The sequence below is a fragment of the Phascolarctos cinereus genome, unplaced genomic scaffold, assembly GCF_003287225.1.
Source record: "Phascolarctos cinereus isolate Bilbo 61053 unplaced genomic scaffold, phaCin_HiC Scaffold_5;HRSCAF=322, whole genome shotgun sequence".
Taxonomy (NCBI): Eukaryota; Metazoa; Chordata; class Mammalia; order Diprotodontia; family Phascolarctidae; genus Phascolarctos; species Phascolarctos cinereus.
In genome coordinates this window covers 366,297,225-366,421,440 of record NW_027555958.1, presented here as the reverse complement: position 1 = coordinate 366,421,440, position 124,216 = coordinate 366,297,225, and the positions used below count along the sequence as shown (strand labels likewise).

Sequence of the window (124,216 nt, the reverse complement as noted above, 5' to 3'; positions counted from 1 at the left end):
GCTCCAGTTCCCAGGTCTGTATCACTTTCTCTCCTTTTTTCAACAGCAATTCAGAGTGCCATTTGGCCCAATGTCTCAACTCTGGATGAAACTGATTTCTGGATTGTTTTTTGTTTATATTCAAATTTGCTAATCTTTCATTTGGGACAGGCTTTCACTAACAAATATTTCCATTTGGAGCTACCAGTATCATCATTTTTTTTAAAATTTGAATTAAAAGCCACCTAAATAATTGCACAAATTGATTGCACACAACCAGGAAAAGTTATTCTTAGCCTTAGACACCTCTAGCATTTCCAACTACCACTCTTCATCACCAAAAGAAGATAAAAATTCATAAATGCTAAAAATCTATAATGCCTTTTTATGCTAAACCTTGACCTAACACATAAGGGAGCACTTCAAGGGGAGATTAGAGATATTAAAGGCATATCATTAAAATTTTGAGATTAATACCACAGAGAATTTTCCCTCAAATCATCCTTTGGGCTCACCATCAGAGATAGTGGGCAGATAATGAATGAACCATGAGCCTGACATCAATATGGAATTTCTGATATGCTTATATTTTTATATTTATTTACAAGATGCAGAAATAGATCCAATGACAAATAAAAGAGAAATATTTATCAGTCCATCCTGCTCAACAACTCTAGATTTGGTTTTCCTTATTTCTGCTGTCTCTTCATGTCTATATCACTCCAGGTGAATTTGGTATAAAAAAACCTTTCTGATCATGCAATGCAAACTTTAGTTTCATTGCAAAGTAATCACTCAAGACTGAGGCATTTGTACTAACTCATCTCCTCATTTTAAGCATGTGTTGAATCTTTGGACCTAAGTGTGGAGATGGTTGATGAGTCTCACATCCTTCCTGGGGACATTTCATCCAGTTAATCACTCCTTTCCAAGCCAAAGCCTAATCTTTGGTTTGCTCCTTTCAGACATCATGTCCTACGGATCAGTGGCCATCTTTCAAGCCATTTTCCTGTTTATTGCCTTAAAAGTGGGAAATGGCTAACTGGACAAAGCAAGTCTCCCAAGGACAAGTAGAGTGTGCAGGCCTCTAATAAATATTCAGGTCAATGTCTTTCAAAGGTTATTGTGAATCACTTTCCCCTTCTTCCTTCCCATGCTTCAGTCATCTTGCTGGCTCCAAATTTTCACCCTTTGTCTCAGGCCTCAGCTGCTTTTGGTTTATTGCATACGACTGCTATTGTCTTTGTCTTTTCTATCCGCTTCAGTGTGTCTCATTTTCCTAAAGTACCTGGCACCCACTTTTCCATAACATTGTTCCTTTGTTCCAGGAAAACATAATTTTAGGAGGCAGCAGAAACACAGTTCCAAAGGCCACAGGGTGACATCCTCTCTCACCTGATCTTTATTCATGTCTGGTTTTTTTAATTGCTTTTTTTTTTTCCATTTCTCAAGCACCATGCACCTCCCTTCCTCCCTGACAGGAAGGAGCATTTTATTTCTCATTCAAAATGCCTTCCTACTGATCTCTATTCTTCACAAGTTCCAGAGGCCCCTTGTTACCTGTTGGTTTTTCTCATGTTGGTTGATCTGTTGGCCTTGCTGTAGTTTATTACTGTTTCAATTTTTTTTCCCCTCTTTCCAAACTTAGGCCAGAACTTACAACCTGCTGTCTTTTCTCATCTTCACTATCATTATCTTCAGCCCCAGTCTTCCCCATATGTTTTTTTTTATTCCAACACTGAGCTCTTTAAAGAAACAAAGAGAAGAATTATGTGATGGCTTCCACCGTCTGAGCATCTGTGGCTTTGTTTGAGTGAGCGCTTTCACATCCAAAGCTAAACCTTGACTTAACACATAAACTCAATTGACAAGAGGAGTATCCGCATTCAAGCCCACCAATCAGCAGAGGACACAATCAGAGGGTTATTGGCAGGTACCTTCTAATCTCCCTGGTGCACTGAAAAAACTCAATTCATTAAAATAATAAAAAAAGATCTTGGTCCCTCATGTGAGCGGCATGTGATTTTTCCATGAACATTCAGCTCAGAAGGCACGGTGCCTATTATACATTCCATTTATAAATCAAACACCCCACGTCCTGCGGCTGCACGCTGACATGTCAGCGAGGTTTGGGTCAGCCGCACACACTTTCACATGAACAGCAGATTAAGGCAGAGAGAAAGAGAAGTGGCTCTTCTGTCCCCCCCCCCAACCCTTTACCACCAGTAACAGGCAGATTGTACATTCAAATTGGGCTAAGACTCCAAAACCAAAGTTCCGTGAACCACAGGAGCAAAAAAACTTGAGATAAAAGACAAGATCCTTCTGTTCTTTTAGCTTCCTCACCTTTCTTTCTCGCTTCCCTTCATCGTGTTCATTGGGAAGTAATGTGTGTGTTCATATGTGTGATTTAAAGAGTATATTTAAGGAAAAGACCGAATAAAATCTAGCCAGGAAAGATTCTAGTTTCCAAAGCCCCATGGGGTTGGAGACCTGAGAGTCTTGGAGCATAATTAGCTATACACAATGAGTAATGGATCATAGAGGACCCTCACTTGGCCAAGTTTTCTATAGGTTGTCTTAAGGCCATGAGAGCTGATCTTCTAGGCCACTGCCAAGTAACTCTTCCATGAAGACAAGATATGCCAAATCAGACCAACTATATTTGACAGTCTTTTTGCAGTTTGTTCGCTGAACAGTGATTGTCTTGTCACTCTATTTATGTCAAAATCTTCTAGTTCACCAAGAGATGCCAAGGAAGAGTTTTCCTTAAATGTCTTCAGCCCCAGGTATGTAATTTCCATCTACATCTTAGGATCATTGCCTTTTGTCATATCTAAGGAACAAAGAAGACCAAATGCATGTGTATATTGAAGTTCTTTGTGTGGAACTAGATAAGAATCAGAAAGAAAATAAGCTGGAGTGATCTGGGAATTTTATAAGGGCTTTCTTCCATAAGAAATATAAGGACCAGGACCTAAAGAAAAATGATTGCTAGCAAATGACGGATTCAGATACTTTATAAGTATGATAAGGACCACAGGCAGAGATCTTCAGTGCTTTTGGGGAAAGACCTAAAGAGGAAGTAAGAAAATGTGTGAAGTATTGGGACTGAGTTTTTAATAATACAACTCCCATTTAAAATATATATACGTATATTTTGTATTTCCACATAGCACTTAAATTTTATATATACATATATATATATATATATATATATATATATATATAACTGGAATAGCATTAAATGAAGGTATTGAAAGATAGAGAGATATGTATATCCATACATATCTTTATCTTTATCTAATTCTATTTAGATATTTATCTCTTTCAACACCTTCATTTAAGTTCTACTCCAATTCCTCATTGTGGTATAAAGGTGACCCATGCCACGTTATGCAAGATTGAGCAGGTCTAAGCAAGCTATAAAGGCTTTCAGTATTGGCCTGGGGATAGACTATTTGTCCCCCTAGAAGAATGGCTATCAAGTGATTATTTTTTTTTCTGACACCATAATTCATAAAGATCTTGTTCTGTGATAAAGAAATATTGTGACCTGAATCAATGGAAGGAGTACTAACAACAATGAAATATAATAGATCCTTTTAGTAAGCATCCCCAAGTTAGATATGCCATGTTGTGAGAACCCCATTTTATTACATCTACAGAATATACAAATCATTAAAACCTACCAAAAAGAAAGGGCATAAGGTGATTAAAGATCGGTATAATGTATATATACCAATACATAAATGTCACAGAATAGTGGCTTGATAAATTTGGCTCACCAGTTTAATCCTCAATGTACACAGAAGAGCTATCATCAAGACGATGAACCAGGATTCCTGATGAGTTACTGAACTGAATGGCTTGGCTGTATGGTGGCTCATTGCATGTGTAATCCATTTTGTTGCATAAAGAAATACTTTATGTCTACTTTGAAAGGATTGAAAAATAGATTGAAAATAACTTATCCTTTGCATACTGAGAAGGTACTACTGAACTATGTCCTTTTCTAGAAACAGGGATGGACTTGTGCTGCTCACCTTGTCTCCTTTGTGGCCAGTGGCATTTCCTGGAGGTAGGCTGGGTGAAACACAGTGAGCTCAAGTTAACTGGCCTGCATCAGTAGATCCCTGGGAGCTTTGTCTCAGTGGCACCATGATCAAATTGACCAGCAAAAGATGGGACACTTTAAAATATATAATACATCTTTAAGGCTTCCTTGCCTTTATATACTTGTTCTGAAATCCTTGTTTTCACTAAATATAATAGTTAAATTAAGAACATTTCTCTTAACATTGTTGATACTAATATATACCTACGAGGCAGGTTTGATGCTATGCTTTGCTGTTGGAGTATGTTTTCTTATTTTTAATTAACTGAGTACAAATGAGTTCTGTTATCAAGGTAGGCATATGTAATTCAGCTAATCCAGCTCTTGTCTTGGCAGGTGAGCTTTACTGGATGGCATAAGAACATAAGTGGCAATTACTGGCAGCATAAAATGAGATAAATTAATATGTAAAATACATGATGTTCTCAGAAGCAATATTTAGGAAATGTAAAACCACATTTGCTTGTAAATGTGTTTCTATACATTGATATGGATTCTCCTCCCAGATATCATACTATGCCTGTTAGCAGTACAGAGTGAACCATTAATGTGATTTTGTAATTGTTAGCAGTCTAATATGTGTTCTTCCTCTAGTTTTGTTAGTATATTCATCTCTTATATTCAGTGGGTCTACTTATTCTTGTTCCATTGCGATAAAGTTGACTAAATGAGACATAGAGTCCACAGAACACAGATAAACTGGTATCTAAGGTATCAGATAAACAGAGATTCCAATAATCTAGAACATCTATCAAGAATTCACATTTATATTGTAATTGTTACTTAAAAATACAACTCTTAGTCCTTACCTTGAACAAATGCCTTCTTTTAAAATATGGTGTTTCATTGTGGCAGGGACTGCACTGTCATTCATTTTACTTAATCTCAAAAATATGGTTGCAAATTCACCAATGCTCATTGCTACTGTTGGAAGGAGCACATGTGATTGAGATGATTTCTGTTACATCACACCAGTCATTTTGGATGAATAATTTCAATGACAAATTAAATTACATGTATAGACAGAAAGAAAGAGAGATATAAATGCTCCATTTTTGAAGCAAAATTATTCTATTAATTTAGATTTTTGTAGAAAGTTAAATGAGATCATTCAGGGGGGGAATCAACTTTGGGAATTGAATTTTCTAAATCAACTATAGTTACCTAAAAAATTGACATAATGTCCATTTACTTAGTATAATGTAGGCAGTCTAGACAAAAGAAGAAATTTGGAATTTGTAAAAATGATAGAGTCATAGAGCTGGAATAGCCTTTAGAGATCACTGAGTCTAACTCCATTTTATAGATGAGAAACTGAGGCTCAGAGAACGTAAGTGATTTTCTCAGGCTCATTAAGCAACATTAATGCAGAACTCAGAAAAATGAAGATTAAAACTAAATTCTTATTCAATGCCTTCATGGCAATAATAACTTATTTATACAGAAATGGTTTACAAACTCTTTTCCCACAACAACTTTAGTATTACAGCCTACTGTGTATACCTGACACAAAGTAAGAACATCATAAATACTTGGTGACCTATGAATTAGATAGTGGAAACATTGTTATCCTCATTTCACAAATGAGGAAACTGAGACTCAAGGAAGGTGGATGGCTTGTATATGGTTACAAATAGCAGGGTAATCTTCCGAACAAAGATTAATTTTCAAGTATCCTGATGTCAGGTTTAGTGACCCAGTAAAATTGGCTACCTTCTGAATGATGATGACAATGATATGGTGATGATGATAACTAACATTTATATAGTGCTTTGAGGTTTACAAAATGTTTTTCATAAATATATCTTTTCATATATGTATTTTCATATCTATACATATGAGTATATATAATTTGAAGGAGTGAATTCCTTATCAAGAGAGGTTTCCAAGTAGAATCTAAATGACCTCTTGTCTGGTATGTTGTAGAGAAGACTCTAATTCAGATATGAAATGGACTAGATGATCTCTGAGGTACCTCCCAACTCTGAGATTCTGTGATTCTATCACATCTCACTGACAATTATATTGTTATTGGTCACCACCTATGACATCTTCCATGACCTTGACACATGAGCACTTTTCAATAATTGGAACTCAAGTATTTTTAACAATAAGCAAACAGGAGAGGACCTTCAGTTGTTCTTCAGAAATCTGTAGTACAGTCAATGACCATGCTTGAAAAGTTAATTAAATGTAATTTTGGGGTTCATTTTTGAAATTCTTCTCTTGTGGTATTAATGGAATTTGTGCTGCTCACCTGGTCCTCCTTGTAACCAAAATTATATGCTGGAGGTTCAAAAAGTGAAATAAATTAGGGATCTCCAAGGTTTCTTTCTGATCTAATATACTATTTGTCTATGAACCATACCTAATCTAACAATATTCCGTCTAAGAGGAGGTCAAATTGGTGAAATGCCTGCCATGTGCACTGCACTAAGGTGTAGCAAGAAGGGACCAATGGCTCTCTGGCCACCACTGCAAAGGACCCCCATTTGATTTTACCTATGGAAACTCAACATGACCCTGTAGGTCTTCCTTATTGCCCCTCCCCCCCCAAAGAAAATGCTATTTTGCCATAGGAAGATGATTCTAATGACTACCAGTAGTCCATAAACATTACCATATTGGAAACAGAGTTTGTCTTAAATGGAGCTGTTGCTGATGACTAAATATATCTCACCGACATGCATATCTCATATAAACCATGGTAACAAAAGAGTTGTCAAATCTAGTACTAGCAAGTAAATTATTAGCAGGCATCTGAGCTCTGAAATTTCACTTCTAATAGAACTACTAATGCTAGGACCCATCTCAATATAAACCAGAAAGCTTGCTTGCTGTCTCAAAAAATAATGTTCTCCACTTCAGATTATCTTCAAGAATATGTGAAAACATTTTAATACTAAAATAAGACTTTATTTTACAGATCAACTTGGTCCATTGGGCAATCTTTAGAAATATTTTTAATTTTTAAACGAAAAATGTCACCACTTTTCTCTATCTATTCCAAGAGTTCTAACCTTTTGCAAGAATTCAGCAGAATTTTCACTCTTTCCACCTACCTCCTACATTAATGGAATGGTAAAGAATAGGGATGCCCTCCACGGGTTTATAATAAAGAATATTTAGAGATTTGTTAATAGGTTGCTGTTAATCATATTAATGTACAGATATATTTCAATAACCAGTTTGTTATATGTTCAGGACAGTCTCATGGTACATAAAGACCAATGTGCCATGAGTCACATTTTCAATCATCTGATATAGAACACAGCAGGTTGGATACAGCTGGAATTTTTACAAAGGACAAAGGGGGAGGTAAAAGATTTATACAACCAAGAACTGACACCAGAGGAGGAAGATCTATATCAGATAAAATGATCACCAATTAATGGAGCTAAGCTGATAATTTTGCAAACAGACAGCAGGAACTGACCAGGTAGAGTCACACCTAAAGTTAAATGTCTCAGGTAAATTCAAAAGGTTTCAGCTAATTATATAACCTGCTGTCTCAGGCAAAATGGCCAGTACACTAAAATGCTCTTTTGACAGAAACAAAGAATGACCCTATATCAATTAAAAAAAAAAACAGACACAGAATTACTCTGAAGGCCCTTGATTTCCCCTTCTCTCAATTCCCAAATGAACTAACTTGGTTTTGCTCTGAGACCAAATTAGTCACAAATCTCAGTTCATAGGATTTAGAACTAGAAGGTACCTAGAAAGATCATCTAATCCAAATTACTCATTTTACAGATGAGGAAATTAAGGCCCAGAGAAGGAAGTAATTTTCCCAAAGGTCACAAAGGTAATAAGTAACAGGGCCAGAATTCAAAAACAAGTCTTTTGATTCCAGATTTAATGTAGTTTTCATGAGATTCTATCTCTTTCCATGCTTTAACTCCTATAAGCCCAAAGTTTTTCACTTTTTCTGTTTCTTCTCACTGGATTTAAATTGAGAGTTTGCCTAGAGACCTCTGCTCTATTATTGCCAGAGAAGACTAATCAACCCATCTCACCCACTATCCTCCACCTAAAACCTGTGTTCCACCCTTCCCACCAAGATTTCTACAGTAGGTTGTAGAGGTGTTAATTCTATTCCTTTCCATAATCCTGCATCTCCACTGCTCTTAGGACACTCTTAATTAATCAGCATTGAAATTGCAAAAGAAGAGGATAGGATGAACCACTCAAAAGGAAGAGTTGTAAAGTTATGGGATGTCCATAAGCTTAATGGAGTCTAAGACTGAAAAGGTCTTCTAAAATGATACAGGGAAAACAAATAAGAAGAGGCAAAGGAGGATATGTTTCACAAGAAAACTTCTTTATTTTGGAAAAGATAACAGCTGAATTGAGGCTTTATTGCTCTACGTGCAAAAGCTATGTGCGCAGTGATAGAGTGTTGGTCTTAGATTCAGGAGATCTGGATTTGAATCTTAATTCTGACACAAACTAGAATGTGATCATGGGCAAGTCATTTAGCCTGAGCCTATTTCCTCAGTTGTAAAATAAGGATAACATATTAATTATCTTACCATCACAGAGTTGTGACAATGGGATTTTGTAAATCTGAAAACACAAGAAAATGAAAGTTACTGTTATATGTTAGGAAATTGAGAGACATAGAGAAAACTGGAAGACCTGGGAACAAGTCCCACTTCTGACACATAGTGTGGCCATGTGGCCATGTGGCCCTAGGCAATTCACTTGACCTCTAGGTCACTAATGCTACAAGTTGCAGAGCAGATGCTAACCTGCATTGGTAGAGGATGTTTCCTCACCCAGGAGTTCCCTATAACAATGATCATAGATCCAGTCTCTATCCCTCTGGCAGGGAACTGATGAAAAGAACCTGTATGGGGCAGCAAAATGCAGAATTATACAGAATCTCAAAAAGTCGGGCTACCTTCCTTAGAAAAATCAAACTTGTTTTTAAAAAAATAGGAATTAGTGCCTTCCATCTACTCTGTATTAATCATGTATGTTCTGACTTGCATATGTTGTCTTCCTCATTAGAATGTAAGCTCCTTGAGGGCAAGGAAGTGTTTTTTGCTTCTCTCTCCTCTGTCTCCATGCTTAATATAGTACCTAACAAAAATATGCCGTTATAAATGCTTATTGATCAATTCGCTGATGGTTGGAGAGAAAAGTAGAAAAGCAGCACTACTAGGGAATAGCCACGTATACTTTAATATTAGATGACATTTTGTGTAAATATATAATTGCCATGAATTGCCTTTTTCTGATTAAGGCTTGTGGAATCTTCTTCCACATAATCCTATTAAAATGGGACACTCCTCCACCGGCTAATTCAGTTTTACACACATTCTTTTGTGTAGAGCAGTAGGTTAACTTAAGAGGATGTGGTTTTGCCCCACCTCCCCTCCCCCTTTTTTGGTAACTCCAGCACTTGCCAGAGTGATTGACACTTAGTAGTAATTAACAAATGCTTGTTGAGTGATTGATTCTTTTAATGACCATAGTGGGTTCAAGGTCTATGATCAGCTATAACACTCTAACTGAATTGCAACAACAGTCAACCCAGTTCTCTTGGCCTTTTTAGCAACCCCACGAGATCACTGTTTGGTCACTCTAATTACAACATAACAGTGAAGACTGCTGAAAAGTATATTGAGCATGACATGAAATATTAGACAGATATGACCTTAAATCAGGTCTATACTAGCAAAGTGAAATGAAATATTGTTGCAAATACACAGATAATTCAAGCACTAATGTTCGGGATAACAGAAATGATAGTCATTCTTCTTGGAGCTGGAAGTATGAATTTTTTTACCTTGTTTCACATGGCTAGTATAACCCCCACCTTAATTATAAATGCACAAACCTTTTTGACAGAGTACTCTAAAAAGGCTGCTTACTGTGTGTTATCATGAGACCTACCACAGGCATTCAATTTAGTTAATAACTCGGGATACTGACAGACTTGAACATTTTTTTTTCTTCTGGAAAAACTCTTTAGTTCATCCTGTAACTGAGTTTCATAAAGTAGTTTCAAGGTTGCCTGTGAAGGTAAGCAGCTGGAGTCCTAAGAACTTAATTTAAAGAAATTTAAAGAGCAAAAAATGCACTTTGTTCTTTGGCTTTCTTAAACCCACACTTCATATCCTTTCATAATCTTTTGTCTTTCATAGCTAAAACACATACAAATTGTATTTGGGGGTGGGGGATAGAAAGGTCTCTGAAATCTCCCTGGGCACCTCATTGGCCCAAGTGATTTAAAATGGCATACACATATTCTAATATTAAGATTTCTATATGGTAGCATTTGTAGAACAGAAAACAGCATTGTGCAGAGAAAATTACCATTTCCTTGTTTTTCAGCACAAATTCAAGGACAGAGAAACCTACTTATAGCTTTACTATTTATAAGGTTTTCATTTTCTCAGCTCCTTGAAAAAAAAAACCTGACACAGGCAAGTTTTCCAACCTTCTAAAATCAGTGTTAAGCAAAAACAAAAACAAAAACTATGATAAACAACCTCCAGTGAATTTTTATCATCCTAGGTCCTTAAATATGAATCTCCTCCAGATCTTTCATTTGACCCCACTACCAACCAGTTTCTGCCCACTTTACAGCACTTTAGCCATTAATGATCCCCTCCTGGCCCTCTCTAATGGTCTCTTCTCTAACCATCTTCTCTTTGATCTCATCTGTTAGCTTTGATAGAGTCAAACACTCTCTTCCTCCTCCTCCATAAGCCTCTTGTCTCCCAATTCTTTTTACCTAATTCTCTCTGTTCCTTTTCTTTTGAGAATTTCTAACATTTCTTTTGAGAATTTCTTCCTTCCTCTCACTGGTTCTCTCTTCTCAACCTACTTTCTTTCCCTAGGTGGCTTCCTTTGTTCCCCACAAATCTGCTGATGGATGAATCCAAACCTTACTTCTACACCCTTGGGCCCTCTTTTTCTATTAATTTTTTAAATCTCTTTTTTGTTCAACTGATATCACTACCATCTAAAACTCAAGTTTATTTCTCTTTCCTTTCAGGACCGACTTCTAACATAGTCCATTTCTTCATGACAACTCATTAGCTCTGGAAAACTTTCCCTGCCAATGGAGACCAAAGATTTTTCATCTTTTCCTTCTAAAATCTCCTAAGAGCTTATCATTTCTTTAGAAAATTCTCCAAATTGAGAAATTTATTTAATCTATTACTTAGCATTATAACCAGTATGCAGGAGCTTAATAAGTGATTTTTTTTTCAATAATGATGATGTTGGACCATATGTACCTCAGTGAGATGTCTTTATCGGAAATATTTAAACAATAATTGTAAATAGCACCCTTCCACTAAAGTCCTACCCCAATGCATTATTATGGCAGAAAAAGTTAAACCTGGGTTTTGAAGACTATGCCTGGCGAACAAAAGTGCTGATAAGAGACAGATGGGGAAATGAACAAGGTATAAATTTTTCTCTAGTCCTCCCAAAAAAGATTCCTCAGGAGGTGCTGACCGTGCGATAAGAACATTGCTTGCACCCTGAGACAGGGAAGAAATGAATAGAATTCAGTAGCCCTAACTTGGTTATGAAGGAGCGGGACCATTGGCTAAGAAAGGCAAGTTGAGAAGTCTGCACAGCTGCCTGAGAGGCCTCCTTTGTGTGCAGGCACAGGGCTGTGAGCCTGGCTAAAGCAAAAGAGATGGAAATGTGTTTTTAAAAAAGAAACACCCACTGCATGTTAGTCCTGGCGAGTTTATTTTAAGGGCTATGCAACTTTCCTAAAGATAGGGAGGCTGGAGGGCAAGCAGCAATGATAACGGGGAAAAAACAAAACAAAACAATCGTAGCATGACAAACCCACCAAGCCTCAATGAAGTCAACAGACTGGTAATGCTGAGTTTTACAAGAGACAGAGCGAGGTGGGGGGAGGAGAAGCAGGGGGAGAAACATGAGGGAGGAGGTATGTAGGGAGAGCCACAGAGATAGACACAGAGAGACAGAAGAAAGAGAAAAAAAGGGAGAGAAGGGGGGGAGAGATGGACAGAAACAGAGAGAAAAGCGGGGAAAAGAAGAGAGAAAGATATGGAGAAACACAGAAATAGAAGAGGAGAGAGCAGAGGAGAGGGGAGGGAAGGCGAGAAGAAAAGAGGAGAGGAGATACAAGGACGGGGGGGGTGGGAGAGAGGGAAAGAGTGAGGGGAGAGACAGAGAGAGAGACAGAGAGAGAGACAGAGACAGAGAGAGACAGAGAGAGAGAGAGAGAGAGAGAGAGAGAGAGAGAGAGAGAGAGAGAGAGAGAGAGAGAGACACACACACACACACACACTCACAAAAGATGAAGGGGGAAAAGCATGCAACAGAAAACCCTGGACCCAAGCACCAGAGGAGGAACTGGAATTAAGGAGCAATGAGGCACAGGGTTATGTGAAGGAGTAAGCCTGGATCATGCCTTTCATCTGCACTGAGTCATGCAGATTGTGCAGGACTGAGTGAGAGAGAGATTTGACCCTCTAGAAATCTGTTGTTTTGGTTTGTTTTTTTTCCTGCCTGTGGGACCTTCAACAGTAGGATAACACTGTTAAGTCAGAGAAATTTTATAGACCCCTGAGGAAGATGGAGCCTACCAGAGAGCACATTTTCTTGACTATCTGTGGACCTAGATAAAAGTCCTTTCTAGCGTTTTGGTTGTACGGAATAGGCTTCTTCTTTGCTCTAAGCCTTCTTAACTTGGTACTTGTACAGTAATTGAAGACTCCTAGTAAAGAACTAGAAAAGTCAAGTTCAGATGTATTCACATATTCCCTAGGTAGGTGTAAAACAAAGTAAAGAGAGATTATTAGGTTATTATTGAGAAACCTTCAAGATAAGTATCTCACAGATGAGTTTTGATGCAATTTATAGAAATTTGTCATGGCATGGAGAAATTCAAGTCACAAACTAAACATCTTTAGAATCTCTCTAAGGATTAAGAAAGTTGGAAGGGGTTTGTTTTTTAAAGTCAGTGCCCTGGTAAATTGTTTTGCTACCCTATTTCTCTGTTGCTGTTGTCATTGTTGTTGTTTTCCTTAAAGAAAGATATAATCCAAAATACTGTGATTGGCACAAAAAAAGCCATTAATGAACAAAGAAAAATCAAGAACTAGTCCAACTACTTTAATTTGGTTAGGTGGCAAAAGCAATGACAAACTAAGAATTTTGGTTTCCAAGAACACTTTTAAAACTCTTTGCAAAGACCACTCTCAAACATATTTTAAGGAGCCATGTCTTCATTACTGTACATTCTCCCTTCGGTAATGCAGATAACCCATATTCTGATACTTACCATGGTTGACAGTGCTTATAAAGTTGGAATGCCAGAAAAAAAAATCATCATCTGGTGGCCAATCTTCTAGTGACCAACTTTTCTAGATTTAGAAAAGCTGCTCCTTGAATAAGAAAAATAAAGTCCATTTCTGGGCCTATGTGTAAAACCTTTCCTGTTAGAACTGGGCAGAGTTTGCATTTCACCAGCATCACCTTTGAGACCTCAAGATCACTGCCACACAGTACTAAGGCATAAGAGTAAGACTTGAACGGAAGGTGTATTAAATTCTTTTAAAAACCAATTCTAGCTTTCCATTCAGTTTCATGCTGTCTTTATTTCCTGTGCCAATGTATACTAAATGCTTTGGTCATGCACTGACTCACCTCCTAAGGCTAAAATGAACTAAGAATAGACCTAGAAAAAAAAAAAAACCAGACAGTATGACAAAGGATATCAGGTATTCACATTTCTGAATTTCTTTTTAAATTTTCCCACTCATTTGATTTTCATAGGAATCTGTATTTATGGAGGCAATTCTGAGTATACAGTGGGACTTCATTATAAATCTTACTCTCAAGGACGAGAATGTGCTGTAATTTTTTCCAGTTTTTCTGGTAACTAGCTTCCTCGGGTGGGATCCAAGAAAGACTCTAGGCTAGGAAGTACAATGATACAAGCAGCAGTGCATGGAGGAGATGGGGCACTGTATACATGAGGGACACAATAGAGGTGGAATACAGGCATAAGTTTAAGTAAATTTAAGCAATCTAATGATTTTTTTAAATCCTCAGGTCTGTTATATATCTATGACCATATTTTTCAGCTTTAGTTATTTGAAAATTAAATATAACATATTTGCATACTGTACAGGAAACTCTATTGGGTTCAGTTTTGCTAACGATTCTGGTTTTTATGCAACTGAACATGAGAGAAGTTTCCATTTATCATGAATCAATCTGGTTCTTTTTGTAGTTTTAAAACACAGAAAAATGAAAAGAGATGGAGAAGTATCTCATATTTAGGAGAAACTATTAGGTCAGGAGTCTAAAAAGAATCATTTCAGCTACAATATTTAAAATTATTTAAACATTTTCTACCTCAGCAAAATGTTTTCAGTTATTAAATACTGCCTGGTTGAAACATCACCAAATAAAAATATTTAGTTGTTTGATGATATTTTCTAAATTGATACAAATAATCCTTTAGAACTCAAATTTATCCATATTTTAAGGGAAATTTTAGAAAAGGTAATTCAATTAAAATAGCAAATATTTTGTATCCAGAGCCCTAGGGAAGACATAAAGTTTATATAGGAAACAGTCCATGCTGTCATAGAGCTTACAGGTTTGCAGAGGGAGATGATACAAAGAAAACTATACAAGAAAATAGATATTAGTTCATTAGATGAGTTCATGGTTAGCTTACTTAACTTCTATGGGCACCAGTTTTCTCAGACGTAAAAAGGAGGTAACTATATTTACCCTATGGTCTTGTTGCAAGGAAAGTGCTTTGGAAAGCTTAAAGGACAGTCTATGTAAGTTATTTGGATTAACATCATTAAACAGGTACAAACAAAGCATTCCATGAGGTCTAAGGCAGAAAAACTTATTACGACTGGTGTGAAAGGGGGTCGGGGGGGCATGTAAGTTGCATTATAAAAGATGGTTCCGATTTCAGTTAGAATGAGGGCATTTTGAGCTTAGTGAGCAAAATGAGCAAAGGCACTGAGGGCTAGGAAAACAGGTGGCAGTCCAATTTTGCACAGAAGGGAGTAGTATGAGATAAATCAGGGGAAGGAAAAGTGGCAGCACAAGATGGAAGGCTTTGAATGCCAGGCAAAGAAAACAGAACATTACTGAATAAGCAATGGAGAATGATTGGAAACATGTGCTGAAAATTCATGATCAGATTTATGCATGGAGAATTCTATAACCTGAAGACCTGAGACCTTAGAGATTATCTAGTCTAGCATTATCAAACTTATTCCTGTGCTCTACATATTGACTTAGAAAACCACCAATTAACATTATCAATGTGTGCTGTATTTTTATTTATTTTGTTAAACATTTCCCAATTACATTTTAATCTTAATCTGGTACACTTTTTGTGGGAGCTTGTGGGCCATCACCTTGAGTTTGACACCTTTTTGCTCATTTTATAGAAAGCCAAAGCCAAAATAATATGGAAATATTTTACATGACTACATACAATCTACAGTAAAATTGCTTGCCTACTGGGGGGAGGGAGAGGAGGAGAGAATTTGGAACTCAAATTGTTTTTTTTAAATGTCAAAAAAATTGGGCCACTAGGTGGCGCAGTGGATAGAACACCAGCCCTAGAGTCAGGAGGACCTGAGTTCAAATGTGACCTCAGACACATGATACTTACTAGCTGTGTGACCCTGGGCAAGTCACTTAATCCCAATTGCCCCATCAAAAAGAAAGAAAAAAATAAAATAAAAATTAAATGTAAAAAATAAAAGTTAAAAAATAAATTACATGTCCAACATCACACAGCTCAGCTAGTAAGGAACAGAGCCAGGATCCAAAACTACGTCCTCTGACTCCAACCAATGTCCAAGTTTGTCAGCAGTATGAAGAATGTATTAGATAAGTAAAGGAATAGAATTGGGAAAGCCTATTTTTGGGGTTCCTCAACAGCTGACTGTCACAATCCTGTGACATAAGACTGTCTAAGAGAACAGGCAAGTCAGCCCAGGAATGGTGCCAAGGATATAGCTTTCCCTGGCATTGTGATACACTGGTATTGTTGCCCAATCTTCTGGTATGAACCCTATGTGGACAATATGGGGCAGCTTTCTTCTATAAAGCCCAATTGCATAAGACTTCCTTAACGACACACAAGCACAGACAAGAAGGGAAAGTCATTTAGGTAAAGTAACTCCTGCAGAGTCGCAGAACATGACTGTGCCACAACGAGGTCTCACCAGAAGTTCTCTAGATTTTCCTCCTATCAACACCCATGCCATACATGCCAATTTAGAGAGCATTAGTCCAGAGACTTGGAATCTCTGTTCTGGTATGCTCCTTACAGGCAATCTCAGAGTAGAGGAGATGTTCCTACTCTCATCAGTGTGGTAACTGCTGCCTTCCGGCTCTCATAGGTCGCTTATCCTGCTTCCCTAATTAGCGTAATACCTTTTCAACAAATTCAACCAAATAAATATTTATTAAGTGCCTACTATGTGCAAGACATTGTTCTGCAGGCTAACAATATGAAGGCAAAACAAACAAGCAAAAAAGCAGTCCCTACAGTAAAAGGAGTTTATGTTCTACTAGGGAGTATATAACCTGTAAACAGATAAGTAAATATAAGACAATGAGGGGAAAGGGAAAGCACAAAGAACTAGAAATCAGAAAAGGCTTCCTACAGAATGTGGTAGCTCTTGAATGAAGCTGAAGACTCTAAAAGGCATAGCTCAGGTAGGAGTGAATTTCAGGCATAGAAGGATAGCTTCTGCAAAAGCACAGAGACTTTGGAGGCTTTTGGAACTGCCTAGATGCATAGCAATGAAAGGGATTTTTTAGGGGTGCTAATAGTGGGAAGAAGAGGAGATGGAAGAAAGATGCTGCAGAAGTACTTTTAGCTAGTAGAATGGGAAGGTCTTTTTTCTCATCTTAAGAAAAATAATTCCTATTTTGTTAAAGATTTCAAATGATTCCCAGATGGCTAAAGCTATGCATTTCAGACTTTTGGAGGATTACAGCTCTTGAAGAAAATTGTCCTGTTACCTTTATGCTTAGAAAAGTTGAGAATAATGTTTGACTGTGTATGACTTCTATATGGACTCTATGTCAATTAAGGCTTATGTCATTTTCTTCCTTGCATTGTTTTTCCTTATGTGAAACAAGAAAGTAAACATTAAAGAAACAAGAAACATTATACACAGAACTAGTAAATGTATGAAATGAACAGACTAAGGCACAGGGGGATTGAAAGTCAAGTTCTTGCTTCTCTTTGCTTTTTTTGGAGGAACTCCTCTGTGCTCACAGCTCCTTTTAAAATCAGTGGGAACTCTGCAGGAGGTGCAGAGAACTGAAAATCTGACCCTACAGGAGTGGCCCAAGGTCACCCAGACAGTTGGTAGCAAAGTCAGAAACTCTACCCAGCCCCCCTTGTTTCAGCCACTAGATGACACTGCCTCCCCAAAAATAAGTGTAGAAATGTTGTTCTCAAAAAGAATGTACTGAAATACTCTTTGACTGAGCCATAGATCCTGATGTTGAAGAAGCAGGGGGACTTTTCAGAGACAGAAGAGAGGAAGCCTGAAGGTTTACAAGTCTAGACAAGAATGAACACAATTAGTCCTTTCTCTTTGACCTCCTTGCCACTTTATTGAGTTTCCAGTCACTTGGTTAATATGCTCTAATTCCCTTAATCATGGGGACAAACCTCAATGTCAAGGGGAACATGCAGTAGTTAGAGGTTTAACATCTGCACTTCAAAATGGCTCCTATGTCTTCTTAACAATGGCTGGGGAAAGTTCCCATTTTTCTTTTGTCTCCAAAATGCTCTCTGGTGATTTAAATAGTATCTCCTCCCTATGTAACGCTGCATATGGAGTGAAGATGCTGGGATGCAGATGAGACACAGGGATTTTGCTTTTATAATATACTTTAGAGATCCTCTCTCTGCCCTTAATCCTGGAGGGGAAGGGTTTCCTCTGTTTAAGTCCATGACCTTGGGGCACTTTTGCTTAATAATGTTGCTGAGACTACAAGGGTACCTCTTGCCACCTGGAATCGTAGGGGTTCTCCATAACCATTTATCAGTGATCAAGCAAAAACACACATCATTTTAATAACCTTTATGAGTTCACCTTAGGATAGAGACTGAACTAGTAATACCAGTCTATATAAACTTGCCATAGAGTCACTTTCTGGAATCCTCATGAATTTTCTAAACAAATGGTTTAAACAATCTATTGGCTGGGTTAAAAAAATATCATCAACACCAACCACATTAAAATATCATTAATTTTTTCAACAAATATTTATTAAGCAATTGTTAAATGCAATGAATTGTGCTATGCAATGGGAGAGATACAAAAAAAAAAATGAATGATGCCCTTGAGTTCCTGGCCCTCAGGAATCTTATAATTTGATTGTATGGTGTAGAGTGTGGGGGAAGCTTTATTAATACATTCTAGGTGTATAGTCCTGTAAGTAAAATAAACAGAACACAGTCCTTGCCCTTAAAGAGTTTATAATCTAGTAGGTGAGGCAAGACATTCACAGGAAACATTTAAACAATTACCTTTTGCCTCCACAAAAGTACTACTCTGAGGTCTCATTATGATGTAGAGATGACCCTAGATTCTAAAACACCATGACAATGAAATATAAGTTCCAGCAAATTCTACTATGATGGAGAATGGCTCTCCCTGAAGGCAGGGTATATTTTTGCCTTTGTGTCCCCAGTGCTTAGCACAGTGCCTAGAACATAGGAGATGTTTGATAAATGTTTGTTGACTGACAAAAAGCTTCAAATATGGTATAACAACAGATTGCTATCTGAGGACCAGCTGAAAACAAAGTAGCTCGTCACTACTGATTTGGCCACCTTGGCCATGGTAATCCATGAAATGGATAACAAATAAAAATGATTCTCAATTCTGTAAGGTCCCTTTCTGCTTCTGCCATAACAGCAGAAAAAGGTGAAAAAGACAGAGGGTGTTACCAATAGTGTAGCTTTATACCACCTATAAAGAAGTTTAAACATGTCACCAATTTAAATAACGGTATTCTAAGTATAAGATCTTTGTCCAATGACTACTAGTTGACATACTAAGTGAAGGAAATGTATTATAAGTACTGCCATTCTCACTATAATTGAAAATATAAAGGAGATAGTGGAGTTGGTTTCATCATGTTTCCCAAGACCACAAGAAATGCCATTTCATAGGATATTTAATCATTTCACCCTGAAATGCACATGACGAAGCAAAAGCATGAAGTCCACTACCCATGTAGGATAACTACAATTTATATGCCAACATCTATTACAAAGGATGAGGAGGTAAAGAAATGATACTATGATCTTCAACACAATGTCCATAACAATTCCAAAGGATTCATGATGAAAAATGCTATCTACCCACAGAGAGAAAACTGATGAACTCTGAAGACAGACTGAAACATATTTTTTCCACTTTCTCTATGTTTCTTCCCCCATCTTTTTTTTTTGTGCAACACGGCTAATATGAAATATATTTTACATGATTTCACATGTATAATAGGTATCATATCCTTACTTTCTTAATGGGAAGGGAGGAGCTGAAGAGAGGGAGAGAATTTAGAACTTAAAATCTGAAAAAAAATTTTAAAAAAATACTAAAACTTCCAACTCTAAAAAAGAAATGACAAAACTAGAAGTTAAATCCAAAAAATATTAAATTTCATCTTATTAGAATTGAAAAAAATACAAAAAGACATATATTTTGATCTTAAGAATGAAATTAATAGAGGCAGGATCAAGATGGAGTAGAAGCAAGTATAGTGAGCTAGAAGACAGAGGTTTCTAGACACTAAGGACAGGAGGGAACAAGAAGTGCAGAGCACTCCATCCCAAGGAGAGGCCATGTACCACAGCAGGAAAAGGTCCCAGGTCAGCATAGACGGGCCTAAACTTGTGCAGCTCTGCTTGCTGCCCAGTTTCCCATATCCAAGGCTCACTGAGGAAAGGCCCTGCGGCTAAGATGACATCCCAGAGTAAGGAGTCATTATGAGTCCTAGGCTAGATACTGAACAAAGGGCAAGTTCATAAATAAGCAGCAGTTGTGTGGATTGGGCTCCAGGAATAGAGTGGAGTCTTGACTCTATCTTAAAGCCTCCAGAAGAATAACCAAGACAGAAATCACAGACCAAGGGGACAGCTGTAGTTCTCTCAACCTGAACCAGAAGAGGTTTCTAGCTGGCTGAGGCCAGCAGCAGTATACTGGAACTCCAAACGACACAAGCTCATGAGTATGTTGCTCAGATCCAAATCCAAGTCAGAGTCTTATATAGCTCAGACCAGGGCAGGCAGTGGATCAGACCACTTTGGAAACGCTGAAAGCTTGTAGGTCCCCAGCCTGAGTTATCCTTCATATCCTGGAATAAAAACTGACTACTCCAAGAAAGGAGAAATAGGATTAGCTCTGGTATACCTTCTAGAAGGGCATGGTGCCTTGGCCCTAACAGAACATCTGAATTCAGGAAGTAGGCTAGAAGAATAAGCAAACAAAAGAATAATCCCAACATGAAAAGGTATTTAGATGACCAGGACACTAAAGATACAAATCCAGAAGAGAATGGCTCTAAAACATCTTCGTGAAAAGCCTCAAAGCAAAATACAACTTGAGCACAAATTCAATTAGAATTCCTAAAAAAAAGATGAAACAGGAAGTTAAGTTTAAAATGTGTTTTTTTAAATAAATGAAATGATCACACTAAAGGAAAATATTGAAAAAGGTATATTATGGAAGAAAGAATTGGAAAGGGAATTTACAACTTTATACAAGAGGTACAAAATCTTAACTAAGCAACAGACTCTCTAAAAATTATAATGAACCAAACAGAATTTATTGACCCCATGAGACAACAAAAAATATTAACACAAAATCAAAAAATAGAAGTGTAAAGTACCTCATAGAAAAAATGACTAATAAAACACTAAACTGTGGAGAAATAATTTAAGAATAATTCGACCACTTGACAGCCCTGCTCCCCCTCATATCATATTTCAAGAAATCATAAAGGAGATGGGGCAGAGCAAAGACTGTAGAGTCAGAGAAACACAGTCAAATTCTCCCAACATTTTCTTACAAACAATTTTAAAATAACATGTCAAATCAAATTTTGAAGCAGCATAGCCCACAAAAGGTTGGTGTCAGACATTTTTCCAACCCTAGACAATTTAGGAGGGAGGAAGGAGATGTCTATGACATTGGGGTAGAGAATGATCCAGAGCACACCCAGTGGCAGCATCAGGGGCAGGCCTTGGAGGAGGCTGCTACAGCACAGCAGCAGCTTTGGGAGGTCTCAGCCCAGAGATAATAAAGGGATTAGACAACTAGTCAGAAAGCCAGGGGACTCTGAGCTGACACCGGGCACAGGATGGGTCAGTTTGGAAACTCCATATGCAGTTTTGGGTCCCAGTTCCTAGGCAGAGAGAAGCACTAGCACTTGTGACTGAAGGGGAACAGGAACCCTGGTCACAGGTCAAGAGCAAAAAGGAGCGCTAGGAGGGGAACAGGGGTCCTTCTCGGGTAAAGACCAGAGCACAAAGCACAGGAGAACAGTGACCACACCTCTCCCTGGATCATACCACCCTGGAGGCACCAAAACCTTACAGACCCCCAGAACTAGCTCTGAAAACAGCAGTGTGCAAAAATCTAAAGCTTGGGATAGTGTAAAACCACCCTGAGGTGAGCTGAGCCCAAATTTAACATAAAGTTCAAAGGCAAGAAATAGGCTAAAAAAATGAGCAAACAACAAAAAGGAACGTAACTATAAAAAGCTACTATGGTGGGAGGGAAGATCACGACACGAACTCAGAAGAAAACAACAGTGTGAAAACAACTATAAGCAAAGCCTCAAAGAAAAAAATGCAAATTGGACAACCTTAACAAGTATTCCTGGTAGTATTAAAGAAAGAGATGAGTGGTAGAGGAAAAATTGTGGGGGGAAATGAGAATGATGCAAGACAATTAAGAGCTTGGTAAAAGAGGCACACACACACACACACACACACACACACACACACACACATATTGAAGAAAACAATATCTTAAAAACAGAATTGGCCAAATGGTAAAAGCAGCACAAAAATTCATGTGACAAAAAGAACTCCTTAAAAAGAAATAGAAAAAGGGGGGGGGCAGCTAGGTGGCACAGTGGATCAAGCTCTGGCCTTTGAGTCAGGAGGACCTGAGTTCAAATCCAGCCTCAGACACATGATACTCACTAGCTGTGTGACCCTAGGCAAGTCACTTAACCCTGATTACCGCACCAAAAAGCCAAAAAAAAAACAAACCTGAAAATAGACAAATAGAAAATGTGTTACAAAAGCTCAACATAGTAAATAATCCTTTAAAAATTAAAATTGGGCAAGTAGAAGCTGACAATTCCATGAGACATCAAGAAACAATAAAACAAAGTAAAAAGAATGAAAAGAAATAGAAGAAAATGTGAAATATTTCTTAGGAAAAACAACTGACCTAGAAAATAGATCAAGGAGAGATAATTTAAGAATTGTTGGATTACCTGAAAGCCATGATCAAAAAAGAAGCCTAGACATCACATTTCAAGAAACTGTAAGTGAAAATATCCCCAATACCTTAGATCCTGAGGGTAAAATAAGAATTGAAAGAATCCACTGATCCCCAAATGAAAACTCCCAGGAATATCATAGCCAAATTCCAGAGCTCCCTGGTCAAGGAGAGAGTACTTCAGAAAGAAAGAAGATATTCAAATATCATGGAGACACAGTTAGGATCACACAAGATTTAGCAGCTTCCACATTAAAGGAGCAAAGAGCTTGGAATATGATATTCCGAATACAAAGGAGTTGAGGGAACAACCAAGAGTAACCTACCCAGCAAAAACTGAGTATAATCCTTCAGGGGAAAATACGGATATTTAATAAAGTAAAGGACTTTCAAGTATTTCTGATGAAAAGACCAGAACTAAATAGAAAATTTGACATTCAAACACAAGACCCAAGAGAAACATAAAAAGCTAAACATGAAAGAGAAATCAAAGGGACTTAATAAGGTTAAGCTATTTACATTTCTATATGGGAAGGTGATATATATATATAGATATAGATATATAGATATATATATATACATATATATAGATATAGATATAGATATAGATATATAGATATATATCTATATCTATATCTATATATATAAATTTCTAAGAACATTATTATTAGGGCAGTTAGAAGCAGTCTACATAAACAGAAGGCAAGGGTGTGAGTCAATTTTGTTGGGATGAACTAAAAAAATGAAGGGGTGAGAAAGAGGGATGCACTGGGAGAAGGGAGAGGAACAATGGGGGAAATTATCTCACATAAAAGATGCATGTAAGGAAGAGCTTTTACAGTGGAGGGGAAAATGAGAGGGTGGCACTTGAACCTCACTGTCATCAGAATTGGTTCAAAGGGGGAAGAATATGTACATACATATATACACACAACTGGATATAGAAATCTATCATACCTAATAGGGAAATGGGAAAGAAAGGGGAGAAGAGAAAGGGGGGAGTGATAATAAAAAGAAGAGCAGATAAAGGAAGGCAGTGGTCAGAAGCAAAACAGACTTCTGAGGAGGGACAAGGTTAAGGGGGGGGACAGCTAGGTGGCATGGTGGATAGAGCTCTGACTTAGAGTCAGGAGGACCTGAGTTCAAAATCTAGCCTCAGACACTTGACACTTACAAGCTGTGTGACCCTAGGCAAGTCACTTCACCCCAATTGCCTCATCAAAAAGCAAAAGAGAGAGAGGGAGAGAGGGAGAGAGGGAGAGAGGGGAGAGAGAGAGAGAGAGAGAGAGAGAGAGAGAGAGAGAGAGAGAGAGAGAGAGAGAGAGAGAGAGAACAGAAGAATATAAAATGGAGGAAAATACACAGTTAGTAATTATAACTGTAAATGCAAATGGGATGGATTCACCCATAAAACAGAAGTAGATAGCAGACTGGATTAGAAACCAAAATGCAACAATATGATGCTTATAAGAAACACACTTCAAAAAGAAAGTCATATACAGAGTTAAAATAAGGAGCTGAAGCAGAAAAGGTCAGGGTAGCAATCATAATCTCAGACAAAGCAAAAGCAAAAATAGACCTAATTAAAAGAGATAATCAGAGAAATTATATTTTGCTAAAAGATACCACAGACCATAAAACATGAAAGTACAATACAATATTAAAAATTTTTATAGCAAGGTTTTCTGATAAAGGCCTCATTTCTCAAATACATAAGGAACTGAGTCAAATTTATAAAAATAAGAGTCATTCTCCAATTGAGAAATTGTCAAAGGATATATGAACATGCAGTTTTCAGAAGAAGAAATCAAAACTATCCATAGTCATTTAAAAATATTCTAAATCACTACTGACTAGAGAAATGCAAATTATAACAACTCTAAGGTACTACCTCATACCTAACAGATTAGCTAACAAGGCAGAAAAGGAAAATGACAAATGCTGGAGTGGATGTGGAACAATTGGGACACTAATGCATTGTTGGTGGCATTCTGAACTGATCCAACCATTCTGGAAAACAATTTGGAACTATGCCCAAAGGGCTATAAAACTGTGCATACTCTTTGACCCAGCAATACCATTACTAAGTCTGTATCCCAAAGAGATCAAAGAAAAAAGACCTATCTGTCCAAAAATATTTATAGAAGCTCTTTTTGTGGTGGCAAAAAATTGGAAATTGAGGGGATGTCCTTTAGTTGGGGAATAGCTGAACAAGTTGTGGTATATGATTGTGATGGAATACTATTGTACTACAAGAAATGACAAGCAGGATGGTTTTAGAAAAATCTGGGAAGACTGATATGAATTGATACAAAGGAAAGTAAGCAGAGCCAGGAGAATATGGTACATAATAACAGCAATATTGTAATAATGACCTACTGTGAAACAGTTACTCTGATAAATACAATGATCCAAGACAATTCAGAAAGACTCATGATGAAAAATGTTCTCCACCTCCAGAGACAGAACTGATGAACTCCGAATACAAACTGAAGTATAATTTTTTCACTTTATTTTTCTTGCTTTTTTTTTTAACAACATGGCTAATAAGGAAATATGTTTTGCATGATTTCACAAGTATAACTGATGTCATATTGCTTTCCTTCTCAGGTACAGGAGGACCTGGAGGGAAAAAGAGGTTTTTGAACTAAAATTTTTTTAAAGGTTATTAAAAATAAATATAATTTTTAAAAAAAGAAATCATAAAAGAAGATTGTTTTCATCCCTTAGAATGAGAAGGCAAAGTAGAAGTAGAAAGCATCCACTGGTAACCTCCTGAAAGAAACTTCAAAACAAAAACTCTCAGAAACACTGTAGTCAAAATACAGTTTCCAAGTCAAAGAAAAAATACTATAACCAATCAGAAAGAAAGAATTCAAGTACCAAGGATCCACAGTCAGGATCAAATATAATTTAGTATTTACCACTAGAAAAGATCAGAGAGTTGGGAATATACGATTCCAGAAGGAAAGAATGACTTATTCACCAAAGCAGTACAGTACTACAGGGGGAGAAAAATTAACCTTTAATGAAATAAAGAACTTCCAAGCATTCCTGTCAAAAAGATCAGAGCTGCATAAAAACTTAGAATTGCAAACACAGGAGTCAAGAGTAACTAAAAAGGCAAACAAAAGAGAACAATTATAAGAGACTAAACAAGGGTAAATTGCTTACATTCTAATATAAGGAGATGGTACATGTATTCCCTCACAGCCCTATCATTGCCCAGGGCTGGAGAGGGAGTCTAATTAAACAGAAAGCCTAGGAGTGGTTTTGTCATGTTTTGATGCTCTTAAACGAACATAAAAGGAGGGAAAGAGGAATATGCCAAAGGAGACAGGGAAAAGCATGGGGAAAATTATCTCACATAATCAAGGTGTACAGGTAGAAGCCTACAAAAAAACAAGGTAGGAGTGGGAAGATTGGTGACACTTGACCTCACTTTTATTTGAACTGGTCAAAGGAGGGAAGAATAGGAAACAGGGTACAGAAATACATTTCATTAAACAGGGAAACAGGAGAGAAAGGAGATGGGAGAGGGGAAAATAAGAGGAAGAATAAATTTAGAAAGGAATTCATCCTAAGGAAACAAACTCTACAAAAAAAATTATAGCTTTTTATAAGATAGCAAAGAATTGAAAATTGAGGGAGCATGCATCAATTGGAGAATGTCTGAACAAATGATATATAAATGTGATGTAATACCATTATACTATAAGATATGATAAAGGGGATGATTTCAGAGAAAACTGGGAAGACTTGTACAGACTGATGTAAAGTGAAGTAATAATTTATACCATGACAACCATACTGTAAAGATGAACAACTATGAAAGACTTAGTAACTCTGATCAGCATAATGACTATGATTTCAAAACATCCATGATGAAACATGCTAGCTACCTCTTGACAGAAAGGTGATGGACTTGAAGTGCAAAATGAGACTTTTTTTTTATATGGCCAATTAAGGAACTAGTTTTACTTGACTATAAGGTTTCTATTGTGTTTTTTTCCCTCAATAGGTGTAATGGGAAGATGAAAGTGAGAAGAGGTAGATTTTTTAAAAAACAAAATGTAAGTAAAGAAACAAAAGCAAGCTGGTGAAGCACACATACAAAAGAATTAAATCAACATACACTTATTGGAAAATATGGCTCAAGATCAAGAAACAAAAGAGACTAGAGGCTTGTAGACTATACAGAAGCCATATACCTATAATATGGTGAATATTTTCTTTAATAGAATCATTTATAAAAATAAAATAGAGCTTTGTGGTTTGCAAAGTATTTTATATACATTATCTCATTTGAATTTCTCAATAATATGTACTATAGGTATTATCTCCATTTTACAAATGAGGAAATTGAGGCTGGGAGAGGTTAAATTATTTGCCAGTGGTCAATATAAGTATTTAATATCATATGAGGGTCATGAGTCGACATTTATCTTAACTCACAGTCCTTCATTCTTACCTTAATACCACACTATTTTTCAGCAACTTGACCTGATAAGCATCAATCACATTAAAAAATGAGAGCAACTCATCTTAACAGTCAGGAAACAGTTGGTTATCAACATGGGAATCACTTTGATACCAACTGTGTTATTGACTTATTAGCATTAAAGATAAAAATCAATATAAAAATCAAAAAGAGTTGGAAGAAGATATAGTGGCTTTGTATGAAATTATAACAGTTTCAACAGAACCTATTCAAACAAGTTACTAATTTTTAAATGGGAATTTGCTAAAGGAACAGCCATTAACATGGATTATAACAATTTCCTATAGAAGTTTAACTAGGGTAAAGCAATTGCCCCAAAGAAGAAGCTGAAGGGGCAGCTAGGTGGTGCAGTGGATAGAGCGCAGGCCCTGAAGTCAGGAAGACCTGAGCTCAAATCTGGCCTCAGATCAAACACTTGACACTTACTAGCTGTGTGACTCTGGATAGTCACTTAACCCCAACTGCCTTTTAAAAAAAAAACAAAGAAAAAGCTGAAAGAGCCTAGAAATAACTGTAGCCAGCAAACACTTACTAAGCAAAGTGACACGGCAGCCAAGGGTAACACTATTTTAAAACAAGCTTATATACAAAACCTTACAGAGCAAGGTTATAAGCAGAATCAGCACCTAAAATAGCAAGAACTCATGAAGGGAAAGTTGGCAGAAAATGTAATTTGTGACCAAATAACCCAAATCATTGCAAGAGGACTGAGGCCTTACCGGTGAAACTGGGAGGACAACTGACCAAAATAAAAAAAATGGCAAAGATCTGTCAACATTTTTATAACGATATAATGTTCTTTATCAATGTCAGGGGATGCATCACATTTTAATTCTGGCATCTCAGTCTCTGATTTGTTAAATAAGGAAGTAGAAATGCATCAAAGACAACAGTCCAAGCATGATCAGTTCATTAGTTAGACTAACAGTAAGCAGACAGAAAGAGCTCAGTAGAAAAAGCACTAGGCCTGGAGTCAGGAAGAGCCACATTCAAATCCAGCCTCAGACACTTATTAGCTGTGTGACCCTGAGCAAGTCAGTTAATCTCTGCTTGCCTTAATCAACTGGAGAAGGAAATGGCAAACCCTTCTAGTATCTTTGCCAAGAAAACCCCATGGACAACATTAGCATGCTATGGTCCATGGGGTCACCAAGAATTGGATATGACTGAATACCAACGAAGCAGTAACCAATATATTGGGTCAATGGCCTCTCTCAATGACCAAAGACCTCAAGTTGGGGCTAACAAGATATTTATAACAATTAGCAAGATGACAAAGCAAAATCCCGAGCACCCTAGGTGTTTATTCTTATGAGTGGTTATCAATGACAGAATTGAGATAATATTTTTTGGGCTTCCCCTTCTTAAACCTCCTTCACCATAGCCAAAACATGTGATTCCAGACACAAGACAGAGGTTCCCAGGCAGTGAGATTAACCTTCAGACCAGGGAGAGCTGCTAGAATAGTTTAAATTGAATTAAATTAAATTAAATTAAATTAAAGATTTGACCTTCAGATTAACCTAATTTATCTGGAAAGTGAGTAATGGGTAGGGTCACAAAAGTAGAGGTGGAGATAATTATAAGACAAAAGCTTGACCTTTCTTCTGGATTCAGGTGGTAGGTGAAGTTTACAAGGAAAAGGAATATTAAATCTAGCTTAAGTTTTAGCAAAACAGAATTTAAATCAACTTTCAATGTTTATTCCATATAACAAATAATATTTTTAAAGGAAAGAAAAAGCAGAAGAAAAAGGAGGGGAAAGCAACAAAACTCATCAATACACTGAATAAGTCTGAAAATATATGCAATGAACCACCATAAAGTGGAGTATGGGGGTGGGGTGTCTTCTTATTTCTCTTCTTTGGGGCCATGCTTGTGTTTTGTAATTCTGCAAAATTCACTTTTGGTTGTTTTCTGGTGCTTTCTATTTACATTGTAAATACTGTTTTGCTCTCTTAACTTTGCCTAATTCACTCTGTATCAGATGGCATAAATCTTTCCATCTTGCTTAGGATTATTTTAACAATAGTATGTAGAACAAAAATATTAATAGCTACTGTTTACATAGTGTTTTAAGGTTTGCAAAGCACTCAACAAATATTACCTCATTTGATCCTTACAACAACAACCCTAAGAGGTACATGCTATTACCTCTATTTTACAGATGAGGAAACTGAGACAAGTGAAGTTAAATGACTTCCCCCAGAGTCACACAACTAATAAGTATCTGAGGGCACATCTGAATTTAGGTCTTCCTGACTCTTAAGTCCAGTAGTCTATCCTCAGCACCAACTAGCTGCCTCCCTAAAACAGACTGAAGAATGCAAAAATGAAAGAGAAAGAGACTAGTTGCTATTATGGTAATAAAGTGAAAAGATGGTTAGGGCCTCAGGGCAGTGGGAATAGAAAGGAAGGAATAACTACAGGAGATATAGTGAAGGAATTGGTAATTTACTGGATAAAAGAAATGAAAGAAAAGGAAAAATCAAGGACAACCCCTAACTGAGGAACCTGGGAATGAATGAATGAAAGAATGGATGAATGATATATTCGGTGCTTGCTATATGCAAAGCACTATGTTAACTGCTGGAGATACAAAGAGGAAAAATAAGCCACCTTCCTCCTCCAGACCCGGTCCCTCCCCACCCCACCAGTTCACATTCTAATGGAGTGGACAATATAAATAGAAGGTTCCCCCCACCAAAGATAAAATGATGGTGGCATTGAAGGAATCTAAAAATAACCAATATCAGAATCCGAAAGAGATGTCTTATTTTTATTTTTTTAAATAAAAACACACTTTTCTGCAGCTTTATTTCCTTAAGGTAAGGTCTATTTTTTCCATGGACAATTTGTCAGAAAGACTTTGTATTTCTCTGACATCTGTTTTGGGGGAAGATATCAAGCAGAAGACCTTGCCCTCTTTTCATTGCTGTTTTTGGAATTTCAGGGTGGCTTAATAAAATATTGCCAGGTCCTTTTCCTCTATGGCATTGGTTACAAGGTCCTCAAAGAGTGGCGTATGGCTTGGCAGGCTGGAAGAAGGCTATTTTTAGAGTCTGTGAGAATGTGAAGTGATAGACTGACAAGTATGAGCTCTTTTAAGAGTGTGCTGTCATCAGTGTTCTTTGGATTGGTGTGTTGCCATTCCTTGGTGGTTGTTTTATAACATAGTTTTCTTCATAACCTGTTACTAAATATACTACTAATGAATTTTAATATCTTTAATTTTTTTTAACATTTCATCAATGTCTTTTGTTTTTAAATCAGTCATTTCCAGATATAGACCTGCCACCCATACTCTAACACTACCCACCTGATCTTTTCCTTGTAACAAAATTAAAATAGTTTTAAAAAAATGTGTCCAGCATTATTTCTACTATGCCATTTTATCCCCTAATTAGCATCCCTAAAAGCCAGTGAACAAAATAAGGTATAGAGCAGCTTAAGTGTCCTGCCCCAAGTCTCTGAAGAAAAAGATACAGAGCCTCAGCCACCTAGAGCAATTGTTAAGTGGCTAGCTTTCAGCCATAGCTCCATTTTGGCCTACTCCCAGGCATCAGCATAATTACACCATAAGGCAAAAAGTCCACCTTTGCCACAGTTCCATTGCTATCCTTCAATCAGTCTGCCTCAAGAATGGAAGGTGGACAGAACCCTAACAGATCACAGGGACGTAGGAAAGCTGTCTACTCTAGTTTCTTCATTTTACATATAGTCCATGTGGATTCCAGAGAATTTTTATCCTAACCATAATTCCACTGGCAGGGTAGGAGCTAAAGCAAACTACTATTCCAGGGGTAACCCTACATCAGCATGAGGTGTCAAAGGGGGCCATTTAATGATATTGTATCCATCAACTGGTAACTAATAATATTGGTTTAAACCCTCATTCCAGTGTGTTTTTCCCAAAATCATCACCATGGTATCTCCACTCCCCCCATATCAACTGACTCTTCTATCAATTTAATCAGTTAACATCAATTAGCTTTTACAAAAAAGGATATTTACTGAAGATACAACAACAACAAAAAAAGAAGTATAAACACATCCTCCCAATCCAGGGACACAATTACCTCTCTATACCTCTGTCCTTAGTGAAAGTACGTCCAAACTTAAAATGGTTGCTGACAAAGCATTTGCTTCAAGTTCACTTCCAAATATGGTATGGCCAATGGATGAAATCACTACTCCCTTGCTTACAGAACACAGAGTCCTGGCTAGTGTTGACCCATATTAGCCTGAATTCCACAGCTCACTTCTCACTGGGCTCAAATACTAACAAACTTTGGTATGGACTCCAGTTACTGAACCTTGCAAGATCTCACAAGGCTATATACCAAGTGAAAGACACAAATTGGAGGCAGCCCTTTCCCTAACACAAACCTGTTTATGAGGCCATGGATGGGCTCATTAGCTGGCCCAATGAAGGAGAGAGTACTCCCCACCCCACCCCCACACTGGCCCTCAGAGAGTCCTTATACAATGTGGCCAACCAGAAAGAAAAAAAAAGTTTCTCCACTGGTCATAAGAGGAAAATGGTTCCCCCCCACCCATGATGCATGCCTAGAAGCTGGCAGTGCATGAACTAAGGCCCAGTCTCTCATTGGCCAGTCTCCCCTTAATGCAGATATGAAATGTTAAGTAATCTGCCCAAGGTTACACTGAAACAAAAAAAAAAAAACCACAACCTAAAACCATTTCCCACGGTGCCTAATCTAAACCTTTTCTTTGTTCAAGTCCCTACGACCCAAGCTGACCCCCTACTTTACTGAGAAGACTAACTCAGCCTCTGTCTTTCCCCTCCCCTTCGTTTCTTGTAGCAATGGCATCACAGCACTAGTAGAATTTCCAGCTAGTTGTACCCTGGCCTGGTTGTAGATGATGGTGACATGACGGACAAAGAGGCTAGCAGAGGCCTCCAGACTAAGGCACACTTTTACAAGAAGTTACAATAACTGTCTAAAGATTTACAAAGTTGCACTTACATCTAATACTCCCTTCATCAAGAATAGGATAGGGAACTGGAATAAGAACTAGCCCTGTGATTTCATTGGTATAGGGAATGCCCAGATAAGAAAACTCCCTCTACTCATGCAGGTTGGTATTCTCTACAATTCATGGTCTCAGACAGTGGCCTAGATTGCTGGTTTGTGAAACTGCTTGTCCAAAGGAACAATAGAACACTGGCCTTGGAATCAACAGAATCTGAGTTCAAATCCTGCTGTGTGTGACCCTGGGCAAGTCACTTAACCCCAACTGCCTTCAGAAAGAAAGAGAGAGAGAGAGAGAGAGAGAGAGAGAGAGAGAGAAGAGAGAGAGAGAGAGAGAGAGAGAGAAAGAAAGAAAGAAGAGAGAGAGAAAAAAAGAAAGAAAGATATAGGTAAATAGATTACTTGTCCATATAGAGCCAGTATATGCTAGAGGCAAACCTCTGGTCTCCTGTCTATAGGACAAGCTCTTCTCACTATGAATACAGGGGTTACCTACTTGCATAAGATCAGTTATTCAGACTGGCTAGCTAAATTGTGGATAAGTTCTAATTTAGGTCCTGCCATTGACTAGACAGATGTGTGCCTTTGGTTAAGTTGTATTAGTTTGTTCATCCATAAAAAATAAGGTCACTTACACTGCTAAAAGCTGACAACTGTTCTGGTCTGCACCAGTGCATGACTAAGAAGTGGAAATGGCAGTGGAGATCATAATACATTAAGACAAAAGGTGACAGCAACTTCAAACAGCCTTCCCTTCCTTTCTCCATTAGCAGGAATACCATCCAAATATCTCCTGCATTGGAGGCTAGGCAAGTAGGCAGCATAGTACAGTAGATAAGAGTGGCCAGCTTAAACTCAGAAAGACTCATCTTTCTGAGTTCAAATGTGGTCTCAGACCCTTATTAAATGTGTAAGTCTGAGCAAGTCACTTAACCCTGTTTATCTCATCTGCAAAATGAGCTGGAGAAGGAAGTGGCAAAATTACATGTTTGCCAAGAAAACCCCAAATGAACACAACTGAACAATAAAATGGAGACTGAACATGTCTATTTTGCAATTTTAACTTTTGGTCTGGATAAGGAAGTTAGGTCTACCAATGCTATTTTGCAACCCATACAGTCTTGCCTTAGATGTGGAGAGGCTGACTTACCAATCTATGGTCAGTACATGTCAAAGGTGGGACTTAAATCTAGGTCTTAATAACTCCAAGGCCAGGACTGTTTCCATTAAGACAAGCTGCTGCTCTTTGCCATTAGCAAAAGATAATTTTTTGCCTAGAGGAGCAAAATTCCGGTTACATCATTGACCCGTATCACACATAAATTACAGAAATTTATATAATAGTGTGTGAAAGCACGCTCAGTTAAGAGTCAGGAAAACCTGAATTAGACTCTTGCCTCTGAGGCTTACTAATTGTGTGCCTATGGGCAGGTCATTTAATTTCTCTTAACCTCAGTTTCCTCACTTGTAAAATGGAGATAATACTATCTACCTCACAGGATTGTTATGAAGATCAAATAAGATAATGAATATATATAAGAGGCTATGCAACTTTTAAAGTACTATGTATGTTTTGAGACTAGACCTATGATTCTCAAATATGCTGAATAAATGTCAATTATCATCATACAGGTTATCTCTTGTCTTGATCCCTTTCCTCCTTCTATTTGTGACTCCTGGGCCTATGAAGCCTTATCTGACTCTATCAACTCACATGAATCACTCCCATCTTTGAATTCCAACAAGACACTATACAACCATATGTACAATACAGTCAGTACAACTTTTGTATTTTGTACAGAAAATTATTTTCATTCAATTTTCACAACAATTCTTTGAGAAAAGTATGGCAGCAATTACTACTGTCTCTATTTCACAGTTCGGTAAACCCAAGTAACCTGACCTCACACGGCTGCAAAGCATAAACTAGCCCGGCCCCCAGATTCCTAAATCCTGCTTTATCAGCCTCTTCCAACTAGATTACAAACACGCTGAAGGAAGATTTTTTGAATCTCTCCTCAAAGTGACCCACCCATTGGACAGAGAGGTAGCTAACTTGATTGATTTTACTGATAGTCCAGACCAGGGGTAACCAGCACTCATGAGGCTACATATGGCCTTCTAAGGTCCTCAGGCGGGGCCTTTTGACTGAGTCCAAGTTTTACAAGAACAAATCCTTTTATTAAGAGGATTTGTTCCGTGAAGTTTGGAATCAGTTAAAGGGCCCCACATAACGACCTAGAAGGCCATATGTGGCCTCGAGGCTGCAGATTCCCCACCCCTGATTCAGACTAATCTCTTAGATTTGGTGTTTAGTTAGCACACTGGGGCCAGAAGGGATTTTAAACTATTGTAAACTGGAAACTCGGAGAATTCTGTACAAATTTGAAAGGCCTCTAGCCTCAGGACTAGGGCTTACTGTGGCCTTTACTTCCTATCTATCCCTCTAATTTCTTTCCAGCCTCTTCAAATGTCTTCCTTATAAAATCCCTAGGTCCTATTTATTTTCCCCTACCCCTACTGACAAGGAGAAGGTTTAGGTTTTCTCCAAGCACAGATAATTTACCTTTCTTTTGAGGATTTTAAAGGAAACTTAACTGTTTACATTGAAAACATGTTTACATGAAAACCTAACCACAGACAGAAAAGTCGTACTGGAATGAGCACTGGATTTGAAATCAGAGGACCTTTCTGCACCTGGTTTAACTCATTTGTAAAATAAGCAAGTTGGGTTTAAGGTACCCTGGGTCTAAGGTACCATGAACTGGTTTCAAACCCCAGCTCTGCTCTCTATTACCTATGGGAATTTGGGCAGTCACATGTTGTCTCCTGGCCTCAGTTGCTCTCCCTGCAGGCTTCCTTCGTCTCAGCTCTAATCCCCCTTAATATCAATATCTTCTGTCTTGAGATTACTTCCAATTTATCCTGTATACACCTTGTTTGTCCACTGGGGTTCGCATGTTTTCTGCCCCACCCCTATTTAATTGTGAGCTCCTTGAGGGCAGGCACTGTGGGGGGGGTGTTACTGGCCTTTTTTAAAAATTGTATCCCTTAGCGGCTAACATGTATATCGTAAACGCTTAATAAGTGCTTGTGGACTTGAGAGGGTTGAACTAGACCTTTGCACTTTACAATCTCAGGATATTTAGGTGTAACTGTCTATGGCTCCTGAAGCCCACCCCCGCCCCACCTCCCCCCACCTCCACTTCAGCCTAGGGGCAGACTCACCAGCCCGAAGGCCCTCACCAGCTGGCCACACCCCTTTTTCAGGTGAGTGTAGTGTGTCCCCCAGCTAAAAAGGGGTGGGGGAGGGGGAAGGGCAAGTGCAATCGGGGCAAGGCCGGGCCGGAACCACAGGCCCCGGGGCGCGGGGGCCGGAGCGGCGCCTGGGTCGCGTTCTCGCCGCCGCTCAGTGGGTGGGCTTTAGGACCAGGCGGGTGGCTTGCAGTACTTTCCCGGGGAGCTAGTCGCCGGATTGATTTTCCGCCTCCCCACGCGGGTGTGAACCCCCACCCCCTGCCTGCCTCGGGCTCGGCTCCAGGTGACGCTTCTCCAGTAACCGCAAGGAGGGAGCTGAGCGCGGGCGGCGCCCACCCCCCGGGCTGGCATCCCCATCGCCGCCCTCCGTGCTCGGCGCGCCGCAGGGAGCAGTAGCCTCAGCCGCCGCCGAGCCCGGGACCGAGCCGAGCTCCGCGGGGCAGGGCAGGACGACGAGCGCGCGCGCCGGCCGGGCCCCGGGGCTCGCCCCCAGCATGAGAGCCGAGGGCGCGCGAGGCGACGGGGCGGACGCGGGCATCGAGAGGTTCTTCAGCCCCGGCAAAGGCCGGGGGCTGCGGGCCCGCCAGCGCTACGGCGTCGGGGACCTGCTCTTCTCCTGCCCGGCCTACACCTACGTGCTCACGGTCAACGAGCGGGGCAACCACTGCGAATACTGCTTCGCCAGGTAGGGCGCGCGCCCCGGCTCCGGGGTCACTCCCCACCAAGCGGGGCTCACCTTTCCCTTTTTACCCCCGTGGCAGCAGCCGCAGCTGGCTGCAAGAAGGGAGGAAGTGAGCGGGACGGAGCCCGTGGGCTCCGCGTGGTCCTAGAGCCCTACGAGGCCGCGGGGGGAGGGGCTGGCGGGGGAAGGAAGGGACTGTAAGGGAAGGATCGGGACTGCGGGTCCCGGGGGCTTCCAGAGGACTGGCGGTCGTATCCAGCCCCACCCCTTCGCACATTGGCTCACTTAATAATAATACCGCGTTTGGACCCTGCTCCAGCTCTCGGGGCAAACTCGGGCTTGAGGCCAAGGTCTCCCTCCTGGAACAAGTTTCCCGAGTTTTTTACGCAGATTGGACCCAAAGACCCATGCAAGCCATAACCCCAGATCTTTCTGTTGGGGGCATTGCGGCCAGAAAACTGTATGGGAGGGAGGGAGGCCGATGCAAATGCTACCCCTGGTTTCGTTCAGAACCCGCGTCCCAAGTCTGGGAAGCAGCGAGCAGCCCATCCTTCACTTTCCCCAGCGCCAAGGTCCGTACGGGCTTTTCTCCACGTATTTAGTGAAATCAGAACTTTTCCTTTTAAATGCGTAGGCTCAAAGCAACTGCCACACTTTGCTACACTTTAACTTGAGGAAGAGGCACCACTTTTTCATGTGTTCTCCTCCTTGGCCCACTTCCTTAGCAGCAGCGTTCCTCCCTAATCCTGTGAATGGAGGTGAAGCTTTGGGCCAGGCAGTGTTTGGGGAGACTTCAGTTCAAAAGAGAGGCTGTGTGGATGAGTGGATGGAGTTGGCATGTCTGTCAGGAAGGCTTGAGTTCAAGCCTTGACTGACACTTACCCAGTATGTGATCTGGGCAAAGTCACTTTCTTTACTTTCTCTATTATCTAAGTATGACTGTAAATGTTGCTGAGCTGTATAGAGAGCCTTCCTATAATCGTGACATTGCATCTCTTGTTTAAGGGGGATAAAAAGAACAATCATACTGTGTTTTCATGGGACTTTTAAACAACAATATGCCTGCTCTTTCTTATTTATGATTTCATTCCTAAAAAACTGTGCCTGGCTGGGCACCTGGTGGTGTCTAATTTAATAAGTTGTGCAGTCAGAGCTAGAACCCACTCTGGGGTTCTGTGACTTAATTTGCTGTCCAGAGTATGTGGACTTTGCCCAGAGTAGGTATCTAATAAATATTTCTTACATAGATGATTATCCTGGGTTTTTAAGAAGGATAGAGTGCCAGGCCTGGAGTCTGGAAAACTCATCTTCCTGAGTTCAAATATGGTTTCAGACACTTATTAGCTATGTGACCCTGGGCAAGTCACTTAACCCTATTTGCCTCAGTTTCCTCATCTGTAAAATGAGCTGGAGAAACAAATGGCAAGCCGTGCAGTATCTTTGTCAAGAAAACCCCAAATGGGATCATGAAGAATCTGCCACAACTGAAAGACTGAAGAGCAACAACAAATTTATTCAGTATGGTTTCAGTACAGATGTCCTTAAACATCAATTCTACCAGGCCTGACCAAGTTTGCATGGATCCCATCTCTATTCACCGTGTCTCTGTTAAATCTCATATCCCCCTTCACTTCCTGCCCCATCTTTCTGCAGCCCCCGTGTTCATTCAGAAACCACAGATGCCTGTCTGAAACTGATACATTTCTGTTTGGAGTGTGTCAGGCCCACCCCATAACAGACACACACACACACATACACATACACATACACATACACACACACACTCCATCTCTAGAAAGCCAAACCAAAGTCTTTCAGAGCAGGAGAATGACCAGACCAAAGTTCTTTCAAGCCCACCAGCTTTTTAAAAAAAAGATTTGATTGGATTTCTTTTGAGAACCAATTCCTCTGCTGAGTATATAACCCAGAACAAGTCACTTCCTCTGCCTCTGCATCTCTTTGGTAAGGATAATGTATCTTTGTCTCCATACTACCTTAGTGTAGTGAGAACGCTACGAATGTAGTGAGAACATTACAAATGAGATCATGTGCGAGTCAGATCCTCCTATAACAAACCTCCAAAGCAGAGGCATTCTTAACTTCTTTTATGTCATGGACCCCTTGGACAGTCTGGTGAAACCTATGGACCCCTTTTCAGAATCTTTTTAGAAGCAAAAAGTACATAGGGTCACAAAGGAAACATTTTATTGAAATAACAGTTATAAAAAAATTTTTAAATATGTTCACGGTTAAGAAAGCCAAAGGCTAGTGTAATTCTTCTTGTACAGGAATTTTGTTGTAATGAATATGGCTTAAGATAAGTTTCCCCTTCCCCGTTTTCCTGGTAATACTGTTTTAACAGTTAGCAAACCAGCTTAAACCTGTATTGAAGAAAACATTAAGCTCTTCAGAAATGAGACATTCTGCAAACTCTCTTCAGTGAGTGACGAAATTAAATTCCTGCTTCAGGGATGTTTCAGTGTAAAATGTGTTTCCTAAGGCGCTTTAACATTGCACCAGATTTTTTTAGAATTTGATACTTATTTGTCTGGAAGATATTATTAATGTTTCATCAACATTAGAGCAGCTTCAGAAAATATAAGGGTCTTCTAGCCAGGCCCTAGTCCTATCAATCTTCATAGGTATGTGGGCTAGTATGAAAATCTTTGGTCTTAGAGTAAAACAACCTGGGCATGAACTATGTCTCTTACAGTCAGTCATTCAGTCAGTCAAATAAACATTTCTTAAACACCTACTATGCACCAGGCACTAAGTTCTAGTTCATGCTAAGTTCTGGGCTGGGAATACAAGTACAAATATAGCCCCTGATTTCAAGACACTAAAAAGGAGGGGAGGGAGGCCTGGAGAAAGTACCTGCTTGGGAGCATGGGTGCCCTCCTTAAATGAAGAATTTGAGAGTTTTTCATTCTCTAATCAAGGAGAGGAATGAAGGTATTGATGAGCCTTTGAGTATGGAGGCTAATGAATATTACAGGATGGGCTGTTAACAAGCACTTGTTAAGCATCTAGTTAAGCATCTGTTAAGCACTGTAACAAAAGTGAGAGTGAATCTGTGACCTTAAGCTAATAATTTCTCAGACCCTCAGTTGCCTCATCTTTAAAGCAGTCTTGATAATATTTCCTACCTGACAAGGTGGTTATCATTTTTTAAGCACCTACTATGTGTCCAGGTGTTGTGTTAAGCCTGGAGATACAAAGAAAGGTACATACTCTCTCCCTCCAAAAGAAAATGTCCCTGCTATAAGAGATTTCGAAGTCTAATGGGGGAGACAATATGCAAACAATGGCATACAAACAAGACTTAAGATGGGATAAACTGGAGAGCTTCGTAGTCACTAGCATTAAAGGGGGAAGGGGATCAGGAAAGGCTTCTAGCAGAAAGTAAGATTGTAGCTGGGCCCTGAAGGAAGCTATGAGTTAAAAATGAATAGGGAGAAAATTCCAGACACAGGGAACAAGCAGTGAAAATGCAGAGATGGGAGTTTCTGGTGCAAGGAGGTCAGTATCACTGGACTGAATGGTTGGGAGAGTAAGGTGTAGGAAAATTGTAAAGGTAGGAAGGGCTCCAGTTATGAAGCGCTTTGAAAGCTAAACAAGATTTTTATATTTGATCCTGGAAGTAATAGGAACAATTGAGGTTTATTTATGTGACTTGGGTGGGGTGGGGAGAGCAGTGCTAGGGAGGGTGACAAGGTGAGACCTGCACTTTTAGACTATCAGTTTGACTTGAGGAAGGCAGACCCACCAGCTGGCTGTTGTAATGGTCCAGGCACGTGGTAATGAGGGTCTGAACCAGGGCAGTGCACCAGGGGAGTAGGGGGAAGTGTGAGAGATGTTAAGAAGATAGACTGGAGATAGGATATTGGGGGCAGAGAGATCTGTTGAGAGACAGTGAGGAAAGCACCTTGTAAATCTTAGAGCATTTATATAAATGTGAGTTATGTTTTTGTTCTCAGTAAAGGAGAAAGTAGCCACAGCCGCAGTGCTACAGTGCACTATTTGTTTTGTGTTACAGCACCATAGGGCAAGTCTTTTCAGTCCATATTTTAACTTCTGATCTCATAAGATTTAGGGACAGCAAATAGCTCCCTTCCCCATTCCAGGTATCCCTTTGTGATAAGCCAGTAGAGCCCTGATTGGGAAAAATTGCATCATACTCAGCTCATTGAGATTTACTTGGTCTTAAAAAGTGTACTCTTAATTATATTCTTAAGCTGTCTCAAAGTCACGGGGACTAGTAGTTATACTAATGTTGGACTGACTGGTTTTATAAAGTATTCATTTCCATGACTGTCCCCCAAATTTATTCTGGATTCAGTAATATGGTCCTTTCCTCTTTTATCATTTTCTATCATAATGTATAATAATCTCTCTCTTTAATCAAATAGAATCAATTAAATGCCCATACACTCCTGGTTTGAGGCACTGATAAATGTTTCATGAGCCATTGAACTATACCTGTTTCCTCCCCTTGATGAACTTCCGTCTATTCATCTACAGGAAATGCCATAACAGGAAAAAAAAGGCTTTCTTATGGGGATGAAGTTGATTTCGAGTAGAGTTGGTGGAGAATCTTTAGGGGAAGAAAGTAGGCACAACTTCCTCTAATAATAGGTATGATAATAATAGCTGTGATAATAACAGTGAATGTTCATATAGCACTTTAAAGTTTGCAGCACACTTAACATGTTATTTTATCTTCACAACAGCCCTGGGATGTAGATATCAATATTATCCCTATTTTATGGGTGAAGAAGCTGACGCTGAGGAGAGGTTAAATGATTAGGCCAGAGTCACAGTAGTGAGGCTAGTAAATTTCTGAAACAGGATCTGAACTCAGGTCTTCCTGACTCCAAATCCAGAGCTCTCTTCCCCCAATTTTTTCTATTGTGGCGCCCCCAGAATAGTTATTTGCTTTATGTAGAGCAGATAAATGATATCTGTTGTTTTCTGTCCTGGTCAAACCATATGTGAAATATTGGGTTGGATTAGGAAACCTCTGAGGTCCCTTCTAGATCTGAGATCTTGTGATTGTTTGACATAAACAATATCACTGAGATGAGTGATTTCCAGCTGTGGTAGATCCTGCCTTACTTCATGAAAATGGGGCAATACCCCCAAACACCTTCATGTGGTTATAGTTTTGCTTAATCCTCCAACACAGACTATCAGAATACTTTAAAGTGAAATAAAAGGATATTGGAAAAAGGGGGCCCAGAAGGTGTATTTGCCACATGGCAAGAAGGATATTGCTACTAAAGCAGAATGATTAGATTTCTCTGTTCTTTAATCTTCAGCAGGATTCTTGCAGCTGTGGCAAGTAATGGTCTTTTACGACTTCAGATATTATGGTACTATATCATGCATATTTTTCACATGCATGGGAACCTTTTCTGCTGTGACTTGCTGGGGCTCAGAGTCCGTCTGCACATTTGGAATGCATTGCAGATAAAAAGAAACAGCAGATTTGTAGTTGAAATTTACCAATGAACCAAAACCATCATCTAGTACCTCTTTAAAAAAAATCCCAGAAACACAGGTCCACAAAATCATCCTCTTCAAATGTTGAATCAGATCTGTTCTCCAACAAAAAAGTTACCTCTGACTGAAAAGTGGTATGTCCCTGTTTCTGGGACAGTCAGGGTTTTTAATCAAATTCTGTGTGATCATTGACAGGGCACTTCACCTCTTCTTTCATAAAGATGGAGGTGATACTAGGATTGTAGCTGGAAGAGACCTTTGAGAGAATCTGTAGCCAACCTATTCATTTCACAGGTGAGGAAACTGAGGCCCACAGAAGCATTGATTTTTCCAGTGTTGCACAGAGATCCTCTGATGTCATAGCCAGTGTTCTTTCCATTTCACCATGCTTTTTTTAATCAATTTTTCCCCTTGGGGAAAAAAAGTTATGTAGTTCAAGGTAATTAAGCAAAGCTAAGCGAAAGAATAAATTGCTTTTAGACGTTAAAAAGCAGAGAAGAGTCTTAACTTGAGTTTGCTACGTGTTTTAGATTTCACCAGAACCAGAGCTACTGTGATAAGAAATGTAAAAGGTTCTGTCCTGGTGGATAAAATGCTGGCTTTGGAGCCAGGAAATTCAGAGAGATAATATATGTAAAAGCACTTTGTGAATCTTAAAATGTTCTTTAAAGGTCTACTTTATTATCACTCCCCTGTACTTAGAGAACTCTAGAAAGACAACTGTTTTTCAGCCTTTATCTTGCATATCTTCAGACTCCACAATCTTTTTTGGCTCATGCTGCCAGAAAGTGAAAATTTGAAAGTATTTATGATAGTCATTCAAATCCTCTTGGATGGTTATTCTTTCACTATTGTAAACATTACTTTTTACAGCTTTCAAAACTCTTAGACCCTTTGTAAATCCTTTTAAATGTCCAGGACTAAATGGTATGGTTTGGCAATAATCAGTGCTTTAGTAGTCTTAAAGGGTATACATAATCTAGTAAGGAACATGAAAGACCTATTTGAGAACTTGGGATGATAGTTAAAGATAATTTCCAAGAAAACTTTGTATAAAATTATCATTGCCCAACTATCATCCGGTCTCTTTAATTTGAGCCCAGTTCTCCTTTGTTGTGAATTTACAATATTTTGTGCCATATTTTGGAGATTCCAAAGTTACTCTCCCCCAGTTTTTGCCTTTTAAACAAAATGGGACTTAACAGTACTCAGGCACCAGTATCTAGTCTGAAGTTGGTACTGCTGGCTTGTCTTGGTAACTTAGACTCCCCTTTTTTTGACTAGGTGTGATATCCCCTTTCTGTTTATTCACTCAAAGACAGCATAATATCCTTACAGTTTTTATACCACCTTGCTGTTGCTGGGATGTGGAGGAGGTGAATAATTTTTATTAGCATAGGCTTAAAAGGTTTAGAGCAGAATGGTCCCTTAAAGATATTTAGTTGAACTTTTTCATTGTATAAATAAGGAAACTGAGGCCCAGAGAGGTCATAGATGACCAAATCCATATAGCTTGACCAACAAGAAGAGCTGGGACATGAACCCACGGTTTTAGATTCCATATCCAGTGCTTTTCCTGTTACACCATTAATTTTTAAAGTTTTTTTTAGCTTAATAACCTTCAAATCTCTCTTCCAGCTCCAAATATTCTGATTCTTAAATAATTTTATAAAAGCAAATTATTACTGTATCTGTTAACTCAGGCCTCTTGTATTTCCCTTTAATGACACTGTTATGTTCATCTGCCTAAACTCAGAGGAAAGGTCGGTGTTACCTGAGCATCTTGTCTTGACTTCCGCTTTCTCTTTTGCACTATAGCAGTGCTACTAAAATATGCCACTGCTGGGGAGAAGTCCTGGAATTCCAAGTGAAAATCTGCTGGACTTTTCACTAGTTGATTTTAAAAATTAAAGTTTTTCCAAAAGTTTAATTTACTCTTAAGGGTTGCTAAAGTTAAAAAGAAACCCTAACTTAGGGCCCTTCTTTTCTTGATAAACTCTTAATTCTTTGCTGATTGTGGCCTGATCTAGGGAGTGGAAGTGCCTTGAAAGTTTTCCTAATTTAATGTTGGAACATGATTATTGAGATATTTCCTCTCTTGATCACCCCTATTAAACACTAAAAGCATTAAGAAGAATTCACATGTAACACTTTGGGGTTGCAAAGCAGTTTACATACATTATTTCATTTGTTCTTCACCACAACCCTATGAGGCAGGTGCTATTATTATTCCCGTTTTACAGATGAGAAAACTGATAAGTGGTTCACTCAGGGTCACATGGCTAGTAAGTGTCTAAAGCAGGATTTGAACTGCACTTTCCTGACTCCTAGTCTAGCATTCTTTCCACTGTCACCTTGCCTTTCTAACTAACACCGCATGGGGCAGCTAGGTAGTGCAGTGGCCCTGGAGTCAGGAGGATCAGAGTTCAAATAGGGCCTCAGACACTTGACATTTACTAGCTGTGTGACCCAGGGCAAGTCACTTCACCCCCATTGCCTAGCAGAAATAAATAAAGAAGTAACATTGCAGGTGACACAGTTCCTTTTTTTGGTATCACAGGTGCTCTATTGGTAACTTCCTTAATTATTTGATAGTACAGTACTAGGCTGTAGGAGGTTGATTTTGATTGATTTTTCCCAACAACTCTAAAAGATAGATCAAGTTTTATTATCTTTGTGTTGCCAGTGTGGAAACTTGGAGCAAGAAAGAGTTCTGTTTATGCAACAGCAGCTTTGATGGAAATATCCCAATTCTTTTAAAAAAAAAAAGCTATCCTAGGATCACATGTGACTCTAACCCTTTTGTTCTTACAGCCTTAGGTTTGAGCCACCTGATCTAAGCAAGATTCCTGGGTAGCAAGTCAAATGATCCTCTCCCATCCATGACTTTACAAAAATATCAGTTTTTAGCTAACTGAGATGATGTTGCCTTAAATAGTGGAAGTTTGTGGAGGTCACAAGCAAAAGTATATCTGCAAACTACATCACTGATGATAGGAGTAGCATGGCAGGATTGAGAAAGAATACCTAATTAGCAATTAGTCACTAAATTTTAGAGCTGGAAGGAACCTCAGAGGCCATGCTCTCTTGTTTGTGAATCATTTCTAGAACCAAAGAAAGAAGAAAAGAACTCATGTGTACAAAAATATACGTAGCAGCTCTTTTTGTGGTGACAAAGAACTGGAAACCAAAGGGCAGCCCATGAATTGGGGAATGGCTGGACGAGTTGTGGTAGATGATTGTCATGGAATACTATTGTTCTATAAGAAATGACAAGCAGGATGTTTCAGAAAAAGCTGGGAAACTTTCTATGAACTGATACAAAGTAAAACGAGCAGTACCAGGAGAATAATTTATATAGTAACAATAGTATTGTAAGGACAAACAACTCTGAAGGACTTAGGAATTCTGATCAACACAACAAACCACTACAATTCCAGAGGATTCAATATGAAGCATGCTACCCACTTCCTTATAGGTGATAGACTCAGAAGGCAGATTGGGACTTTTTAAATTTTTGGACATGGCCGATGCAGGAATTTATTGCTTAACCAAATATGTTTGTAACATGTTATCTTGCTTTCACAGTGCTGGGGGGGGGCAGATAAAATTTAATTTTAAAAAGAAATTCATAAAAAATATAGTGATAGAATATTTAATTCATTGCATTTTTTTTTTTGCAACTCAAAAAAAAAACCCCAATCTTCTCTAAAGCATCTCTGAGTGGCTAGCCAGACTCTTTTTAAGGAAAGAGTTCTGAATCATTTTTGTGTTATGGACACCTTTCAGCAGTTTGATGAAGCCTATAGCCCCTTTTATTGACCCATATAATAAAATAAAACAAAATGCATATAATCTATTATATTCAAATACAGTTATCAAAATATAGTTTTTAAAAGTTCATGGATTCCCTGTTAAGAACCTTTGATTTCAAACTTTCAGTGATGGGAAACATTACCTTTTGCAATAGCTTTCGGACAATTCAGGTTGCTAGAAAATTTTCCCTTATGTCTAGCTGAAATCTGCCTTTGTTTGTTCATTCACTCATTTATTTATTGATTGATTGAGACTGGGTCTCCTCATCTGGTCCAGGCTGGAAGTGCAGCAGCCCCTCATTTGCCCCATCCCACTGCTGATTAGCACAGAAGCTTTGACCTGTTCCATTTCCAACATGGCCCATCACTTTGCTCCTAATGCTAGACTTAGTTTGGATGCTCTTGTAGCTTAGCACACACTATGGCTTAGAATTCTAGAGTTCTAATGAACCGCCGGCCTCAGTCTCCATAGCAGCAGAGATTGCAGGCATGTGCCACCCCACCCAGCTGAAATCTGCCTTTCTATAACTTCCGTTTGTTCCACCTAGTTTTGCTGTCAATAGTAAAACAAAACAAATATAATCCCTTTCCCACCAGTCAGTTCTTCAACTACTTAAAGAAAGCTAGCATAACACCTTTAAGTATTGGCTTTTCTAGGCTAAATATCCCTGCTGACCTCAACTGATCTTCTTATGACATGGTTATCAGTCCCCTTGCCAGGCTAATCATCCTCCTTGAAAGTAAAGGGTTTAGAGCTTAAAAAGACCTTAAATATCCCTTCATCAAACCATTCATTTCACGGATTAAGAAACTGAGTCTAAGAACCAGGGCCATACCTAGGTTGTAAACAGCAGAACTGATATTTGGACCTTAGCCCTCTTGAGTCCCTAATCTACTGTCCTTTCCATGAAACCATGCTGCCTGTTGTCAAAGCTCTTTCAGAAATGTACCCAGAACTGAACTTGGTAATCCAGATGTGGTCTTACAAAGACAGAAAACAGCGGGATTGTCATTATATCTGTTGTGAATACTAGACTTCTATTATCCTAACATGGCATCAGCCTTTTTTTTCTGCTAGGTCATACTCTTAACTCTTACAGGGTTTGCAGTTCACTTGAACCCCCAGATTACTTTTCACAGGAATTATTAACTAGCTTTGCTTCTGCCATTTTATGCTTGTTCTTTTTGAGCTCAAGCTCAAGACTTTACAATTTATCATGATTCGGTTTCATCTTATTAGCCTCTGGGTCCACTATTAAATCAGTCAAGATCTTTTTAGATTTTTGGATATTTTAGTAGCTATCCCTCCCAACTTTGTCACCTGCAGATTTGTTCATCATGCCACATATGCCTTCATCTACGTCATTAAAAAAATCTTTAACACAGTAGACCAAAGAACTGAACTTTGGGGCATACTATTATAAATATCCTGTCTAACATTACTCTATTTGACTCTGGGTCCAGTCATTTAACCAGTTTTGAATCCACCTAACTATATAGTCATATAGTACTTATCTCCCTCGCTTAGAAAAGATATGAGAATGTCAAATGCCTTGCTAAAATCTAGTTTATTGGGTCTATGGCATTGTTCCGATATGCCAGTCTGGAAACGATGTCAGAAAAGGGAAATGATATTAGTTTGCAATGACCTCTTCTTGGTGAATCTCTGGGTTTCTTCCCTTTTCTAAATGTTTACAAACTCTCCTGTTAGCAATACTTTCGTGAATTTATGCTCTTGTAGGTGTGAATACTCTTCTCGTTGGTACACATCACAATGCATCCAAACCTCCTTATCCCATGTAATTTTTGTCCAGGGCTTCCCCATAAATCTTCCTGGGTATAAGAGGCCTTTCTCTGATATTTCTATTATCTTGTAGATAACATGCAGCCCTCAGGTAGTCTTTCTGCTGCCCTTCACTTATATTATGTAATTAGTCCCCACCTTTTTCTAGCCATACGTATCCTTGAGGTCTTTTTAAGACATCATATCTTTCATATAAATTCTTGTTGGTAATATGAGGCAGGTTTCTTATGCCCAATGTGTTACATCTTTTCATTGTTCTTTGGTTCACCTCTAATTTTGATTTTTCAGAAATCGTGGTTTTCCATGATTCAAAGCCATCTAGCCCTAATGGAAAGATATTGGTGTCAAAAGCAGCAGGGCTATCAAAAGTTCTGCCTCTGTTCTGCAAATGATATTCAGCTCACTCTTATTTCTCTTGTTTCGTTCTGGACCCTGTTCATTGACCATTTACAATGCCTATCCAAGATACATGTACTGATGGACTTACTTGGTGGGCTGCCCAACCAAAGGCAGGGCAGTGTTCGTTTTTCATTGATTTTGTTTTCCAGTGTGGATGGCTAATCTAATTCTTTTTAATAGCGTCTTCTAATATTTTGCCAGGAAACCTGGCCGTATTTATCTTCCCCTTTTTGATTGGATGGCTGTGCCCAGAACTTCCATTAAGGGAGGGTACCCAGGCCAGCTTTGTCGTTTTTCTTTTACTCTCCATACTTTCTCCCCTCTGCTGCAAGGCCAGATACCTTAATCACCCTTCTCTACCCCCTTTGCAGCTTCCTTTGTGTGCTGTCTTCCTCATTAGACTATAAGCCCCTTGTAAGTCTGTCTTTCTGTTTGTGTATATTCCTATGGCTTAGCACGGATCCTGGCATATTTTTTTGTTGTTCAGGCATGTCTGACTCTTTGTGACGTCATTTGGGGTTTTCTTAGCAAAGATACTGGAGTGGTTTGCCATTTCCTTCTCCATTGGCACATAGTAAGCACTAAATAAATGCTTATTTACTGATCTTGACTGAAAGGACCATAAAATGTGGAGACCAAACCCTTCAGTTTGCAAGTGGGGAAACTGAGGCCCAGAAAGATTAAGTGATTTGTCTAAGTAACAAAGCAAAGCCAGGATCTGAGCACAGCTCCTTAGACTCCAAATCCTGTGCTCTTTCTCCAACACAATGCTGCCTTAATCTGTGGCTTACAAAAGAGAATTCCCATCAATGTTAGAAAAAGATGATGATCATAACTATACAGCTGAAAGAGACCTCAGAGGCTATCTAGTCTAATCTTTTCTTATTTTTACAGATGAGGAAACTGAGGCCTGAGAAAGTTAAATGACTTGCCCAAGGTCACACAGGTAATAAGCATGAGAAGTGGCATTTGAACCTAGGACCTCTGATTCCAAAGCCCATAACCCTCTCCCTTCACCATGATGATGAACAATTCTTCTAAAAACACCCGAAAGAGTTGTACCTAGGGAGAAGTTGTTAGATAGATAACTGGTCTGCTGCTGTCTGCCATAAAAAGATTACAATGTTCTTCCTTCAGAACCTGCAGTTTCTGTAGGTTGACTTCTTGTTTTTTCTCCATGTGAGGAGGAGGGGCTGTCTTCATTTGCCTGAAGGCTAGGCTAGAGTAGGGGAATAGTCTCTTGCTATACAAGAGATTTAGGAAAACTAGGTTATTCGAGGGTTGAACCCGTGAGTTTGACCTCATAAGCCCCGAGTTTTAACTGCGTGAGCTAGTAAGGCAGCCAGAGCCACACACTTCATTTTGTGCAAGCTCTGGACAGGGTTCCCATTGCTTAGCATACTCCTTCTCAATTGCAAAGGCATTCACAAAGACACAATAGAAGAGAAGGAAATCAGAGCTCTTCAAGACTCCTTTAAAGAGCAAAAATGTGCCACCGAATGGGAAAAATAACACCAAAAAAACAAAACAAAACAACTTATGGTTTCAGGCAAACAGCTTTCCTTTAGAGTCTGCTCATTCATAGAGAAACCAGCTGTGACTCTCAGGAACTTGGGCAGCCTTCTAGCTACCAGCCATCACCCCTGGCTCCTAGTACCTCCCTCCTCATAAATCGCCTTTGTATTTACTTTTTATAGTTTATTTTGTATACCTCTTTTTTCTGTGTATAGATATACAGCCCCCCCCCATTGATTACAACCTCCTTGAGGGCAGGGATGAGCTTTATAGGCTATCTAACGAAACATATGTGGTGATGTCTAGAGTATACATTTTTAAATGCTTGGATTTTCTTGTGTGGCTGGTTAGGCCACACTCTTGAGTGATTATGGATCTCCTCCAAGAGGCTCTGCCGTGTTCTGGGGAGCGGCATCTGCAAACAGGAGGATCTGGAGGGCCTCACAGGGTAGATGGAATCCTCCTTCCACTTGAATTTAATGCTATATCTTTTGCATGACCGTGCCAAATGCTTTTGGCAAGCTTCCGTCTCCTTTAGGCATCACCTGACCAGAAAGTTGTCAGACGAGGTTATCTGTGTTGTTGTAGACTTTCAAGGAGTCTTGACTAATTTTGATCTCTGCATAGGAAGTAGCTTGTTGAAAGAGAGCCTTTGAGGCAGCACATGGTACAGGGCTTAGTGTCGTGTCTGGCATATGGTAAACGCTATATAAATTGTTAGCTATTCTTATGATTTTTACAGAATTAAATGCTTTTTATAGTGAATGAGCAAATAGTGCAGTGGGACTTGTACTCTGTATTTTTCAGTCAGTTTTGTAATGGCAAGTATGTGATCTGCTGTGAAATAATACATCACGTGAAATTTTTGAGAATAAGAAACATTCTATGTCACCAAATGCAAAATGACAAAAGAGCCAGCTGGTTTCAGGGTTAAATGTTGGATGAAACCATCAATTTCTGTCCAAAGTAGATTTGTTTTGACAAGTTCTCTAAGTATTTCAGCCCTTCCGAGAGCTACTTCCCAACTTTAGATTTGAGGAATGCCCTGACTTGTGGCAGAATTTTTTCTGAGTGGCTAGAGATTCCTTGCCTAGATTTCAGATCAAGAGCCTTACCTTCAATGAATGCCTTCCCCACAAGAATGAGAAAAACCCTTCCCCATCTGGCTTCTGAAGATTTCTTCTGAGCTTCAGGATTAAACAACTTGTCTTCTTCCATCTCTTGGAGATTTTGTTGTCTTTAATCTTTTAAGTGTAACTTTCTTCTGACTCATTCCTATTTGTCCTGCTAGCTTCTTTGAGAGATAATTTAGTATGATGTCATAGCTGGGCTTGGAACTAGGAAGACCTGAGTTCCAATTACTTCTCTGATGCATACTGGCTGTGTTCCTGAGCAAGCCAGTGAATAACCTTTTGGGACCCTAGGAAACTTTTTAAGTTGCAGAGAAGGATAGATAAATAGATAGGTAGGTAGATAAATAAACATACACATATATACACATACACATATATACATATATAATTTACTTCATTAAATATTTTCCAGTTGTAAAAATTTTAACATTGTAAAAATTTTTTTTTGAGTTCTAAATTCACTGTCTCTGAACCCCCCTCCAGAAAAGAAGCAATATGATTTTGATTATACATGTGAAGTCATGCAAAACATATTTCCGTATTAGCCATGTTGCCAAAAAGAAAACACACACAAACCCCCCCCCCGAAAAATAAAGTAAGAAAAGTATGCAGAGAAGATTTGATCTTCATCTGTAGAGGGAGTTTTCTCATCTGGGAGTTCCCTGTAATCTCTACAATTACAGGTCTGGTCCCTAGTCTTGGTTTCCTTGTAGTCAATTCAGCATTTGGTTATGGTCTGGTCTTTAAAATAAATTGGACTTTGCTTGTTACCCTAGCATGTCAATTGGACCACAATCCTTTGTAGACATTCCAGTAGCCTTAAGCCCTGTATCATCATTATCATCTCAGCATGAAGGATTCTCTGCAGACTGAAATCTTTTTTTCCTAGAGCTACAAATTAGAAGAGACCTCAGAAGTTGTCTATCTCAAACTATACTTGCAAAATAGTAAAAAAAAATCCAAGTTATCTTCCATTAGTTGCTAAAATTACATAGGTAGGTTATACAAGGATAATGTATCTACAGCTGGAAGGGATCTGAGAGGCCATGTACTGTGGCCCTTACCAGGTCACTCTCAAATTTCATTGATAAAATGGGGACAATAGAACTTGTCTTTCAGGGTTGTTCTAAAAATTAATTAAGATAATGCGTGTAAAATTATTTATAATACATAAAGCATTATATACATGCAGCTACTACTGCTATTATTATTATTAAAATCTGTAATTTTGTTAGGCTAGAGACCTTCAAGGCAGATTGCAACCTATGGTCAGTCCAAGGCAATTGCCTGAAACTTATAGGAGTTAAGGTATTTGCCCATGGTCACATAGCTGGAAAGTGTCAGCTAGGGGATCTGAAACCAGGTCTTCCTGACTTTAGGTTCAGCACTCTTTCTATTATATACATTGTGACTAGGTGTGTAATACATATATTTATTAAATTCTTCAATAAAGAGAATAAAGGCATTTTATTTAACTTTTCATTTATTAAAGGAATATGTTATCAAGAAATATATTTAAAGACACTTAAATATTATACAAAGAAATATAATAATAAACATGTAGGAAGAGAAGATAATCATTGTGGTTATTGAACTTTCTTACTAGTTTTTGTTTTCTTAAGAATCAGATGTAGAGAAAGACCGCAAATCAACCAATTACTTTGCTTTGACTTTATCGTCTAAATTTGTTGTTCGTGTGTCTGACTCTTCATGACCCCATTTGAAGTTTTCTAGGCAAAGATACCTGAGTGGTTTGCCATTTCCTTCTCCAGCGCATTTTACAGATGAGGAAACTGAGGCAAACAGGGTTAAGTGACTTGCCCAGGGTCACACAGCTGATAAGTGTCTGAGGTCAGATTTGAACTCGGGAAGATGAGTCTTCCTGACACCAGGCCCTGGCACTCTATCCACTGCACCACCTAGCGGTAATTAATAATGTAATTTAGGTAGTGAAAAGAATATTAAACTTGGAGTTAAGTGACATTTGAAGTCCACCTCAGATGTGAGCTGTGTGACTCTTGGCCAATCACTTCACCTAAGTCTCAGTTTACTTATCTGCAAAATGCGGGAAATAATACCTGCTGCCTCACCAAATGAGATCATCTATATAAAGCATTTAGCCATTCTGAAAAAAAAGAAAAAAAGTATAAATGCCAGCTATTATTCTTCCCAGCAATGATTCGGAAAGCAATTAAAATTCAAAGTCCTGGCTAGTGATGTTTTTCTTCTTTTTGGCTAATAAATACCCTTAAGAGGAGTTACTTTGGTATTTCATTTCAAGAAATTTTTGTTAGAAAGAAAATCTGATTGCTGTGTCTTCAGATGTTGAGAAAGCTTTGCTGGCTTCAGGCTCTCTCTGACAAAACATTTCCACAAATATCGCACTGCAGTTTTGGCAAACCGTTCTCTGATCCGAGCCAATCGATAAACCCAGTTTTTAATTGATTGATGTTCTGCTTCTGGACAGACCTGAATTTTCTATTTTGCTTTTTGGGGAGCCAGTCAAGCTGTGCTTCATTTTTGTTGTCAGACATAGGCAAATTTGAAGAATTTGATCCACTTATTTTTATGAACAAAACGGTGTCCTTTGCATTGTCCCTACTCATTTTTTAAACTCCCATATTTTGTTAGTCATTATGTTTCTCAAAAAGATACACTAAGTAGATCCTTAAAACATAAGGCTATAATTATTGTAACAACTACCTGACACCACTGGGGGAAAAAAACCCCCAAATGATTATCTCCCACTGCCAAGGGGTTTGGTGGCTGATTGCAAACCCTGGTGCTCTGTCATGCCTAAAGATACAAGAAGATCCCTGCTTTCTCAAGTCTGTGGTCAACTAGACTTTCCCACCCAGGATAAGTGTTTGTGTCTGTTCACACAGAATTAAGGGATAAGTCTTGCCTCCTCTGTCAAAAGTCAAGTTTTTTGTTTGTTTATAGATTTTTAAAAGTAAGGACCTTTGGCAATGGAAGTTGTACAGATTGGTAAAAATTAGTTGCCATTGGTACAGAATCAGTAGTGGGTGTCATAGAATCACATCTTTACTTTAGAACTGTCATGAAACTTAGAGAGCTTCTAGTAGTCCTTCTTTTGTATCATAGTCCTCTTTGGCAGTCTCATGAAGCCTGTGGACCCCTTCTCTAAATAATATCCTAAAATACTGTTCTGAGATGCACCTGCGTCCATGGTAGTTTAGGTTCAATACTTAAAGTAATTCACATAAAGATCATTCAGTAATTAACAAGAGGAAATTTACTAAATCATAACAGGATGGTCAGCCAGGACAGACATTGAGGACAGGTCGGTTGATCATTGTCTGAGTTATCTATCATGATCCACCAGCCAGGAGTCAGAACATGCCTGGAACTCCCCATCTTGCACTTGGACCACCAGAAGTGAGGTCAGCAGTTTGAGCCTTTAGTCCCTTGAACCAACCAAATTTCAGTACCTTTTAGGGGGAAAAACTAGCCTCACTTTTCTAGATGCAGGGATTGGAATATTATTCCTATCACAGATTCAGAAAATAAAATACATAGGATTTCAAAAGAAAAAATATTTTATTAAAATATTTTAGTTATTAAATATAAATACATTTAGTTATTAAAATATTTTAAAACTAAAATATTTTTAAAAATCAAGTTCACAGCCCACCCCCCAGGTTGAAAAGCCATGTTGTAGTCTAACTCCATCATTTTACAGATGAAGAACCAGGGGTCCTGAGAATTAAATTACATAGGGAGCAAAACATTGCTCTAATCCAGGGGTGGGGAGCTGGCCACATGTGGCCTTAAGGCTGCAGGTTCCCCCTGATCTAATCCAGTCCCTGTCCAGAATCTTCAGCAAGTATTCATGCAGCCTGTGGTTACTTTAAGGCCTTCTACTGAAGCAACTCACAATTCCTTTCCAAGGCACAGCCTAGTCTACTCTTAGACAGTTCATCAGTAAAATGGGGTAAAATAGCACTTCCCTTGCTCACATCAGAGGCTTTCTGTGAGGAAAGTGCTTTGTAAACCTTAAAGTATTAATTACAGAATGTAAACTGCTTAAAAGTAGGGCTTGTCTCATCCTTTGTATCTCCAGTGCCCCAGCACATTGAAATCCTGGAACATAGAAGGCACTTAATAAAAGGTGGTTGTTGAGGGGCGGAGCCAAGATGGTGGAATGAAAGCAGTGACTTGCTTGAGCTCTCCCCCAAACCCTTCTAAATACCCATAAAAATGGCTCTAAACAAATTCTAAAGCAGCAGAACCCACAAAAAGACAGGGTGGAACAAATTTCCAGCCCAGGACAACCCGGATGATTGATCAGAAAGGTACGTTGTGTTGGGCTGGGAGAGGAGTGCAGTGCGGCTTAGGTGTACAGGCCGCAGCAAACCTGGAGCAGGCCTCAGAGGACTGAATCGAGGGCAGCCATGGCAGTTTCCAGACTCCTCAATCCACACATGCCAAAGACAACTTAGAAGGTCAGTGGGAAAAGGCTGTTTCTGTGGTGCTGAGAGAGGAGTGTGGGGTCTCAGCTCCATTTCCCCCAGAGCGCTGCCTGGGGGGAGGGGGAGCAGCTGCCTCCTGAGCTTCTGGCCCACATACTGAGGGATAATCAAGTGGCTTATCAGAGGGGAATTGCAGGGATCTCTTTGCCAGTGCCAGAGACAGGAATCTCTTGCTTTGCCCGTACTTGGATCTGGGGCACAGTTCTGGGTGGCGGTTCTGGGGTGAGGAAGAGCGCTTTCGCTTTCGTGGTGGAGCTTGTAGTGGCTGTGAAGAGAAAATCCTCCTCACAGTTACAAGACAGAAAGGAGTATTTGTGGTCACTAATAGACCAGAGCACAGGCCAGGAAAGGAGTAAACACCTCACCCCTTATCATACCACCTTGGAAGAACTGAAAATTTACAGATCCCTACAAGTATCTCTGAAAATAGCTGTAAAACCTCTGAAGCTTGGGACAGTACATTCTCCACATTGGAAGCAGACTCTTACCTTAAAAAAGAGTTTAAAACTCAAGTAATTGGCCAGGATCATGAGCAAGCAGCGCAAAAAGAGACTATATTATCTTACTTTGGTGACAAAGAAGATCAAAGTATACAACCAGAAGAAGACAACAGAGTCAAAGCTCCTACATCCAAAGCCTCCAAGAAAATTATGAATCAGTCCCAGGCCTTGGAAGAGCTCAAAAGGAATTTTGAGAAGCAAGTAAGAGAAGTAGAGGAAAAACTGGGAAGAGAAATGAGAGTGATGCAAGAAAATCATGAAAAACAAGTCAACAGCTTGCTAAAGGAGACCCAAAAAATACTGAAGAAAATAACACCTTAAAAAATAGCCTAACCCAAATGGCAAAAGAGGTCCAAAAAGCCAATGAGGAGAAGAATGCCCTAAAAAGAAAAATTGGCCAAATGGAAAAGGAAGTCCAAAAGATTACTGAAGAAAATACTTCCTTAAAAATTAGAATAGAGCAATTGGAAGCTAGTGACTTTATGAGAAATCAAGACACTGTAAAACAAATCCAAAAGAATGAAAAATTAGAAAATGTGAAATATCTCACTGGAAAAACAACTGACCTGGAAAATAGATCCAGGAGAGAGAATTTAAAAATTATTGGACTATCTGAAAGCCATGATCAAAAAAAGAGCCTAGACATCATCTTTCAAGAAATTATCAAGGAAAACTGCCCTGATATAGTAGAACCAGAGGGCAAAATAGAAATTGAAAGAATCCACTGATCTCCTGAAAGAGATCCCCAAAGGAAAACTCCTAGGAATATTGTAGCCAAATTCCAGAGTTCCCAGGTCAAGGAGAAAATATTACAAGCTGCCAGAAGGAAACAATTCAAGTACTGTGGAAACACAATCAGGATAACACAAGATTTAGCAGCTTCTACATTAAAGGACCACAGGGCATGGAATATAATATTCTGGAGGGGAAAGGAGATAGGATTACAACCAAGAATCACCTACCCAGCAAAACTGAGTATGATCCTTCAGGGGAAAAAATGGTCATTCAGTGAAATAGAGGACTTTCAAGCATTCTTGATGAAAAGACCAGAGCTGAATAGAAAATTTGACTTTCAAATACAGACTCAAGTGGAACATGAAGAGGTAAACAGGAAAGAGAAATCATAAGAGACTTATTAAGTCTGAACTGTTTACATTCCTGCATAGAAAGATGATATTTATAACTCATGAGACCTTTGTCAGTATTAGGGTAGTTGGAGGAAAAAAATTATATGTATGTATATAGATATAGATAGAGATAGAGGACACAGGGTGAGTTGAATATTAAGAGGTCATATCTGGAGAATAAAATTAAGGGATGATAGAAGATTATACTGGAAGAAGGAGAAAGGGAGAGGTAGAATGGGGTAAATTATCTCACAAAAAACCCAGAAAAGTCTTTTACCGTGGAGGGGAAACAGGGGAAGGTGAGAGGGAATGAGTGAATCTTATTCTCATAGAATTTGGCTTATGGAGGGAATAACATACACATTCAATTGGGTATGGAAATCTGTCTTACCCTACAGGAAAATAGGGGGAGAAGGGGACAAGAGAGCAAGAGGATGATAGAGAGGAAGGCAGATTGGGAAAGGGGGTAATCAGAAGCAAATACTTCTGAGGAGGGACAGGGTCAAAAGAAAGAATAGAATAAATGGGAGGGCAGGATAGGATTAAGGGAAATAGAGTTAGTTTTTCACAACATGTCTACTATGGACATGTTTTGCATAACTGCACATGTATGACCTATATTGAGTTGCTTGCCTTTTCAATGAGGGTGGGTGGAGAGGGAGGAAGGAAGAAAATTTGAAACCTAAAGTTTTAAAAACATATGTTTAAAAAAATGTTTTCATATGCTACTGGGAAATAAATACAGGAAATGGGGTACAGAAGTCTATCCTGCCCTGCAGGAAAATAGAAGGGGAAGGGGATAAGAGAAGCAGGGGAGAGACAGAAGAGAGGGCAGAGTAGGGGAAGGGATATTCAGAATGCATGCCATCTTGGGGTGGGGGGAGGGGTGAGATGGGGTGAAAATTTGGAACTCAAAATCTTGTGGAAGTAAATATTGAAAACTAAAATAAATTTATATATTTTTTTAAAGAAAGGTGGTTGTTGAGTTGTTGAGGTCCTTCATGACTTCACTTGGGGTTTTCTTGGCATGGATACTGAAGAGATTTGCCTTTTCCTTCTGTAGCTCTTTTTACAGATGAAAACTGAGGCAAACAGGGTTGTTAAGGGACTTACCCAGGGTCACACAGCTAGTAAATTGTCTCAGGCCAGTTTTGAACTCAGGAACATGGCACCTAGCTGCCCCTGAAGAAAATCCTACTGATCAATTAATTAATTAAATGATGGAAATATGAGCCATTATTGATGATATGACACTTGAAGTCATCATCATGTGTAGAGCTGTCCTTTTTTTTAAAAGTGGATTCTTGGGGAAAAGGAGCTTTTCTGTTTTTGTTGATGTTTAGATCATGTGAAAGAATCTCCAATAATAGGCTAAGTATTGACTAATATATTTGCAGTTCTTCCATGGGCTTAGTTTCCTTTTAACCATTATTAACACTATCTTAAGAGTCTTTATAGGAAAACTAGAACAGGGACACTTTTTAAAAAAATTATTATTTTTAGGTAGTTGGGGTTGAGTGACTTGCCCAGAGTTACACAGCTAGTAAGTGTCAAGTGTTTGGTCTAAGGGCAGATTTGAACTCAGGTCCTCCTGACTTCAGGGCTGGTGCTCTATGCACTGCGCCACCTAGCTGCCCCAGGGACACTTTCTAATTTTAGCTGGGATTCCATCAGCTGTGCATCTTATTGCTTGTTACTTCTACACGTTTGCAGATAATACAGTTGATGCACCTACCTAACAAAGGTGTTAGAGCATCCTGAAGTACCTCCTTGAGGAATCTAAAGGAGGCCAAATGTTGATCACAAAATCTCAGAGTTAGAAGATTCCTTTTTGTTGTATCGTTCAGTCATTTTCAGTCACATCTTACTCTTCATGACCTCTTTTAGCATTTTCTTGGCAAAGATACTGTAGTGTTTTGCCATTTCCTTCTCCAGCTCACTTTATACATGGGAAACTGAGGCAAACAGGGTTAAGTGACTTGCCCAGGGTTACACAGCTAGTAAGTGTCCAAGGCCAGATTTGAACTCAGATCTTCTTGACTCTATCACTCTATCCACTAACTACACTGAACTGTTCCACTCAGCTCCAGCTGAGTTCATAGAAGGGACCATCTAATCCAGTCTGTACCAAAAGGGGAATCCTTTTTACACCACACCTGAAAGGCAGCATGGTGCTGTGGAAAGAGACATTGGACAGGTTGAATGACTTGCCCAGGGCTATATAGCTAGTCTGTATCAGAGGCAGAAGTTGAACTCAGGTCTTCCTACCTCCAAATCCAGCATTCCAGTCAGTACCCCAGTGATGTCAAAACTCAAATAAAAAGGCATCCCTGCAAGCTGCACATGGACTCGGGAAACCTCAAATTAACATTATCTGTGTTTTATTTATTTTTTAACATTTACCAGTTATATTTTAATCTGGTTGGGCCTTGGGCCGCCATTTTGCCACCTCTGGGCTATATCATGCTGCTTCTCAAAAGTTCAGAGAAGGCAATGGACAATGTGGACTGGAATAGTTAAAAAGAAGTCTCAGTGAAAGAAATGGGACTCGAGGTTGAATTTGAAGAATAAGATCTCAAAAAGAGAGGGCATTTCATGTACTTGGTTCAGAGCCTTGCACATACATCTTTATTGAACAGTGGTAGGAATGTGCATGACGCCTCTGTGAGGGGCACAGTCACTCCGCCTAAAGGGCAGGGGTCTGAGTTACAGGAGTAGTGACTGGGTAGCAACTCTAGACCAGTTGGAGTAGGTTTATCCCTGAAGGAGTAAGCAATCACTGAAAGTTTTTGGAGAAAGGAATGATGTAATGAAAGGTATTTAGAAGTCACAGAGTGCTAGAGCCAAAAGGGATCTTAGACCTGTTAGTCTAACACTGTCATTTTTCATATGAGGACACTGAGGTGCAGAGTATTTGGGACTTGCCCAAGGTCTGACAGCTAGTGAGCTGTAAGGTGAGACTCCCTTCCAACTTTTGCCTTTCTGCTGCTCAGACCACTGGGCATCACTCTCTCTAAGACTCTAAGTTACATTTTTAAGAAGGTGTTTACACAAAGATGTGAACCAAACAAAAGGAGCCTGGCTTAATGCTCTGCAGAATAAAATTTAGTTCAGTAAATAGTTTTGAATGTCACTGGCTATTGTCAATCAACAAATGCAGCACCCTCCCCCTTTTTAAAAATAGATATGTTCTTTGCTTCAGAGTAGTTATTAAAATCTCTAAGGATCAAAAGAAATCTAAAAATCACTGAAGTATATATAATCAGACTTTTTAGCTGAAAACTACAAGTATTTGTTTAAGGAAATTGCTAGCAAGTGCTTTGGAAAAATCCATAACCTGGCATTTCACACTGGAAAATAACCAAGGAGATCTAGTCTGCTGTTCTAGTGAAAGGGGGGTGTGTGTGTGCAGTATCTGTGAATTAGAATTAAGAGGGCATTCTTTGTCTCTAATATTTGATGGGAGCATATGCAACTTGGAAAAGGAAGAAGGGAGAACATATCAGGGGTGCCTGCAAAGCAGCTGACCAAACATCAGCTCACCTGAAGCTTGGACTCTGCAGTCACCTGTGTGTTTTGTTATTACTCTGCAGCTAGAATGTTTGAGAGGAATACTGGAAGGGATATTCTAAGTGATATTAGGTGAACTCTTTTCTTGGTAGGGCAGCAACACATAAATAAGAACTAGAGATATTATTATTTGCCCTCCCCTAAAAAAAAGGCTACTCATGTTTCTATAGAAGAAAGTGAGGATAACAGTTGTCTTCATCACTATAGAAGAATTCAGGGAAAGGAAGAGAAGGAAAATAATAATTATTTTTTAAGGTGAGACAGAATAACTTTTTTCTAAATGATAGAAAAGCCTATTTGAAGAACTTCTGTATTGGGGTTATACAGTGTTTTTAAAGAATTATAATTTTGATATTGGAAAGGATATACTGTAAGAGCAGAGGAGGAAGCTACAAGATTTAGAAAATGCTGCAGGTGCTTTAAGAAATAGATGAGAACCAATTTACACTCTTGCTTAGTGACACAAAGATAAAAGTCTGCAGAGCTGGGGTCTGAATTATCACACACTCCTGATCAGTGAAGTCAGAATGAATGAAGCTTCACCTCTTATCATTCAGGGGCTGAGCTGACCACCAAGCCCTGCTTCCTCCCCATAAATCATGGCATCAGTTCCAATAGTTGAGAAAACCTATTAGTGTCTACCTTAATGTCCTAAAAGGTACCTGCCTCCTATAGAGGAACTGGACTCTAAATTTTAACGAGCTCAAGAACAAAGGTCCGCATTAATATAAACGTATAGTAAGGCCCTGTTATAAAGCACCCTGCTGCACACACGGGTTCAGTTACACCGTGGATTTTAAATTGTGCATCTCTCTCACTATATGACACAGATGGTCTATAGCACAAGTATTGTCCTTGTCCTTAATATCATTCATAATAATAAAATTCTGTATTCCTCAACTTTTATTTCACTCAAAAATAAGATTGAACAGCCTATTTATACAGTGCCATGAGAAATGAGAGAGCTTAATTTTGTTTCCTTTTTTTTTCTTATTTCTTAGGTTACCTTGCAGACCTAAGCTCTTTTCTGTTTTCATTTGCCGGGGTCTACAGACCCTGCCTGTCAGTTCTCATCTCCTACCACCTTTGGTGAAAAGTCATTGTTATTGCAAACCCCCTTCCATGTCAGTATCATTTTCTTTCATGGCAAAACCTGCTAAGCTTCATTTCAGAAAGTGTTTGGTGCTTGTATGATCAGATTTCTTTTTATCTAGACCAACAGCACCTGTGACAATCAATGCCTTAACTAGCAGGATTTGTTAATTACATCGTAGACTTTTGGGGCTTCATGGCTTTGGAATTTTAAAAGCAAGGACATTAATCACCTTGTATATCTTTGTTTTCTTTCAGTTCAAACTGATTTCCTTGGACAGTGGTGGCATATTCCAAGTTGTTTCTAATAGTAGCGAGTCTGTATTTTTCCCAGGGCATCATCGCCTCTCCTCCCTCCCCCAACATTGTTTATGTGAACGTACCTTAAGAGTTCAAAGACACCTTGATGCCAGCGGGGGAAAGAGGAAATGTGCCTGTAAGACCAGGGCTTTGGAAAGACAAGATAAAATCCTGTAAAAGAGGAATAAGGCTGTGATTTAGTAGTTTGTGCCCCATTCCCACCCTTGTCTTTTTTTTTTTAACCAAAGGGCAACCTGAAATATTTCAAACTAGATCTATCTTTAAAAAAAAAATAACCCAACAAACATGCTGGAATATAAAAGGTCAGTTTTGCTTCATTGTCCCAGATGGGAAGAGGAGGCAGAGGAGGAGCTAGCAGGTTGATGCAGTGGGACAAGAGTCTATAATATTCAATCCTAAATCCTCAGCCAGGAGCCAGGAGCAGAAGAATGATAGGAACCCATAGCTTCCTCTTTAAAATCTGGTTGCCAGGATACTTTCCTTATGAACTAAAAAGATACTGTAAGCATCTGTGTTTATTTCCCAAAATTCAACTACTGTATCTAAGCAACTTAATAAATCAAATGTAGGCAGCTCAGCCTTTCAGAATAGTTATAATCTGCTTTGCAGAAAATAAATTTCAGTGGCTCCACATTGCCTCCAACATAATAGACAAGTTTTTCAGTTTGGCCTGTAAAACCCCTTCACAACCTGGCTCCAGCTTGTCTTTCCATCTTATGGTATTCCACTTCCTTTCCTGCAGGCCAGCCAGACTGGCCTTCTTGCTGTCACTTATACATAACACTGTGTCCATGCTTTTGTGTTATCTGTCCTCATTCCTCCTTTGTTTCATTTAAGATTCAGCTTAATCACCAACTTGGATGTGACCCCTTTCTTGGGCCCACCCCCCACCCCACCCCAGCTCCTAGTGCCTTCTTTCCCAAAATTATCTTGTATTTTGTGTGTATCCTGTAGAAACCTACTTACTACTTGTTGTCTCTCCCAGGAGAATGTAATCTCCTGCTACACATGGCATAGGGCCCACCTGGCATATAGAAGGCACTTTTAATAGGTGCTTGTTGACTGATTGAAGTGTCTTAAGACTCTTAAATCAGTCACATCACTCTCCCTAACCATCCTTTTAATTAGGAGAGCCTCAAATTAGGCTGCTTATTCATTTATGCAATCAGATTTATTAAGGATTTATTGAACATAACACACAGTACTAGGCTAGGATGTGATTAAATTAAAAATTAAAACCTAGATTTCAGTAGTTACTGGGAGATACTATATAAGCTTAATGTCTCTAGGCCTCAGTTTCTTAACCGGTAAAGTAGATCAGATGTTTGCAAACCCTACAGTCCTGCGAATATGTTTCATAAGCCTTGTATTTATAATTACTGCACTGAAAATTTTATTCCCCCTATGCAGTTTTCAGGGATTTGACATTCAGAAAATTCATTCTCCTGGAAAATAGTTTGAGTAAACTTTTCCAGATAAAACTTCCCTGTCAGCAATATCAAACATTTTCTCCACTCTCCTTATCCCACTCACTTACCAGCTCAATGAGGCTTTATTTCAAAGCTGAGATATTAGAACTATGAAAGTTCAGACCTCTTCTAATTACAAAAAAAAAAAATTAAAAACCTTGAGACGATTAGTCAGATAATTCAGGGCAAAAAGTTTTGGGTCATATTTTTTCCCCAGAGTGTTTAACACAAAAGCAGACTTTTGCCTGTATTAGTGACAGTAATTGCCTCAGGTTTCTCCTCTGCTTGACAGAAGAGAACTAGCCGGTGAGATCCTTAAAGTGATAATCAGACAACCAGTTGGTAGTGAGCACCAGCTGATGAACTCTGTGGTAAGATACTCTTAAAATACTGGTATTTAGGGATAAGAACAATCTGGCCAGAGTCAGCATTTTGTGCTACAGTGAGAGATCTGCAGTATTACATCACTGTGTACATAGAGGCCATCACTTGACAAGCAGCAAAACCAAAACCTGTGGAATAATGAGGTACTGTAGAATGAGATTGATGGTATGGAATGGGAGAGATGAGCTTCTCTGCTTCTCATTCTAGAGAACTGAAAATAGTAGAGACAGCATGGGTCAGTGGAATGAGTGCTAACTTTGGAGACAGAAGATCAGAGTCTGAATCCTCCCTTGCTCAATAACTGTTTGCCTCAGTTTCCTCATCTGTAAAATAGTAATACCTACCTCCCGGGTTGTTAGGATCAAATTAGATAACAATTGTAGAACACTTAGCAGAGTGTCTGGCGTGAGTGCTATATAAATATTAGCTCTTATTATCCTCTGTTTTGCCTCCTTCTAGGGATTAAAGGCCTCCCCCAGACCACATGGAGGAGTGCTTTCACACAGCAAGTAGTCAGATGTCCATTCTGTCACTATGTCCTCATCAGAGTTGGCTCTGTCAGATAGCGTGATTGCTATAGAACAGAGATGTAGTAAAAAGACCAGATTTAGAATCAAAGGACCTGGATTTAAGGTCATCAGACCCAGTGGTCTGCCCCTTGCTGCTTGTATTACCTTAGACAAGTCACTTCTCTCTGGGCTTCAGTTTCTACATCTGTAGACAAGGGAGTTGGGCCGGATGACCTCTCAGGTTCTTTCCAACTCTAACCTCATGATCTTCTGAATCTCTTTCTTGGGATACCTTCCCTGCCTTCAGGATAATTGTCCCAATCCTCAGAGGAAAAAGAATTTGAGAGAGTAAGTCAGTAACTGTCCTTTGCTTTGTCGTCAAGGCTTGTGGACCAAAAGACTGGATCCCACAAAGGAGTCTTGGCCACTGAAGTTACTGGATCCAAAGGAGCCTTGACCATTGAGAGAGTGGCCACATTGTTTGATCAAATCCCACTCAAGATCTCAGCATGCTGGATGAGTCATTACAGCTAAAATGGCCTACTTTCCCCTTGAGATGTTACCATTGAGCCTGGAAATGAGTCAAAGCTGCATCTTAATTAAAAGTAGATCTTTTTTTTTTTAATAGAGGAAGGAAGAAGATACAACCACACATATTAAGCATCTACAAACTTACTTTTTTCCAAGAAGCCTTCTCAGATATCCCCTTTGTACTCTAATCACATGATTATTATGTATTCAAACTGTAGCTTAATATAACCCTAATTTATACAGCTCTTTGTGGCTCCAGAGTTCTATATACTTTACTGTAATGTTTAATCCTCATAGCAAACCATTTTTCAAAAGAAGACCAAGGGTCTTAGGTCATAGAACATGTCAAAACTAGGATTCAAACTCAAGTTTTCAGCCTCAGAGTTTGATACTTCTACACATAATGATGATGAAGATGATGATTATAAGCATTTATATAGCATTTTGTGTTTTGCAAAGGGCGTTACAAATATCTCATTTTATTCTCACAACAACTCTGGGGGGGTATTTATTATATCCATTTTACAGATGAGGAAACTGAGGCTTAGAGAGTTTAAGTGACTTGCTCAGGCTCACACAGTTAGAAGATTTCTTTACTTCCAAGTTCAACACTCAAACTACCTGGCTCTCTTGAACTATGTCTATGCACTTGTTGGCCAATGACTTGCTAATTGCCATTAGTCATTTATGAGTCTGCCTCTCCCAAATATGGTATAAGCTTCGGGATATTAAGAAAGTTATCTTTCTTTTGTGTGTGTGTGGGCTTTGCACTCCTCTTCTCCCTCCTCCTCCATAGCCCTCTCACATGAGTACACGTGAGCATGTGCACACGCGTGTGCACGCACGCACACACACACACTCACACACATACTGCCACTACCACCTAGATACACCACTTACGGTAGGCACTAAATGAATGCTTAACCAACCTTTGACTTTCACCCCCACCCCCCAAAGATAAGAGTTAAACACCTGGATACATCCAAAGGAATCATGTCCTTGTATCTAGAAGTACCTGGAAACAAGGGCTACATTTGGCTGGATTAGCGTGTTCTTGACAATTGTTTTTAGACCTGCAAATTTGGGATGTTTGTTATGCTTCAGCTTTGAAATGTGTTTCTCCCACACATCGTGCAGTCTGATTCTCGGGATTCAAGCGCTGTCATGAAAACTGTAAGACAGTCTGTTTAGTTCCAACAGAAGCATTTTTGGAAAACTTGCTGGATTCTGTGGGAGTAATGTAGTGACTACTGCTTGCTGACAAGGAGGAGCAAAGAATTCAGCAGCGTGGTTTTTTTTCTTTTCTCTTTTTTTTTTTTTTGCCAGCTCATGGAGAGGGATCTGTCAGGGTTGGCTAGCTCTGATTTCTTGCTGGGGTAGGTCAGGTCTGCCATCCTGCAGGCACAAAGCTATGCCTCCGATCTGCTGCAATGCAGCAGCATATTTTGCAGTGGAGTTGGAGCAGTGGCTGGCTTTCCTGATTTTCCTTCTGTCCTCTCCACTGCAGTCGAATAATTCTGCAGATAAAGAGGATGGATTTACCAGGGCCAAGAATTACACAGAATGTTTTTTGGAAGAGGAAAAAGTAAAATCTGAAAAAAGTTTGTTTATATGTTTTAGTTTGTGAGTTTATTTTCTTTGAAAAAGTCATAACTGGTCTGAATCTAGCAGGGCACATAGCAACATAGAAAGTGTCACAAAGGAGCAGTAGAGTTCTTATTATGTAAGGGCTACACAAAAACAACACAGCAGGAGCCTGCAGAAAACTCACCGTTAGTAACAGGGCAGAAAGGTTGTTTCTGATTAATACAATTAAAGAGAGACAGTATGGATAGAAATGTGCAGATGCGTCCATCAGCTCGTGTTTCAGACATTTCATTTGAGAATGACCCTACTAGCAAATGACAAGGTTTTGAATGCAGGCATTTTATTTGCCTCGTGTTCACAACCATTAGTATTAATCAGCTTTTCTATGAAGCCATCTCTAAGGATCAGGTTGGCATTCATTCATTCACTTTTTGCTGTGTTTTAAAAGGTTTTGTTAGTGTCCTGGATTTGGAGTGTGTCAGACCTGTAAGATAGTTTTAGTGCTATCATCCCCATTTTGCTGATGAGAAAACTGATGTGCAGAAGGTTGGCTTCTTGCCACAAAGCCATAAATAAAACCAAGAGTGATAATTAGAACATATTATTACCTTAGTTTTTATGTTTCTCTGGGTTGAAGAACCATGGGCTAGATCTCCTGCGGCTTAAGCTTTTAATTCTCAAGTCTTTAAATTTTAAGCTTACAGCTGCTCTCTGACTTTTGGCCTGCCCTATTAATTTTTTCTATCCCAGTACATTAACTAGTGTAGTATTCTTCATGTATTAAATATTCAGCAATATGAGTACAAATCTAGCCTCAGATGCTTATTAGCTGTGTGATTCTGGGCAAGTCATTTAACCCTGTTGGCCTCAGTTTCCTCATCTGTAAAAATGAGTTGTAAAAGGAAATGGAAACCACTCCAGTATCTTCCAGTATCTTTGTCAAGAAAACCCTGAGTGGGGTCACAGAGAATCAGACAAGAATGAAGTGACCAAACATCAATAACAGTGCTTGTAGACATTCAGATTGACTAATCGCCATTTACGCTGGGGTTTGACCACTGGCTTTGTGGCCAAAAATCTTTTTTTCTGAAAAAATGTCCATTTGCCAGTGGGAAATTTAAGGTTAATAAAATCTTGACTCTGTTATCCAATTTATTATTGCATGACAAACTGGGTAGCATTGTGTGTCTATGCCCGTCTCCACTACAGGGTGGATATTACAGCGCCCTTTTTCTTTTTAAGGAAAGAAGGATTGTCGAAATGTGGAAGATGTAGACAAGCATTTTACTGCAATGTGGAGTGTCAGGTACGTGCCTGAATGAGCAAGAGGGAAGAGGGTCTGGTTTTCTTTGGTTTGTTTCCCCTTTTTGGAATAGAATATACCAATACCAGTACAGCCAAAATCAGGGGCTTTGGTTTCAGTTTCTTCATTTGCAAAATGAAGGAGTTGAGATAGATTATAAGTCTGTGACAAACCTAATTTAATAGGTTCTAATTGGGGTGATAGCTTTTTTCTTCTGGCTCATCCCATAAGAAGAAAAGTTGATTTCAGGACATAAAATAAAATTACAATTCAAAGTCAAGTACAAGATTAAAAAAATTAGTTGTGTTCCCAGTGGAAATATTATCCTTCCATCTATGCATCTATCAGTGACTGCAAAAAAAACCAAAGCTGGCAAATTGCATGCACTCAAAGTGCTATTTTAAAACCTGAAATGAGGGTCTTAATTCATAGAAATCTTAAGTGTAGTCCAGCCTTAGACCTTGCAGTAAGTATCTCCCAAACCAGGCTTCTGAGAAGTGTTGGCTAAAATGAAGACCAATAGCTAGAATAGAAATTATAGGGAAGGAGAAACAGATTTCTGCTCAAGAGAAGGAAGACCTTCGTAGCAATTGGATGTGTCCAAAAAGGGAATGGACCATTTGGTGAGGATGTGGGTTCCTTGTCACTGGGAATGTTCAAGCAGAAAGCTAAGTGATGTCTAATCAGTAATATTGTAGAGAAGAGGTCTTTCAACTACAGTTTGGACAAGATGTTATAAAGCCCTTTCCAACCCTGTGATTCAGTGACCCTGAACTCTTTGCTTATATGCATGTTCTTATTAGAGCTAATAGAATATTTTGGAATGTGGTGGCTGGACAGCAGTTTGGCTGCATCACACAGTAGGCAATGAGGAGCTTTGGGGAGAGATAAAAGAAGCCAGTGTTAAACTCGCAGAGGCCCCAGTAATAGTGCACTTCAAGAAATACTTAATCAGTTATTTATTGAATGAATAGGTTAGTTTAATTCATGGAAGTAGCAGTAATCAAGTGTTCCAGTACCTATAATTATAACACCTACATTGCAAGGTTATTGTAAGAATCAAATGAGTTACTTGTGAAGTGTTCAGCACAGTACCTGACACACAGTAGGCACTTAATAAATCCTTGTTCCCTCCCCTCACCCAATCCTTGTCTCATCCTTGGAGATGACTCCTACCTCAGGTATGTTCCCACTGTTTATTTTGTTTTATTTTCTTTCTCTCCCACCCCTGGTTTATGCCTGCCGATTGCACCACATGACCTCTTCTAGCTCTCCTGAGGATTGGGGAGGTTGCTAAGCCTTGAAATCGTGACTCCATAATCCATATGGTCTCCCTCTGACTGACTGCATGGTAGAAATAAAGCAGAGGTTTGAGATAAGAGGCAGCATTTTACGATGGGAAGAATACTGGATTTGTTAACAGAAGATTCAGGGTCAAACCCAGCTCTGCTACCTGCTGCTACCTGTGTGACCTTGGGCAAGTCACTTCATTGGGCCCTAGCTTTATCATTTATCTATAAATGATGCAGCAGGGTGCATTATAAAACATAACTGGATTTAAGGTAGGAGGACCAGGTTTTGAATTCTGTCCCTGCTACCTGTACTCCCTGTGTGACCTTGAAAAAGTCACTTAAACCCCCTCTAGGCCCTAGTTCATCTTATGTAAAATGAAGGGCTTGGACTAGCTGGCATGTAAGGTCCCTTCCATCTCTAAATCTTATGTATTAGGACATTCATAAAACAATCTGTTCCACTCTTTTGTTTTTCTACTGGACTCTAAATACCAAAATGTGGGCAGTACTTCCTTCTTGTTGAGTGATTTTTCAAACGTGTCTGACTCTGCATTAACCCATTTGGGGCTTTCTTAGCAGAAATACTGGAGGAGTGGTTTGCTATTTTTTGGTCCATCTCATTTTGCAGATGAGGAAACTGAGGCAAACAGGTAAAATGACTTGCCCAGGGTCATACAGCTGGTATATGTTTGAAACTAGATTTGAACTCAGGAAGATGAGTCTTCTGGACTCCAGGTCCAACACTCTATCCCCCATGCCACCTAGCTGCCCGGGACTTCATCTTCCCACCAGCTGTAACCTCCTGTTGCCTATTGGCTATTCAGAACTAGAAAATAAAAGGTGATATTTACATGCTATCACTTTCCAAACCAACTCCCTCTTTGAACAAAGGGAAACAGTTCAACAAAGCAAGCTGACCCAGCATCTGGGAGCAGACAGCATAAGCAAACAATTCCTTATTATATTCTATCCCCTTTCTACCAAGAGGAGGGAAGAGTGCTTCAACATTTGTTCTCTAGAACCAAGATGAGAGTTTGTGAATCATGTGAATCCTGCTATATTTTAGTGCTGTTTTTGGTAACCTTTTTTTGGCCTTGTGTACAGTGTATCCCCAGAGTCTTAGTGAAGTTTTAAGCTAACAAAGCTTTTGGGTATGAATTTAAGCTATTAAAACCTAAAACTTCACTAAGATTTTAAGGACACCCGATACGAGATGCCTAGAAATCAGTTCATGCCAGTCTTCTCAGATTTCTCAAATCTGCCATTCAGTTAAACTAAAATGTGTTAAATCATGTAAAAGTTAAAAAATAAAAAATAATGGAGGAAACATTGCAGCTTTATATTGAACATTGTCCTCAAACAAGGTATCCTGATAAATCTGTCTGGAAGAAATGAGGCACAGCTACAGTGTTCATAGTGCAAAGGTAGCATGATGTAGTAGAGATACCCCTGCATTGGGGTGTTTCAGAACACTTTGTTCTAGTTCCAACTCTTACCACTGCTATCACCACTAATAACAATTCACCTTTAGGTACTGTTGGAAGGTTTGCAGAGAACTCTGAGATAATTAGTACAGTATTATTTTCCTCATTTTTTAGGTAAGGAAACTGAAACTCAAAGAGGTTGTGACTTGCTTATGGTTATACAGCTTAACAAACAGAAATGTGGGCCCTGGGTTCTAGACTCTAAAGTCCAGTATAGAGAATATTGCCTTAAATCCCTTGTGAGCTGTGTGACTTTGGGTAACTTGCTTCTTTAGGCCTCAGTTTCCTTTCCTGTCAGATGAGGAAATTTGATTAGATTACTTCTAACATTTCTTCTGGCTTTGTGATTTTTATGAGGATGTTTGAGAATTTCTACTTAATTATAGTATGGTGAAATATTCATTATGCTCAATTTTGAGGGTGACATTTTCTGATTTAGGCCCTAGATGCTAAGGATATTATACTGTTTCAGTACTGTAAGTTATTATATGCTCTCTGTAGGACTGGTTTAAGGGAAATCTTGGATGAGATCAGTGTAGACTATAGTGAAGACTACCCATCCATCCCACTGAGAGAAAACCTTGTAAAAGTGTTGGTGTCCCAGTAGAAAAAAGCATCATCCTTTTCAAGCAGTATCCTCTAAGATCTGGATAGACTTCTTCATGGATAGACTCTTTGTAGTGGTCCCTCAATGCCACTCATTAACTGCTGGTTTCTGGTGCCAAGAGAAGGCACTGGAGGCAAATGAGACATTGTTTTCAGTAGGTATGGGCAAGGGCACCCCTGTGTTTTATAGTATAGAGTCCTAGAGGAAGTCCATAAGAAATGGGAATCTTTCTTGATTATGGAACCAAGTATCTTGGGAATTCTGAGACACTGCCCAGATTGCTGACAAGTACCCTAACACAAGAGCATGGCTAGGTGGTGTGGTGATAGAGCACTGTGCCTGAAAGGAGGAAGACCTGAGTTCAGATGTGGCCTCAGGCACTTACTAGTTGTGTGATCCAGAGCAAGTCACTTAACTCTGTTTGCCTCAGTTTCCTTATCTGTGAAACGAGCTAGAGAAATGGCAAACCACTCCAGTATCTTTGCCAAGAAAATTCTAAATGGGGTCACGAGTTGAACACAACTGAAAAACAACAACCTAATGTGACATTTGGAATGCTGTAGCTGGTAATTGGTGGGAGAATATGTTTTTCTGGCTTCTTTAACATTCACTGAGCAACCAAGTGTCCTTTCCAAAAACTACCCCCATCAGTTTTCAAACAAGTAAAGTGGAATAGTTACAAAATACATGAAGTCGAGGAGTGAGAAGAATACTTTGATAGCATACTAGGAAGACCAACAGAACCACGCTGGTTAAAGCCTCTTCTAGAACAATAGAGGGAGAAACAACTCACTGTAGTCCTTTTTCTTCCTCACAGAGGTCCTGGAATCACAGGATCATAGGATAATAATCATTCTACCAGCTCCACTCATAGCCTGCAATGTTTCAGATTTTTAATCTCATTTTGCACAAATTGGCTAAGCCTCTTCTGTTTCTTAGTTTACGTAACTCAGTATGATCCTGCCAGAGGAAGAATTTTAATGAATAGTGCTTAAAGAATAAAGGGAATGAAAACTTTAAAAAAAAAAAAAGGAGGGAAGGGAAAATTGCTGGTAGGTTGGCGCGTCCTGGGTATTTTAATGAAGTACATTTATTTTTACAAACAGGCCTGGAGAAATTCATATATTATTCATTCAGTTAGACCACTTCTTGGCAGAGATTGCCTCCAATTTACCATATCTTTATCAAGAGGATATTTTAGGAAGTTAGTTTGCAGGATAATCAGTGGGAACTGCAGCATCCCAGAATGTGTTTCCCAACTGGATGGCAAAGGAGAGGAAATCGGTTTTTCTGCAATGAAATGGAGGTGATTGAGTTATAAGTAGGATTTCGGAAGTAGCCTCAACCAAGAGGGCTGAAGACACACAATATAAGCAAAGACTGAAAGCCACAGATAGGGTTCTAGAGGTTGATTATTATCATGGTGGCTGATGTTCATAAAGGTCTTTAAGTGTGAGGGAGCACAGTACAGCTAAGACAGTAATGAATTTGGAGTTAGAGGACTCTGCTATTTACTAGCTTCTGACTTTGAGCAAGCCCTCTAACATTTCTGGGCCTTAGTTTCCTCATCTTTAAAGAAAGGGATTAAACTAGATGGTTTCTGAGATCCCTTCTGGTTCTAGATCTATTATCCTGAGTTGGACAAGGCATTTTCATGAATGTCACAAGGATTATTTTCCTCATTTTACAAATGGGGAAACTGAGGCAGACAGGTTAAGTAACTTGCCCAGGGTCACACAGTAAGTGTCAAAAGCAGAATTTGAATCCAGGTCTTCCAGACTCCCAGTTCTACCATGCTATGCACTAGGCTACCTAGCTGCCAGTTGACTTGGTTAGGCAATTAAAAACTCATGAGGAAACTTCAAGGCATCAGAATAATTGCCTTTTAGCTGGTTAAAGTAGTTGGTAAAAGTATGGCATTAATGAGGAAGATGATTAATGCTACCCACCCGCTGTAAGTGGACCATACGCTTAGAGGCAGCCGTTGGCCCACTGAATAGAACTCTGCACTTGGAGTCAGGAAAAACTGAGTTCAAATCTGGCCTCAGACACCTACTAGCTCTGTGACCTCAGGCAGGTCACTTAGCCTCTGTTTGCTTCAATTTCCTCAATTGTAAAACAGGTATAATAATAACACCTACCTCCCAAGGTTGTGAGGATGAGATGAGATGATATTTGTGGAAAGCATTTAGCACAGTTCCTGACACATAGTGGGTGCTGTATAAATGCTTATTCCTTTCCCCTTATCCAGCGTAAGTTATAGGTCTAGTTACTAGTTAGGATTACTGTATTTCCTGGTAATGAGAGGTCAATCAAACATTTATGAAGCACCTACTATGTGCTAGCATGCTAAGCACTGAGCATACAAAGGCAAAAGATAATCCCTGTTCCAAAGGAGCTCACAGCCTGACAGGAACGGTGAGCAGCACAGGAAGCCTAAATGAGCCTTCCTTCAGAGGGTGTCACCATGAGAGAGACAGGGTCACCATTTTGTTGGATAAACATCTGGCTTATTGATCATGGGGGAGTAGCATCAGCTATTTGCCTGTGTTATTTGCCTGTGTGTAAGACGGTGAGGAAACAATGGAATGGGAAGGGAGCTAGACTGAAGTCATGGGGTGCCTGGTTTTGAAAACCTCCTTATGCACTTCTTCACTGTGTGGCTGCAGACAAATCACTTAACCACTTTGAGCCTCAGTCTCATTGTCTATAAATGGGAGCAATAATGCCTGCTAATATCTATCCCACTGGCTTGTTAATACCAGAGGATAAAATGAAATAATTCATATGTAATCTGGCAAAGCAAGAGAGGACAAACCAAATCCCAGTTCACCCTGTCACTACTACACAGAAAATGATCTTTACAAACTCTCCAGGGCTATAGAATTGTCAGCCCTTATTATAATTAAGGCATCATATACATCAGTTGTTAAGGCTTTACACATCTGAAAAAAATCCAGCTCTGAAGCAGAGATGGAAATTAATATCAGCCAGCCTGAGAAAGCCAGCTCCACCTCCTTGGCTAGAGTTGATGACTGGTGAGTCATCAGCTTTCGTTGCCTGTAGCCATCACAGCTAATACTAGCTGTTTCCTAATGCTGGGAAGCAAGCTGAGCAGAAGCAGCTTTGCACGTTGAGCAGCTAAGCCCAAGTTGTTTGTTAGCCACAGCCCTGTCCAGAAATAGTCTGTTAACCATCTCTCATTTCTGTGCTGGAATGGTCTTTTCTCACCTCCTCTTCTAAGACATTCTGGCTTCCTTTAAGACTCAGCTCACATGCCATCTTCTGCAGGAGGACTGTCCTGGTACCCCAAGCTACTGGAGCCCTCCTTTCTAATCTTGCCTTTCGTCTGCTTTGCACTTGTCTTAATTTACCAGTTTTTATGCACGTTGTCTCGCCCATTAGATTTTAAACCTCTTGAGTACAGTGACTTTTTGCCTTTCTTGTGTCCCTAGAGCCTAGCATATAGTAAGCACTTAATAATTGTTTGGTTTGATTAAGGTAAAGTCTGACACTGATGATGTGAGTAAGTCAGCAAATATTTATTAAGCCTTACTATGTACCAGGCTGCTCAAAGAAAGGCAAAAGATGCCCCCTGCTCTCAAGGAGCTTATAATCTAACGGGGGAGACAGCATGCAAACATCTTTGTACAAATAAGATATATACGGGATAAAATTGAGATCATCTTAAGAGAAGAAACTAGCATTAAGGGGGATTGGGAGAGGCTTCTTGTAGAAAGTGGGACTTGAAGGAAACTGGGATGCCAGGAGACTGAAATAAAGAGAGAGAAAATGCCGGGGATTGGGAACAACCAGTAAAAATACATGGAATCAGGAGATGGAGTGTCTTGCTCAAGAAAAAGCAAGGCCGATGTCACTGGATTGTAGATTGAGAGGCATAGTTTCCAAATCTGAAATCCTGTGATTCTTTATCAGCTGTTCTACATATCTCTTTCCATCCCTTTCTCTGTTTCAGTTACTTCACTTGGCTAGCCATAGAAAGCTATTGACTGTATCTAGCATCCTTGTGCAAGACCACAGACCCTTAGGAATTCTGCCTATACTGTGTCTGAGATTCCTTCCTCAACTTGTGTTTTGTGACAATTTGTATATCTCAGGCACTGGCATGGGGGAAACCACAGACTATCTGAGTTTGGAGGCACCACAGAGGCAATATAGGCCAACCCATAGCTGAATAAGAATCCCTTCTACAGTCCACTTGAAAAGTGGTCAACTTGCCTTCGTTTCAAGACCTTTGTTGTGAAGGAATGAATTACCTTCTGATCTGTTCCTTGGGGGAAGGGGGAGAGACAGAACAAACATGAATGCAGAAATATCATGGAGAACATTGGAAAGAGGGTCAACCAAGGTAGAAACAGAAGCAATATGGTTATGGAAGTAGACTACACCCAACCTGGACAGAAGGATGAATTAGATGATGAGTATGGGAAGTAGTTCACAGATGTGGCAAGGAAACTCAGTATTGTAGCGAGAGGCGACTCTAGCTCTCTGGACATCTGGCATTCTCTATTTCTCTGCCAAAAGCAGCTGATAAATCTGTGAATTGCCTTGATGATAATTTCATCTTTCAAAAGGTAGAACAATCAGCAACAAAGACAATAGCTATTCTGCACCTGATTATAACCAGTGATGAAGAATTGATTACTGCAGTAGAAGTGACAAGAACTTTAGGAACCAGTAATTAGAGAGGCATCATGGCATAGTGGAGGTGACCTCTGGCTGGCATTGAGTCAGGAAGACAACCTCTGAAGGCTGTTGGCAAATCTCCAAGATTGTAAACAACAGAGAAGGTGCTAATATGCCCTTCACTAGGAGCCCCCTATCTCAGGGAAATCATAGATCCAGTCAAAAACTACAACAATCCCATTCAATCATCAAGTGAGGGATAGAAAAGGAGAAGAAAATAAGGCATAGCCTGGCTCCCTAGATTTTTCTAATGTAGAGTTCAAACAGAAAAGATGGGTAGGTAGTATTTTATGACTTAATGTGGTACAGGGAATGTCTAATAGGGATGGGAAGTTCTCAGGAATGCAATTGCGAGGAGACAGAAATTATTCCAATGAGAAGGTAAAAGGAGGCTGACAAAAAGAAAAAACAAAAAAAAACAGGTACATTGGGATTCAATGACAAATTCAGATTTAAAAAATATGTGTGTAGAAGATAGAAGCAAAGGTTGGCAACTGAGGATGAAAACAAGAGTAGTAGGTTAGTATGATTCATAAAAAGAACAGAAAAATAGAATGAGCTGAGACTACCAAGGAATGCTGTGGTGGTGAATAAAAGGGGTTTTGGGTTTCTTATGGTATGTTGGGAGAAAGAGGAAGATCAAAGGTGGGTCATTAGGGTGGATGGGGATAATTATCACATGATGGAGAAAACCGTGAATTACTTAGATTGCTTCTTTTTCCTTTTCCAACAAAAAAATGATGTTAGAAAGAAAAAAGTCCAGAATCTCAAGAAAAATAATGGAGGGAAAAAAAGTAGGAATGAAGGGAGAGCAGCACTTGCTGGCTTCATAATATGATATGAAGTGGTGATCATCACCATTTGCTACTAGTTAAAAATATGGAAAAGTAGATCAGTGGAGCAGACTAGATAAGAAAGAATTAGAAACAATTGAACACAATAACTCAGTGTTTGATAAATTCAGGAACAAAGAAGGAGAATGATCTTTGAACTAGGAGGATATAACACAATGATTATTAGCAGGGAATGGAAACCCAGGAGTGAGGAGATCGTTGGGCAGCATTTACCTGTCTTCAGTGAGATCAGGTCACTGGATGAATTCTATCTTAGAGTACTGACAGGACTGGCAGATGGGATGTCTGAGCACCTGTTGGAATTTGTTTTTTTAATCAGAGAATGGTTAAAGAGATCTTAGAAAGGTTAAGTACAAATGTCCCTATTTTCAAAAAGGAAAATAAGATGTGGCAACCAAAAAACCAAGTGCTATCTTGGACTGCATTGTATAATATTCAGGACAAGCGTAGCGATCAGGTCATAATACTCTACTTGGGTCAGAGGATAGGGTTCATTTCAGGGCCTTTAGTGATGCTGACTAGCTGTGTAACCCAGGGAAATGTGACCCATTCAGCGTCTCTCAGCATCTACTTCACAGAGTTGTTAGGAGGATCAGGTGCAGTGCTGTATGTGAAGCACTTTAAAGAACTATATAAGTGCTAACTATTATTATTTACTTTGTATGTATGCTTATATTCACTTTTCTGTTTATGTGTTCATTCCCTCAGTATAATCTAAACAACTTGTTGTCAGGGGCTATTTCTTTTCTGTCTTTATAACCCCAGCACCTAGCACTGTGTCTTGCATATAGTTGGCATTTAATAAATCCTTGTTGAGTTAATGTATGTCAAGTCAAGAAACATTAAGACTAAAGAGGAGCTTCCAGTCCTACTACTCTGGACTAGCAGTTTCCAGCTGACTGATATGGGCAGAGTCCAGCAAAAATCCACTATTGCTCAGCTCCAAACCCAGGTGAACAACCTGCTCAAACCAGGGAAGCAGCAATCAAACTTGATTGGTCTGGACCAGACCATTTGGAGAACACTGAAAACTTCAGACCCCCAGCCTGTACCTGAGATTCTCAAATAACAACCCTTAATCCTCCCCCCCCCAAAAAAAGCAGCAACAGGACCTGACCTTCCCTCTAGAGGAGGAAGATGTTGCTAGAAGAATGGGCAAACACAAAAAGAATCCTACCAAAATGAGCTGTTGGAAGGGACACCCAAGACACAAACACAGAAGAAGAGAATGACTCCAAAATATCTATGAACAATCTCTCAGAGAAAAACACAGCCAGAACACAAACACACCTAGAAGTCCTGGAAAATATGAAATGAGGTTTAAATTTTTTTGTTTTTGTAAGTGGAATTAAAAAATCTGAGGAAAAAAAATGGAAAAGAAATGAGAGCCATAGAAGAAAGAATTGGAAAGGTAATAGCTTGGCACAAGATGTACAAAACTTTGCCAAAACAACACATTCCCAGAATATTAGAATGGACCGAGTAGAAGGCAAGAAGATTCTTTGAGGCAACAAGAAATATTAAAACAAAGTCAAAAGGCCGAAAGAAAAAAAAAAGAAAAGAAAATGTAAGTCATCTCATAGCAGAAACAACTGACCTGGAAAACATATTGAGGAGAAAAAATTTAAGAATCGTTGGACTGTCTGGACGACATGCACAAAAAAAGAGCCTAGACTTCGTATTTCAAGAAATCTTAGAAGAAAACTACCCATTATCTCTTAGAACCAGAAAGAATCTACTGGTCATCTCCTGAAAGAAACCTCAAAATGAAAACTCCCAGGAACATGATAGCTCCAGGATTTCCAGGTTAAAGAAAAAATACTGCAAGCAGCCAGCAAGAAAGAATTCAAGTACTGAGGAGCCATAGTCAGGATCACACATGATTTAACAACCACCACTATAAAGAAGTGGAGAGCCTGTGATATGGTATTGCAGAAGGCAAAGGATATGGACTTCCAACCAAGGATAACTTTGTCAGAAAAACGAACTGTAATGGTTCAGGAGAAAGAATGACCTTTAATAAACTAGTGGATTTCCAAGCATTCTTGCTGAAAAGATCAGAATTGTGGAGAAACTTTGAAGTTCAAAGGAGTGAAAAGAAACCAAAAGGTAAACATTAATGAACAATGATAAAAGACTAAACAAGGATACATTACTTATATTAAAATATGGGGAGTTGATACATGAGTCCCCTTTGAACACTATCAAGGTTCTTAGAAGGAGTCCAATCAGACAAGGCCTGGGAGTGTTTTTGTTATGTCTAGAAGATCTTTAAAAAAAAAAAAGGTTAGAGAAAAGAGGAATACCCTGAGGGAAGGGAAAAGAAGATTTGGGGAAATTATCTCCCATAATTAGGATACGCTAGCGGACATCTGCACAAAGAGGAGGCAGTTGGGTGGAGTGGCTGATGTGTGAACCTCACCCTCATCTGAATTGGTCAAAAGAAGGAAGACCTCCCCCCCATACACAGTTGGGTACATGTTTGTAATAGGTGGTGTTTTTCTTGTGTTTTTGAGGACTGTGGGAGCAAGGTGTCAGTGATAGTGAGAATGAACGTTAAAACATAAAATATTAAGTATGGGGGGGGAACCAAATGGTCAGAGTCAAAACACAGCATGTCTTGTGAGAAGAACATCAGGGAGATGAGTGTCCCTGGATATGGAGTACATGGAGGGAAAGTAAGGCATAAGAAACTGTAGAGGGAGGAGGGAGCTAGGTTATAAAGGGCTTTTAACACCAGAGGTTTTATATTAGATCCTGATGGTAATAGGGAGCCACTGGGGTTTACTGAATAGGAGGTGACATAGTTAGAACTTCACTTTAAAAAGAGGAGCTGAGGATGGACAGGAGTGGGAAAGACGTGATTCAGGAACACCAGCCAGCAGGCTTTTGCAGTATCTAGGCATGGGGTGATGAGGGTCTGTACCAGGATGCTGGCAGTGTCTGAGGAGAGAAGGGAGCACATACAGAAGATACTGCAAAGTTAGAATCGATAGCACTTGACAACAGATTGGATATGGCAGGTAAGAAAGAATGAGAGTATCTGGGTATACTGTAGCATGGTAGTATCTTCTGCAGTAATAGGAAAGTTAGAAAGAAGGGGAAGATTTGGGGGACATGATCCCCTAAAGTCTGGTTTTGAGCACTTCGAGTTTCAGGTGTATATGAGACATCCGTTTTGAGATGTCCAATAGGCAGTTGGAGATGGAAGACTGGAAGTCAAGAGAGAGGTTAGTACTCTCTCTTGAGCACTATATATAGAATAGAATAGAATCAGCATAGAAATGAAACTTTAATCCATGTGAGCTGATGAGATCACCAAGTGAAATAGTATAGAGGGAAAAGATAAGAGGGCTCAGGTCAAAGTCTTATTAGGGGACCCCCAGAGTTAGTAGGTATGACTGGGATGAAGATCCAGCAAAGGAGACTGAGAACAGGAAGAGAACTTGTTACCTAGAGGGAAGAGTATCAAGGAGAAAAGGGTGATTCACAGAGTTCAAAAAGGATGAGGATTGAGAAAAGACTATTTGATTTGTCAATTAAGAGATCATTGGTAACTTTGGAGAGAGCTGTCTCATTTGAAATCATTCAAGATTGGATTGGAAGCCAGACTACATAGTTAAGACAGAAGAAAGAAAGTGGAGATCCCTATTGTAGATGGCCTTCTCAAGAAACTTAGCCACTAAAGAGAGGAGAGACATAATCATGACATCTAGCAAGGATAGATGTATCCAGTGATGTTTTTTTGAGGATGAGGAGACCTGGGTTTGTTTATAGGCAGCAGGGAGGTGACCAATATATAGGGAGAAATTGAAGATTGGTAAGAGAGTGAAGATAATGCAATCTGCTGGAAAAAACAGAAAGGAAGGAGATTACTTGTGCATGTAGCGGGATTTGTCTGGGCACAGAAAAGGGCCACCTTAAGAGCAAATGAGGAGATAGTGGGAGAAGGTGAGTGCTGTGAAGTGAGGGGGGAGAAGAGGGCACCCTTGGTGAATAGCCTCAATTTTTTCAGTAAGATAAAGCAAGGTTCTTACCTGAGAGACTGGTGAGTGGAGCCATGGAAGGTTTGAAGAGGGATGAAAAGATTTGGAAAAGCTTCTATGGTAACTGAAATTCTGGGGCTATAAAAGAATTGCCTTGTCACTTAGAGATCCCATTTGAAATTATGTAACATAAATTTACAGTGAACCCAGTCAGCACATTTTAGTGATTTTTTTTTCCAGCTTTGTTCAACAGCATGTGGCTAGGGGGGAAAAAAGGCAGTGAATAGTGGGATATGCCAAGGGGGCAAGAGACTTTAGAGAAGATATTGTAGAACTGAACTGGTTCACCAAGAGGTTAAGATGTCGGAGGGTGAAGAGTGTAGCTAGTGCAGGAGTGAAAAGAACTGGAAAGAACTGAGGAGCAGAGGCATTACAGGTCGCAGTGAGAACAAAGAACAAGATTAGGGATTGCAGAGCAGAAGGGGAGGTGGAATGACCACAGATTACAATCAGATAAAGCAGTTTCAGAGTTCTTGACCATGGAAGTGGAACACTTGTGAGTGATGGCCAGAACAAGAGTATGACCATCTCTGTGTGTGCCTTAGTTGGCATGGAACAGTAATTCATGGCAAATGAGTAAGTTGAAGAACTGGGAGGGAAGAGTTTTCAAGAAGGCTGTAAATAATTATGTTGAAGTCCCCACGAATGAAGGCAGAATTTGGGAAGGAGAGAAAGATTATGAGACAGACACTGAATCTGTTGAGGAAGAGTGTCTTGGAGGTCAGTGGATAACAGCTACCAGAAACTTGATGGAGTGAGAAATAAAGATTGAATGAACAGCAAAGAGAGGGAAAGTCTGGAAATAGAAACCAAGAGCAAAAGTTACTCCAACATGATCAGTGAGTCTGACTGAATAAGTTAAAGTGCAACCAGCCCTGGAAAGTATGGCCAGGGAAGCCACGTTACTAGAGTAGAGCCCGGTCTTAGCGAGTATAAAAAAATGGAAAGATCAAGAAAAGAAAAGGTTTAAAACAAAAGCAGGCATTCCAGACAACATAGCAGAAAAGATGGATAGCTTTCTAATAGAGTATCATGGGGTTGGGGTTGAAGAAAGTGGGGATAAGAGAGAGGGCAGTAGGGAACAAAGAACAGCATTTATACAGTGACAATAATGAGTTAGGTATCACTGACATGGATAGGTTATGACAAGTTGGGAATCTGTTAATCATGGAGGAATGAGTATCAGTAGGTTATCATCCCCAGGTGTCTTAGCAGAACAAATCTGATTTCTGTGGAACAATTCTTGATGAACTTCAGGAAAGCTACATTTTCTTTTCTCTGAGCTAAGTATTCTTAGTTCTTTCAACTTGTATGAGATCTCTCATTATCCTGGTCACTTTCCTCTAGACATACTCCAGTTTGTCAACAACTTTAGTAAAATGTGTTGCCCAGAACTTACCACAGTATTCTAGATGTATTCTGGCCAAAGCAAACTACAATGAAACTATTACCTCCGTCATTCTGGACACTGTATGTCTTTATTGAGAAAAGAGGACATTGTAGAGATGAACTGGTGCGCCACGAGGTTAAGATGAGGAAAGGTGAAGAGTATAGCTAGGGTAGGAGTGATGGCTTTGGAAATCCTAAAGGCCCATTCACTCTTTTGGGACTGCCACATCATATCTAGGACTTAAGAATCCTAGATCTTTTCTACTGGAAATAATCATCCTTGTAAATTAATGTAGAAATTCAAAACTGTGTTATTTCTTCAGTGGTAGTCTTGCCCACTAATGCCAAAATACTAAATACCACATCCAAGCTGGCACCTCAATTATCAAGTGCATTTCTGATTGTTTCTTACAATTACCAACACCTAGTTTAGTTTTCTAATAATAGATGTTTGTCTAGTTGACTTGGAATTGGAGTTTCCCCTCTCTCAAAGGATCACCATAACATACGGACATGAAGCTTCTGTATTCTAGATATGTATCTGTTTATCTATCTATCTGTTTATATGTGGGTGAGTGTTTTATGTAACAGTAACTTCACAGGATTATTGTGAGCATCATGTATGTTATACATATGTGTATATACAATACAATATATACAACATAATGTATTAGCTGTACAATGTATTATATATTATATACACACGTTATATATAATGTATTTATATATATATATATATTATATATTCTGTAAATATTAAAGTACTATATAATGATTATGATTATTATGTATTTTGCTATTATGTTGCTGGTACTGATGTAGAAGTTGTTAGTTGTCTTTGGTTGCTAACAACCAAATATAGAACTCCTGGAGAATAAAGAAGCCTCGTGTCTGTATCTTTATTGTGGTCTTAGGGAAACTGCAAGTCAATTTGACAAACGCTTTATTATGAGAAAAGCACTAGGGTATGTGTTAGTACTTTGAACGCACACACATGTATGCACACATATATACACATAGATGTATACATACATACATACATGTACATACACAATGACCCTGAGATAGCAGCTGTTATCTTTATTTTACAGATGGAGAAATTGAGGCTTAAAAGGTTAAGTGACTTGCTTAGGGTCACATATCCAGTCACATATGTCAGAGGCAAGATTTGTACTCGTGTTTTCCTAACTCTTATATCCAACGCTTTAATCCATGCCACTTACAATCATTAGGGAATAATCTGTCATTAGGAAAAACAAGTAGACTTCAAGCTGTCCAAGGTCAGGGGCTGTGGTTAATACTTCTTTTGTGGCTCCTTCCCTGCCTTCCACCCTTCTTCCTTTCCACCTCCCACACCCACAAGCCTGCCACATGCATTATGCAATAGGCATTAAATAAATATTTATAGATTATTTGGCTCCAGCCTCAGATACTTCCCTAACTTCCTTTCCGCTCCTTTACTTGGTCTCGCTCCCTCTTTCACTCTTTCCCTGGACCCACGAAGTTGCCAAAAGAGCCTATTTCTCCTCAGGGAACTGGAACCAACCACCTGTTCTCTACCTCTGTACTTTATCATAACACTCTTATTTCAGACTTCAGCTAAAAACAGATCTTCATCTCCCTTGTGCATATCTTGTCATTTCTCTCTCCCTCTGCTCTTGGTTATATTTGTCATGGAGTTATTTAACTGCTGCTGCAGAGTGTCTTGGCACAAAACTTAAGCCAAGGACCTGTGCTGCATTCTGTATTAAATAATACTGAGTCCTTCCTATGGGAGGAGGTGTAGGGAGAGAGGGGCGGGTGTTGGAAACTGTCTGTTAGGCTTATCCACCCAAATTTCAACATTGGAATCTTGGATCTGAATATCTGATTGGGTCAGGAACAAAGTAGTGGAGAAAAGGGTCTTTTGAAGACCATTTGAATCTTTCAGATAAAGAGCGCGCGGTTGCAAACTGAACGAGATTGTAGTTCTGATTTTTAACTCTGATTGGCTGTTATTTTAAAATGTTAACTGTGTTAGAGCTCATCCTTTTTTATGTAATAGCATCACAGAACCTTGGAGTTGAGAGAGATCTCAGAGACCATCTAATGTAACCTTTATTTGAAAAGGAACCTCTCTATAACATCCTGATAAGTGACCATCCAGCCTCCATTTGAACGTAACCAAATTTACCCATAGATAGCGTGTGGATGGCTAAGCTGAGCATATGGAATGCTAGGATAGTCTCTGCAGAGGAATATTTATTTTAAGACATGCCTCAGAATTAGAGTTTGCTTTCCAAAGAATCTTAATAACTGAACTTAACTTAATAACCAAATAGATTAGTTAAGCTCTGTGAGAATCATTTGCTGTTCTTTTTTTTAAGATACCACATAACTGACATAGGCAGTATGGTATAGTAGAAGGAGAGATGGACTTGGTCTCATATTGACCTAGGTCCAAATCTTATCTCAGACATATCTATCCTAGACTTTGTAATAGAGAAGGAGAGAAATTCTGGGTAGAGGCTGACATGCATCCAGGATTTGGAGAAAGCAGATTTCAAAGAGTTCAGAGAAAAGATACCTAGGAATCTGTGGAGTAAAATGCTCCAGGGGCAGTTAGTCCAGGAGGGATGGATAGGACATACTCAAGAGTGAAATTCTAAAGACATAAAGGAAAATAATTCCATTGTGGAAGAAAAGAGGGGTTTGTCTAAAGAGGCCAGTGTGGATGCACAGGGAACTCATCAGTCAACTTAATTACTTTTTTTTTTTGACTAGGCAATGGGGTCAAGTGACTTGCCCAGGGTCACACAGCTAGCAAGTGTTATGTGTGTGAATCCAGATTTCAACTCAGGTCCTCCTGAATCTATGACCGGTGCTCTATCCACTGTGCCACCTAGCTGCCCCGATAATTTTAAAACTGTATTGAAGATGGAAACAAGGTCAGGTAACAGGAGTATAAGATTGTGACATAGTCTTATAAAAATAGTGTCAGAAAATCTAGAGCTCAGAATGAGCTGAGGCTGGTGAGGGAAGCAAAAAACAACAAAAAGGGTATGGGTTTTGTTTATTTAGCACTATTGGAAGAAAAACATAGGTCAGAAAAGGGGATAAGATCTTTGCTTAGGGCTGATGACAGAGAGAAAGTGGAGTTTCTCTTATCCTGTTTGGTGTCTGTTTTCTTCACAAAGGAGAATGACATTTATCCTGGAAATGACAGAACACAAAAATCACTAATAGGGAATTGATACAATAAATAAAGAGAGATCAAGAGAGCACTTTGCTGCTCTTGATGAATTCAGGTCAGCTTGTCCAGATGAACTATGTCCTAAGAGATGTAAATGCTGAACAATTGTTTTATTGAAAGTTCATGGGAAAATGAGAAATATACAACAAGTTTAGAAAAGAGCAAATATTGTTCCAATTTAAAAAAAAAAGGAAAGAAAAAACTCTAGGCCAGTCAGATTGACTCTGATTCCTAGGGAAATTTCTAGAATAAACCGTTAAGGAGCTTGTTGGTGAACATCTAGGAAGGGAAACATTGATTACAAAGAGCCAGTCTGGCTTCGTCAAGGGCAGATTGTGCCAGACTAACCTCGTTTTCTTTGTTGATAGAATTATTAAAGTAGATGAAAGGAATGCTGTGGATGTCTAGATTTTAGGAAATCTTTTGATAAAATTATCTTATTCTTTTTTTGTGGAGAAGATGGAAAGACAGAATTAGACAGTAATACAAACAGATGGATTCAAAATTGGTTGAATGGTCACACTCAAATAGTAGTTGTTAATGGTCTGATTTTGTATTATGTCTTTGTTAGACTTCACCCGGATTTTTATGTTCAATTCTGGGCAGCGTGGTTTAAGAAGGACATTAATAGGTTGGAGTATCCAGAGGAGGGCAACCAGAACAGTGAAAGATCTTAAATCCTTGTCTCATGAGGATTGGTTGAAGTTACTGGACATCTTTAGCCTGAAGAAAGGAAGACTAGGGGATAGGGAGTGGGAGAGGGTTATAGCTGTCTTCAAATATTTAAAGAGCCACATGTAAAAAATGGACTCGACTTCTTCCATTTGGCCCTAGAGGGCAGACCCAAGAGCAGCAGGTAAAAGTTTCAGAGAGGCAGGTTTAGATTAGATGTCAGCACAAACTTTCCAACAAATAGAGATAGTCCAGAGCGGAGTGGCCTGCCTCTCGAGGTGGGGGCTTCCCCATCTCTGAATGTCTTCAGACAGAGCCTGGATGACCACTTGGCAGGTATATTTCTCTTCCTTCAGTGAACGGGTCAGGACTGGCTGGCCATTGCGGTCCTTCCAGCTCCCAGATTCCGTGGTTTTGTGGCTATCATCCACTAGCTTGTGGGTTCAGGGGCAAATGACTTCAATACTCAGTGTCCCAAGAACCTCTCTGATAATAGAAGTTGTAGACAAATTGCTGATATTCATTGTCAGCCAACAAGTAATGACTATTGTCATTGTTCAGTTGTGTTGTCATTCTGTCATGTCCAACTCTTCATGACATCATTTGGCAAAGATACTGGAACAGTTTGCCATTTCCTTCTCCAGCTCATTTTACAGATGAAGAAACTGAGGTAAACAGAGTAAAGTGACTTTCCCAGGGCCATACAGCTCGTAAAGCTGAGGCTTTATTTGAAGATGAGTCTTCCTGACTCTGGGCCTGGCGCTCTATGCGTTGTACCACCCAGCTGCCCAAGTAATGATTAAGCATGTACTATTTGCTAGGCTCTGTGATAAGTGTTGTGGATACAAAGAAGGTCTGAGAAGACTGGAAAGGGAAGAGGGGGCTCGGTTATGAAGGACTTTGAATGCCAAACAGAGCATTTTATCTTTGATCTTGAAGGTGATAGGGAGCCAGTAGAGCTTATTGGAAGGGGATGAAGAGTAACGCACAGTTGACATGATCAGACTTGGGCTTTGGGAAGATCAGTTTGACAGCTGAGTGAAGGCTGACCTGGAGTGATTCAGGGAGTCTGACCAGTAGGCTATGGCAGTAATTTAGGTGTGAGGTGATGAGGGCCTGCACCAGGTTGGCAGGAATGTCAGAATACGAGAGATGTTGTGAAGATAGAATCAACAGAACTGAGCAATAGATTGGATGTGAGAGAGGAAAGACTGAGGAGTTGAGGATGGTGCAAGCCTGGGTGACTAAAAGGATGCCGACATCCTTACCCCTGATAGTAATAGAAAAATTAGGAAGCGAGGAGGGCTTAGAAGGAATGGAAATGAGTTCATGTTGGACATGTTTATGAAACATGCAGCTTGAGATATCAGTAAGCAATTGGAGATAAAAGACTCTGCATTGATGGAAGGAGTTTCCATATTGGAGGTTTCCCACATGAGTGGAATCACAAGTTCTAGGCTAAAAAGAAAATTTGATTGGCACCAAATGGGACTAGGGAGCAGCTTATCACCGTGGAAAAAATACTGATTTTAGAATCAGGAGACCTAGTTTGGTTTAAGTATATGACCTTGAGCAAGTCACTTCATTACTCCCTGGACTTCTGTTCTGTCATCTATTAAACGAGCTAGAATATCCTTAAAGTTCTTCCAGTTATGAATATTACCCTATTAATAATCATTAAATACTGTTGAGAACTTGACAGTGTCTGGGTTTCTTTGGAGATCTAGAAGTTTCTATGTCTAGTCAATATGATGTTTTGGAAATCTGGAACTGATTCCATAATTTGGGTTCTCTTTTGTGAGAACCCAATTTCCAATTAATTGTTGCTGCCACTATCAGTCTCTCTTATTTTAAGTTGTAAAGAGACAGTGATGATTCCCAAATAGCAGACAGTGAAGACAGTGTAGACAAAAATACTGTGGCAGACGCCCACGTTGCCATATCCTAATACACACTTTAAAAGGCAAAAGTCTGGATCCACCCATAGGAATGTAGGTTTAGAGCAGGAAGAGACTGAAAAAGGTCATTTAAATTAAAATCTTGTTCTTTCAACTGTCCCATTCTGCCCAGTACCCATGATCCAAGCCTGAGGTTCCCTGTGTTCTTGCCTGTCCACTTTCTTGTCCAAGTATCCCAAAAGTGACTGCCATTCTAGGTACATCCTAGGTAACTGAGTATTCCTTAATTCCATAATGGGACAGAAAATGGATTCATAACTGCCTTCTCTCATGACCAGGGTGTTCAGATGTCTTAGAACCAACTATATATGAGTGATAAAAATGAATCATAGCCCACATTGATGTAGTGCTTTACCTAATTTTTTTTTTTCTGCTGAGTGCCGCGGTGTATGGAGGGCTGGATCTAGAGTCAGGAAGAGCTGAGTTCAGATTCAGTCTCAGACACTTACTAGCTATGTGACCCTGGGCAAATCACTTAATTTCTGCTCAGTTTCCTCAACTGTAAAATGTGCATAATAATACCACCTACCGTATAGGATTGTTGTGGGGATTGAATAAGATAATATTTATAAGCTCTTAATTTTATAAAACTCTTTAAAGCTTTTAAAATCTCTGTATGCACAGTGCCCAGCATATACCATAGTAGGCACTTAATTAATAATTGCTGCTTTCCTTTCTCCCTCTCTCGTTGCCCTGCTACTCATGACAGTACTTACTGTAGGGTAGTTTGTTATCTGTATATTACAGATGAGAGCACTGAGGATCAGAAGCCCTAGGTCACACCCAGGAAAGCAAAGTCTTTTGACCTTGTCTAGAGACTTTTTTCTCACAACACTGTACTGCGTCATCAGTGGTTAGATGGCATTTCTAAGCACAACCATAAGAATTGTCTCTATCCACTGACATTTAAAGCTGGTCTTTGTATTTGTGCATGCTATAGCTATAGCCAGATGGATAAAGTTTATAGCAGAGAAAAACAATGAACAAATCTACTAACTGTGCTTTAAATATGCGCACATACATGCACATACTCCACCCTTCCGCCAAGATTAATACTTAATTTAAGGACCTCTGCTTTGATTAAAAGTGTTAGCACAGTCAGTCAGCAAGTATTTATTAAGCTCTTATTATATGCCAGACACTCTGCTCAAGGCTGGCAATACAAAAATAAATAGGAAGCAAGTCTCTGCCCTCAAGGAGCTTATATTCTAATGGGGGAGCACAACACCTAAAGAGAGCTGCAAAGAGGGTGGGAGGGATGAAGATAGTGCGCAGGACATGGTGGAGAAATCCAGAGCACAGGGGCAGCTAGGTGGCACAGTGGATAGAGCACCAGCCCTGGAGTCAGGAGGACCTGAGTTCAAATCCAGTCCCAGACCAGACAGGTGACATTTACTAGCTGTGTGATTCTGAGCAAGTCACTTAACCCCGATTGCCTTGCCAAAAAAAGAAATCCAGAGCACAACCTTGTGAGAAATGAACATATGATGGTTCGGGTGTTCTCCTTCAGTGGAGGTTCTGGGAGGAAGTGTCCAATCAGAATGTGGTACAGCAAGAAGTTACTTCCATTGGGTGCATTCCAGAGTGATCTTAACCAATAAACATTTATCAAGCACTTGCTGTGTGCTAGGGTGCTGAGGCATGGCTTTGGGGGAAAAAAAAAAAGGAAAACAAGAAGAAGAGGAGGGAAAAGGTTATGAACCTATTTGCTCATAGCAGGAATCAGGCCATGAATTTTTTCTCACTTATATAATAGTGCAGGAAAGAAGTACAAAAAGAACATAACTTCTGGATTTGGCTTGCCTGAGACACTGGTTATGGTACATGCAGGTGATAAGGACAAATGAAGTGTGGCTTCACAGAAAATCAGGAGAGCTGTGTCTTAAGATGTGTTTCCCTTTCCCTCTCTCATTTGCCTCTGACTCTCTATGGAACCTTGAGAAAGTTCTCCCACACATATCTTTATTCAGTGAGATAATATTTGTTAAGCACTTGGCACCATGCCTGGCACATAGTAGGTGCTTAATAAATTCTTGTTCCTTTCCCCTTATTCACTTACAAAATGGTGGAAATCCCTAGGAAGTCTCTTTGAGTTGATCTCTAATTGTGATAAGAACAGGGATATAGCTAACCCAAAACCATGGTCCTGTGAAATAAAATATTTTTCAAATGATACAAAAATCATTTCTCTCAGACTTCAGAATGTGTACTCCAGTACTTAAGGTCTGTGATTTTATAGTGAGGGTGCTTCTTCCGGCAATACAGATTGCTACCTCTCCTTACCCTAATGGGTATCTTTGAGAAACCCTGGTGGCTCAGCAGTTTGTCTTTCTGGGGCCAGCTGGCGAGAAGCCCCTCCAGACTTAGCTGGTCTGCTGCTTAGATGACAGACATTCTATCTGTCACTGTCCATTTTGAAAAGGCCTTCAAGAGTTTGTGCTGTGTTGACATAGCATTCTAGAATCCAGGGCTGTTTCCAAACCATGATGAAGAGTCTAAGGAGGAATCTTAGTGTATGGACTTAGTATAGACTAGGGAGTTGTTGTTTTTTTCATCCGGGTCTTTTCCTAATTACATTTTGCCTCCATGAGGATTTAAAATTAGTTGCCACAGTCTGAGTATTGGCTGTAAGGGGAGCTGGTCTAATGGGGTGTCTGGCTAGCAAAGAAAAGATATTTTGGGACTATGGTTTTTTCATGTAAATTGAATAATCCGCAAGTATGAATAATTGGGGCAGCTAGGGGGCACAGTGGATGAGCACCAGGCCTGGAATCAGAAAAACCTGAGTTCAAATGCAACCTCAGATGCTTATTAGCTGTGTGGCCCTGGACAAGTCACTTAACACGGTTTGCCTTAGTTTCCTCATTTATAAAATGAGCTACAGAAGAAAATGGCATTCCACTGCAGTGTCTTTGCCAAGCTAACCCCAAATGAAGTCATAAGAGTTGGAAGTGACTGAAATGACTGAACAAATGAATAATTGAGAAGGGATTGTATATTGTTCAGAGTGGTAAACTGGATTCCTCAGCGAAGTTGCCATAGAAATATACAAGATGTGAATGCAAACAGCACAAAGTAAATTTCATCATTTTACAAACATCTGTCAGGACCAGCTCCAGGTTAGAGTTCTTTCTATCTTAAAAAGATGTTTTTGTCTTCAGCATTGGTGAGTGTCCTCATGGTTTCCAAAAGGAAACACATTTCACTTGACCTTAACTGGGGGAACTGACTGCATCCTCTCTTCCTTCACCTTATTTCTCTGTTTTGTGGTTTTTGTTTTTTGTGCCTTTTTGATGATTATTGGTGTCTTTAACCTTTCAGAAAGAAGATTGGCCCATGCACAAGCTGGAGTGTTCTGCTATGTGTGTGTTTGGGGAAAACTGGAATCCCTCCGAGACTGTGAGGCTGACTGCAAGGATTCTGGCCAAACAGGTGAGGGAAAGGACCACATTCTAGAGCCATTTTGTTCTGTCCTTTCTTTGTTACAAGTCAGGAAGAAGGGTGGCTGACCTGTTGTGCCCAGCTCTTGTAAAAACTTGTTTAACTCAGTTTCCTATTCATATCTGTATTAAGCCATTGAAGGGGAAAAACAACCAAAGCTTAAGTACAGAGTTTTGTTTGTCCTGTGGGAGCATCTCTATGGGTGTCAGTGCACGGCAAAAACCTGACCAAGATTGCAGCGACAGCTGTTAGCAGCAGCACTTCAAAGGATTTCAGTGGAATTTAGTGACCATCCAAGTACATTAAGGAGTCTGGCTCATTATGTAAGAATCCTGGGGTGCCAGAGTTTCCCAAGAATCCTTTGAGATATCCCAAGCTTCCCTTTCCTAATGTAGAATCTCTTGCAAGAAAAGCTTCTATCTCTCTCTTCCCCCCTGCCACCTCCTTCAGGGTCCTATCACTTCCTTGTTGTAGTGTGTATAGTTAGGCAAAGAAGATGGTAGAAGCAAATGGAATGGACTTGGGGCAAAAAAAGAGAGCTCATCAGGTCATTCTTGAAGCTTTTAAATCCCTTTAAAATCAATTTTTATTGATATCTTTTGTTTTTATGTCACTTAGATTTTCCCCATATTTTTTCTGTCTTCTCCTTCCCAGAGAGCCATCTCTTATTACAAAGAATTTCTCTTTAAAAAGATGAAAAAGAGGGGGAAAAGTCAGTAAAACTTATCAATATAGTATCTGATGTTATAAGCAATACTCCACATCTGTGAATCCCAGTCACTGCAAAGGAGCAAGGCATGATATTCTTCTCATCTGTCTTCATTGTGGCCAACCTTGGTCTTTATAATTTACCCAATTTTAATTTAAGCATTTATGTTACACCTTCTGTGTACTCAGTACTGTGCTAAGCACTTTCAGAAATATTATTTCATTCCATAATAGCACCTATTTCCTAGGGTTGTTGTGCAATTCATATGAGATGCTGTTTATCAAGATTTTTGCAAACCTTTAAGAACTATATAAATTCTAGGCATTATTAGCTATTTTTATTTTGCATATAAGAAGAGTTTCTGTTTAAATATGAAATCCAAATTTACTTCAGGCAAGACTCCAGTTTGATCAGTGGGCAGATGGAACTGGGGTAGATTTGTGTCAGAGCAGTGGAAAAAATAAGTATCTAGAGAGGTATCAGTGGGTATGGTACTAGACTTGGAGTCAGGAAAACCTGGATTCAAATCCCAGTCCACACAGTTAATAACTGTATGACCCTGGAAAGTCTCTCTGTGCCTCAGTTTCTTCCTCTCTAAAATGAGAAAATTGGACTTTGGCTTTTAAGGTTCCTTCTAAACCTATGATCTTTTGATGGTTTATTGGGTGGCCAAAAGTCAAATCAAGTCATCATCAGGGCAGCATTTATTAACATTTACTACGTGCCAGGTGTTGTGCTAAGCACTGGTTTCTCATTGTCCTTCATAAAGTAAGGTGATATGTTCCTCCTTCATCGTTCCCTCCTTCAGTTTGACTTCCTTGCTGTCTGCACTCTAGTGAGCACCAAGGGGACAGGACAAAAGAGGGGGAAAGCATAGTCTTACTTCTGGCTAGACCAGGTCAATTTTAGAAGAGTATGTTTGGGGTTAGTGTTGGTTTTATTGGATAGAACTCTATTTTTACGTAAAACTCTTTTTAAAAAAGTCTTATTGATGTGGTTTTTATTTTTGTTGTGTGTGTCTTTTTTAAACATTACACAGATCACTCCCTACTCCCTGAGAGGTCTTTTGCAACAATATAAAACAATTAAACAAAACTAACAGTATAGTGACCTCATTTGAAAGCATGTGAGAGATAGTGGGGGATGATATTGAAGCCTAAGTCTTGAGTGTTGATTTTAAAGTTATAACTGTGATCTTGCACTTAGGGCAAAAGCTGAACCTGTATACTTTCTTTCCCAATTAACTAGAAAACACACCATGAGAGAACACCATCAGAGAAATTATTGGCCGTAAAGGAGTTTGAATCACGTAAGTCCCAGCACCTTTAAGTTTTTCCAACTTAGAAACCATGATATCCATAAATGTAAGGGCGGACAAGCAGGAGAGGAACCTGATTTTGCTTACCTGTTTTTTGCTTGCTTGTTTTTAATAATTTCCAGTTAGCCTTTCTCCATAGTGAACAGGATTATTAAGAAGTAAAAAAGGAGTAATGGTAGCCCATAAAACTGATAATGCAGCACTGATTCTGTCATATCTTAGCTTACTTTACTGGATTACTAGCATTGCACAATTAAGTTGTTAGCAGATGTGCAAAGAAGGTTCATCAGGGAGCAACTATGTAGTTGTAGTTAATGTTGGCCAGATTGATGAAAGGCAAGGTGCTATAATGGATTGAACATTAGACCTAGAGTCAGGAAGGCCTAGGTTTGAATCCTTCCTCAGACACTTGTTAGTTCTGTGACCCTGGACCGGTCACCTAACCTCTCTCAGCGCTCATTACGAAATGAGGAGGTTGGATTTAGTAACCTTGCTAAGTATGAAGAGGCGCCTTCCAGTTCTCGGTGTAAGAGCCTATGATTGTATGAGTCTGGGAGTCTTTGAAGAGACCTTCCTTAATATGGAAGGATTCTTGTAATACTAATTCCTTCCTTGTGATGATTATCTCCAATTTATGCTGTCTCTCAGAGTTTGTACACAGTTGTCTGCATGTTGTCTCCCTGTTAGACTGTGAGCCCCTCCAGGGCAGGAACTGCCTTTTATCTTTCTTTGTATGCCCAGCACTACCTGACACACAGGTGATTGATAAATGTTTATTGACTTGATAGGGCCTTCCTGCCACTCACACTCCAGTCTCTTGTTGCTGTGGTGATTTTGAAATATCAGGACACAAGTAGCTTCAGGTTAGGAGAGGAGGTGGAAATAATAAGCCACTTTCTTTTTCTAGAAAATAATTGTGCTGTTGGCCTAAAGGGACCTTGAAATTGAGCAAGAAGGGAGAACAGAAATTGGTCAGGAGGGACGTTTCCTGGCCTGTGTGTCCTTGAGTTCTCTTTTGTTTGCCATTGACAGTAATAAGAGAAGGCCACTGCCTGAATGTCAAGGTCTTCATCCTATCGAATCAGGTAACACGTGGATCTTTTTTTTTATCCATAGATCTGGATAAGTTGGACAATGAGAAGAGAGAATTGATCCAGAGTGACATTGCTGCTCTTCATCATTTTTATTCCAAGCACATAGAATACCCAGACAATGCTAGCCTGGTTACACTTTTTGCACAGGTAAGAAGGTTCAAATAGTCTCATTCTTACCTTTTTTTTCTCCTACTACTACTACCCCCTCCCTCCACCACTACCATGCACAGTGTTTTTGCAAATGAAACTAGCATAGACAGGCATAGACTACCTTTCTGGGTGACTCTGGGCAGGTTTTCCGCATGGATGAAATGAAAATAGAAATACTCTCTGCCTCTGATGAATCCAGTGAAAATAAATGTGAAAATATATAATCTGGGCATGATTTGACTGTCTTGGGGGGGAAAAAAGGCATTGTATAAAAACAGTAGAGATAGCATTTTGCATAAAATTCATTATTGTTATTCAGTTCAACAAGCATTAAGCATCTTCCAGATACTGTGATCTGTGCTATAAAATAAGATGCAACCTCTGCCCTCAAAGGCCTTATCATCTAATCGGAAAGAGAAGACGTTTTACATGAAAAACTAATAGTGACAGCCCATATCTTGTGGGTTTGGTGGGGGTGGGCGTAGTGAATGCAATTCAAAGACAGTTTAAAATTTCTCTTTTAAACTTTTATTTTGTGGGAATGTTTCTCTCCTTTCTTCCTGTTGAGATTGAGGGCAGGAACTGTTAATTTATTTCTGTGTCCCCAGGGCCTTGCCCAGCACTTGGCATATAGTAGGTGCCTAATAAATATTTGATAATTGCCCTTATATTTTAAAAGATGTGACTAAAGGGCGAAGCCTACCTTGATCGCCTAAAAGTTGTGTTATTTGTCATAGAAAATATGTCAAGGAGATGAGAATGATGAGCTGTGGGAATTATTTCTCACTTCTCTTGATTTGGGGGAAATGCTAAATTATCAAAATCCTAGATTATCAAAATTTAAAATAAAAGGAACAAATATTGGATCTAAAAGAGGGTTGGAAGATAAATACATGGAAGAAGTATAAGGAATTGAGCTTTCTAGACAAAAGGATGGTGGGAATTCAACCTCTGTCTTCAGTTATATAAAGGGAGATGGTACAGATACTAATGAGGGGTAAGTTTTGGTTTCCAGAGAAGATAGGCTCAAGTTATGATAAAATATTTTTAGAGTACCCATAATGAATTTATATTTCATGGTATTTCACTTTGAATTTATATATCAGATCTTTCTAAGGGTTATGAGAGAAGGAATTGTATCACACAATAGGAACCTGTGGAATTATAGCATTGTAAAGCTGAAAGGGACTAGATCATCTGGTCCATTCCTTCAGTTTTACAGAGAAGTAAACTGAGGTCCAGAGAGGAGAAAGTCACTTACTCAAAGTTACAAAGTTAGCTAATCAACAAATGTTTGTTGAACTAAACTTTTGCTCCCCTATGAAGGCACTTGGCTAGGTGCTGGGATAGATAGTTAAAAAATTATAAAGTCCCTCCCCCTAAGTAACTTACATTATACTAGACAGGAAACTATACACACAGATAAGGGGACAAAGGAGAGATCCAGACAAAATATTTTGGAAAATTTGAGGATGAGAACACTGTCATCTAAAGGGATCAGGGGAAGTCTTGTTGGAAGAGGGGGAACTAAACGAGAAGAGTTTTGGTGGGTGAAGGTTAGTGCTTTCCATCATGGCAAATGACCGGTGCGTCTGCATGAAGATGAAGAGGATGTGCCAAATTTGGGGAACAACTAATGGTCCAGTTTGGCTGGAACACAAAGTGTATGAAAGGGAAGAAGGTGAAATAAGGCTGGAAAAGTAGATGGGGAGGGTCTTATGTTGTCAGGCTAGCTAAGCCTGAGCGTGGCGGAAACTGGGAGTCATTGAAGGTTTTTGAGCATGAGGGTGACATGGTCAGAATCATTAGGAAGATTATTTTGGCAGCCAGGAGAGACCAATTAAGAAGCAATTACATTTCCCAGTAGATAAATGGTCAAAGGAGATAAGCAGTTCTCAAAAGAAGAATTGCAGACAGTTAATAACCATATGAAAGAATGCTCCAAATAACTGATAATAAGAAATATGCAAATTAAAACAACCCTGAGGTTTTACCTTACGCCCAGCAAATTGGCAAAGATGACAAAAGATTGGAATAGTCAGTGTTTGAGGGGTTATGGAAAAAGAGGAACATTAATGCATTGTTGGTACAGCTGTAAATTGGTATAACCATTCTGGAAAGCAATTTGGAATTATGCAAATAAAGTGATTAAAATGACCATACCCTTTATCCCAGAGGATCCACTGCTAGGCATCTACCCTAAGGAGGTAATTAATAAGAAGGAAGAGCCACGTACACCAAAATATTTATAGTAGCACTTTCTGTGGTAACAAGGAACTGGAAACAAAGTAAATGCCCATCAATTGGAGAATAGCTGAACAAATTGAGGTACATGAATATAATAGAAAATTATAGTTCAGTAAGAGATGATGAACATGAAATAGAGAAGAGTATGGAAAAACTTAATATTTATATAATACTTAAAGGTTTGCAAAACGCTTTATAAATATTGTCTCATTTGATCCTTTCATAATAGCCCACAGAGGTAGATGCTGTTATTTCCCTCATTTTACAAATGAGGAAACTGAGACACAGAGAGGTTAAATGACTTGCCTAGAGTCACACAGCTGGTAGGTATCCAAGACCACATTTAAACTTGGATCTTCCTGACTACAGGTCTATTAGTGTATCTGCTGTGCCCCCAACTGGCTCTTGCATTGAATAGATGCAGAGTGAAATAAGCAAGCCAAGAAAATAATATACACAATGACTACAACAGTCTGGATAGGAAGAAATACTGCCTCAAAACAATTGGAAGTGAACTTTGCAGAATTCCACAAAAAACAAAACCCAGTCCAAGCTGGGCCCTGAAGCAGAGAGATGAGAAGAAACCTCCCCCTACTCTTTTGCAGAGGTCAGAGGTCCCTGGGTGTGAAACACGGCGTATATTTTCAGACTTCTTGTTTGTCTTGATTAATTTTGCTGATTTTTTTCCTGGTTTTTTTTTCCCTTTAAAAACATCCTTTATCATTTGGAATGCTAGGGGAAATTTAGACAAAGAAAACAAAAGAGATCAATAAAATTTATTTTTAAAATATCAAAAAATAAATAAAAGGGCTACTGCAGTAGTCCAGGCAAATGGTGATAAGAGTGTTTTGAATGGAGAGAAAGTGATGGTTATGAGACATGCAGAGTAGAATCAAAGGGAATTGGCAGCTGATTGGTTGTGAGACTCCATGGTTCTGAGCCTGAGTGACTAAGGGTGGTGATGCCCTCAAAAGAAGGATGTTGGGGAGCAGACAGGCAGAGAATGAGTTCAGTTTGAGACAGGAGTTGGGTTTGAATCTTGCCTCTGCCACTTATTACCCTGTGTGCCTTGAGTGAGTTAGCTAATTTCTTTGGACGTTATTTCCTAATCTGTAGAATTGGAGTAGAGGACCTCTAAGGTCCCTTCCAGTTCCAAATCTGTAATCCTGTGGGTTTGTGTTGAATTGTAGGACCTAAGATTACAGAATCATGGATTTGGAGCTAAGAAGGAAACCTCAAAATTCTTCTTAGTTCAACCCCTTTGTTTTACAGATTGGGAAACTGAGGTCCTGGTGAGGCACCTAGGTTGAGTCCAGTAGGTAGTAAGTAGTAGATATGGGACAAACTCAGGGAAGAGATTAGGGCAGAGTGAATGGCAGGTCAGGACCCAAGTCTCCAATCTCTTGTTTAAAAAACAAGCTACATGCATCTTTTAGGAGTGATTGAAAAGTGCAGTCCTACCTCAAGAAGGGGAGGTGGGTGAAGTGTAATCTTATGGCCATTTTTAAGTGAAAAAAGGAAAAAAAACATTTCTGTGATACAAAATTTGTATTGTCTACTGATAAAAAAAAATTTTGCTGCTGCCAATCTAGGGCTTAGTATACTCTTCTGGCCTGTGGTTTAAAGCAAAGAAAAAGAGGAGGGAACTCTCAAAAATCTCAAAAGAAAATCCTTAAAAAAAGAAAAAAGGTAAATGCTCTCTGTCTCTGATGCTGGCTCTGAGTGACCCATTTTTATTCTATCCCAACTTCCCGATTCTTTCCTTTCTATAAGTGTGTGGAGAGGGTGTTGGTGCGTGAACTTCCTGCTGGCAGAACTGCAGCTGGCGGTGGAACATGTCCACACTCCCTCCTTAGGATTGAGGTGTGTTTTAATCACCACAAATATACACGTCATTGGGAAATATATTTTTGGTGCTCAGCCTACATCTAGTCTAAATGCTAATTATGAGAATAACTTTAGCAAAGGCATGCATGCCTGATTTGACTTAGATGGGGGAAAAATAATTATGGCCAATGCTTCTTATTTGATATGTGAAATTTACTTTTCCTTCTGTCTGGGTATTTCAATGGGGGAGGGGAATTTGCCAAGCAAATTACTATAGAATTGGAGTTTGAAAACCCATCATGATCTCCTAGAAAGAAACTTGGAGACTCTTGCCATCATGGAAAAATCCTGTCCTTCTGAATCCCCTAGAGTAAGGAAAGGAGAAGGACTAGAAGTGGAGTTCTAAAATGATAGGTTCATGGAATGTTAAAGCTGGGAAAACTCTGCAAGGTCACCTAAGTCAGGGTCAGACTTGTACAATTTGGGAGGTTGGGAGGCAGAGAAGTTAGTTGAGTCCCAAATGAGGAAGGAAATGTCAGATATGGGAAACAGCAAACAGTCGGTTTGACTAGAGCACGAAGCCCAAGAGTAGTAGTGTCTAATCAGCCTGTAAAGATATGCTGGAGTCAGATGGTGAAAGGCTTTAAGTGTTGGGAGGAGGACAGGAGCAGGTAAACGATGGAACCTCTTCAAGTTCTTGCTGCTTTGGAAGTTAACAGAGGTGTTACTAAGCCATGGGCATCATGAATGGTAGTATGGGATTTCAGAAGCAAGTCATCCTGTTGTGAATTTCATGATTCTTTTTTTTTTTTTAATTTCCAGCCTAGAAATGGCCCAGTCTGGTAGGCCACAGTCATTGGGGAATGGGGCAAGGTCAAAATAGTCAGAAACATCTCTCTCCTCTTAATAGTCCATGCCACCGTTGAGCTGTAAGGTTAAGAAGTCCCATCAAAACACTGCTCTCTATGTCTATAGAACCAAAATATTTCCAAGCCATAGCTAGTGGCCCACTGATTTTAAACAGTTTTTTTTAAATTTTATGAAGTTCCAGGATAATAAAGGATTTGGACAAAGGTAGAAAAGTGCTTCTTCTCCTCTCCCCCTTATTGGTGAAGAAGCTTTAAGCACATGTCCTGTTGACTAGAGTCAGCAGCAAAACCATCATATTTAAAGAAAGGATGTGCATTTGTGTTGTGGAAGGAGCATTGGACAGAACTGGAAAGATGCTCATTAGACTCTCTTTCTAGTGACAGAGGTCAAAAAGAAAGACAATGGTTTGTACCTGAAGGAACTCTTGCTTCTTATTTTGTCCATTTATTTCTTTCTCCCTTTTTCTTTTTGTAGGTTAATTGCAATGGCTTCACAATTGAAGATGAAGAACTTTCACATTTGGGATCAGCAATATTTCCAGAGTAGGCTGGGTTTTCCTTCATTACTTTCCTTTTCTCTGGCTTAACATGAATTTGAATTTTTTGATTTTTAAATAATCTACCTAGTGTCTGCATGTGGCAGACATAAAACTCCAAGTAAATTAAGGCACCTTTGTAATTCTGCCGGGTTTCAAAATATTTCCCCTGCACTTAAGGATTTGAAAGCAATACTTATCAGAGCAGTTGCTTGTTAAGTCCTGCCGGGTAGAGGACTGTTATTAAAGAATGCTTTATAGTGTTCATAGGAGGCATAGTTCTGTGCCCTGCTGAGAAATTTGCTTTCTGCATAATCTTCAGTTCAAGTAATCTTCAGTTTTAACGATTAATTGCCAACCAAGATATTTCTATAGCTTTGCTTAGAAGAAATATTGGCTCTCACCTCATCACAACTTTTGATCATTGTGAATATGGGAAAAGCACAGCATGAGATGCAGAAAAACCTCACTAATTCAGACTGAATTGGGGGGAGGCCCAGCTGAAGTAGTGAATTAGAGAAACTCATTAAAGAAATATAGTTTCCTGCAGCCCACCCCCACCCCCACACTTTTGAAGAGAGAGTGTTTCAAGATGAGGTTAGCAAAATATTTCTGAGTAGGAAAGGAAAGGGGGGAAGCAAACAATAGGCATTTTATTAAGTATCTACTATGTGCCAGCGATTATACTAAGCACTTTACAAATATTATCCTTAAAGAACCTGCTATAATGTACATATAGCTACATAGCTAGTATTTATAGAGTGTGTTAAGGTTTACAAAATACTTTACATGTTATTTCATTTGATCGTTTGATATTACTAGATGTAATAATGATTTGATGCTAGCAGGCTTCTTATTTGACTAAAATGGATGCTTTAAAAATGTTTAAACAGTTTATTTTCATAAATAGCTTGTATGTTCTTCCCAGTATTTGTGTTTGGACAAACACAAGTGACCCTTTAATGACCCTTTTTTCAGAGATAGTACAAAGGGATAGTCAACATAGCCCATATCCAAATGATCTCAAAATATGAATTTAATAGGATTTACCTAGAAAAGAAATGAGGTGCTGCATATTTGAATGGACACATGCAGGTGTGTACCCCTGTCTTTGGTTGTGGTTCCGGCTGTCTGTCATCTCCTATGTCTGTTTGTTTCTTGTATTTTCATGACTTTGCCAATTTGCTGCTTAACCCATGCATGAGAATATGACAAGAAGTCACCAACGAATTAATATGTTGCCTGTGTTGGGTGAACAGCAGTGACTGTGCTTCCTCTAGAATGACTGGAAGGTGTATTCATTAATAAAAGCACTGGAGGACTACATGGAATCCTTAGCCACAATTTGAATTCTGATGGTCACACACAAGTGACTTCATGACATTTTCCCTAGGGGAGAGGGAGGACATTGGAGAGTTCCCCTGTAGAGGTCTCACTGAGAACAGATCTAGCTCTGAAGTGACTTCTTTTGAGGCCAGTATCTTAGGGACCAAAGTACACATTTATCAACTGGCATTCATGTATTAAACACCTGATTATTGTACCTAGTTACTAGCAACTAGGGAGGACACACATACAGTTATAAAGAAATGCAATATCTGTGTGTGTGTGTGTGTGTGTGTGTGTATTCATGTTATGTATATACATATCTATAAAGTATTTATTTTGTATATACTTATATTTGTAAATATTGTCTTTGGATACTGAATGTAAGCACCTTGGTGACAAGAGCTGATTTGTTTGTCTTTGAATCCCAGCCCTCAGCACAATGCCTGTAACATTATAGGAGCTTTAATGAATGCTTAGTGATTGATTGGTTAATCAAAAGTGAATCCAAAGTTAATTTGAGAGGGAGGGAGGGAGGGGGAACTCATAGCTGGAAGGATAAGAAGGTCTGATGCAGGTACCTGTTGTTATCTCATGAAAGGTCACATTTGATCTGAGTTTTGAAGTGAGCAAGTATTTTAAGAGGCAGAGATGAGTGAGAAGTCCATTCCAAGCCTACACAAAGAAACAAGATGAGAAGTTATGTGCAAAGAACAACAAGTGGGCCAATGTGGCCAGAAATGCAAGTTAGGTAGATTACTTAGTAGAGTCTTGGAAGGAACGTAGCTTTAATCATAGATTGAGAGCTGGCAGGGACCTTGGAGAATGAATCCCAACTCTTTAATGTTATTGATAAGAAACTAAGGCACAGAAAGATCAAATTACTTGCCCAGGGTCACACAGCTAGTCTCTGAGGTAGGATTTGAAGCCAGTTCTTTTGACTTCAAGTCCAGTGCCCTGTCTTCTGTGTCCCACTACCTCTCAAGTTGTGTGTGAGAATCCTAGAAAGGAAAGCTGGAGCCGGACTGGGAACGACCTCACATGCTACATAGAGGATTTGATCTGAGAGATAATAAGGAGCCCATTAGGGCATTTTGAGCAAGGGGATTTTTTCAGTACTTTTTAATAGTTACTAAAAATAATTATAGCACCATAAAAACAAGCAGTTTCAGTTTCTTTTTATTATTTTTAAGGCTTAGTTTTTTGTTTTTGTTTTTAATTAAAAAAAAGGCTTCTGTTTGTGAAGTTGTGGATGCCTAAAAAAGTATTGTTTGCTAATGAACTAGGCATGAGGCACTGTGGTGGGGTAGGGGCATAGCTAGATAGTTGTCATCAGAGTCAGAAGCCCCACATCTGATACATACAGGTTGTGTGACCCAGGGTAAATCATTTCTTGTGGCTCCTGTCAGGTGTCTAAAATTGCAAGTACCATTCAGCATTATTAGAAGAGGTGTCTCAAAGGAGCTCCCTAAATTAATAAAATTCTATTTCCAGTCCTCCCGCCCCCCAAAAAACCCTTAAAAACTAGGTACCATATTTCCTGGAAGAGAGCTACAGTAGTGTATTTTAACATTACTAATGTAATGAAAAACCTGTTAAGCCTGGGAGTTCATTATATTTAAGAGTCTGGTTGTCTTTCATGTGTAATAAGTCAAGCTACTGGTCTCTTGGTCTTGAGTTTGGAGTAGAGGGCACTGACCCCCTCCTCACCACATTCCAGTAAAGCTTAGTTCAGCAGGATGCCAGATAGCCAGCTTTGTCCTTTCCCCAAGTCTCTGGTAGCAGTAAGCTTAGGAAGGCAAGAAGAAAGTAGTTGGTCTGTCCTCTGTACCCAGGAGTGGACGTTGCTGGCTCTCCCCTAGACCTCAAGGAGCAAACTGACCTACTGAGTCAGTGCTGTCATTTTGTAATCTTGGTGCAAATGGAAGAAAGGGTTTTTTTTCCTTTTAGTACTCAAAGGGCTTAAGAAATTTATAATATCAGGCACTGTAACAATAACATTTATAGATGTGAGAGCTTGTCTGAGGATGAGCCCCAGTTTTCAGACAGTTTTAATTGGGGGGAAAAAAGTCCTCTGGGTTGAAATTCCTGTCGGCCTTGGGATTTCAAAGGTAGCATTTTCAGAGATCAAGCATTTTTCCCCCTGTAGTTTAGAAATTTTTGTTCTTAGAACTTTGACCTTGATACAATCAGAAGAAGCTCAAAGCCCCTCACATACATGAACCTGTCTATCCTTCCCACCAGTCCTGAGAAGTAGAATGAGAACAGCAGGTGCAGCCCTGTCCCAATTTTCCAGATGAGGAAATTGAGGTGCAGAGAGGCTCAAATAAATTTGCTCGATCAAGATCAGCCAAGAAGTCCTAAGCAGAGCCACATGGGAAACCAGGCATTGTAGAGAGAATGGGGATTTTTCAGAGTCTGAAGACAGCTGGCTTTGGAAATGGTCCATTAATGTAAAAAGTGGTTTGGAAAATTATTGATAAGTGGCCTTTGCTTATTTATTACAATTTATTATGGAGTACATGCTTAGATCTTTAAATCATGCATCTTAGTGGGGGGAGATTTACATTTTTGGGGGACCCACATTTAAAATTAATTTTGTTAGAAATCAATATTAAGCACCAATAGAAACAACTAAACTTGCTTAGGAACAATTTTATTTAAAGTAATTTCAGGACATAAAGTATCATAAAACTTTTTCAGTCCCTCTTTCGAAGCCCCCGGTTGGGATTCTTGGTCCATTTATACTCGTTCACTTCTTCTCCTGTTATTTTGTTAGCGTCTACTCCATTCTTCTGGCTGGGCTTTTTTCACTTTATTTTCATATTTACTGCAAAGCAATTCTGTTTCCAGTGCCATTAAAGATTATAATCCCTGGATAGGATTATACATCCTTTAGAGTGAGTGAAATTGTTAATTATTAGTTTAAAAGATTAGTATTGTGAAGTGACAGTCTTTCTTTAAAAGTTTCTGTCCAGCTGAGTGGTGCTTAACTTCCTGCCAATCACCTTGAGATAAATGGTTTGTTTTTCCTCCATTGACAATAGCGTTGCACTGATGAACCACAGTTGTTGTCCCAATGTGATTGTCACCTATAAGGGGACCCTGGCTGAAGTGAGAGCTGTGCAGGAAATAAACCCTGGAGATGAGGTAAGTGTGAGCATGGGCCAGCGTGGACTACGGTATGGGTGTCAGCCAGCCTTTCTTGTTGGTTAACCTGTGGGGGAAAATCAGTGCAGGGTCAGCAGGAAGAGGGAAGTGAATGGAACTGGAAATAATTTTCATGAATCCCACCCACTAAACATTACAGTCATTTCTCAGTTTCTTCATGGAATTATTTATCTGGTTTGTGGATTATCCAGCCTTATAGCTTGCTACTGTGTCCTGTTTGTTACTTGCAATTTGGTAGATAGCCTTTGAATTAGGGTCTACCTAACTAGTATGTGAATTAGTCACATTAATATTGTATACCATCTCTCTTCCATGTCCCTCTACACTTAAAGGTCTTTTTGTTGTTGTCTGTCTTTTTTTTTTTTTTTGGTATCCTATTTCTGTAGTTTAAATCAGATATCAGTTGGGTGATTTCTAATGTAAATTTCAATCTGGGTATTTTAGATGTAGCCATCAAGGCCTTGAAATACACAGATTTCTCTGAAAAACTGAGCTGTTACCTAGAGGGGGCTTTGCACCTTCTTACTATGTATATGAGAAATGTGTCCTAGCCTTGGCAGAACTGTCTAAGTTCCTGAATATCTGTCTCATAAAATCTACCCTAGTGTCTCTTTGTTTAAAAGAAAATATCCCAATTACTCAGAAATGCTCATGTGGGGACAGACTGAAAAAATGAGCAATTCATTGCAGTGACCAGCTGAGATGAGCAGGGGACGGTCTGCCGGACTTTGTCGCCATCTTCTGGGCTAGTGTGAATATTGCAAAGCTTGTCCATTAGCCCTTGCAAGAGGAAAAGATGTCTGGGGGGTTTTACAGAGGAAGAATGTTTGAAAGACTTGTTCTGTGCGTCTTTCAACTTTTTTTCCCCTTATTCCCCAAGTTTTTGAAAAATTATGTAGTGATCTCAGTAAGTAAAGTAGAAAGGCATTTTTTTCCCCTGCTTCCAGCACTGCAGAGAAAAGGGGTCCAATGAGTAGTGTGTCATGAATAGCTGGTGTTTTGCTTTTGTAGGTCCTTAAGTTTGGGGTGCTAGAATTAAGACCAGGGGTGTCTCCTCCAAGCTTGTCTCCCATAGCTGTGTTTTGGAACCCAAGGTTACTGGCACTTAAAAGGCTATTTGAGATCCATCTGTTCAGTCAGACATTTGCCTGATTATGTGGGATGATCAGCAAATGGTGGTCCCAGTGAATAGATAATGGCTATTTAAATGTTGGCCTCTTCCATATGCTCAGAGGCTTAGCGACAGGAACATGCTAGGAAACTCAAGAGCAGACCTGATGGGCACCAAAGGGAAGTTTCCCAAGTTCCAGCACAGCTGGCAAAATCAAAAGTAACCAGCTGTGTAGGATGAGCCTTCTGCATCTCCCATTCCTCCCGTTCTTGGTGCTGCCCTAAGGCTGGGACACGGAACTGTTGGCAGCAAAAGCTGCAGCTTTGAAGTTCTTTCTCCACTGCAGTGTGACTTAGGAGGCAAGAGGAAATGTCTGACCACCAGTTTCTTTACCATGCAGGAGTGGCTACCATCAAAGTGTCCCAGAGGGGCAGCTAGGTGGCACGGTGGACAGAGCACTGGCCCGAGAGTCAGGAGGACCTCAGTTCAAATCCAGCCTCAGACACTTACTAGCCTAGCTGTATGATTCTGGACAAGTCACTTAACCCCCAATGCTTCCGAAAAAATACATAAATGAAAACATCCAAGAAATCCAATTTGACGCAACAAAAATGCAAAAAACTGGAAAGCTCGCGCAGCTAGTACCAAGGAGAGCGTGCAGTTGCCAAACCAGAGGGCCCTTTCTTCTCTGTAGGAGTCGCGGGTGGGACCCTGCTGGATGAAATCTACAGCTGGCTCTCTAGAGTGAGGAGAGAGAGGCGAGGGCACTTTGGGGACCTCTTTTAAGGAAGCCCCACAAGAGAACCAACACCCCTTTCAGAATTGGCACATTTTAGCCTGGTGGCAGTGGGTTTTCCCAATGCAAGAAGAAGCCAATATGAGGGAACGATGAACCCAAATTAGTCAACTTTTGTGCATTCCTTGGGTCACTCACTATACCCCACTGCAACTCAGAGTTCATTCTGGAAGTCTTAGGGCCTATGTATGAAAAAAATTCCTAGACCATTATTAATATCTTAGGGAATGGGATCGTAGATTTAGAGTGAGAAGAGACTTGGGATGTAATTGAATTCAACCCCCTCATTTTACAGAAAACCAAGGTCCAGAAAAGTGAAAGTACTTGCCCAGATTCTAAGACTTGGTATCTGTGAGAGAATTTGAACCCAGATCTTCTGGGCACCAAGTCCAGAGCTCTATCCATTACATTGTGCTAACTCTTGTTAATTGTAAACTGTGTCCCCTCTGAACACTATAATCATCTTTTTTTTTTCTCCTTAGGTTTTTACTAGCTATATTGACCTGCTGTATCCTACAGAGGATCGGAATGACCGATTAAAAGACTCCTATTTCTTTACATGTGAGTGCAGGGAATGTACTACCAAAGCAAAGGTAAGACCACTGTAGCATGGACAAGCCTCATCACCCTGACGTGCCTGGACTTCTCAAGATCCATTTCCAGAAGCAGCATCCTCCCCTTCCTTCCAAACTGATATTTGACTCCCCAGATCCCAGTAATGTTTATCATAGGAAAAGGTGCTCCTTTCCATCCATTGTTGTCACAATGCATAGAGTACTGGACCTGGAATCAGGAAGACCTGAGTTCAAATCCAGCCTCAGACACTTGCTGGCTGTGCCGCCCTGGGCGAAACACATAACCGGTCTGCCTCAGTTTCCTCATCTGTAAAATAGGGATAATGTGATAGCCTGTACCTCCCAGGGTGATTGTGAGAATCCAGTGAGATTTGTAAATAGTACTTAGCACAGTGCGTGACCCATAGTAGGTGCCATATAAATGCTTATTCCCTTCTCCCTTTAAAGACGATGACATCTTAGAGATCTGTTACCATGGCAGCACTGTAGAGGGGAAGGAGCATACTCCTAGGAAGTGCAGGTCATACTTGTAGAAGGTGTGGGTTCTGCTCTATTTGTTTTGCCTCCAGACAATTTTGTGATCTTTGACAAGTCCCTGGAAATGTCCCTAGGCCTGTTTATTCATCTCTAAGATGAGAGAGTTGGGAGAGATGAACTCTGAAGGTCCCTTTAAGTGCTAGGGCACAGAGTCCCTCCCGAGGGTATATATGCCCCACCAAAGTATGAGAAATTTGTCAAGGAGGTAATTGTTCTTTATAAAAAACTAATTAAGCCCTTTGTTTTATTTCTTGTGTATATGCTTGATAGACTAAAATTTATAGAGGGACTAGTGAGCTGATCCAGAGTGGCCTTTCTCATGTGTCTGAGGTTTCAGCCAATCTGAGGGCTGGTCAGAGCCTCAGGTTGAACCTCCTCATTTTACAGATGGCACCAACTTTGCCAAGACATTCCTGAGAACCTCAGTTGCTAGTCTGCTTTCCTTCTACTCAGTCCTATTTCTGGTAGCATAGTGCTGAGTGCAGGGGGAGGTTTCCATGAGAATTTAGGCACAGGAAAGAATTACCCAGTTGACATCTCTTAAAATGGAATGTACCTTTGGAAGTAGGAGGGGAAAAAATGGGAGAAGGGGAGGAGAGCAAAACCACAAATGAAGAATTGCAGCAACTTCACAAACCAGTTTAGAGAAGTTTTTAGGCCATGAGACCAGAAAGATTGAATTTACCATAGCACCACCCACATCAAACCTGATGTTGACTAATGCCAACCCTGCCCTGTTTTTTTTCCCCTGTGGCCACAGATGCATAGTGAGTACCCTACCCTAAGCAAAGGTTCTCATGAAATCTAATTTTTTAAAAAAGATGTTTAAAAAGTATTAAGTTTCTTTCAGGTCTGCTGCCTAATTTCTGTTCATCTCAGCCTGATTCAGAATCATTAAAACCTAGAGTGTTTGAGCTAGAAAGTATGTCTCTATAATTAGATTTCTATAAATTTATAAAATTTAGGAATTTTATAAATGTTTTATTGATGCCTTTTTTTTCTTTTGCATTGCCCCAATATTTCCCAGGTCCCTGCCCTGCTCCCTGCAATAATTTCCTCTCCCATAACAAAGAAAATACAGTTAAGCAAAATCAACACATTGGCCACATCTAAAGGTGTATACCTCATTCCGTTCCTAGATGACCTACTTCACCTCTCTGCCAAGTTACATTTCTTCTTATTACATCAGAGTTCTGATGTCTTCAGTATTGTTCTCCTTAATATCATTGTGGTCATTGTGTAAATTATTTTTCTGGTTCTCCTTATTTTATTATGCATCAGTTCACATGAGTAATTCCCAAGTTTCTATGAATTTTTCGTATTAGTCATTTTTTATGATGTAATAACACTCCATTACATTCATATAACACAGTTTGTTCATCTATTCTTCCAACTGTCAGGAATCCATTTTATTAAAAAAAAAAAAGAGGGGCAGCTAGAAGGTGAGGTGGATAAAGCTCTGGCCTTAGAGTCAGGAGGACCTGAGTTCAAATCCAGCCTTAGACACTTGACACTCATTAGCTGTGTGACCCTGGGCAAGTCACTTAACCCCAATTGCCTCACCCAAAACAAAAAACAAAAAAAGAAACAAAACACAACTTATAAAATCAACCCCCATGTTACAGATGAGAAAACTGAGGCCCAGAGAAATAAAGAGACTTAGCCAAGGTAACACAGAGAGAGCTGGGACTCAAATCCAGGCCTTCCAACTTCTCATTCATCATCTTTTCCACTGTCTGCTACTCCCTTTTTCCATTAGTGCCCATAGGCATTTAATAACTTGCAAATCCAGATACAAAGATGTGTGAATTCTTGAAAGATTTCTCTATCAATATAATTCCCTCTATAGCATTCATAAATGTTTCTTTCAGGATAAAGCCAAGGTGGAAATCCGAAAACTAAGTGAGCCCCCAAAGGCTGAAAGCATCCGAGACATGGTGAAATACGCACGGAATGTCATCGAGGAGTTTAGGAGGGCCAAGCATTATAAATATATCCTTTTCTCACTCTCCCTACAAGAGATAAGGAGGGAAAGGTGGGGGGCATGAGGTCTGAATCTTGAACAAATAGAGCCTCTTTAATAGGTAGATTTTATACCTTGTCAAGTGTAGAAAGCAACTTCCCCCATTTCTTATTTGACTAGTTTGGACTGAACTCGGCTTCCAGGTAGGATCATTTGCTTCCTTGCAAAGGGTCTGAAGAAATTCTTTGCAAGTTCACCTTCGTTCCTTGAAGGCACCTTTAATAGAGCTCCATAGTATCAAGTATCATAGAAGACACTCAGTAATTGTGCAGTCAGTCTTGAGTTATCCACATGAATTGAGTAGTTATAATGAAAAAGCATGCATTGTACACTGTGTGCAAAGTAATCTGTAGATAAAGGGCATGAACAATGAGAAAAGTCAGGACTGGGCACCAAGGGATTTGTGTGGTTGAATGCATATCTGTCCATATGTGTCCCTAACTGCTTTGTAGAGGCAGATGTAAGTGTTTGAGGGCTTGAGGTGGGAAAGGAAATAGGAGAGAGGGTGTTATCCATGGTTTTTACATTATCTTCACCCTTGCTTCCTACAGTTGTTGCATTTAAGTGAGCCAGCTTTTCCTGTGGCTTAACAGTCATAACTTGAAAACCTGCCTAAGAGTCTCTAAAATTTCCCAAAACTCTTCTCAGAATGTTTTCTCAGCTACATGCCTTGAATAACAACACAATTTCATATAATAGCAATCTCTCCTAGGGGTTACTTTGTAGGAAAGGAGTATAATTTATTTTATGTAGCTCCAAAGGGCAGAACCAAAGTCTGTGGGTAGAAATGCAGAGAAGGCAAATTTGGGTTCAATATAAGGCAAAATTTCCTGGCAGTTAGATTTATTTAAAAATGGAATGGGCTACCATTACTGGGATTATTCAGAGGGAGACTGAGTGATCACCTAGCAGAGGTATTTTATTGAGTTGGAAGTTAGAGTATGGTACATGAAAATAGCCCTGAAAAGGCTTTTTTTTTCAGTGCACAAAAGAGAATAGAAAAAAGGCCAAAAGGAAACAAGGGACAGTTTTGAAAGTTATATATTAAATTTGTTGTATACTTAAAGGAAAATACAGGCTGTATCTAATAGTTATTCAACTTCCTTTACAATCTGTTTATTTTTCTGTTCTACTTTATAAGTGGAGATGCTCATTTTATCTGATGTTTCAGTTCAGAATAAGGATTTTTTGTTCATTATTTTAAAAAGAAAAAGAAGGGGACAAAAACTGCTGAACATGGAGTCCCAGGATCTGATTTTCAGAAATCACTTACCCCTTCTGTCCCTTAGTGTCCTCATCTGTAAATGAGGTGGTTGGCCCCAGTGACTTCTTTGTCCCTTCTAGCTGTATACCTAGGAACTTAGCAACTTCTAATTTCCCTTCCAGCTCTAAGACATGATTCAGATTATCCTCTAATTTAAAAAAATCAGTTTCCATATGGCTAAAATTCTTTAGATTCTATTGAAATTTGGGGCCTTCAGTTTTTTCTGATTTTTTTTTCCTTAAAGAGAATAAGTAATTTTATTAGAATTATTTTGTTTTCAAGAAATATTTAAGCGCAGTGTAGATTATTCTCTTTCTGGGATGGTTTGAATGTAGAAATTTGGGTGCTGTAAGGACTTAGGGCATGAGCTGTTCAAACACTTCACCAAACCTTATGATCCTGGGTAGCCTTGTCTGTGCCCTCATACTTTTGGCTAGCCAGCCATATGACTCCTTTTTCTTGACTCCAGTGCAACCCCTAGCGAGCTGCTGGAGATCTGTGAGCTCAGCCAGGAGAAGATGGGCTCCTTGTTTGAAGACAGCAATGTGTACATGTTACACATGATGTACCAGGCCATGGGTGTCTGCCTATACATGCAGGACTGGGAAGGTGCCTTGCGCTATGGACAGAAAATCATTAAGCCCTACAGGTGACTTGGGGAGGTTATTCAGGTCACAGCGTGCTGAAATGAAATTAGTATTTTAGAATTTTTGCCTTAATCAGAATCCAAGCTGGTTAATTTTTCTTCCTTGGAATGTGCCTAGCAGGGCAGCCTTTGGTTCTCTGCACATCTTAGGATAGAGTTACAAGGTCTGTGTTCATTCTTTGGGAGCTGTTCTGTCTCTTTAGGGCTCTGCTTTCAGGGACAGCCCATAAGAAAATAGTCACTAATGCAGTTGGGTGTAGGGGGAAGTCCCCTACCCCCACCAGCCATGGTGATCCATACACACACACACATACATATATGTATACATGCATACATATACACACATACACATATATAAAAGACCTTAGGCAAATCATGTGACCTGCCTAAAGCAACATCGTTTTCAGTTATATGATGAGTATATCCTAGGGACAGAATAGGTAACTACCCTGTAGTATCCTACCTCACAGGATCATCTTGAGGAAAGACAGAGTTAGACACTGGATAAGTGATTTCATTGGTATAGGGAACTCCCAGGTGAGAAAACTTTTTCTACCAAAACAGGTACTTTCTCTGCTATTTATAATCTAAAGGAATTGCCTTCACTTAAAAAGTGAAGTGACTTGCCTAGGGTCATATAGCCAGTATGTATGAGGGGTGGACTTGAACCTAGGTCTTCCCGGCTTCAAGGCTGGCTGTCTATCCACGTTGACATAACTGCCCCTCCTCAAGAGGAAAGACCACTGTAAATCATAAAGAAGTACAGAATCATGTTTTCCTGAATATTTTGTTCTCTTGCCACCAAAAATCTTTTGTCCCCTTTTGGCATTTTTGGTCAGTTCTCCTGAGAAGTGACTTATTCTGTGGTCATTCCTGACATGCCCTCTCACAGGGAGCAGTTACTCATCCATCCCTGTTCTCCATCTCTGCCAAGGACAGAGTAGAAGGAGTTGGAATTTCATCTGCTGGATACCATCCTAAGGTTAGACACAGAAGTTTCCTGACAATGACTAGACTCCAGGATGGATGGCTGAGGAAGACCGAGCCTTTTTTCCCCCAGATATTTCTGAAAGCAGGAAAGGACTTCATGGTGTGGAACAGAAGGCTAACTACACAGAAGATGGATAACATAAAAGTCCTCAGGGACCCTTCAAGCTCTGAGACTAAGAGCCTGATTTCATCTCTCTTCATGATCTGGCTTTACTCTGAAGGTTCAGTCCTTAGGTAGCACTGCTTCAACTGGCCAGCAGAGGGAGGAAGAGGGGAAGTAAGCTCTTGAAAACTGCCCAGGGATTGAGGTTGTCATTTAAATTCTAAATAAATTCCTCACCCCCACCTCCTAGTATCCTGGAGTGGGTGAGGCCAGGAATGTGCAAGCTTAGAGCTTTTTCAAAACCTCCCCACACTTTACTCAGAAATACCCAGCCACTCTTCTACTTGGAAGGAAGACCCAGCTGTCAGCCTAGTTCTCAATTGGTTCCCAGGATCACTCAGGTGAGCTCAGTGCCCACTTCAGCCCTCAACCCAAACAAAGCCTCTGTAGGACAGCATTGAACTAAACAAGAAGTCTTCCCATAGAGACCTCCTTCACACATCCCCCTAAACCTTCCCCATAGTCCCAGCCCATGTTGATGCTGCCAGTGTAGGGAGACGTAGGTACCCCAGACAAAGGCTTAGCACAACTGCCCAGTGTGTTGGAATCCCCACTGGTTCATGCGTTGCTCGATAAATTCCACTGATCATCTACTACAGTATATGCAGTATATACAGTATGTTTCTCTAGTCTACTGGGGAGGGAAAAGAAATGGGAAGTGTGCTCTTTGGCTTCATGGAGCTTAAGCAGCAGTGTTTCCTCCATTTTGGCATACAGCTAGAAGGACTGAGTTCCAGAGAACTGTTAGCTTAGGTTTACTGTGTTAATGTGCTGTCCTTCATATATAAAAATGGTCTCTTTGAGCCACCATCACTGGATGTTTTCTTTGGGTTGTCCAATACAGATATTACAGGCCTTAAGAAAACTCAAAATATTAATGTAGGTAAGGGGGCCATTGTTTTAAAAATGGATTTGCCGTGGGATTTTTTCCAGGGAGCATCCTTTCCTGGTGCATTTTAAATTATTTTGAACACAACTCTTGAAGTACATTCATGTTGCGTATAGTGGTGGAATACTTGTTGGGCTGGGGTATGCTGATCCACCAAGACTTTCCCGACTGGATTCCCTGTTTTCTGTCAGTAAACATTTCTGAGATTACTGACGGGGGCAGGAAGTCTGTGGCCACAGAATGGAAGATAGCCATTTGTTTCTTATGGAGTTCAACCCACTGCCAACACACTGAATTAAGGCACATGTTCAAGCTTCTTGTTTCTCCAGGTTAGACACATGGATGCTGGTGTAGAAGGTGTGATAGTAAGATGGCTTGTCTTCTTTCTTTGTTGTCTTTTAGCAAACATTACCCACTGTATTCCCTAAACGTGGCCTCCATGTGGCTCAAGCTAGGAAGGCTGTACATGGGGCTAGAACACAAAGCTTCAGGAGTAAAAGCCCTGAAAAAGGTAATTCTGCTTCTCCCTGGTAACTTGGCTTTTCTGCTGACTCCTGTGGAAGGTGGGATTGGGACCACCTTCACTCACCTGTAAAAGTGAAATGTTGGCATTGCTGCCTGTCTTGCAGGGTTACATGGGGCTGTGGTACTTTGCAAATCTTGAAATAGTTTTTTTAAAAAAATTATTAGTTTTTCCTGGAGTGCTTCGCTGATATAATTGATCAAAAAACATTTTATTATGTATCTGCGATATGAAGGGCACTGTGCTAGAAGTTGTGGGAACGGAGACAAAAGTGTAGCAGTACCTGCCCTCAAGGAGCTTATACTGAATTGGGAGGAAGAGCATGTATATATAGATGTATATAAAAAATAAATCCAAGGTAGCCTGAGGGAGGAGAAGCACTAGCAGCTGGGAGGAGGGAGGGGGGAGGCTTGGAAAAGGCCTCATGTAGAAGAAAGTGCCTGAGCTGAGCTTTGGCCCAGTGGAGAGAGTGTGGATTTGGAGTCCTGAAGACCAGAGTTGAAATTCTGCCTCAGATACTTACTGGCTGTGTGATCCTGGGCAAGTCACTTCATCTGTTAGTCTCAGTTTCCTTATTTGTAAAATGGGAATATTAACAGCACTTACCTTACAAGGGTTATTGTAAGGACCAAAGGAGATAGCATATGTATTGTACTCACAAACCTTGGTGCCCTGTATAAATGCTGGCCATTAAGAGGTGAAGGTAGGGGCAGCTAGGTGGTACAGTGGATAGAGCACTGGCCCTAGAGTCAGGAGGACCTGAGTTCAAATTCGGCTTCAGGTGATTGACACTCACTAGCTGTGTGACTCTGGGCAAGTCACTTCACCCCAATTGCCCTCACCCAAAAAAAAAAAAGTGACAGTAAGGAGAATGTGGGACAGCAGATGGAATGTTGTATCTGAGAAACAGAAAGAAGGTTATTTTTGTCTGGACCGGAGAGTATAATAAAGTGGAGTAATGTCAAATAACTTTTTTTCCCTAATAGGACAACTTAGGTAATTCATTATACAAAGCTGATCCTTTTGAGTTGCCAGCTGGAGGAAGTATTTCTACATTTGTGGAGATGAATTGTCACTCTCCTCACAGACTTTGCTATGAACAGTGGCGCACATCTGGACAGAGTTTTTCTCTCTGTGACAAAACAGGTCCACGCTGTGATCCAGCCCATAACCTTATCCCCACTGGTCTCCTGCTGTAATCACAGCCAAGTCTTTTGTACTGTTATTTGGAGGGCAAGGTCTAGTAAGAAGTGGAGATGGGCCCTCCATGTTCTCTCCTACAATGCAGTGAACAGTATTGAGGGCCCCACTTCTGCACGGCAATCCTTATGGTAAATCTTTGTGGTCCCACAGTGGCTAATCCCAATCTGTTCTCTCCTTGGCATCCTATACAGCTCCCTCTGTGAGCCCTTTGAGGAGAAGACCTCACCTCTACTTTGCTAAGAAAGTAGAGGCCGTCCACTGTGTACCCTCACTTATTCAAAGAAGTACTTGGTATTTGATAGGCTGATTCTCCCTTATTCTGCATATTCAATCTCCCTATATCATCCTTCATTCTCTCTTCCTGTATTCTAATCTCCTTGTCAAGATCAATCCCTCTACTAATGCACCGGATCCCACCCCATCCTGTCTCTTCTACTAGATTGCTTCATCAGTCATTCTTTTTCTCCTCTTCTCCTTCACTGGCTTCTTCTGTGATTCCTACAACTCAGTCTCCCCATTTCACAAAACCTCCATTTGACTGTAACTAGCCTGAGCTGATTTTCCTAGGTCTCTTCTCCTTTTGATGGCCAAACTACTAGAAAGCAGCCTGTCTTTGTTGCCCCCATTCCTTCCTTCCCATTAACTTCTCAATTCCTTGCAATCTGGCTTCTAACTTCTATCATTGCACTGAAACTATTTTCTCCAGGGTTCTCTTCTGTTCTCATTCTACTTGATCTCTAAAGCTTTTGAAACTTTGGATCACTCCTATACTCTCTCCCCCTTTGGCTTTTGTGACACTGTTTTTTCTTCTGTTCTCATTCTACTTGATCTCTAAAGCTTTTGAAACTTTGGATCACTCCTACACTCTCTCCCCCTTTGGCTTTTGTGACACTGTTTTTTCTTGGTTCTCTTTCTACATTTTTGACTACTCGACTCCTTTCCTGGCACATCATCCATCTCCTGCCAACCGACCACGAGTGTTCCCCAGAGTTCTGTCTTGGGCCTTCTTCTCTTCTCTCGCGTAGTGATCTCATCAGCTGTCTTGGGTTCTGCTCTCATCTCTATGCAAATGGTCTTCCTGTCAATATATCCAGCTCTGATTTCTTTCCTGAACTCCTGTCCTACATCACCAGCTACCTAAAAGATATCTCTGCCCAGTATGGCCCCTTGAGGCATCTCAAATTTGACATCAAAATGAAACGTTTTCCCTTCCCTCCTACTCTTCTTCCAAACTTCCTTATTTCTATGGAGAACATCATTCTCATTCTAGTTCCTCAGGTTTGTAACCTCAGAGTCTTTGATTCTTTTGTTTCTTACCCCCTTCTCATGTCTAATCAGCTGCCAAGCCATAGAGTTCTACGCACACAATGCCTTTCACATCCAAATCTTTCTTTTCACCTGACCACCTGTCACTCTGGTTCAGGCAGGCCTTCACCTATCACCTGGGATACTTTAAGAGCTTCCTGCTTCAAATATCCCTCTTCTCCAGCCCTTCCTTCACAAAACAGCGATATTAATATTCCTTAAACAGGTCTGACCATGAAGCTTTACTACACAGAAATCTTCAGTGCTTCCCCATTGCCTCCAGGATAAAGGGAAGACCCTTCTTCCTGGCACTTCAGGCCCTTTGTAATCTGGCTCCTGTCCACCCTTGCAGACATTCCCTGTTACTCTATTTACATTATTCCAGTACAACTGACCTAGTTTTTGTTCCTTGCATGTGACTTTCTTACACCTTTGACTGTGCTGGGTCCCATGCCTCACATCTGCATCTTGGACCCCCTTCTTCTCTTCAGATCTAAACTTAAGTGCTACCTCCTACAGGAAGCCTTTCCTGATTCCCCTAGTGGTTGCTCTTCTCTCTTTCCCAAGTTACCTCATGTTTAGTATCTGTGGACATATTATATCCCCTAGTAGAATGGAAGCTTCTTGAAGGCAAGCCCTTTGTCCTATCTTTATATCTTAGAGCCTAGCACATAATAGTCACTTAGGAAATGTTTGTGGAATTGAATTAAATACCTTTATTTAGCCTTTTTTTTCAGTCTTGTCTGACTTCATGACCCTGTCTGGGGTTTTCTTGGCAAAGATACTGGAGTGGTTTGCCATTTCTTTCTCCAACTCATTTTATAGATGAAGAACTAAGATAGATAGGGTTAAGTGACTTGCCTGGGGTCACACAGCTAATAAGTGTCTGAAGCCAGATTTAAACTTGGAAAGATGAGTCTTCCAAATTCCAGGCCTGGCACTACTGTGCCATCTGGTGCCCCCACGCACCTTTAGATACACTTAAATAAATTCTTACTCTGCTTTTCCCTGTGGATTACCAAGATTTATATACATTTTTTTTTCTGCTCCCTGAGACTCACAGAACTATAATTTCCTTGCTTTGGATAAGACCTTCTGAGATAGTTTTCAAATATAGTTGTGGCCCAGCCAGATATGATTATGAATTTAGACAGTACATATATATGGGCAGGTAGGTGGCACAGTGGTTAGAGTGCTGGGCCTAGAGTCAGGAAGACTAGTCTTCCTGAGTTCAAATCCATCCTGACACTTATTAGCTGTGTGACCCTGGGCAAGTCAGTTAACCCTGTTTACCTCCGTTTCTTCATCTGTAAAATGATCTGGAGAAGGGAATGGCAAACCACTCCGGTATCTTTGCCAAGAAAACCCCAAATGGAGTCATGAAGAGTCAGATATGACTGAAAAACAACACATACATGAACCCTTTACATTATGGTAAGCACCACTAGAGCTCATGTAACATTACCTTAGTGAGGTATCAGAGTAGAACTCTGATGTAGTTTTGTTAAGAAAGAATGAACTTGGTGGAAAAGAAGATTAAATTAGCTCTTCCAGTCTAATGATTTAAATTATAATTTCAGTTGATTAGATTTCAATCAGATCCACCCTCCATTTCACATTCCCTACTGGTAAGTTTCCCCTTTCCTGAGGAAATACATTCATTTAGCACGTTCTCCATCCCTCGGGTCAATGCATCTGGCCCTGGCTGAGCACAGCCAACTGGAGTGGAAAACCTGTGGCCAAACCATGTGGAGAATCTCCTTCTCCTAAAATATACAGAAGAGTGAGGTTAAAGAGGCCTTACCACAGAAGCTCCCTTGAGAAACTCCAGGAGATAGGAGGATGTTTGTTTCTTTTTTAAAGCTTAACAACCTGCTTAATCTTTTCCTGATTGTTTTACTTTATTTGACCTGACCAGCTTTAAAGCAGGGGTTAAAAACTTGTTTTGGGCAGCTAAGAGGCACAGTGGATAGAGCACCAGCCCTGGATTCAGGTCAAATCCGGCCTCAGGCACATAACACTTACTAGCTGTGTGTCCCTGGGCAAGTCACTTAACCCCACTGCCTAGCCAAAAAAACCAAACCAAAACAAAAACAAAAAACCCTTGTTTTGTTTTTTAACATTTTCATAATTATGTTTCAGTATAACTGATTTCCTCTGCAATATTCACACGTTATTTATTTAAAAACATTCTGAGCTGTCCATAGGCTTTGCCAGGCTGCCAAAGAGGTTCATAACATACCCAAAATGGTTAAGAAGGTTTCAGAGTCTTTTATTCAGTTTCCTTTTTAAAAAATCTGTGTGACCTTAGGGAAATTACTTTCTGGGCCTCAGTTTTCTGATCAGTAAATGAGAGAGTGAGCCTGGATGACCCCTAATGTCCCTTAACCCTAACCCCATGATAGCCATGAGCCTGAATAATTTGATTATTTTACCTGCTTTCATGAAAAATAAAGAATCCCATTTCTCAACCTGGGCCACAGGGCAAGAATGAAGAAACCTCCCCCTACTTTTCATTTAGGCTGTGAGGGGATGAAAAGGGATCTTCAGGAACAGGAAGGTTGGAAAGAGAATGGTCAGTTTTCTCATTTACCATTTTTTTCCTCTTCTAGGCTATCGCTATTATGGAAGTAGCTCATGGCAAAGATCATCCCTACATTTCCGAGATTAAAAAGGAAATTGAAGACCACTGAACCTATGCAATCCCTTCACAGCTTTTATTTAAATTCGTTGTGGAAACCTCAGAGAATTGAGTGCATGAGGGTCCCTTGGAAGCATGGCCCTCTGGCATTTCTCTAATAGAACTGGAATGAGAAACATTTGATGCACTTAAAACCTTACTTACCTATTGCTTACTCAGAGGTTTGTTTTAAGCTTCTTAATCCTTCAATATGAAATTAGTTTTTGGATGCTTTTTTCTAAGAGATAATGCCGTGGTTTCGTACAATATACTTTTGACAGATAAGTTGGAAGAGAAAAAAAAATCCATTTTTTTCCCTTCCTCTTTGCCTGTTTTAATGTTCAGAATAAATCTGAGTGGTGTAAGGTAATAAAAGGGATAATGAAAGCCCTTATGGTCTGTTTTTTATTTCTTTTCTAGGGAAACTTGTAAGGTTGGTTTGTTAGATTGTGGGGGAATTGAGGATCCTGTGAGGGATTTGTAGCCCAATCTGTCCACTACAGAAGGATAGCCTAAATTGTGGAATTGAGAGCTAGGAGAGATGTTAGAAATCATTCTGGGCCAGTTCTTTTGTTTAACAAATGGGTGAACTGAGCCCTGGGCAGGGGAAGCAACTTGTCCAAATGATTGGATTGCTTTGCGTTCTGAAGTTACCTTGTGGATGACGAAGAACCATGGTAGTGTCCTGAGACCAGTAGGATAAAAGAGAAGGAAGAAAGAGTGCAGGAAACACAAATGGGGGTGTGGGGAAGAGAAAATAATGGAAGAAGAAAGGTTCCTAAAGTAGGGAATAATGATTAGCCTTTGAGTTGCATACCCATAAGCAGTTCATTGGCTAGGGGGTGGTTTGTTAGTTCCCCTGCCTGTATAGTTGGTGGGTGGTACTTAATTGTCATCAAAGTCCTGAGTTCAAATCCAGCCTCTGACACTAGCTGTTTCTCCCTGGACAAGTCACTTAACCAATTTGCTTCAGTTTCCTGAACTGTAAAATGGGGATAATAATAGCACTTATGTAACAGCAAGGCTGCTGTGAGGCTTGAATGAGAGCACTTTCCATAGTGTCTGACACATAGTAGGCACTATATAAATGCTTATTCCTTTCCCTTCCCCCTCTATCGGCCAGAAATAGATACTTAATTACTATCTAAGAAATGGCTTTTTGACAAAAAGGCTTTGTAGATGGTTTGGTAAATTGTTTCCATCTCCCAGCTTGAGGACTTGCTACTCTTTTCCGTATCTTCTCATAAATCCTTATGGACCACTTGACTTTGTACATCATGGTGATAATAGTGATAACAACAGTCTTAATAGCTAGCATTTATATAGCACCTTCTATGTGCAGACTCCTTGAGAGCAGGGACTGTCTTTTGCCTGTTTTATGCCCAGTGCTTGGCACATAGTAGCTGCTTGATAAATGTTTTGTGACCTACTCACTGCCACGCAACATGCTCAACACTTGACAAATACTATCGTATTTGATCCTTACAACACACCTGGGAGATAGGTGCTATTCTTATCACCATTTTGTACAGCTTAGGAAACTTAGGCAAACAGAAAGGGTGACTTGCCCAAGGCAGGCAGCACACACAGCCAGTTTATCCAGTGTTGGAGTGCCCCTATTGCCCCTGGAGTCCATGGGACATCTGTTTCCCTCATTCTTCCTACATGCCCAACATACCTTCTTGTGCAGTTATCCATCTCTCTGATAACATCCTTTACGCCATATGCAGTGGAGAAAGCAGTGTCTCTGGAGTCAGAGGACCTGAGTTTGAATCTTGCCTCTGGTATTTGCTATTAGTGTGATCTTGGGCAAGTCATTCCTGGGACTCAGTTTCCTCATCAGTAAAATGAGGGTGTTGTATTAGGTGGCCTCCATGGTTCCTTCTAACTCTAAATCTACAACTATCTTATGCAGTTGCCCACCATACACACCCTCCCACCCTTTATCTGGAGAGAGATTCCAATGGAAACTTGGGGAGAAAATATCATTTCCTTTCCAACTTTGTTATTGAGGAAAAAACACTGATCTCTACCCCACACTTCCAGTAAGGCCTTAGATCAACCTGGCTTATTGCATAGCGAAAGCCTAAACATCAGCAGCCCAGGGAATAGTGTTTGTTAGCAACGGCTGCTGTGGGGGAGTATGGCATGAAATGGTATTTGTTCTAGAATTATGGAATTTTTCATTTGGGAAAGTTTCTTGAAGTCCATACAAGAATTTCCTCCATCAGTTAATAATTGAAACTTGTTAATGTTTGGATTTAAGTTACTTTTAGTTTTCACGAGCTACTTGTACTAGTTGGGATAGCTATAAAGGTTGCTTCCCCCCAAAGTCTACATGTGGCATTCTTAACAAGAAATAGATATTTCTCTAGCTATCCTCTGATTCCATTTTACTATCGAGGTATAAGTCAGGAATTGGCAGGATTTTTTGGACTGGAGTATTCAGCGGAGCCCTAAACCCACACTAAGAGGACAAAGAAGATCAGAAAGAATCATATTTGGGTCTGTTATTTAATTTCTACTTCTTTATAGCCATTTGGCGGGGGGGAGAACATGTAAGAAGAAAAGAATTGTGAATACATCAAAGAATGTCTTACAGCTTTTGGAAGCTGATTGAACTACTCATTCCCTGTGTGTTTCTCCAAACCCTATCCCAGTGTCTCATCATTTGTAGTATTTGTTAAAAATAAATTTTTGATATCTTTTGTTTTACATGTCACCAGAATTTCTCCCCATATACCTCTCCTCCCCCTCCCAGAAAGCCATTCCATGTAAAAATTTAAAGAAAGAAAAAAAGGAAGGAAAAACCCCAGTAAGACTAATAAAAAAGTCTGAAAACTTATGTAATGTACCACACTAACAGACCTCCTACCTCCGCAAAGGAGTGAGGGGAGGAGTCTTTTCATTATCTCTTCTTCGGGACCATGTTTGTTCTTTGTAATTTTATAACATTCACTTTTGATTGTTTTATGCTTGTTCTTTCCATTAACATTGTCATAGTCATTGTTTATGTTGTTTTCCTGGCTCTTCAAACTATGTAAATCTTTCCATACCTTTCTGTAGTAATCATTTTTATCATTTCTTACAACACAATAATATCACACTACATTCCTGTACCACAGTGTGTTTAGCCATCCCCCAATTTTGTTCCAATTCTGTACTATCACAAAAAGTGCTGCTATGAATATTTTAATATATATGTGGACTTTGTTTTTATCAATAACCTCCTTGGAGTATAACCCTATAGTAGTGGAATCTCTCAGTCCAAAGGTGGCATTGATGTTTTTAAGAGGCACACACTCTAATAGGTTCTATCAATCAGTCAGTCAATAAACAGGGCAGCTAGGTGGCACAGTGGATAGAATGCCAGGCCTGGAGTCAGGAAGACTCATCTTCCTGAATTCAAATCTAGCCTCAGACACTTAACTAGCTTTGTGACCCTGGGCAAGTCACTTAACCCTGTTTGGCTCAGTTTCTTTATCTGTAAAATGAGCTAGAAAAGGAAATGGCAAACGACTAACTTTGCCCCCAAAAATGGAAATCGGGTCATGAAGAGTCAGATACAACTGAAAAACAACTGAACATATAATAGTCAATAAACATTCACTAAATGCCTACTATGTACTAAATGTACTATGTGCATTGTGTTAAGGAGGATATAATGAAAGGCAAAAGATAGTTTCTGTTCGAGAGGAGTTCACAGTGTACTAAGGAGACAAAACAACTTGGTACAAACAAGATATAGACAGGATAAACTGGAGATGATTTGCGGAGGGAAGACTTTTTTTTCTTTTTTAAGATTAATTTATTTTTAGTTTTCAACAATTTACTTCCATAAGCTTTTGAGTTTTAAATTTTTCTCCTCCCTTCCTGCCTCCTCCAAGATGGCGTGCAATCTGATCTAGGCTATATACATTCCTCTTAAACATACTTTCACATTAGTCATTTTTTAAGGAAGAATTAGAACCAATAGGAGGAACCACAAGAAAGAGGAAACGGGGGAAAAAGCAAATAGTGTGCTTCGCTCTACATTCAAACTCCATAGTTCTTTCTCTGGATGTGGATAGCATTTTCCATCTTGAGACTTTTGGAGATGCTTGCATTGCTGAGAAGGGCTAAGTCTATCAAAGTTAGTCATCACATATTGTGGCTGTTATTGTGTACAATGTTCTCCTGATTCTGCTCACTTCACTCAGCATCAGTCCATACAAGTCTTTCCAGGTTTTTCTGAAGTCTGCCTGCTCATTATTTCTTATAGCACAATAGTATTCCAATTACATTCATATGCCACAACTTGTTCAGCCATTACCCAACTGATGGGTATCCTCTCAATTTCCAATTCTTTGCCACCACAAAAAGCTGCTGTAAATAGTTTTGTGCATGTGGGTCCTTTTCCCTTTTGTTAGATGTCTTTGCCATACAGCCCTAGAAGTGCTATTGCTGGGTCAAAAGGTATGCACATTTTTGTAGCCCTTTGGGCATAGTTCCAAATTGTTCTCCAAAATGGTTGGATCAGTACACAATTCCACCACCAATGCATTGGTGTTCCAATTTTCCCACATCTCCAACATTTATTTTCCTGTTTTGTCATGTTGGCCAATCTGATAGGTGTGATGTGGTACCTCAGAGTTGTTTTGATTTCCATTTCTTTAATCAATAGTGATTTAGAGCATTTTTTTCGTATGGCTATAGATGGCCTTAATTTCTTCATCTGAAAACTGCCTGTTCATCTCTTTTGACCATGAATCAATTGGGGAATGACTTATATTCTTGTAAATTTGACTTAGTTCTCTATGTATTTAAGAAATGAAGCCCTTATCAGAGACACTGGTTGTAAAAATCCCCAGTTTTCTGCTGAGGGAAGGCATTATTAACACAAAAGGAGATTGGGAAAGGCTTTTTGTGGAAGGGGAGATTTTTTAGCTGGGACTTGAAGGAACCCAGGGGGCAGAGATGGAGGAAAGAATTCCAAGCCTGGGGGGCAGTCAATAAAAACGCATGGAGATGGGAGAGAGAGTTCGAGAACAATGAAACCAATGTCACTGGATCGCAGAGTATGTGGAAGGGAGTACAATATATGGAGACTGGAAATGTAGGAAAGGGCCCAGTTATGAAGGTCTTTGAACGTCAAACAGGATGTTAAATTCTGGTAGAGATGGGGAGCCACTAGAGCTTATCAAATATGGGAATGGTGGTCAGATGCACTTTAGGAAGATAACTTTGATAGTTGGACTGGGGTGAGGTAAAAGACTAACTCACTGCAATAGTTTGGGTAAGAAGTGATGAGGGCCTGCACAATATATCACATACATCTTCTCTCATGTAACCTTCACGCTAGCCATGGAAGGTGGGGAGGAACCTGTTACCTCCATTTTACAGATGAGGAAATGGGTGCACAGGAGCAATGTGGCCAAGATAATATTTAAGCTTGTGCACAAGTTTATCGTGA

The 124,216-nt window shown here is 39.7% G+C and overlaps 1 protein-coding gene across 4 annotated transcripts; it reads left to right on the top strand.

The window, feature by feature from the left end:
* The first annotated feature begins 35,487 nt into the window (after positions 1-35,487).
* Positions 35,488-119,154, top strand: SMYD2 (SET and MYND domain containing 2). 4 transcript variants are annotated; one of them, XM_078156313.1, is made up of 12 exons: positions 35,494-36,079; positions 67,070-67,133; positions 90,693-90,803; positions 92,770-92,830; positions 93,956-94,080; positions 99,502-99,569; positions 103,936-104,038; positions 106,449-106,559; positions 108,950-109,113; positions 110,835-111,014; positions 113,456-113,564; positions 118,697-119,154. In XM_078156313.1, the coding sequence occupies exons 1-12, from the start codon at positions 35,889-35,891 to the stop codon at positions 118,775-118,777; spliced, it is 1,368 nt and encodes a 455-aa protein (XP_078012439.1). In that variant the 5' UTR covers positions 35,494-35,888; the 3' UTR covers positions 118,778-119,154. The 4 variants fall into 4 exon arrangements, with proteins under 4 accessions (XP_078012441.1, XP_078012439.1, XP_020863484.1 ...); XM_021007825.2 differs by having other exon boundaries at positions 35,496-36,079; positions 108,950-109,070; positions 110,840-111,014; XM_078156314.1 differs by lacking the exon at positions 35,494-36,079 and adding an exon at positions 48,483-48,542.
* Positions 119,155-124,216: the final 5,062 nt, after the last annotated feature.

What these genes read in the sequence shown, in the direction of transcription:
- SMYD2 (XM_078156313.1), top strand. Translation starts at nt 35,889, where the DNA reads ATGAGAGCCGAGGGCGCGCGAGGCGACGGGGCGGACGCGGGCATCGAG. An exon ending in CGTAAAGGAGTTTGAATCAC is followed by an intron (nt 92,831 to 93,955) that starts GTAAGTCCCAGC and finishes TTTTATCCATAG; the next exon opens with ATCTGGATAAGTTGGACAAT. An exon ending in CAAGAGATAAGGAGGGAAAG is followed by an intron (nt 109,114 to 110,834) that starts GTGGGGGGCATG and finishes TCTTGACTCCAG; the next exon opens with TGCAACCCCTAGCGAGCTGC.